The sequence below is a fragment of the Vigna angularis genome, chromosome 1 (genome assembly GCF_016808095.1).
Source record: "Vigna angularis cultivar LongXiaoDou No.4 chromosome 1, ASM1680809v1, whole genome shotgun sequence".
In the NCBI taxonomy this organism is placed as follows: Eukaryota; Viridiplantae; Streptophyta; class Magnoliopsida; order Fabales; family Fabaceae; genus Vigna; species Vigna angularis.
In genome coordinates this window covers 55,555,939-55,700,117 of record NC_068970.1, presented here as the reverse complement: position 1 = coordinate 55,700,117, position 144,179 = coordinate 55,555,939, and the positions used below count along the sequence as shown (strand labels likewise).

General features: G+C 34.9%; 13 protein-coding genes, 2 long non-coding RNA genes, 1 other non-coding gene and 1 pseudogene across 17 annotated transcripts; 7 read left to right on the top strand and 10 right to left on the bottom strand.

Annotated features, from left to right (window-relative positions):
- Positions 1-10,828: 10,828 nt before the first annotated feature.
- Positions 10,829-13,119, top strand: LOC108327592 (heat stress transcription factor A-4c). Its single transcript, XM_017561307.2, has 2 exons — positions 10,829-11,860; positions 11,987-13,119. The coding sequence occupies exons 1-2, from the start codon at positions 11,645-11,647 to the stop codon at positions 12,977-12,979; spliced, it is 1,209 nt and encodes a 402-aa protein (XP_017416796.1). The 5' UTR covers positions 10,829-11,644; the 3' UTR covers positions 12,980-13,119.
- Positions 13,120-22,907: 9,788 nt separating this feature from the next.
- Positions 22,908-24,335, bottom strand: LOC108325898 (transcription repressor OFP5). Its single transcript, XM_017559028.1, has 3 exons — positions 23,490-24,335; positions 23,181-23,321; positions 22,908-22,994 (listed from the first exon to the last, which is right to left on the bottom strand). The coding sequence occupies exons 1-3, from the start codon at positions 24,333-24,335 to the stop codon at positions 22,908-22,910; spliced, it is 1,074 nt and encodes a 357-aa protein (XP_017414517.1).
- An 11,188-nt stretch (positions 24,336-35,523) lies between these two features.
- LOC108324414 (U-box domain-containing protein 17) lies at positions 35,524-38,250 on the bottom strand. Its single transcript, XM_017557363.2, has one exon. It carries the CDS (start codon positions 37,874-37,876, stop codon positions 35,732-35,734), a length of 2,145 nt encoding a protein of 714 aa, XP_017412852.1. The 5' UTR covers positions 37,877-38,250; the 3' UTR covers positions 35,524-35,731.
- Positions 38,251-44,265: 6,015 nt separating this feature from the next.
- LOC108325912 (uncharacterized mitochondrial protein AtMg00810-like) lies at positions 44,266-44,676 on the top strand. Its single transcript, XM_017559051.1, has one exon. It carries the CDS (start codon positions 44,266-44,268, stop codon positions 44,674-44,676), a length of 411 nt encoding a protein of 136 aa, XP_017414540.1.
- A 3,709-nt stretch (positions 44,677-48,385) lies between these two features.
- LOC128195033 (uncharacterized) lies at positions 48,386-49,912 on the bottom strand. The gene is made up of 3 exons (XR_008246587.1): positions 49,343-49,912; positions 49,192-49,236; positions 48,386-49,073 (listed from the first exon to the last, which is right to left on the bottom strand). It is a non-coding gene; the product is annotated as an uncharacterized LOC128195033 (long non-coding RNA).
- A 4,253-nt stretch (positions 49,913-54,165) lies between these two features.
- LOC108325925 (pentatricopeptide repeat-containing protein At2g26790, mitochondrial-like) lies at positions 54,166-55,248 on the top strand. The gene has a single exon (XM_052872650.1). The coding sequence runs from the start codon at positions 54,166-54,168 to the stop codon at positions 55,246-55,248; it is 1,083 nt and encodes a 360-aa protein (XP_052728610.1).
- Positions 55,249-67,018: 11,770 nt separating this feature from the next.
- On the bottom strand, positions 67,019-68,328 carry LOC108337743 (fasciclin-like arabinogalactan protein 11). The gene has a single exon (XM_017574329.2). The coding sequence runs from the start codon at positions 68,210-68,212 to the stop codon at positions 67,280-67,282; it is 933 nt and encodes a 310-aa protein (XP_017429818.1). The 5' UTR covers positions 68,213-68,328; the 3' UTR covers positions 67,019-67,279.
- A 4,015-nt stretch (positions 68,329-72,343) lies between these two features.
- Positions 72,344-73,500, bottom strand: LOC108325199 (fasciclin-like arabinogalactan protein 12). Its single transcript, XM_017558226.2, has one exon. It carries the CDS (start codon positions 73,405-73,407, stop codon positions 72,559-72,561), a length of 849 nt encoding a protein of 282 aa, XP_017413715.2. The 5' UTR covers positions 73,408-73,500; the 3' UTR covers positions 72,344-72,558.
- An 881-nt stretch (positions 73,501-74,381) lies between these two features.
- On the top strand, positions 74,382-76,499 carry LOC128195032 (uncharacterized). The gene is made up of 3 exons (XR_008246586.1): positions 74,382-74,452; positions 74,566-74,629; positions 76,409-76,499. It is a non-coding gene; the product is annotated as an uncharacterized LOC128195032 (long non-coding RNA).
- Positions 76,500-77,399: 900 nt separating this feature from the next.
- On the top strand, positions 77,400-84,053 carry LOC128195031 (uncharacterized). 2 transcript variants are annotated; one of them, XR_008246585.1, is made up of 3 exons: positions 82,004-82,074; positions 82,188-82,251; positions 83,963-84,053. XR_008246585.1 is itself a non-coding variant. In XM_052871942.1 (2 exons), exons 1-2 carry the CDS (start codon positions 77,420-77,422, stop codon positions 84,034-84,036), a joined length of 789 nt encoding a protein of 262 aa, XP_052727902.1. In that variant the 5' UTR covers positions 77,400-77,419; the 3' UTR covers positions 84,037-84,042. The 2 variants fall into 2 exon arrangements, 1 of the variants encoding a protein (XP_052727902.1); XM_052871942.1 differs by lacking the exons at positions 82,004-82,074; positions 82,188-82,251 and adding an exon at positions 77,400-78,134 and having other exon boundaries at positions 83,963-84,042.
- A 2,374-nt stretch (positions 84,054-86,427) lies between these two features.
- On the bottom strand, positions 86,428-87,363 carry LOC128193353 (fasciclin-like arabinogalactan protein 12). The gene has a single exon (XM_052871941.1). It carries the CDS (start codon positions 87,335-87,337, stop codon positions 86,489-86,491), a length of 849 nt encoding a protein of 282 aa, XP_052727901.1. The 5' UTR covers positions 87,338-87,363; the 3' UTR covers positions 86,428-86,488.
- Positions 87,364-89,429: 2,066 nt separating this feature from the next.
- LOC108325933 (putative UDP-arabinose 4-epimerase 2) lies at positions 89,430-90,875 on the bottom strand (annotated as a pseudogene).
- Positions 90,876-93,254: 2,379 nt separating this feature from the next.
- On the bottom strand, positions 93,255-94,308 carry LOC108323917 (fasciclin-like arabinogalactan protein 12). Its single transcript, XM_017556745.2, has one exon. It carries the CDS (start codon positions 94,223-94,225, stop codon positions 93,389-93,391), a length of 837 nt encoding a protein of 278 aa, XP_017412234.1. The 5' UTR covers positions 94,226-94,308; the 3' UTR covers positions 93,255-93,388.
- Positions 94,309-96,614: 2,306 nt separating this feature from the next.
- Positions 96,615-101,139, top strand: LOC108324235 (ER lumen protein-retaining receptor A). Its single transcript, XM_017557116.2, has 6 exons — positions 96,615-97,094; positions 97,313-97,578; positions 100,044-100,159; positions 100,539-100,612; positions 100,692-100,755; positions 100,845-101,139. Exons 1-6 carry the CDS (start codon positions 97,004-97,006, stop codon positions 100,879-100,881), a joined length of 648 nt encoding a protein of 215 aa, XP_017412605.1. The 5' UTR covers positions 96,615-97,003; the 3' UTR covers positions 100,882-101,139.
- A 2,394-nt stretch (positions 101,140-103,533) lies between these two features.
- Positions 103,534-104,959, bottom strand: LOC108333222 (glutathione transferase GST 23). Its single transcript, XM_017568609.2, has 2 exons — positions 104,594-104,959; positions 103,534-104,165 (listed from the first exon to the last, which is right to left on the bottom strand). Exons 1-2 carry the CDS (start codon positions 104,906-104,908, stop codon positions 103,794-103,796), a joined length of 687 nt encoding a protein of 228 aa, XP_017424098.1. The 5' UTR covers positions 104,909-104,959; the 3' UTR covers positions 103,534-103,793.
- A 12,143-nt stretch (positions 104,960-117,102) lies between these two features.
- Positions 117,103-119,336, top strand: LOC108336162 (protein GRAVITROPIC IN THE LIGHT 1). Its single transcript, XM_017572496.2, has one exon. The coding sequence runs from the start codon at positions 117,616-117,618 to the stop codon at positions 118,999-119,001; it is 1,386 nt and encodes a 461-aa protein (XP_017427985.1). The 5' UTR covers positions 117,103-117,615; the 3' UTR covers positions 119,002-119,336.
- Positions 119,337-129,341: 10,005 nt separating this feature from the next.
- Positions 129,342-129,415, bottom strand: TRNAI-AAU (transfer RNA isoleucine (anticodon AAU)). Its single transcript has one exon. It is a non-coding gene; the product is annotated as a tRNA-Ile (tRNA).
- Positions 129,416-144,179: the final 14,764 nt, after the last annotated feature.

The following is a 144,179-nucleotide window of genomic DNA, read 5'->3' as shown; positions in this document are numbered from 1 at the left end:
GTCGAAAGCACCTTTTGTTCTGTTTTTTATCTCGGCCATCTGCAAGATAATGGTCGAAACCTTTTGTTCTGTTTTTTATCTCGGCCATCTGCTAGATAATGGTCGAGCGCACGTTTCAATTTTGTTTTATCTCGGCCATCTGCAAGATAATGGTCGAAAGCACCTTTTGTTCTGTTTTTTATCTCGGCCATCTGCTAGATAATGGTCGAGCGCACGTTTCAATTTTGTTTTATCTCGGCCATCTGCAAGATAATGGTCGAAAGCACCTTTTCAATTTTGTTTTATCTCGACCATCTGCAAGATAATGGTCGAAAGCACCTTTTGTTCTGTTTTTTATCTCGGCCATCTGCTAGATAATGGTCGAGCGCACGTTTCAATTTTGTTTTATCTCGGCCATCTGCAAGATAATGGTCGAAAGCACCTTTTCAATTTTGTTTTATCTCGACCATCTGCAAGATAATGGTCGAAAGCACCTTTTGTTCTGTTTTTTATCTCGGCCATCTGCTAGATAATGGTCGAGCGCACGTTTCAATTTTGTTTTATCTCGGCCATCTGCAAGATAATGGTCGAAAGCACCTTTTCAATTTTGTTTTATCTCGACCATCTGCAAGATAATGGTCGAAAGCACCTTTTGAGTTTTGTTTTATCTCGGCCATCTGCAAGATAATGGTCGAGCGCACTTTTCAGTTTTGTTTTACCTCGGCCATCTGCTAGATAATGGTCGATCGCACTTTGTTCAATTCCATTTTATCTCGGCCATCTGCTAGATAATGGTCGAAAGTACCTTTTGAGTTTTGTTTTATCTCGACCATCTGCTAGATAATGGTCGAAAGCATCTTTTGAGTTTTGTTTTATCTCGGCCATCTGCAAGATAATGGTCGAGCGCACTTTTTCAGTTCCATTTTATCCCGGCCATCTGCAAGATAATGGTCGAAAGCAGTTTTCAGTTTTATTTTGTCTCGACCCTCTGCATGGCAATGGTCAGGTACAGAGTTTAATTTTTTTCAAACGACCCTCTGCATGACAATGGTCGAACCCAATCAAATTCAAATTTCTCATTCATTTAATCTTGTTCATTTTATTTGAAAAAAAAAAAAAAAAACAACAAACAAAAATTTTTTTAATTAATTCAAAAAAATTTTCCTGTTTGTTCCTGTTTCTTTGTCATTGAAAATTCTCTGTTTTTCCTTGTGTATTTTGAAATCCGAACGAAATTAATATTTCTATCTTTACTTATCTTTTACTCTGATAATATGAAAACATTGTTTATCATATGATCTAGTAAAATCTAAGTAAAGAGGGCCAACACTCAATTTCGTCCGGGTTGATTAATAAATTTACTTTTATTAAAAAAAAATATTTCCTCGTTCACTGCATCTGTAGCATTGGTGGACCTTCCACGAGGTTGTCGCACTTCATTTCTCTCAGCTTTGTTTGTTTGTTTTATTCTATGTTTGTTTCTTGTTCATCTTCAAATCCAGACGAAATTGGTATTTCTATCTTTACTTATCTTTTACTCTGATAATATGAAAACTTTGTTTATCATATGATCTAGTAAAATCTAAGTAAAGAGGGGCAGCACACTCAATTTCGTCCGGGTTGATTAATAAATTTACTTTTATTAAAAAAAAAATATTTCCTCGTTCACTGCATCTGTAGCATTGGTGGACCTTCCACGAGGTTGTCGCACTTCATTTCTCTCAGCTTTGTTTGTTTGTTTTATTCTATGTTTGTTTCTTGTTCATCTTCAAATCCAGACGAAATTGGTATTTCTATCTTTACTTATCTTTTACTCTGATAATATGAAAACTTTGTTTATCATATGATCTAGTAAAATCTAAGTAAAGAGGGGCAGCTGTCAACACTCAATTTCGTCCGGGTTGATTAAATAAAATTTATTTTCACCAACAAAGGAAATAAATATCAAAAATACAAAAAAAAGGGTATATAATAACAAAAATTAAAATATAAAATAAAATAGCAAAAAAATAAATAAAAAAAAAGGGGGTATCAAACGTTCGTCCAAATAGTGAGCGTACGTCCTTCCTCACTGTTGCTGAAAGCGTTCGTCCTTCCCCACTGTTGCTGAGGCCGTTCGTCCAAATTGTTCAACCGTTCGTCCAAACTGTTCAACCGTTCGTCCTTCCTCAAACGTTCACTATTCGACCGTTCGGCCATTTGTTCATTTTGGACGTTCGTCCTCGTCCTCAACCGTTCGGCCTCTCATGTTCACCGTTCGGTTATTTTTGTTTATTAAACGTTCGGTCTTTAAATTGAACGCTCGGTCTCTTTGAAATTTGTCTTCAGCGTTCGGTTTTGGACGTTCGGTCATGTTTTCTGAACGTTCGGTTTTGTTGTGTTATGTGAACGTTCGGTTTTCATTTGAACGTTCGCTTTTCATTCGAACGTTCGACCTCCACCATTCGTACTTTTCCCTTATTTGGACGTTCGTTCATTGGTGACTTTTAGGACATTCGGCAAACAGTGTGTTGAGGCGTTCGTCCAGATCGTCCACCTGGCCTTTCTACCACTCGTCCAGGGAGATTTTTGGTTGGTGTGCGTGGTAATTCATTCACGTGGAAGCACATGGTTCAACTTTGGGCTGCTGCCAGCAAGCTTATCTTTCATCTCCGGCCATCTTTCTTCACCCTTATAACACCTCACGGCTAAACACCCCCCCCCCCTCTCCATCCTCAAAACACACCCACGGCTAGTGGGGAAGATCACCTCCATCATCCCCTCCCTCTGCTTCTTCATCTTAACCCATAAACATCACACGGCCATCACCTTCATCTTCATCCCTCTCAATACTCCCGACACACTTCCATTATAATACCTTCTTCGTTTTCATCCCCAACACCCGAACACACATAGCCCATATCATCATCATCAACACAGATATCTTCCAGACGGCCTCCAACCCATCATCCATCATTCATCTCTGAACCAAAAACTCTTCATTCACTGTCACAACCACCCTCAAACACCTCATAACTACACTTATCATCCTCACAGAACGACTCTTCATCCAGCTTCACCCACTGTCACAGCCGCCCACTGACTTCACGGAGTCATCTCATAACACCACTACCAACACTTCATACCGGCGGAACCTCACCGTCATTTCCATCGTCGTCCCTTCACCACATCATCGTTACACCTCTGACCACTCTTCATTCATCTCCCATAACCAACCCCACGGCCATACACCCTTGTTCTTCATCCTCACAGACACCATCATTTCTAACAACAGAGAGACCGCTACAACACTCTATATTTAGAGGGTGGAGAGGATCTGGAGGAACAAGGGACATCACTCCAAAAGCTGGGGAGGGGCACCTTATCAAAAAAGGAAGGCCAGTCATGAGGAAGGAGAAGACATCTGACGCACGGGATTAGCAAAGAGTGAACCAAGCTTCAAGAGGTTAGTAATGCTTCCCACTCCTTGTCCTTCTGAGTTTGGTTACTTGTCTTTGAATATGTTGGTTACGGGCCTCTGAACGTTGTCTCTCTGTCGTGTTGTTGCTAAGTTTGCATGGGTTGAGTTTGCATGTATTGTTGTTAAATAGATGTGTTGTGAATATTTGTGTATGTTTGTTCTTACTGCACCCACGGCTATGAGGGCCAACGTCCACTTTCAACCCTCTTACACAGCCAACTTCATCACTTTCATCCTTACACATAGACCATCACCATTCATCTTTATCCTGACACCTTATCCCACGGCCAAACAGCCTGTCACCTTCATCATCCTTCACACCATCTTCAACATCCTAAACTCACGGCCAACATCCAACATCAATCATTATCCGTTCTCCTCCACAGGACCTCAGGCCGCCATCCTTGCCAACTACCACTACTGATCCTCATAACTACGCGACCATCACTCACCATGCCTATCATCATCAACCTCCCAACACCTTCGCAAGCCACCCATCTCCTCAACCACCGAACACTCTCATGCTTCCTTAAGCACCAAAACTCGCAACCAAACCCATACCGTCCGTGAAACTCCTTATCACCATCTTTCCTCCCAGCCAATATCATCATCTTCACCGTCACCTCTCACTGACAACACAACTTTATTTCCATCTTCAACCCCGCTGCCATCATTTTTCAGCCGCCACTGTCATCCAAGTCACCGCCGCACTATCACCTTGCCTCACTACTCCCAGCCACTGCACTGACTCCACCCTTCTCTCCTCTTATCTGTAACCATCCCAACCATTTTACCCCATTCATTCCTAACCTCTCAACGCTGGACCCATCATTTCTCCTCTCCACCCCTCGACACGTCACTCCGTCGTCCAAACACCCATGAATTCACCCATCTTCAACCATAATATATCTTCCACTACAACTATCATCGTTCAAAAATGCCATTGATGCCTTCATCCACTCTTCAGATATTCCATTCACTCTCACATCACACTCTCCAAAACTAATTCCCTCTATCACGCACATCACAGAAAACCATCTTCTTCCTCTGTTTCTTTGAGTCATCGGCACCCATCACCATTATCCTTTCCGTCCTCAACGTTCACCTCTGACCACTGTGAACCACCGAACCCACAAGAAAAAAATCACAGAACCAGTACTGCACCTGTCACAACCTCCAACTACCGTCATCTTCAAACCACGGGCCACCATTCCAAGCTCTTCTCCATCTTCATTGCATCATCCTCAGCCGTTTTGGTTGCCGAGGACCTCTATTCTTCTCCCCATTTTCACTGGTCATCATCAACCTCCCAAAGCACCTCACGGCCAAATACCCATCCTCCATATTCACACTCACTGTCCATAAATAAACGCACGTTAAGCCTTTTACGAGCGCTCGTCATTTCACTCCTTTCCCAGCGTACGTTCGTCAATTCCCAACGAACGTTTGTCCCCAACGAGCGCTCATCATTCAGCCCGTATCCCAGCGTCCTTCATCGCCCAACGAACGCTCGTCCCAACGAGCGCTCGTCATTTCACTCCTTTCCCAGTATACGTTCGTCAATTCCCAACGAAGGTTCGTCCCCAACGAACGCTCGTCCCCAACGAGCGCTCACCATTCAGCCCGTATCCCAGCGTCCGTTCGTCACCCCAACGCCAAACGAGCGCTCGTCATTCAGCCCGTATCACAGCGTCCTTCATCGCCCAACGAACGGTCGTCCCAACGAGCGCTCGTCATTTCACTCCTTTCCCAGTATACGTTCGTCAATTCCCAACGAAGGTTCGGCCCCAACGAACGCTCGTCCCCAACGAGCGCTCACCATTCAGCCCGTATCCCAGCGTCCGTTCGTCACCCCAACGCCAAACGAGCGCTCGTCATTCAGCCAGTTTCCCAGCGTCCGTTCGTCCCCTTCTTGGACGAACCATTTGGTGATCTTTCCCCAACGAACGTTCGTCCCCAAACGAACGTACGTCCCCAACGAACGCTCGTCCCCAACGAGCGCTCACCATTCAGCCCGTATCCCAGCGTCCGTTCGTCACCCCAACGCCAAACGAGCGCTCGTCATTCAGCCAGTTTCCCAGCGTCCGTTCGTCCCCTTCTTGGACGAACCATTTGGTGATCTTTCCCCAACGAACGTTCGTCCCCAAACGAACGTACGTCCCCAACGAACGCTCGTCCCCAACGAGCGCTCATCATTCAGCCCAATTTCCCAACGAACGCTCGCCCGAACGAGCGTTCGTCATCTACCTCTCACCCAAGTGTCCGTTCCTAATTTCCCAATAAACGCTCGTCTTCCCAATGGACGTTCGTCCTCAGCGGATCTCCAATTTTTTTTTAATGAACGTTCGTCTTCCCTAACGAACGTTCGACTCCTTGTACAATAACCATCACCCCTTTATTTTATTTATGTTTAGTAACTTGTTTATTTTGTTTTTGTATAAAAAATTATAAAATTGTAAATAATAAAAAAAATATATATAAAACGTTAAAAAACATTTAATGTAATAAATCGGTATGAGTACTCGTGCGATCGTACGCATCAGCCTAGTACTTATTGCCCAAATATAAAATAAATAAAAAGCCGTGTGAGTGCTCGTGCGATCGTACGCATCAGCCTAGTACTCATTACGCAAAACAATAAAAGAGAAAGCCGTGTGAGTGCTCGTGCGATCGTACGCATCAGCCTAGTACTCATTACGCAAAACAAATAAAGGAAAAAGTCGTGTGGGTGCTCGTGCGATCGTACGCATCAGCCTAGTACTCATTACGCAAAAAAATATAAATATCACAACAAAAAATACCAAAAAAATATAAAAATCCTCAAAAGCCAAAAACATCAACATTTTCAAACAACAAACAATATCGCCTTGCAGAACTACGTGATCCTTGATTCTCCATCAAAAGTGGAGATACGTAGGAGCAAGGCCAGTCCTTGTCAGGCTCACTCTCCCAAAAAAAATCCAAATCATTTTCCAAACAATTTCTCAAACAAATTTTCAAACAAGTTTCTCAAACAGTTTCTAAAAGAACTACGTAACCCTGATTTCTCGCATGAGAATACGTAGGAGCAAGGTCAATCCTTGTCGGGCCCCAAAAAGCTAAAAAATATTGTTTGTTTCTTTTGAGTTTTATTTTAAGGGAAAGTTAAACATTTTGAAAACCACATCCACATTCGCGCATTTAGTTAAGGGTACTGCCTTAGAGCAGGCGTCGTAGGGTGCTAATACCTTCCCTACACGTAACCGACTCCCGAACCAAGAATCTGGTTCAATTTGACCATGCCTTATCATTTTATGGTTTTTCCGTAGTTTTCCAAAATAAACTATGGTGGCGACTCCAAAATCTCTTTTTCAAAATTAATATTCTATCTTTTTATTGGATCGTCGTCCCGTCGCGATTCCGGTTGCGACAAGTATCACTACATCTATTTAATACTCATATACAAGTTATTACAGAATCCTTACTCCAAACCTTCCAACAAGATCAATTTCAGCCAAGAAACTCATTCATGATAGAATTCATACAAGATAATTATAAACAATTACTCATAATAAGATATTACTATAAATGGTCATAGAAGAATACAATATTTGACAATCATAAGAATAATCTTAATATAAAAATTCATGGGAAACAAGAAGTTGAATCTGGCAGAGCCGGTTAGACAACTTCTAATCCATCCCAAAATACAATATAATTAAATAACAAGAACAATACATGTCTGGGGAAATAAGAAGTTGAATCTGGCAGAGCCGGTTAGACAACTTCTAATCCTTCCAAAAATGCAATAAAATAAATAAGTAAAGCAATAAATAGTTTGGGGAAACAAGAAGTTGAATCTGGCAGAGCCGGTTAGACAACTTCTAATCCTTCCAAAAGTGCAATAAAATAAATAACTGAAGCAATAGAAAGTTTGGGGAAACAAGAAATTGAATCTGGCAGAGCCGGTTAGACAATTTCTAATCCTTCCAAAATACAATAAAATTAAATAAGGAAAACAATAGAATGTTTGGGGAAACAAGAAATTGAATCTGGCAGAGCCGGTTAGACAATTTCTAATCCTTCCAAAATACAAAAAAATAAACAACTAATAACATACAAGTGGCATAACATAATCAACATTACATTTTACAACTATCACACTTGGATATCAACACAAAGCATACTCTCATTTAAAATTTAAGATCATACAGAAACAAAATACTCCATATTCAAGATATAAGATCAGAAAAAGCAAAATATAGCATATCCAAGACTCAAGATAATACAAAAGGAAATACTCAAAGTTAGCTCCCCTTACCTCTATTACAGACTTAATCCCCTCGTCCTCTGAAAACTTCCAGAATATCCCCTTTGCAAAATTTGAAATTCTTCCAACTCTCTTCTCTCAAAAATTTTCTAAGTTCTTTGGTGTAAATTTTCAGCCTCCCCCCCTTGGCTATTTATAGCAAAAAAATTTACTATTCAATTTTACTATTCATTTTAACTATTCATTTTTTTATTCATTTTACTATTACAAAAATAATTTTTTATTTGCAATTTGATAAATTCTGATCTCAAAGCTACGTGGAACACTTATCCTTTTCAAAAATATATTTTTTTTTATCTAGTATTTAACTTACAAATATTTTTCAAGGATCTTACAGTCAATATCACATATTAGTATTAGTATCATATACCATTGTTAGTGTTACATATCAGTATCGACACCAAGTATCACTATCTCATATTTAATTCAATTCCTATATTTACTTTTTGATTTAGTTCAGTCCCAACTTTTTTTACATTGAGCAATCTTATCCGTGTCTAACATGAGACTAAAATTATTATTTTTTATAAATGATATATTGATATTTTTATTAATTTAAAAAAAAAACTAAAAACAGTTTTTTTCTAGATCTTTATACCCACATTTTTCTGAATCACCCATATAAAATTGAAATTAAAGAATATAATTATAAATGATTTAAAATATAAAAGATTGTAGTTAATGTATTATTTATTAATTTCTTGTAATAAATACATTTAAATTGGTTTTAGATATATAAAAATTATCTTAATTAATAAAAATATCCGAAAATATGATTTATAAATATTATTATATTTATTAAATAAATTTAAGTTTCATTTAAAAAATAGTAAGTATTTTGAACTACTATATTATTAATCTATATTTTTATAAAATTAAAAGTAATTTATTTAAATAGAATCTAATAATATCGTTAAAGTTGGTTTGAAAATGATTATGGAAATATTTAATAAAAAAAGTCAATTTTAATAAAATTATTAGTATAACATTAATATAAAAAATAAATTTAATCCCAATTTAGAGATAAACAACATTATTTCATTAAAAAATTGAGTGTGAATTAAATTAAAAATTAATTACAAGGATTAAATTAAACACAAGATAATGATACTTATTGTTAACACTGCCATCTAATACTAACACTAACATATGACATTGATAGTAATACATGACATTAACAATAACACATGATATATATATATATATATATATATATATATATATATATATATATATATATATATATATAATGTCACCTCAAACTAACTGAACTATCTGACGCGAAACAAACTTGACACGATAAAAGAAATTACAAAACTTACATATATTTTTAATATCATATTTACAAATTTAACAAAAATATAAATTGAATCAATTTTTCATAAAATGAAACTTAATTTAAAAATAAATAAAAGAACCTTGAAAAAATAATATAAGACAGAGGACTAATTTAACATTTTTATTATAGGTTAAACCCCTTTAGTTGTCTCTATTTTTTGAGGTTTTTCCAGTTCGATTCCCGTTTTATTAGAATTCGCAATTTAGTCCTAAAAAATGCTAATTTGAGTCAATTGGGCTCCTGCCATTAAATTGGCTTAACAGAGTTAAGTTTTTGATGAGTTGAGACGTCAACGTGGCCAGTTTTTGCCACATCACTCCTACCATATCAGCGTCATTTTCCCCAACAATAGAAACCCTAATTTCCCTCAAGAGTGAAACCCTAGTCGCGCGGAGCAAAACCTAGTGTCGCCGCCGTAAAGTCGCTGCGAAGCTTTTAGTCTCGTCGTCACCACCTTGTTGCGTCGCAACCGCGAAGCCACCGTGAGAATGCCAGTAGCGCCTTCGCTGCATCGCCATCATCAATGCCACTTTCTTCACGCATCCACCATCTCGTCGCGCCTCAATGTTGCCGTTGCGCAACACAGAAACCCATCATCCGCCACCACCTTCAACAACTAGAGAGAACCCAGATTCATGGCCGTGATTCGCGCCATCCCCGGACCGCCACATCGCCTCCATCTCCTTCCACCACTGTTTCTTCTTTGAAACAATTTCACCACCATGAAACCATCTACCACCGCGAATCAGAAAATCAATTAGCCAAGAAATCGAAAATCGCACAATCTCTATCGCCGTCGTTCAAACACCACCAAGCCAACAAACGTTCAAGCAGCCACCGTGAGTGTTCTTGCACCACCACGATCCAAGAACCTGCAAACAATCAATCCTCTTGTGAACCAGATGCCAAGAACCCTAATCGCAATCCCCTCTACGATGTTCAACCTCCACCTCGAGTTCTCCCCTTATCCAGAAATGCACCCCGCAACAAACAACCACCCCTCCACTGCGACGCAGAAGCACTCCAGTGCCGCTTTCACCAAATCGCGCAGCCACCCTAAGACTCGAGTTCCTCTTCCATCGCGAGATTCCTCCACACGCAGTGCTCCAGTGCTGCTATCACCAAATCGCGCAGCCACCCTATATCCCATTTCGAAATCCCTATTAGGGTTTGAGGAAGATGACGCTGACGTGGCAGGAGTGATGTGGCAAAAACTGGTCACGTCAACATCCCAGCTCATAAAAAACTTAACCCGTTTAAGTCAATTTAATGACAGGAACCCAATTGACTCAAATTAACATTTTTTAAGACTAAATTGGAAATTCTAATAAAATGAGGATCGAACCGGAAAAATTCACAAAATAACTAAAGGAGTTTAACCTTTATTATATTGAAGTAAATATATTTTTTTCAAACTTTCTCTATAAATTTCTCAAATTACTTGAACTAATTACACACAATTTTCAAAAATTATCTTAAATCAATGCAATAATAATGAATGATTCGTATTAAATAAAACGACAGTTAAACTTAAATTTGCTTTAATGAAGTATTAAATATAAATATTTATTGAAATAAACGTTTAGCATTAATTAAATAGTAGTATTCAATGTATCTGTAATTTTATTTTTCCATTTTAATAACGTCTCACTTATATATATACTCGTTACTAAGGGAAAAGTTAACATCATTCATTCTAATTCTCATAGTATATTACTACAAATCAAGATAAGATCTTAGTATTTCAATTTGTTTTTCTGAATTCAAGTATAATATTATCAGATATTATTCCTAGTTCTTGCTTTATTACATCTCCACTTGCATTGTTCACTTTTATTTTCGTTGTTAATCCTTTGGTACCCTTCCTTTCTCAAATCAAACACGCGTTGACCCTCGTTCAACCCCAAAAACAAAACTGGAAATTGAAGAAAGGATCCGAGCAATTAGAAATTTGGAATCACCCAGAAACAGAAGGAGCCCTTCTTTTTCTTCTCTGCGATTTCTCTGCTCTCTCTCCCTCCCCGTCTTCAGGTGCAAAGCTCCAATAGCGTAATTGCCATTTTTCTTTTATATAATTTAATTACTGTTGCTTTACGTGCAAGCTTCTTCAATTTTCCCATCCAGGGAAAGAAGAATACTACTTTAACATATTTGGGGAAATTCAACCCACGATTCTTCTGTAAAATTTGTCCGAGAATAATCGTTGTTTGTCTGGGTATTTGGGGTTAGCAGAGGAGAGAAAGTTGAAAACTTTTTCTGCCTCGTGGTTTTGTTGATATAATGGGTCATGGGTTGTTCTCCTTTGGCAAATGGGGTTTTGCAATAATTGGCTATTATTAATTTTGCTGAAAGTGGGAATTTTATGTTATTGGATTTTGTCTGGGTCAGATTTGGGAAGAAAAAAAAGGTTATTTTTTGGTGGGAGGTTCTATGGAATGCCCCATTGGGGATTAAGGGTTGACTTCTTTTGAAAGTTTGGAGTTTGATTTTGTGTTTGGGTTTTGAATCTGGGAGGCTGAGATTTGTGAGTGGGGTTGATTGAAGTTTGGTTTGAGTGATGGATGAGGCACTGGGTAGTTCATGTTCCCTGCCCCCTTTCCTGGCGAAGACTTATGAGATGGTTGATGATCCTTCCACGAATTCAATTGTTTCGTGGAGTGCCTCTAGTAAAAGTTTCGTTGTGTGGAATCCTCCAGAATTTGCTAGGGATTTGCTGCCTAGATTCTTTAAGCACAACAATTTCTCAAGTTTCATCAGGCAGCTCAACACATATGTAAGCAAATTTGATCTTGCCATCTTGGAATTGTTGATGTGAATACTAATTGTCTTTGTGTTGTATGTATTGCTCTGTTCTGCTTTTGGTTGCTTACACTGAATTGTTGCCTCTTTATTTGAGCAGGGATTTAGAAAAATTGACCCGGAACAATGGGAATTTGCCAATGATGATTTTGTAAGAGGGCAACCTCATCTTATGAAGAACATTCATAGACGGAAGCCGGTTCATAGCCATTCTTTGCAGAATCTCCAAGCACAGGGCCCATTAGGGGAATCAGAAAGGCAGAGTTTTACTAATGAAATAGAGAAGCTTAAACATGATAAAGAGCGACTTCTAGCCGAATTGCAGAAATTTCAGCATGAGTGGCAGACATATGAGATACAAGTACATTGCTCAAACGATAGGTTGGAAAAGTTAGAACAAAAGCAACACAAGATGGTTTCTTCGGTTTCTCACGTATTGCAGAAACCTGTGATTGCTGTAAATATCTTGCCTCTGACAGAAACTATGGATAGAAAACGAAGGTTACCGAGAAGTGGCCACTACTATGAAGAAGCTAGTATTGAAGATGCTATTGAAACTTCTCAAATGTTACCAAGAGAAAATGGAGATAATACCACTGTCTTGACATTAAATGTGGATCGATTGGATCAGCTTGAATCATCCGTGGCATTTTGGGAGGCTATTGCACATGATATTGGAGACAACTTCGCCCAAATTCAGTCAAACATGGATGTTGATGAATCTAGAAGTTGTGCTGATAGTCCATCCATATCTTGTGCCCAATTAGATGTTGAAATTCGGCCTAAATCATCTGGAATTGATATGAACTCTGAGCCAACTGTAGCTGCTGTCCCAGAGCCAGTTGCATCAAAAGATCAACCTGCAGGAATCACTGTCGCAGCGACTGGAGTTAATGATGTATTCTGGGAACAGTTCTTGACAGAGGATCCTGGGGCATCAGAAACACAGGAAGTGCAGTCAGAAAGAAAGGATTCTGATGGCAGAAAGAATGAAGGAAAACCCAATGACCTTAGCAAATTTTGGTGGAATATACGGAGTGCAAATACTCATTCAGAACCGATGGGGCATGTTGGTCAGGCAGAGAAAACTTAGTGGCAATAGATTATTCTTCTTGCTTGTACTTCTGTACAATCACATGTAATAAATATAGGTTTGCATGGTTTTTTTATTTTGTCTACAATAAATACGTGTTCCTTATTTTGAATAGGATGCATCCTCCATTGATTCGTTTCTGATCACGGTTTCTTCGAGATCTATTATACCTGTTCTGAACTGTGGTTGGTTCATGCTTTTAAATTGTCGATCATGTCACGCATCTTCAGTACTGCATTGTACTGCTGCTACAACGGCTATCATGACTGCAAGCATAACCTTAATTTAGAACCTTGGTAGTATAGTTATCACTAATCTACCTTTGTTCTTTCTTTCTTTTGATCCCTTACAACGTTACTCGTACCATATGGAAGAAGCTTCCTACTGATACCCTCTGCTGCCATTCAATGGTTGTGAGCTTGCGTACATTTTTGTGAATGGAAACCATCGTGCAATTGCACGGTGGTTCTGATGCAGTTGTGGACATCAGTTATACTGTAGCTGCATCCAGTGATGCAGTCCACAATTTGATTTCAAGAGCACTGATTTTTGTTTCTTTTCTTTTTTTCGATCGGCACCAAGAACACAGTATTTTAGAGAAAGTCTTGCTTCTCTGGAATGGAAAAGACTTTGTTTTCATGAATTTATTCATATCATAGTACTGCATTTAGACAGATTACTGGAAATGGAAACTAGGATTTCTCATTTGAGAACGGGAAATGTGGTGGAGTACTTCGGCCTCAATTTTCTTCACAGAATAATTTTCACAATTGTCAATTTCACTATACTATTATCGTAGACAAATGGTGAGGCTGACATGAGGAGGAAAAGGTTCACAGAAGAAATTCATGATGGAAGGGTAAAGTTACATTACTGTCCAATCATTAAACTGCTGAATTGAAAATTACATTGGATTGAACTGAACCTACGATTCAAAATTGACCTGGGTTTTGAACTGATGCTGGAAGGCTAATAGGTAATGATTGCTGACTTGTAGTTTTCAAAGACTTGGAGCCGAAAGAACTTAGAAACATTTAGGATTTGTTTGGTTTTGCAAAATTTTCTTTGTTTCTATTTCTTGTTTTCAAAAATAATTACAGAAATGTTTCCTTGTCATAAGTTTGTTTGTTGTTTTCAAAGAACTCTATAGAAACGGTGGTGAAAACAACTGTGTTCACCATTTCTTATACAAATCTGATAGTGAAAATAACGTGAAAACAATGTAGTATTGTGGTAATATTTACAAGAACAAGAAATCAAACCAAATATTTAACAAATCAAACAGGATTATAAGTTGTCACTCATTCTGTGACATATATTGTTGAATAGCAAAAGGATTTACAGAAGAACAAAAGAGCTGTTATAAGTTGTGTATACCATTTTGTTGAAGTTCATTTAGAGTTATATTCTATGCGTTAGGCCACATCATGTTTAATATAATGCTGAAGAAAAGAATAGACAGTGGATGCATACTGCATTGCATTTTGGTGCCATGCCAAGAAAGCAAGTTTGATAAATTATCAAAATTTCGGTGCTATGCCAGTTATTTATCCATATTTATTTATGAATAAGAGAACTCTATCCGTAGATAGTAAAAATTTGATCAGGTGATAAAAAACAAAGGTTGTAATTTATCTATATTTATGGTGTCTTGTTTCAATTTCTATTTAATGTTTTTCTAGTGAAATTAATTGACATTATTCATTCCCTTAAAATACTACTAAAGAAAAGTATGAGAAACTTGATTAATAAGATCCGGTAAGAAACTTGTCACTAATTCTAATAGAACTTTAAGTTAATTAATATTGTATATTTAGCGTGGAATGTCAAATTTTATATGTTGAATGACAAATTTTAGTTTTTTAAATAATTAAAAACTGAAAACATCAACTAAAGTTATCGTGTGGAAAAAAGCGAGTCAATCCGTTTTCAAAATTATCTTTATCATTAACTTTTTCTATCAAATTTACCGTATGTCATTTTTACATGTCATTTATTCAAAATTACCAAACTAATGATATTAACATTATAAAAATATGATGTTATTATAGATTAAAATAATATGTTTGCAAGGATTACAATTAAAAAAACATAATTATTACAACTAAAACAAAAATATGTATACTTGTACAAAGTTAAAATATGAATGGCTTGATGTGCGGTGAGTATGATCACTATTTGAAACTAAAATAATATTTTAATATAAATGAGATTTTAATATTTAATTTTAATATAATGTTTATTAGATAGCGTGGATAAATTTCTCTTACTCCATTATTTATCTTATATATAAATAAACGATATGAAAAACTACAATTTTCTTAACAATAAAAAATATTTATCTTCGACTCTGTTTTTGAAAAAATAATGAAAATAGTAAATTTAACGATTGGGTTAGGAGGGTTAAGACCACCTCTACCCATTAAAATCTCTGTTCTATTTGCTATTAAGGTGACCATAGTTAAACATGAAAAATGTTTCGAAGATAAAAAATAAAACAAACTTAAATGTATAAAAACTTTGTTAGATTTAAAATTTATTTTTTTAATAAAATATAATAATTTATTACATTTGTACATCATTTCTGAGTTAAATGAGGGAAATTAGTCCAAATAAATTCTTCCAAATGTCTCTTGATCTCTTAATTGTAGCTCATGTTATTTAAACCAAGTATGGTTTCAGATTAATTTTGATGCATTAAATTTTTATAATTTTTTGTGTGATTATTTGAATTAAAAGTAAAATGGAGGATGAAGAATACTAATACCAGAAATGGATAATAAGATAAAGAATATATATATATATATATACGAAATAATGATTTCAATTTATAAAAATTAAATAGATTTTTTTATCAAGAATTTTTTTCACCTACTTTGTATTTAGATGTGCAATTATTACTCTTATAATGCATTAAATAATGTTTAGAATTATGTAAGATTGTTTTTGTTTAATTTACCTTGGATAATTTTTAAGTGTATCTTATCTCCTATACAATGTAGACTATATTAATGAAAATTATAAAGTCTTGGAAATTTTTTAATTAAATAAGATTTTTTTTAAAACAGAAAAATCAACCCAGAAATCCTTTATTACAAGAAAAACAATATAGTATTTGATTTTCTGTTATGAAAGAAACTACGACAACAATGTCATTTTGTTTTAAAAAGCATAAAACAAATATATTAAAGGTTACATTAGTCATCTACCTTCAATTAGTAGTAATAGTGAAAATGATAATGTATTAATATATTTTCTACACATAATGGACTTCTGAATCTGAGTTGATTTCAAAGATATTTTCCTTTTAATTTTTAAATAAATTAAATTGATCATTCTTTTATTTTTTTTTTAAATTATTGTCAGCTAGCGTAACTTGATTGTTAGGGTTTGGGAAGCGAAGAAAGGAAAAAATATATGATAATATTTTTATATTTTTTAAAAATATATTTTCTCGATCGTTTTTGTTATCAAAACTAAATATTATTCTTTAAAAAAATCTGTAAAACTCAACAAAATAGATTATCACTTACTTCTGTTTCATGCCAAATTTGGTAAACAATTGTTTTGCAGTGAATCTCATGAATAATTTCTTTCTTGGTATCTCCCTTTTCTTATATATTGATTTTCTTGTACAGGATTTGAATTAAAGTAAAATGAAGTTGAGAATTGTGTTGTCACGTCATGAATTAAATGCATACATTAAATGTTATGACAATACATTTTGCGCCTTTGTGTAGTTCAATCTATAATTTATATTGCTGTTTAATAATAGGATGTAACTCTTGGTTTGATTGGACTACTTCAAGATCAATATATTTAACCACCATCACCCACATCAAAATCCAATCATATTCTTCTTCTCCACAAATTCAATCATAATATTAGAAGTTTATATGTGACATGCAATTTTAGAAACTGATAACAATTTCCCAATGTTTTATTTAGAGTGAATGAATTCACAACAATGTTTTAGGTGCCAAAAACATTTGACAAGAAAGGGCTTGTACTTAATCATATCATCATACATACATGATCGATTATGCTTAATAACAAGGATTACAAGTCTCTTCAACAGTCAAATATCTCACTTTCCTTTTTTATTGAGTGGATCCATTCCTAATAATGCAAATTTTGTGAACAAGTGTAATAATAATAAAAAGAAATTCGGATCTTTTATTAAAATAGTTATTCATATATGTTTTTTTTCTTAAATTATGTTTCATCCTCAAACTAAATATATATCCTCAATTACCGTAATTATTTACAAACTTCAAATAAAGTTAATTAACAAAATTAAAATTTTTGTAATGATTCTTTTTCTTATTATAGTGAAAACGATATATCAATATTTTTTTTTACATTCATGGGACTATTTACTCAATATGGCTTAATAAATCATTTAACTTGGAAGGTATTAGAATTTGAAGAAGGTAATGATTAATTGTACCTAATTCCATGCATTGATTTCTTATTAAAGTGTATACAAGACATAGTCGGTTATGTGCCTCTTTAATAACAAATTAATACATGTAATTATATACCATGTTTTATGTGAAATAAATGAAGTGAATAAATAAAAACTTATAAATTTATTTTTAAAAATAAATTATTAAATTTTGTAATACTAATTAGCATTTTACTTTATTTTAATTGAAACAAAGTTAAGTTTAATTAAAAGTTAATTTGATATTAATGATTTTTTATTGTAAAGTAAATGAAAAAAAATAAATTAAAGTTGTATAAAATTATAAAGTTATATTAAAAATTGAATGATTCTTTAAATCCATGCAACTTTATGGAACGCTATTAAAACAAATTTAAATATTAGTTTTAATATTACAAAATAATTCATTTATATTTACTTATTTTAAATTTTAATTCATTCCTATTTTTATTAAAAGTAAATAATGGTATGTTTGTAATTTATATATTATTTAAATATTTTAATTGTTATAACATCAATTAAATTTATATATATTTATTACTTATTTGATTTTTTTTAATTCAAACTACTTTACTTTTCACTAAATTTTTAATTATTATTTTTTCTTTCCACCCAACCCACAATTCAAAAAGGATTTTTATTTAGTAGAATAATAAAAGTAATGACTTAAGTTTAAATTATAATTTTTAGAAGGAGTAAAATGACAAAATAAGTTTTGTAGCTCATTTGTTTGGAGTACTTGGGTAATATATGGAAGATATTAAAGTCAACTCTTATTATTAATGTTTTTTTTTTAGACAATTTCTAAAATTTAAATTGAATGATTAATGAATTTGGATTTTTTTTGGCATGGTGAAGTTTTAGGGCTAAGTGAGATTTGAGAGTTGATAGGATAAGTTGTTTGTTATTGTTCATTTTCTTGTTTGTGTTTGTGTTGGTATCATAAGAACAACTAAATTTTCTTGTTTCTTTTATTATTTATGCTTGTGTTGATGTTGTAAAGAGAGTTAATATTGTTTATTTTTGTATGTATGTAGTCATAATTAGCTATAGTTGTATGTTTAACCATGTATGTGATGGTTTGTTTTATATGATAAATGTAATTTTTAGTGCATGATTTAATTTAGGAGATTATATCAAGTTTTGAATAACGAAGTATGATGGAATATGCTTAAAACTATAAGATATGCATTTTTTAGTGTCTCTAGTATATGTATTTTTGTTGGACGTAATTTTGGACTGTTGAGTGCACCGTGACAATGGAGACACTGTCACAAAATCGCTAGGCACTATAGAATGAGTGTCGAGTGCGAGTATTGCATATGAAAGGCATTGGGTGCCACTTTATTTTTTGTTCCAAATTCTCGGTAAAATTGTGATTCTCACTTTGTTAATCGTTGAATTGTACTGAAATTTTGACAAATGGTTTGAAATGTTACTCTTCACTTTGATTGTTAGGATCGACAATTAAATGCTTGTCAATTTAGAAAATAGGCATGTCTAACTGTTATATTTTAGATTTCTCTTTCTTGGTTCTTCAAATTTAAGATCAGAGGTATTAGCAAATTATGAGACACTTATTTGTGCTTTTGGTTTAACTTTGGAATAAAAGAGTGTTTAATGGGTTGTAATTCAAATGGTTGTGGTTGTTATAATTCAAATGGTTGTGATTTGTGGAAATTGAATGTAAGCGTTATGATGATTTTAGAGATTTTTATGGAAAATTTAAGATTTGAGTCAAAGTATATGAGGTATAAACTTATGATTTTTTAGTGGGATTAATAAGTTGAACATATTTCATTTTAACATGAAGATATTTTGAATGATATTGGACTATTTTGATGATGGATTGTTGAGTTCTCATTGTAAGACATGATATGATTAAACTATGTCAATTTTATTCAGTCTATAGATACATATTGCTTAAGAAATTTGATTATTATTTTGAGTAGGAATCAATTAATATTATGTTGTTTGAATATATGGTGATATATGAAATCATGATAGTTGGTGTAGGATTGGATTGCCTCGATAACTGTAATGAAAGTATGATTAAGTTTGAAGGGTGATTGATTAGTTTTTTCTTATGTGGTGAAATTGATTCTTTGAGGTTAAATGAAAGAGAGTTAAGCTTATGTTAAGTTAAGTAGAGTTGAATCAATTGCGAAACTCGATGAGTGGTTGTGTAGTAAGAATTGAATGGAATAAATTTAGAGTTTAATCCTATGATATTGGAAATTTGGAATTGTTAAAGGATATAAGGTAATGATAAATATTGAAAGGAAGAACACTGAGAGAAAGTAAGTGGAGAGGGTAAAGGGTTATGTTATGGAGTATTTTCACGTTGTTGTATTAATACAACTAAGCTTAGTTTAGGTGTGTTGGATGTCACTTGAACAATGTTTTATGTTATGTATTCTTTTATAAGTTGAAATTGTGGAGTAGATGTTATTTAGTATGATTGTGATGACATGTAAATGTATGTATGTGTGATGGTGACTTAGCGAAAGATGGATACTCTGTCAATCTCAAGTGGTGAGTGTGAGTGTTCACTCTACATGTAAGACTCATGGAGAGCAGTGGAGAGTAGTCTTTGCTCGTAAGACTCTTGGGAAATAATGGGAAAGGTAATTTTGCGTAAATTGTACCAAAGATGATGAACTTTGTTACAGAAGCTCTCAAGGAAACTGTTGGGAAGTGACACCTGCGAGCTTCGCCCATAAGAATTATAGGGAGTAAAGGAAGTGAAGTGGTTATTGGTAAGTTGCATGCAAGAATTGCAACTTGGTTCCTAATGTGAAGATCATTGGTAGTTGTGTTATTTGTTGTGATGATATGTTTGAATATGTGATGATATGTTTTGAACTACTGCTTAAGACAACAAGCTTTAGACAACATAATTATGAAAGTATACTTTGAACAATTAAGTGAGACAACATGCAACATGCTTTGTGAACAATTGACAATTTTTGAAATTGAATGGTGTTGTGAAACACAGAGTTATGAAAGGTTTGAATGAGTCATTATATTATTATTGATGTATATTATTAGTTATGATGTTTGATGTTCTTGTTAATTCACTTTACATTGTATGTGTTTGACTAAGATGAAGAGCCGTGAATTTACTTTAAAGAAAAAACTTGTTTTAGACAAAAATTATCCTGAAGTATTGTACATAATTATGAATTTTTAAATCTTACTTTTGGGTTATTTGAACAAATAAATAAAAATTTCAGTTTTCGTGTGTAGTATAAAAGAAATCAAAATAATGTTTCTTAAACTTTATGAATTTTACTAAGTAACATCCTAGCTAGGTGTTACAATCCTAAAATATAAAACAATCCAAAACTGTTTTAAATTAAAATAAATTGTGTTTTAACCTATAGATTTTGAGAACAAATAAATACTCCTTTTCTTACTTTAAAAATAAATTTATTGATGATGGTGAAAGTTTTACACGATATCGCTTTGTCCAATAATATCGGGATGACTACCATTCAACCATTTTTGTAAAAAAAAAATCTATCTTTTTTATTTTTAAATGAATTGATAAAGATGTAATAGTGTATCAATTTAAGGTTGGGCTGCTAAAATCTAAGAATAAACAACTTCATTTACCTCAAAAGACAATGGACATAAAATAGATTTACCATTATAGTATTTGATTATTTCATTAACAAAGTTAATTATTTCAGTATTATCTGAGTTGGAGGGAAAGAAAAGGTTATGTATTTAATATTCTTTTCAACAATCCAAATAATTGAACTCAGTATATTTCGATTCCATTCTTTTTTCTGAATAAGTTTTTTTGCCTTTATCCCTACAAAATTTCTCTGTTTTGTGATTTCCGAGTATCCATATTCACGAAGCCAAACTTTAGAAGAGAAACCTTTACTGCTATAATAAATTTATTATCACATTAAAATCCATTGAATTCTGCATCTAGCAACTTCTGCTTACGTTGAGTTATGAATATGAACATGCATCTATATAGAATGATCGATGCCAAAATCATAAATGAAAACATTAATTTGATCATGCAAAGCCTACCTGCAGCATGATTAAAGTAGAATCACCAATTTATGAGAGCCTAGCAAGTAGGTTAACTTTATTATTTATAGGTATCCCAAGTAACCACCCAGTTGACTTTAAGAGTTGCTGAGTTCCAAGTGTAATTGGGACTTACTGTTATGTTATGACCTAATTAGGCATTGTGTAGATGTGGCTTAAATGCCTGACTTCAAACACATTAGGTGATGGATACAGGTTTTAGGTACGGTACTCAAATTATGTATTTGGGGTCTCTATAATTTCCCCATATTCTAGATGTAGATTGTAATAATAATAATAATAATACACATGCATAGTATTTGCAGTGTAGCTAAGTTGTATCATTTATTCATTCCCTTATGGTAGATCATCAGAAATGGTACCTTTGAGATAAAGATCACTCCATTTGATGGCCTCACCTAATGCTCCCAACAGGCTAGCTGCCACTTAAGAAAGCTTTATTGCCAAAACTAACATTGTGAAGATAATTTCATCACTGCTCAAACATTTTCAAGTGTGTCTGGTGTCTTCAAAGGGAGACAAGCTAATTCATTTAAGTAGGTTGGTTTAGACTACATATCACAGTGTGAAATAGGGAGAGGAAGAAGATATTCTTACAGGGTCCTAATCAACCATGTGATGGTAGATCAAACCATCTAGATATGCTGTCTGTAGGACATACAATGAGTGAAACATGGTCATGATTATGCTTATTTGCAAATTGCAAAAACTGATGATATCTAGATATGTGAAGTGATAGTTTTTTCTTAAAGAAGTCCTACTTCACCTTGAGGATATTCAGCTCATTAACTTGTAAGCATAACAATTTAATGTACTGTATTAGAGTTTATTGTTTAACTAAGCTATAAACTTATAAACCCTACTAATACTTATGCAATATATAGTCAAGGATGTAAACAAATCACTGAGCATAATAGAACATTAGCATTTATGACATTCCTGTGATAGTTTATTTGCATATTGCCGCGGTTTTTCAAAACTAAATAATTAAAAGGTGCAGGTAAAGCTAAAGGTATGTGATGGTGTCTAATACTGATCACGAGGAGTGAAGAACAGTCTCCTTTCTCTTTCTTTCATTTCCCATAAACATTTAACCACAGTTCTTCTACCGGCATGGGCAATGTCTTATGGGTATTATACTGGTGAGAGGTAGGATCATGCTGATGTGCATAGCAGCAATGTCTTTTGTGTTTATATGTGCATTCTCTATTTTTGGAAATCTCTACCATTTGGATATTTGGATTCCTTATTTCCTCTAAAAGTTTCGCCTCTCATCTGTGCTTCAGACTGCTTGCTAACCTACCTTAAAAACAGTGCTGCATGATGAACATGTTGCTTCAAGCTTACAAGCATCCTAACTTCAACAATATAATCATGATTTGACTGTAAAAATCTTGGGATTATTTAGATTTACATGCACAAAGAACTCCTACTGATAGTATTTAATATAACATTATTATTAATATAAGGTATGCTGAGATCTTGATGCAACTTCTCCTGAATTTTATACAGAAGATGAGAATATAGAAATTCAAGTAAACTTAGAGCATAACTAGGACAAGGGTAACTATTCACAATTCTGCCAATCTTTCCTACAGGCTAAACATTTTGTTGTTAATCACAACAACAGCATTGCTTGTGTGATTGAATACCCGAACTGGCTCGGCTCATGCACAACCATACTTGTTTGAACACTTGGATGATGAGATCATGGTACTCATTAGAATTCAAAGTCAGATAACATGCTAGCAGATCTTGCATTTCTTCTGGCTGATTGATCTGTTTCTCTGTGATCATCTCAATCATTGAATCTCTGAAATCCTTCTGTGGATCCAAAGAACATTTCACCACCGCAAAGCTATCTAACCCTTCTGTTTCCTCCACAATTTCCTCTTCTTTTTTCATCTTCAGTTTTGCTTTCTTCTTCTCTTCTATTGCCTTTATTTTTCGGACTTCAACTTTGGAACCCATTCTTGGAGAATGTACTCTAACCTTGGAGTTGTGCTTTGGTTTCCTCCTCGGGTTTTCTCTGCTCACATGAAGCGATTGCATTTGTTGGTTACTCTTTGCTTTCAATTTCAACTCCTCAGTTTGTTTCAAATTATGCAACTCAGAATCCAATTGGGGACTACTTACTCGGGCTTCTCTTAGATACCCAAGGCCAGAACTCTTTGAATCGACAAACAAATGCTTCCTTGGTGTGCAAATTGTTCTGGGTGACTCATATTGCTGCACATCATTTTCTAAGAACGGACTTGATGCAAACTGAGATTCCTCTTCTGCCTTTTCCAATTTCAAGAGCTGCTCTTGCAAAACTCTTTGTGCTTTCCTCTCATATCGCCTCCTCAAGGATTCGAGTTCTTTTACACTCCTTGCAGCTTCATTCAGCAATGTTGTTTCTTCTCTCAGTTCAGTGTCCTTCTGCTTCAACTTCTGAGTGACTTCTCTTCTACCTTGTCTTTTAGCATTATTCAATCCACCGGGGAAACTCGAGGATGGAATGACATGTTCAGCATCCAATTTGTACTTTACCGGCTTCAGAATATCATCACTTTTTCTATGCTCATTACCCTCTTCACCAAATGAGAGTCTCCAGAAAGCCTCATCATCCCCTCCATAAAACCTGCCTCTATTATTCCCACAAGCATAATGGGGCGAGGTATCTGATGGAGTAGAATTCTGCTTTGCATTTTGCTTCAGTGCGGCAGGTTTTGGGTCTGAGTTTATTCTCATATGCTTGAACTTGGAAAGCCATGAAAAAGGAGACACATGAGATGCAAAAGAAGGCCTAGAAGAGGAAGAAGGAGAAGGAGAAGGTTTTTTTCCACCCCACTTCATAATTTGGTCTATTGTTGCGTTTGGAAGTCTAGATTTGGTGAAGATTTAGTAAGTAGTGTTGAGTTGAGAGAAGATAAAGAGCAGAAGTGAAGTGCATAATGGGTTGGAGTGTGTGAGAGACTTCTAGCAGTTAGTGGGACGGTTAGGCTGTTAAATAGGAACGTGGGTTTCTTACTGGTTTTTTCTGCTATGTTTTCAAAAGAGATACCCGCCCCAATTCCTGTGACCACTTTTCCCACTTTTCCTGCTTTTTGGTTTGTACTCAAAAAAAGATTTGTGCCAAGGGGGGACCTCTTTCTTAGGCCCACAAGCTATTAGTAACAAATAGCCAAATTCTTAATGAGAAATTAGGTTGCGAATATCAGAAAATGGTTATGAAAATCGTACATCGTAATATTGAGGTAGTACTTTGTGTAACTTTGCAGTAACAATAAGATTTAGAATTTGAATGTTGCAGTGTATTTGAATGAACATTAACTTTGTTTTCGATATGTAGAAGGCTTTGTAAAAGGTATAAGACTAAAGAATAAAACAGTTTCTTTTTGGATTGTGATGGAGTGAGAGTGTTTGCTCTTTCTAATGGTATGGCAAAATCCTTGTCTCATCTTTTGCTTTGGTGGCTTTATTTATTTGCAGTTTTCTCAACTTTTTGTTATAGGTCAAAGAGTCTGAGAGCAGCAGCACAGTGGCACAGTGGCACTAATGTTAGGAGCATACACAACTTATTACTAGGATTAAGCTCAATGTTTGGCGGTTGGGGTGCTCCAAATTTAGTCCTGTCTGTCTAGGCGTGTAAATTCATCTTTCACCCGCCACCAAATAGTACAAATATTATTTATGTACTCTGTACAAATTCATCTTTGCTACCTGTATTTCTTTTTATATTTTTCTATCTGTACTTTATACATTTCTTAGTTTACTATTAAACAGTACATATATCAAAAGTACATAAATACCTTGTTAATCCAAAGGATGTGGACCTCTTAAAAGACCAAGGAGAATAGTGATCCTTCTGAATGTTTCAACGTCAAGAAGATTAAGTTATGAGAAATATTTTAAAATTTAGGAAAAAATATGGTCTGATTATGGAAGAGAAACTTGACACAATACCTACCATTTTAGCAAATGGCCCTTTCTCATGGTAGGTATTATATCATGAGATTCTGCTTGTCTCCTCCAAATTATGCAGTAAATGTTAAGTTCCAACCCAAAAAATGACATTTTAAAGATCAACAGGGGACCTTCATTTCCAAGCAAGGTATAAGACCAAAAAAAGCTATTGGGTTATTTATGAAATTCTAAATTGGTTGTGTTGTAGTTTTGTCAACAAAAAGAGGTCATCAAATTGCTTCTTTAGTTTCCCATTTTGATAGATCATAATCTTTTGCAACTTATTTCATTTTCACACTCTTCCCAAATAAATCCTTCAACTCATACCACCCCATTCTTCTTATCCACTCTCACCTCATCTAGCCATTTCTTATTTACAGGAAATGAAACAGAATCTTTACATTATTTCCATATTAATGTATGAAATGACATGTTTGCATTTAATATAGCAATATATATATAATACCGTTTTTTCTGTATCATGTTACCGCAGCACCTCCAACTACATCTTTGTCCTCTATGACGTCTGCACTCTGAGAGAAAGAAGAAGATAGAGAGAATAAAACAGTGGGAATCTGCTTTTTTATTTTTATTTTTTCAATGCTTATCATATATTCTAGAAAGCTTGTGTCTGAAATTTTATTCTGGAAAATTCTTATTAAAATATATTTCATATGTTATGAAAAGTTTGTTTTGTAGTCCTGTTATGAAAATTTTGTTCCAAAATCATATTCTAAAAATTCCAGTAAACTTATTCTAGAAATTTTCCAAATTAGATAATCATGAAGTCACCTTTATAAAGTAATTTTACAAATTTTAGGTGCAGTTTGAAATTATAGAGGTGCAAGAAGAAAAATCCTTGCTCATTTTTTCTTTTTGCTGATGGGCTTCACTTACCTGTGGCGCCACGCCCTTATTATGGCTTTTCTTCTTGCACTCCATCTTTTTCTTCCAACACTATCTGTGATTAAGGAAGAAATTGGGATAGAATCTGGAACGTTTCCCCATAGAAATCTTCATCATTCATTAATGTTTGATGTTACTTTAATTTAAATATTGTTTGTTCAACATTGAAGGGTAGTAATGGTGCTGGACTTTGAACTCAAGTTTCAACATCGTTTGGTTAAATATAGGAATGAAATTACATTTTCGGTGGCCAATTAAGAAAATTCTTAAAAACTATTCCAAAATCATCTAGACACTTGGAAAGATAATAACAACAGAAGTTGGTCAAATAATAGTTAGTATTGCATTCAATTCCTGAAATTCAACACCATTCACTTCAAAATAATACTATTTTACTATTGAAAATTTCCATAAATTGAAAGATCATTCAAATCGAGTCATGACAAATACATTTTTGGCTTAATACCTGTTTTTGTCCCTCTTTCTAAGGGAAATGTTCACTTTCGTCCTACCTTTTTCAAAAAGTTCAATGTGGTCCCACGTTGTAAAAAAAGTGTTCAAGTTAATCCTTTTTGGTCACGGCGTTAAATATTTAACGGTCCTGCTGCCAGCTAGGACTGATGTGTGCAACGTGGCTTTTTACCTGCATAACGTGGCACTTGACGTGGCACTGACTTGGAGAGAAATTGGTAATTTGGGATTTATCATCGTGGAGGAAGTGTCTTGAAATCTGAAGTCCCCCTTCGAAGTCCAGCCCTGGGACTCCGGATCCCTCCGCTTCAAGTTTGTCCTCGGCGGCGCGCCGCCCAGTCCCTCGGAGGACTTTCAGTCGAACCGCAAAACTCTCGGCGTCGTCGGCATCGTCCACTGTCCTTCCTCCTCCGATCTCGACGCTGCCGTCGACCTTTTCACCAATGTCTGCAAGTCCTTCCCCTCTTCCCTTGTTGATCGCTGTTTCGCCTTCTGCCCTAACGATTCGCAGGTCGTGCTTCGCTTTCTTGTTCAATTTCTTATTTTCGTGTCGATTGGTGAAGAAATGGGTAAAATACGAAATAATAACGTAATATTTGTTTGGTTTAACGAGCTTTAGGCTGCAGTAATGAAGTTAACTTTTGTTGCAAAGATCAGTTATGCTTTGTGCAATCATCAATTTTATAAACAGAATAATTGATGAATTGTTGCCACTTTCCTAAATATAATTTTTCTCTTACATGAATCGTTGATGTCATATTGATTTTTTAACATCATATAAGTTATCTTTGTCCAAATTGAAATCCTTAACACACTAAAGTTCTGAGTTCATTTGTTAAATATTTTTCTGTGTCTTGCAGCTTTTTGGCACTATCCACCGGGATTATATATAGTTATTATGCAGTAATATTAAAGGTTGACGAGGAAGAGTTTGGTGGTCATGGAGCCCTCCTTCAAGAGGGGCTATTTGCTTATGTAGAGAGATTTATTTGATTACATTTGCCCAAATTGCAGTTATCTGCTTTACTTCTATGTAAAATGTTCTAATTTTGCAATGCATGCATGAACACTAGCTTCTGCATCCCATGGTAATTGCTGTTTTAGTCAAGCATTTCTAGTGTGACACATTGTATTACAACAAATTTTGTGGATTGAACCCTGAAATAAAGTTGTTTGCAGACAAATCGTGAAGGACCATTTATCCTTGATGTTTATGACATAAACATATAATTCTCAAATAGTCTCCCTCATTTTGTTGGGGTGTTAGTGTTGCTGGTAGGGGATATATATTTTATTATGGGGGAATTTGGTTGCAGCTGCTAGCAACTGATTGTTTAAGGATCCAGTCTTGAGTATTTATGCCTGATTATGGTAACGAAATTTTTATGATCTGGATTTTGGATTTTAGTTGTTTGTGAGATAATAACCTTATTATAACTAGCAGAATACATACGAGTATTGTCATGTATATTTATATTTATAGTTTTATTGCATTAACAAATATAATTTTATTATTCTAATGAATAACTACTTAAAAATAGAAAATTAATATAATTTAAATATATATAATTTTGTAAAAATAGTATTATAAAAATTATACACTTTTGTAAGAGGAAAGCATGAAATCCTTGATATCACCTGTAAGAGGAAAGCATTAACGTTGAATTTTGAAAAGGAGACATTGTAAGCAAACGGTACGTTCAATAATTCTTCAAATGCCATAATCGACTTTCACGATGGCATTTCAATAGATTTAAAGTTGAAACATTGAAGTTGTTTATAAAAACGAAAATAAAATTCCAAATATAAATTTCATTCCCTTAGTCCTCATGAGTAACATACATACAACAGCAATAATAAAGTGGGCATGTAATTTAATATTTGATCACAAGTGTTTGTACAAAGAGTAATATATATATAAATGCTGAGCTCATTTTGTAACGAAGATAACAGTGATTCTACTTTACCAGAGACATCAAAAGTCCTGAGAGTTCAATACCAAAAAATCTTGCATAACACTCACTTATACGAAGTAATCACATAAAAGAAATTATTTGTCCATCAATTAAGAAGTCAAATTCTTCCTTTAAGTATTTTGAACCGGTTTCAGGCAAAACTGTTTCAGGCAAAATTGAATCCCATGGCACAAGTAGAAGAGAGAGATGAAATCAGAAAACTACGCGAAACTGAGGCGCATTGGACTGAATTGCCGGGAGGATCTCCCAGCGGCAGGGCTCGAGGTCCTCAGAGAAATTAAACCAAAGAAATATTACGTTATTATTTCGTATTTTACCCATTTCTTCACCAAATCGACACGAAAATAAGAAATTGAACAAGAAAGCGAAGCACGACCTGCGAATCGTTAGGGCAGAAGGCGAAACAGCGATCAACAAGGGAAGAGGGGAAGGACTTGCAGACATTGGTGAAAAGGTCGACGGCAGCGTCGAGATCGGAGGAGGAAGGACAGTGGACGATGCCGACGACGCCGAGAGTTTTGCGGTTCGACTGAAAGTCCTCCCAGGGACTGGGCGGCGCGCCGCCGAGGACAAACTTGAAGCGGAGGGATCCGGAGTCCCAGGGCTGGACTTCGAAGGGGGACTTCAGATTTCAAGACACTTCCTCCACGATGATAAATCCCAAATTACCAATTTCTCTCCAAGTCACTGCCACGTCAACTGCCACGTTAAGCAGGTAAAAAGCCACGTTGCACACATCAGTCCTAGCTGGCAGCAGGATCGTTAAATATTTAACGCCGTGACCAAAAAGGATTAACTTGAACACTTTTTTCACAACGTGGGACCATATTGAACTTTTTGAAAAAGGTAGGACGAAAGTGAACATTTCCCTTAGAAAGAGGGACAAAAACAGGTATTAAGCCTACATTTTTTAGTGCAACTAACGAATTCATTATTGCCAGTTCCATGATATGTTACTTTATTGTCGCCGTGGGTATTTTGTTATTGTTGTTAAGGATAATGTTTGAAAAGTTTTAAACTGTAAAAATTTAAGGATGCTTTAATTTCCATGTTGGTATATGTAAACAACGTCTGTATGTAAACTAAACTCGATTAAATTTGACTTTGTTTATTTGTAATTTCTCTCTTTCAAGTTTATTACCGACCTATAATGCTGAGTGGTGCAGATTATACAACGTTTTAGATTCAAACTCCATAATTATTTTCATACTTTGGTCATGTTTGATAAACTAATTGGAAAGTTAGCTCAAAGATCAAAAGTTAGCTGAAAATTTTAAAATAAACTGACATTTGAAAGTTGGAAGGTGTTAAGTTAAACTATTAAGTAATAAAACATAAAATTATTTCTTAAAATAGCTCAATCTGTAAAATGCTAAATATAGCGTTTTTTTTTTACATTTTAAATTCCATTTTTTGTAGTTTGAAATGCACCTTAGGATGTTTAACTTTTATTTTTAAAGTTCTTTTTAACTCTTACAAATTATTTGTAGATGCATTTTGAAATTATTATTTTTTGTTTTAATTATTATATTTTTTTCACATTATATATTATATTATCAATCTTATATTATATAGTGTATATTTAAGTAGGAGTAATGTTTTGTAATATTAATTTGTGTATTGGTTAAAAGTAAATAGTTAGACATAAAAACTATTAAAGAAGAGAAAAACAAAAACAAATCCCTCTTTAGAACTTTTGAAGCAGAATATTGATTAATAAAATAAATATTATAAGAATATGATAGGTGAAATAAATAGTATGATATTAAAAATAATAAAATTAATTTTTAAAATTTAAATAATAGTTTGTGTTTTCAATAATAAATTTATGTTAGTTCTAACATTTAAAAATAAATTTAAATTTATTTTATATTTTTAGAAAAATATCAAATTCTTATAATGTATTTTTCCTCAACATTTATATTATTATTATACATACATAAATAAATTATTAAATATAAAAATTAAACAACACCAAAATATTTATAATTAAGTAATTTCTAAAAAAATAAAAAGGTGATATTGACAATCATTAACGTTTAGACAAATTTACGATTGATTGTCACACAACAAATGATAAATATTGTTCTTCCTCTAGAAACTTGCATAATATTTAACAAATTTTGCAATTCACAACTTATAACAATCCAACATTTCTAAATATAATTTTTTTTTTGTAATGATTTTACTTTTATAATATGTTCTATATTAAAAATTTCGAATGAATATATATATATATATATATATATATATATATATATATATATATATATATATATATATAAGTTCTATATTAAAAATTTTCAATTCACGTTGTTAGCAAACAGATTTTTTCATGCTCTCTGGTGTTCTCGTAGGTGCCATTTTCAATGGATAAACACGACCGTAGCTTATTAGCTTATTCGTAGAGTCACTAATGATTTTAAGTCGTAGCAAACTCTTCTGTGACAGTCTATTAATTAACAGCCTAACGCGTATTAAGTCTTAATGCTTAATATGTTAAATCATAAAAAAAAATCTAATACATGCTATTTTTTTTCCTCCGTCAAACCTTTAAAATAGATTATATTTAAAAGATCTTAAATATATTTTAAAATATCAAAATCATATTTGAAGCACAACAGAAGGAAAGTAACAAAAATCTAATAAAAAAAAATTCAAATTACAAATGAAAAACAATGAGAGCTGATGAGACTAAGTTATGGTAGTTGAGTACTTAAAAAAATGATAGGTGGATGAATTTGAATGAAGCAATTGAGAATCATAGTGTTGTTGTCATCATTAGCAATTTTGTCACCAATTATTTAATTGTTTTATTTTTTTAATGAGTGTACTCTATGTGTCCCCACTATGAAGAATATTGATGTAGTGGACTTGGCCTAAGCACCTGCAGTTTTCCTTTTTCAAGAGAGAAGAAGAGGTTCATGGAAACCATTGACAAACTTAAAGGCTTTTAATACTGAGGTCAATAGTGGCTCTGCTCACTGCATCAAAAATGGTGCAACATCTTCTCATAACAACCATTCTTTTCCAGCCTTTATGTGCTTTTCGGACCACTTTCAAACATAATTCCAGAATTGGAATCCTTCCAACTAATTGTGAGAAGAAAGGAACATCTAATTAATTGGAAAACACTAATAGTCTTTCATCTAATAACTATTTTAGAAATTAAAACTTATTTTAAAATAATTATACTTTTAAACATAAAAAGACACTTTTTAAATTTTGAGTAAACACTCTCGTTATTTATGTGCAATTCAAAATTTGTAAGCAAAATTTTACAAACATAATTTTCTATTTTTTTTAAAGATAATATGTAACATATTTGATGGACTATCTTTCCTAAGATTATTACATAGTTGAATATATATTTTATAAAGAATATGAAAGGATTCTAACTCTTCAAACCTTTAATCTTAAAAATATTTGTCCTTTCCAGAAAATATTCTAATATCCAACAAATACTTCAATTAGTAGTAAATGTGATAATTAATAAACTGTAAATCACATATTTAGTAAAATATGTTATGTATACAATGGTTAATGGATCTTTATATGAAGGAATTTGAGCACGTGGTCCAATAACCTATTAATATTAAATTATTATAGTTAATTGTGATAGGTGGTTGATATGAAGTCGTCTTGATCATATAGATATTAACTTGGTACACGTCGATTTAGCATGCCGACATGTATTCAACCAAGAATAAGTCTTATATTGTTATGATCGAGGGGACCTTAGACATATACAATACACTAGTTCCTAGGTTTAAAGGAAGCGTCTAAGTGTATACTTAAAAAAACACTGAAGCTTAAAATTTTATATCTAAACATGTTGAATAGATAAGCGTTTCAAGAAAAGAATCATCTAGGAAAAGCTCGTTAAATGATGTAACTTTCAAACAGTTTTTATAAAATAAGTGTTTAACGTTTTATATAGTCTAGAAATCATGTATTAAATGCTTTGCTTCCTATGTTTCTATCAATAAGCTGATGTGTGCCAAAATGTTTTAAATTTGCAACATGTCTAAACAATTACCAATGTTTAAAACATTTAATACATATACGAAAAAGTACTTATTTACTTACATACTTTGTTCTCTTTATTCGTGCAAATCAAGAAAGTACAAGAGTTTACTCAAATGTTTACTTATTCATGTCGGCATTCGGTAGGTTCTTAGACTTCCTTGGTGGCGATATAAGATCCACTTGTAACACTTCCCCCAACAAACGAGACTTGGGAACATTTAAAGGCTTATAACGTGAGAATTGGGTAGGCTTGGGTTCCCTTTGGCAGGAGCTATTCCTCTGCGTTGAATCTTAGTTAACCCATTTCTTTTTTGCCAACATGGTCTCGACCCGAATGTTGTTTCTATACTTTCTCATTTCTTCTAGTTGCAAGTACTTAGTGGCACGCTGCCTTAACTCATCCATGCTTGCAGGTGGCATCATACACAGGTTGTCTATGAAGGGTCCTGACCTTAGTGCCATGATCATGTAGTGTAGAAATACCTCGGGATTCATATTCCTGATCTTCAAAGCCACCTTCCTAAACCTATCAATGAAGGTTCACAAGGACTCTCCCTTATCCCGACTGACTTTTAGGAGTGTTAGGGAGGTAAAATGATAGTGTTGCCTAGTGGCAAACTGCATTGTGAAGGACGACATTAAAGCAATGGATTGAGAGGGAGGTAGACGAGTGAACCACTCAAGAGGGGCCCCTTTCAAAGTTATCGAGAAGGCCTTGCACTTGATAACATCGTCAATCAAGTAGATACTGACTTGGGTGATGCATACGATAACATGCTCATTAGGGTCAATGTTGTTGTCATAACAGTCTAGGGTGATGGCCTCCACTGCTTAGGGAGAGAGATCTTTGTGATGCCATCAATGAAGGGGTGTCGACAAGCTCCTCCTACCACTAAGGAGGTGTTAGTTCCTCCTCCAGTCTTATGACCACTTTCTCCCTCATTCTCCTTGATTGTGCGTTGATGCGACATAATCTTATGTACCGAGACAATGTTCTCATAAGTCTCCTTCTCCTTTCTTCAACCTAGCATTCTCTTGCTTTAAGGCGTCCATCTCTTCAGTGTTCTTTTTCCTGAACTCAACAAACTTCTGCTACATTTCCGTTCCAGCCATCATGCATCTCATATACATGATAAATGTTCCTCTTCATATAATATAAGCCAGTCCCACAGGTAAGCGCAAATTGTTTTTACAAAACCGAACATATATCCTGCAAAGACTCCGAAATCACTCGAACATTTCAAACCTTCAACCTTAGGGTATTTGTCCTTTTTTAAACTGGATAGGGATTGTTTCTGTAGAAAACACTTTGACGCTCAAATCAGCCAAATACATCAGTTAGCAATAAATGCATTAATTAACGAATATAAATCAAATACCTCTTAATGTATTATTTTTATTATTGTTTATAGACTCTTACTTGATTGTTAATCCTAAATTATTGTAGTTAATTATAAATTGTTATGAATAGTAAGTGGTTGTTGTGATGTTATCGAATATATATCGGTCAGGTATATGTCGATTTAGCAAGTTTGACAATATTCTACAAGGTAACTACCATGACGGGACCTAGAACGTACACATAATTAGTGCATTGAGCGTGAGAAGCTACTTGGTTTTACTTATGTGTCTTTTGCTAAATTTTGACAAGGATTTGCCTATAGATGTGCATATATGAAGGGACTTTACACATGAACTTGTTCAATTATTTTTCCCTTGAAAGGATGAGTGCTTTAGTCCTAAATAAAGTGATTATTACTTAATTTGTCATGACACCTCTAACTATTTCTTTTAACATATTTGGCCCAGTTTATTTAAAATATATTTTAAAAAGAGTAAGAAAAAAATTGAAATTAGTTTTTTTTTTTATAAAATAAACGTAAAGTTATACCATTTAACCTTTTTAATAGATTTTTTTTTTTAAATTTAAGCATAAAGTAAAGTTACGTCCATCCTCCACCGCTGAATGCCCCCAACCAGTTTCAATATGTGAATAGCACTCTTCTTAATTGCCTCAACTTTTTTCTCAGTATCTTCGTATGATATGCTGCGCAATATTTTAAGATACCTCCGCATTATGATTCATGACGACACATATTCATTCATAGCTGTTTTTTTCCAAGCACATAGGAATGGAACAAAGCAAGGAAAGTCAAAATCAAAGAGCATCATTCTTCTCTTACGCGATCCACATTCATAGACCTCAAATAATGTAACACATTCCTTCCTGTGCTCTCTTCATGCTTCGTGGGACAGAATTAGCGGACTACGTTACTACGGAATCATGATGCATGCATGCTACACGCTTCAACCCAACACGGTATCTCAACTCAAAACTACAAATTTCATGACTCAAACTTAACAACAAAGAGAATTTATTCCACCACGCTTTACCAAAGATACATCTGACAAATCCCTGTAACAGAGCAAAAGTAGAGAACCAAATACAAATAGAAAGAATAGAAAAATGCTGTTTAACACAAGGAACAAATTGTGCACATTAGTACACGTGTTGACTCCATGTAAATGTAACAAAACAAGTTTACTTCGTACGTATAAATGCAGATGTGAGCTTCAATCATACATACAAAAGTAGTAGCATTACACTTAAAATTCATGTAAATTGGCATTCTTGATGTTTATCTGTAGTGATGGCCAACAAGAGGGATGCACAAAAAGAAATAGGACGCCTGAAATGGTCTAATAATTCCATTTTCGAGCATTTTGTATTCGTTCTTGCAAAAACAGATTACACATGGGTTGAAGCTAACTGCTCAACAACACATCCTTCTCTGAATACATCTGGTATTTCTATACTTGTTGACATTAAATGTCAACGAAAGAATGAATAGAGTTACAAAAAAACATGAACGCAAGAAACATGGGAAATGAGTATTACCACTATCATAAAACAGGAACAGAAATGGACATTGGAAGTGAAACATCACTCACAAAGCTTGTAGTATTCCTGGTTGAAGCTGAATCGCTAGCAAATGCATAACCCACACCCAATCCACCATAATGCAGAGATGCATTTTCACATCTCTGAAACACTCTAGCAAGTGAAGCTGCCTTTCTTCTTGCCCTCTTTGTCCCTGTGAAAAGTAAGGTTTGAAGCAAGCCGGCCAAGGCAGGCGCCCTAACCACCCTCTCAGTTGCCGCTGCACCACCACTCCTGCACAGCTCCAGCAAAGCTGCAACTGCATTCTCTTTACCTCTTGGCGTTCCACAACGCATAATTCCTATCAATCCACCTACTGCTGCTTCCTCCCTCACAACTGCCATGGCGCCAATAGGCTGCCGAACAATCAAGGCCAAGGCACCAGCTGCTTCCTCGGAAACTCCTTCATTCCCCAAAGCCAAGACCATAGCTTTCACTGCCCCTGCCTCTATCATTCTCAAACAATTCTCAGTATGGGTGGAGAGATTAAATAATGCTGTGACAGCATCCTTCTTCCCCCTTTGAGTTCCCTCTTGCAACAACCATGCCAATGCTTCAACAGCTCCCACATTATCCGCAATTTGTTTCTTATACTCGTGGACAGCAGATAGGCTGAACAATGTTGCAGCAGCATTCTCCCTTGCCTCAGTCGTGTGCCCGAATTGCAACACCTCAACAATTGACCCCAAACACCCTTCCTCCACGATCATACTCTTATTTCTTTCAAAAATGGACAGATTGAGCAGTGCAGTCACAGAATTCTCCTGTGCAACAGCATTAGGAGAGGAAAGCAACTTCCTAAGATGAGGAATTGCCCCAGCTTGCGCAATGAAGGCACGGTTTTCCTTTCCATTTTTGGCCAGCAATCTTATCTCCCTGGCAGCCACAGTCTTTGCAACTTGCGACCCATCAGCAAGCTGCTGAATGAGAAGCATGGCCGTCTCTCGGTTAGCTACAAGGGAAGCTTTGGAGGGACAAGCTGATGCAAACATCTCAACTGATGGATCAACCCCCTCAGGTGGATCATAGGGTACTCCATGTGCGCTGCACCATTGCATAATCAAATTCCTAAGAGCACGATTAGGAACAAGCCTGTTATGAGAAAGCAGTACCCCAGTTTTGGGACAAGTGCAATGCCCCTCCTCCATCCACCTCCATATAGACCTCCTATCATAAGTTTGACCAGTAGAAATTATTACAGGATCACACATCAAGTCCAAGGTTATCGGACAGCAAAAGTCCTTAGGAACCGTAAAAAACGTTTCCGCAATTTCCTGGGTAATCAACCTCTTCCTCGCTCTCTTCTGACTTTCAACTTCCAATTCTTCCTCAAACCCAAATAACAAAAACCTACAATACCTTGTGATAGCCACCATCCCATTAAGCACAGGAACTGTTGGCTCAACATCACCCTCGTGGTTCACAATCTGCTCCTCCAAGGCCTCAACCTCCACCCTACAACTCTTAGCATCGAGCATCTGCAACTTATCAACAAAGAAACACCTCAAGTCCTTAGAATCAGGAACCCTCCCACTTTCAAATTCATTCAGAAACCAAAAGAACCTTATCCTAAGGGCGTCATCTTTCTTATCTACGAACAACTTAGCCCTTTTGGACTGTCTCTGCAACAACTCAACCTGTTCCCTAACGTCATCACTGAGTCCAATCTCTCCAACGGGAAAAACATCCAAAAGGGTCGAAAATTCTTGACACAAGTCATGGAAGTGACCAGACACACAATGGTTCTGAAGCAAGAGCCACAGCTTGCTCGATCGGGCACAGTAATCAAGAAGAATCTTAGAGCGATACAGTAGCAAATAAAGCTCCTTTAAGCACAGCACCGCCGTGGGGGTTAGAACGCCACCGTCAGCAGAGTCTCTCAAGCACTCTAACATTGACCGGAAAATCTCTACTTTTCCTACGAGGGCACGCGAGTTCCGGCGCTGGAAGGGGAACCGATTGTCGGAGAAGCAGGATACGACGTCTCCGGAGACGGAGATAAGTGTCTCCAGCAGCGCCACCTCAGAGAGGTCAACTGGCACAAGAAACGCCTCCAGCGATGGCGACCGGCGCCGTCGAAGCGACGAAAATATAGCCGCTGAAGCCATCGGAGGTGCTTCTTTATCTGAACTCGCAGCGACCCTGATGCTGGTTTCAGGAAAGGAATGGGTTCCGCAAGGAAAGGGGAGAAATTTGGAAGGGTGAAATTTTTACCGGGAAAGTATTTTCTGGGTTTGGAAACGGTGGTGGCATGCTATGAAACAGTTTCGCGGTGGTTGAGTGAAGAAATTTGAACGTTTAAAGAAGTAGGAATGAAAACAAGTTAAGAAAGAGATGAATTTAGGAGTCGATTATGCTAATAATTTCGGCCGAATCCGCGTACGCAAGCGGAAAAAGATGGGAACAAAGGGACTGAATTTCCAAAGACTTTTGTTTTGGGTAATAAATAAATTATTTATTTTTTATTTCCCCACACTTTCTCTCTCTCCAGGAAAATTCAATGAAGCCGTCCAGAAAATGATTTCCTTAGTTTGACGGACGATTGATTATGTACTCTTTTATTTATTTTTAATTTTTTCAAATTGTTTTAACTGTAACTGTTTGAGAAAGGAAGATGATGATCACAGCAGAAAGATACAGGATGAAGAGTTAGTTTGGTCTGGTTTTCTAGTTTTTTTACCATTGTATGAAAATTATCAAAGAAAGGAATTTCGGTTAGAATTTGCAAAAATAGATTATGAAGTTTTGGAGTTTTTGACAAGACTGAAGTGTTTTGAAACGGAGACTAGTGGGAATAATATGAATTTTGTATCCCATATGCAGGGCTTGTTTTGACTTTCTTTTGCAGAGTAACGGAGGGTGTGAAGTCCTTTTACAAAACAATTAATGATTAAGATTTGGTAAAATAAAATAGTTAATTAGACTAATATAGCTATATTTTCGTTTGTTTCGTTACCAAAATTTGGATGTTACATTTACTTTTATAGATTTTAAAAAAAAAAAATTTTACTGTTTTTAAAATTAATCTAAGTTAATATTTAACACCATGAAAGATTGAAGCTTGCATAAACAATTTCCTCTTACGTAATTTAGTAGTATACTTTGTTAAACAACCTCGTAGACGATTATCACTAATTTAATATTAATATTTAAAATATTCTTTTTATTCAATTCTCTCATTTCAATTATTTATTTTTTTCTTAAACGACAATGTATAATTTATTTTATTGATTACTTAACTTGAATGATTCAAGCAACATTATTAGAGATCACGTTACAAAATCGAAAAAATAAAATAAAATAAAGACACAGCTGATAAAAGTTCTTTGTATTAATTGCTCCAAATCTATTGGTTGGAATGTCTCTAATGGAGTGATGTTCTTGCAAAGTCTGGGATGTTCTTCAACAACCAATTTAAAATGTTATTTTTTGTAATTTTTTATTTTGATTAACATTTTCTACGTTGAATTAAATAATTACAAAAGTTATTTACTTTGCAGAATTAGATAGCCGAATTTGTAATTAAAATTTTATGAAAATTGAAATTACATATTCATGAAAGATGAATGAAGCAAAGCAGAATAAAACACCCACTTCAACTTTGGTTTATTTTCATCCTAATTTTTTATAACTTTAACGATGCTCATAAGAACTTTAAATCGTGTGGAATAACTTAATTTCGGGTGATAAAAAAATAAAAAGTGGCTACCCTTTTCAACAAAGTCACTAATTTACGAGCAACTTGTGTGAGAAATAATTATAAGAACCGACCACGGAATTTAAAATCATAAACAAAACAAAAAATTTTAGGTGGTAATTTAGTACGGCCCGTCAACAATATAACATTTATTGTTCCTCAAAATTAATCTATGAACACCCTTTCAGAAACGCAAGGTACTGAATTTTCGTAGGGGCTTCCAAAACCTTAGACTTTTAGACATATTTAATTCCTTATATCAAATGCTTTTAAAATAAAATAAAAAAATAACTCTCAATTTATGAATAAATAAAATGAATATTGTTGGAATTCCTTTTTAATGTCAAATATATATTGGTGATCCCTGATCGAAATCATTTTTTAAAAATTAGATTACTAATTAATTGATTTAAAAATATAAGGACAAAAATAAAATTTCAGGAGGACGGAAACATGTTTTTCTTAAAAATATATATATATATATATATATATATATATATATATATATATATATATATATATATATATATATATATATATATATATATATATATATATATATATATATATATATATTTCTATTAAAAAAAAGTTTAATATCTCGATATATTCCTATTTTCATTTAAAATATCAAATAAGTTTTTTTTTTCGGCATCTCAATTGATTTTTTTTTTGTAAAATTGAACGATTAAAAGTCTGTCGTCAAATTGAATAAACGATTGTTTAAGTTTGGGTTATGTGGCATGGTCACTCAGTTTATTAATCTCACGTCACATTAAAAACGAATTTTGTATTAAAAATTTGGATTGCATAAAGAAATCAGATTTAGGAACGAGGAGAGTGGACAAAATCTAAAAATTGAAGTGCAGCTCTTGCGATAATTCATAAATGCAAATGACATTGGGGAAAAATGAGATTTTTAGATTCATTTGCATCGGGGATGGGACAGAAAACACTGTTACCATCTGTAACGCTCTCACTCACTGTACTTTCCGATGGCGGATGCGGTGACGGAACTGGAATCAGCGGCAACTGGTTGTCGATGTTAGCTGACTCGTGAATCTTGTCGTGGAAATTGACGCTTTTGCTCGGCAGTGGTAGTCGCCCCATGTTTCGATGTCATGGAGGAGACGGAGGAAGGATGTGGCTCTTGCGCTTTTACCACCGCTTCGACGACGAAGGAGGTGGCAGGGGTGGTAGCGATAACACTAAGTGGATTTTCTTGCTCTTGCCTAGTCCTTTTCGGAATGGACTATGGAACATTGATGTTGGTGGCGGAGGAGGTGGCAGCGTTGGTGGTGGCACTGTCGTTTTATTTTTGTTAATGCCATTGAAGTTGTTTTGGTTCCTAATGGCCTCATGGTTGATAATGGTTTCTCCCTATGTTGAATATAAACAAAACATTACAAAAATTAGTTTATTCATTCGTGTATAAATACTGTAAAAACCATACTCATTTAATTATACGATATATAGAAGAAATTCAGTACCTCTTGTGTTTTTCTCTCTGACTCTTATAATCTTTTGTTGCCTCTGGAGTGTGTTTTTGTCTGACGGTGTTCGGTGGTGACGGTGAACCGTTGCAGAGCTTCCTCTCGCTGCTCCTCTCTCTAGAAACTTCGTGTTTCATCTTTCTCTTCCAAGGCCACGTGCATATGTTTAAAAACATCAGAAACTTTATTTGCCCCTATTCTAATATGGTATCAAGAGCTTAGGCCGAATCCTGGTGTGTGAAGTGGGTGCGTGCACGGAGATTGGAGGTGTGTGAGCTTTATCTGGTGGTGTGTGTATCCAGAGAAGAAGAAGAAGGTGACTTTGGCTAAAAGAAAAATCAAAGAACCTGCAAGAACGTTTGTAAGACTGTGATGGCAAGCTTTGGAGGCATACAGGGACCATTACCCATGTTTGATGGCAAGCAATTTGACGATTGAAGGATCAAGATGCGGGCTGTATTTGGGCTTCAAGATGTTCTGGAGGTTATTGAAGAGGGATTACCTGAATTGAGTGAAAAGGTATCCCAAGAAGAGAAGAAAGAACACAAGATAATGGTGAAACTGGACAGTAAGGCCAGATTTTTGATATATCAGTGTGTCAGCCAGAAGATTTTCAACAAGATCTCAAATGCTGGTACTGTAAAGGAGATCTGGGGCATTTTGGTGAAAACTTATGGCGATGGAGACAGAAATGCAAAGGTTAAATTGCAGGCACTGAGAAGGCAGTTCGAAACCTTGATCATGGAGGAAAGTGAAAGTGTGGCTGAGTATTTTGATAAGGTGCAAGAACTGGTAAACAAAATGAGGGCTTGCGGTGATAAGATAATTGAGGAGTATGTTGTAGATAAAATTCTGAGGACCCTAACCCCCAGATTTGACTATGTGGTGACTGCCATTGAAGAAACTCGAAGGAAGGAGAATATTGACATTGAGAAGCTGTTGCATTCATTAGAGGCTCATGAGTTACGCCTCAATGAATGCAGACACTGGCAGGAGCAGGCCCTACAGGCCAAATCTCAGTAGAAAGGCAAGAAGGGGTTCAAGAAAGGAGGAAAAGGTGGCAAGAAGGGCAAAGATTCACAGGACCAACAAGGAGAAGAGTCCAGTGAATCAGGCAAGGTGAAGAATCAGAAGAATGGTGAATGGAAGTTCGACAAAAAGAAGGTTAAGTGCTATAACTATCAGAAACTTGGCCATTATGCCAAGGATTGCTGGAGTGGTGAAGGTGCTAAGAACAAGCCAAAGAAGAGGGCTAATTTGGCCCAAGAGGAGGAATCTGATTTAGAACCAGTGATGTTGATGGCTAAAACTGAAGAACATTCATTAGAAAATGATGTGTGGTACCTAGATTTTGGGTTCTCTACCCACATGACAGGGAGAAAAGACTGTTTTGTGGGAATTCAAGGTGCTACACAGGGAAAGATTCGATTTGCCAATGATAGTAGTCTGGTTGCATAAGGTATAAGCAGAGTTGTTCTAAGGGATGCAAGAGGAAAAGAAGTAACAATTGAAGAGGTACTGTATGTACTAGGTTTGAAATCAAATCTATTAAGCTTGAGGCAGCTACTGCAGAAGGGATATGTGATGAAAATGGAGAATAACAGCCTCAGTATTTTCAATCAATAGAAAAGAATGGTTGTGCAGGCTCAGCTGTCACAGAATCGAACTTTCAGAGTAGTGATGAGTGTAGTAAAACACCAGTGTTTCACTGCATCAAAGAGTAAGGAGGAATGGTTGTGACACTTACGGTTTGGGCACTTAAACTTCAATGATTTGTCTCTGTTAGGATAGGAAAAGATGGTGAATGGGTTGCCTAATATTGAAATTCCAGACACAGTTTGCAAGGAGTGTGTGCAGTGCAAGCAAACAAGGGGCAGTTTTCAGAAAAACCTACCCCAGAGATCTGTAGAAAAACTAGGAGTTGTCTATTCTAATGTTTGTGGGCCTATGCAGGTTGAGACACCGATGGGTAGCAGATATTTTCTGATGTTTATTGATGATTAAACTAGAAAATGTTGGGTGTACTTAATCAAAAGGAAAGGAGAAGCGTTGCAGGTATTTCAGAAATTTAAAAGGCTGGTTGAGAAATAGTGTGGGCAGAAGGTCAAGGTTTTGAGGACAGATGAAGGAGGAGAGTATACCTCCACTGAATTCAATTTTTTTTTGAAAATGAGGGGATTGTTCATGAGGTTACCCCTCCATATACACCACAACATAATGGTGCAACAGAGAGGAAGAATAGGACTCTATTGAATATGGTGAGGTGTATACTAAAGAGCAAGGGGTTGCCTAATTTTCTATGGGGAGAGGCTGTGGTGACAACCACTTACATTCTGAATTTGTCTCCAACAAAGAGACTTGCTGGCTTGACACCTGAAGAGGCATGGAGGGGGTGAAACCAGATGTCAAACATCTGAAGATTTTTGGATCCATATACTACAAGCATATACCATATCAACTGAGGAGGAAGCTGGATGACAAGGGTGTACCACTGATTCTTGTAGGCTATAATTCTACTGAAGGATACAAGCTGTATGACCCTGCATCAGGGACAACATGTATCAGTAGGGATGTAGTTGTTGATGAGAGTTGGATTTGGCAGTGGAAAGCAACTAAGCAGGAATCATCAACCATTTCTCTGGAAGATGCAACTGCTGCAGTTGAAACAGAAGAGAATAGGGTGAATGACAGAAATAGGAGATCATCCAGAACCTCACAACTGTCAGCACATTTGAGGGACTATGAGTTGTCCTATGAAGCTACTCTAACAGCAGATGGACAATGTGTTCATTATGCTCTAATTGCAGAGGCTGAACCAATTGAATTTGAAGAAGTTGTTAAAGATGAGAGATGGTATAAAGCCATGCAGGACGAGATTGATTCCATAGAGAAGAATTAGACCTGCGAGCTAATTGAATTACCTTCTGGAAAGAAACCCATAGCATTAAAGTGGGTCTACAAGTCAAAGATAAACCCACAAGGCGTTGTTGTGAGGTACAAGGCACGACTGGTTGCTAAGGGATTCCTACAGAAGGCTGGAGTTGATTATGGAGAGGTATTTGCTCCTGTGGCAAGGGTTGAAACTATCAGATTAGAGGTGTCTCTAGCCACTAAATTTTGCTGGTCTTTACACTAGCTTGATGTGAAGTCAGCCTTCCTAAATGGAAGACTGGAGGAGGAGGTATATGTTGTGCAGTCACAGGGTTTTGAAGTTAAAGGGCAGTTGGACAGGGTGTATAGGCTGAGGAAAGCTCTCTATGGGCTTAAACAGGCACCAAGGGCCTGGAACTAGAGAATTGATGGGTTCATGGGAAGTATAGGTTTTGAAAAATGTGTTTTAGAACATGGGCTATATGTAAAATGCTGCCAACACAATGGCAGAATAGAAAGGTTGATTGTGTGCCTATATGTGGATGACTTGCTAGTCACAGGGTGCAGTGAAGAAATGATTTCAGAATTCAAGACACAAATGTTGATGGAGTTTGAGATGAGTGATTTTGGAAGACTCAACTACTTTCTTGGGATAGAGTTTACTGAGACTGAGTGTGGAATAATGATGCATCAGTCCAGATATGTGTTAAATTTGCTAAAGAAGTTTTTTGAGATGGCAGATTGCAATGCAGCGAATACTCCAACAGAAGTAGGGCTGAGGCTTGAGAAAGAACTAGAGGAGGAAGCTGTTGATCCAACAACTTACAGAAGAATGTGGGGAGTTTGAGATATCTCTGCAATACCAGACCTGACCTTAGTTATAATGTTGGGGTGATCAGCAGATATATGGAGTGCCCTAAGACATCACATCTGAATGCAGTGAAACGGATACTGAGATACCTGCGTGGTACTCACTCCTATGGTATTCTACTGGAGAAGGAAAATAGTGGAGAAGAAGTGCAAATCACTTCTTACTCAGATGTTGACTGGTGTGGAGATAAAACTGACAGGAAAAGCACAATTGGATATATATTCTTTTTTGGTGGATCTCCTATCTCCTGGAGTTCGAGAAAGGAGTCTGTAGTAGCTTTGTCATCGTGTGAGGCAGAGTACATAGCTGCCTGTGAAGCTACGTGTCAAGCAGTATGGCTGGGATTCTTATTAAAAGGGCTGAAGGTAGACTTGGCTGGAGGAATGAGGCTACTTGTCGACAACAAGTCTGCCATAGATTTGACTAAGCATCCTACATCCCACGACAGGAGTAAGTACATTGAGACCAGGTTCCACTATATCAGGGAACAGGTCAGTAATGGAAGATTGGAGGTGGTACACTGTAGATCCGAGGACCAACTTGTAGATATACTCACCAAGGCTCTTAAAGGTGAACGCTTTCTGACTCTTAGAAAGCAGATCGGGATGGTGCGAGCTGAGATTGTTGAAGATCGCACCAGAGGAAGGTCGAAAAACCTAAGGTTTCATCGGAGTGGAGGATATCAGCCCTAGAAGGAGGTTTTCACCGATTAGATCGGTGGAAAAAGAGAGTTTTGCAGAAATCATTCAGTGTTTCGATGTTTTGTTTAGGAGGAGTGTGGAATATAAACAAAACATTACAAAAATTAGTTTGTTCATTCGTGTATAAATACTGTAAAAACCATACTCATTTAATTATACGATATATAGAAGAAATTCAGTACCTCTTGTGTTTTTTCTCTGACTCTTATAATCTTTTGTTGCCTCTAGAGTGTGTTTTTGTCTGACGGTGTTCGGTGGTGACGGTGAACCCTTGCAGAGCTTCCTCTCGCTGCTCCTCTCTCTAGAAACTTCGTGTTTCATCTTTCTCTCCCAAGGTCACGTGCATATGTTTAAAAACATCAGAAACTTTATGTTAAGGGTAATGTTACGTTTTTTCCCCAATTCTAATACCTTATATCCAACATGACAAAAACAAAGACGATTTTCATTATGAAAGCAAGCTCTAAGGTTGTACCTTAGAAAATGTTGTTCTTAATAACTGCACATCGATATAGAATCCAACCCATTTCCAAAGGTGAAGATCCAAAGACAATGAATACTAAAAATTTTACCATTTGACATAAACAATTTCGAGGATACATAAAAAATGTATTTTTTTCACATTTAAGATCGATTCTTGAATAAAATTCGTGTTTCAGACTAATAAATACACTCTTTCCACCACATTCGCAATATAATCTTTAGAATATAGAAGATGATCTCCTCGTAAAATCTCGGCAATTACCAATTCAACAACAAAATAAAAACTAGGCTAATACACAAAACATATTTGCTATCAGTGTAGAAGAAATGAACAGAATAACATTTTAATATTCAAGATATAAGGATTAAATTATGATCTAGACATCAAGAACAACACCATAATTCATATCGTTGTAGTCACTATTCCTAAAACACCACTTCTTAACAGACCCAAATTGCTCAATAGCTTATCTAAACTGAATAAAGAAACCTAAACCTAGCCCCCAAATCCATAGAGAGTTCTTCCCTGTCTCTTAAGAGCATATTCATTGCCGTAATTGTCTTTCTTATGGTGTGCTTGGTGTACGTAACTGCGTCACGAATCACGTTCTCAAGAAAGATCTTCAGAACACCGCGAGTCTCTTCATAGATAAGACCACTTATACGCTTGACACCACCCCTACGAGCCAAACACCGAATGGCAGGCTTCGTTATTCCCTGAATGTTGTCACGCAACACCTTACGGTGTCGTTTCGCTCCTCCCTTTCCCAATCGTAGTTAAACAAGAATGTGACTTCTACATTTCATTATCCATCACTTCCAACCCGATGTTCTTCACCCACGAACCCTTACGCTTCGAATTGAATCAAAGAAAGAAAGAACACTTTCTTTTCTCTCACACGAACCCTAGTAATACGGAACTTAATTTTTTTTTCCCATTCTAAATTGCAAGGGCTGCACTGCAATTTTTAGATTTTGCCCACTTTGCCCTTTCTTAAATCTGATTTCATCTTTGTGTAATCCAAATTTTTAATACAAAATTCATTTTTAATGTCATGTAAGATTAATAAATTGACTGACCATGCCACATAACACAAACTTAAACGATCATTTGACAAATTTTTGATTGTTTCAATTTTATAAAAAAATAATTTGATTGAAACATAGAAAAAGTTGGAAACCTGTTTGAGATTCTTGACGAAAATAAATAACTAGACATTAAACCTAAAGAAAACATCTAACCAGTAACTTGTACTCACCATTAAATGTGCTTTTATTATTTGGCGTTAAGAAGGAGGGAGTTGTTTAAAGCTTGCACTTGCACATGCATGGCCTCTTCGGTGCCTCGAATATGAAGATGGCTTTTGAACCACACCAATTTTTTACTCTAAAATAATGGGTATATGAAAAGTGTTCAAATTTAAAACAAAATTATTTTCTCTCTCCTAATCTAACCACAAAATGAATATTTATTTATTTATTTATCAAAGTTATTAGATTGAGAGGAAATAGAAAATTAAGATAAAGAGATTGATTTTCTTAAATTTGGCTTAGAATTAATTTATATATTATTTTATTTACTAAATAGTTGCCCAAAGATACAAAACTTAAATTTATGTACTATTGTTATAAGTGTATTGTTTACTCCCCTTCCCTCCAAACCCAAAAAAAAGGAAGGTGCTTATTTTATGTGGATATATATATAAAAAAAAATTAATCATGTATAATATAAATATTCAAATACCATAAAGTTGAGTGACACCGTTTGGTGGACAAAATAATATTTAGGTATAGAATTTAGGTTTAAATTGTAATTTAATCTTTATTTTATTTGATTTTATGATTTTTTCTAACATATTTTAAATGAACATTGAACTGTATATGTCTTAGTTTGTGAGTTTTTTTTATCTTTTTTTTATATATAAATTTTACTTTTTTAATTTAAAAAATTGTTCTGTGTCAATTCACGTTTCAATGTAGTGATAAATGTCAATGTTTTATATTCATTTTGATATATCTATTAATATTATTCAATTTAGTGACTATTTTTGCTTATTTGCAATAGTTTCACAACCGAGATATATACAAACCGAGATATATACAAACCGAGATATATACAAACCGAGATATATACAAACCGAGCAGACAAGATAAAAAATCTACCATTTTTTACCTTGATTATGAATTAAGACAAAAAGATGTATACTTTTGTTTCGATTTAAATGTAACCGAGACAGTAGAAGATGTTTCGAGGGTGTTCCTTTTCTATTCTCTTTTTTTTTACAAAAGAATACAGTCTTGTCTTGTGTAGCGGGATATTAGTCTGTATTAATAAATGCATTTAGTGGTTCCATTACACATATAAAGCTGTCACTAGGTATCAATCCATGCTTCTTCAATGACAACTTCCATTTCAGAATTTTTTCTAATACTTTAGAAATTCCCCATCTCTGAAAGTTAATAATAATGGAACATGTGATTCGTAAAACGATAGAAATCAATTTTTGCAGATAACTCCCCAACTGTTGAAATTTGGAAATAACCAGTATTCAGTCCTTTGCATGAATTGTGCAAGGATGCATGACTCTTGCAAAAGTGATTTGTGGAGTAAACCATTGCAAGGGAAAAATTGAAAAGTACTAAACTAGCCAGTGATGTAGGACAAAACTAAAATCAGTTCTTCTGCAGGTTGAGTAGAATATTTTGCAACCAAAACAGTTTCTTACCATTTGCATTTGCACATTCAGCTGCAAGATCAAGAGCAGATTTATGTGAGCTTATTACTGTGACTCTTTTTCCTTTGATCAATTTAGCAGTAGTGTCGTTGTCCAGATTGGAGTAGTCCATAGAGTGCATAGTTTTGCCATCAAAAATCATCCAAAATAACGTATAAAGTAAATAAAAGAAGTGGAAATACCAGCAACGTCTTCTTTGGCCTGTTTTGCCTCAATGGTACTCCTTGACCAAACCTTGCTCAAGTGCTTTTCCAGCTAGGCATCCAAACTCTTGAGATCAATCTTATCAGCTCTAAATATCATATCCTTACTGCTTATGTTTTCAGAACCCTTCATCTTTGAATTCAGAGCCCCTACTGCTTCCAATTCCTTCTTTGGTATCTTTACAGCCTCGCTTTCTGAATCCATCTTCACCACTCACCACTTCAAATTCCAATACCAATATGTACAACCCCTACGATGTTAAAATAATTTATAAGAAAAACACTACCATAAAATTTTAACAAAGCAAAAAAAGTTTCGAAATTTACGTCTGTGTAATAAAAATTAAGGAGCAAAGTAGAGGTATCTACCAAAGCGCAAACCTTGTCAGAAGCCACCAAGAAACGAGCGACCAGCTGAAGCATCAAACGAAACAGAAAAATCAGATTAAGAATTAAGCTAAATGTGACCAAAAAATTGACCTTTTTTTTATGGCCCCAAAAATAACACAGAAAAAAGTACCTTTGTTAAAGGAATAATCTTGAAGGGTAAACCCACAGGAACCCAATCCCAACAGGAATCCAATCCCAACAATCCATTGCTCAAACTTTGTTAAAGGAGCGATTTTGAAGGGTATAGCCACAAGAACAAAACAAACCGACAAATAAACAACCCCAAAAATCAATTCAGAAGGTCTTGAAAGCATGGATGAGGGCGCGGTTGGGGGTTGGAACCGCAATTTTGCCTGCAATCGAGGGAGGAGGAGAAGAACACGCCGCCGTAGCCGTTGGGCTTGGCGATGACAGTAGACAGGCCGTCATCCGTGAGAAGAGAGTTAAAGGGACCGCCGACACAGTTGGGGTCGTTGTCTCTCGACTCGTTGGCGAAGCTATGCCCCTCGGAGGTCTCGTCAATGGAGTGGAACTCGAGGACGAGGTCGCACTCGGAGTAGACGATGTCGCCGGTGGAGTGGCCAGGGACGGGGCTGCACTCAGAGCAAACGGCGCGAGAAGAAGGCACATAAGAGATGGGAGATAAAGACGCTCTTGCGCGAGAAGAATAATAATAGTGCACTAAGCTAAAGTGAAAATATCAAGGGATCTAAGACTCGGTTATTTATTTAATCGATGTCTAAAATTTTTGAAAAAATTTCAAACAGGTAGACTTTTATGTCTTGATTACGAAGCAACCGAGGTAATAGATGTTTTTCTGTCTCATTTTATTTTAAATCGAGACTTATAAATTTATTGAAATTATAAAAATGTCATTAATTTTTTTATGTTTCGGTTTCTGAAAATTTAAGTGTATTACCCACGTTAAAATCTTCGTTTTGCACCAGTGTCAGTTTCATCTTATTAAAATGGAACAAATTAAAGATTAAATTTAATTTTTATAAAAATGTTATAGTGATATTTTTATTAAAATTTAATTTTTTTATTAAATATTTTAATTAAAATTAATATATTTTATAATAATAAAATATTAAAATAAATTATTGTAATTATTGTTGTAATAAAAAAAATAAAGAAAATAAAATTTAAAAATAGTTATTTTTACATAAAGAAAAAGATATATATATTTAAATCTGACAATTTTATTTTATATTTAATATAATGTTGTATGACATTTATATTGAATAGATTATGTGATTTTTTTTATTTTATATGATTTTTAACTTTTTAAAATTTTAAACTAATGGTGTTAGTCTCACTTTTAAAATTTTTATTATAATTTTATATCAACTCTAACTTTAAATTAGAAATGTTTAATAAAAAAATTAAATTTTAATAAAAAATATCTGCATAATACTTATATAAAAATTAATTTAGTTTAAATCTATTTCATTTAAAAAAAACATATAGATGAAATTCAATATAAGACATTAACACGTCCTATTAATTCACATATGACATATAACGTGACATTGTTATTTATACAAAAATCTAGTTTCAATAATAATACAATGTAATGCAAATTTGAAAAGAAGTACAATAAGAGTTTGAATTGAACATAAAATAAGGGTTTAAAGTGGGACAAGTATGACATTAGGACCAAAATCCATAGTGATAAATAGTTACTAAAGTTAGGTAACAGTGAATTCAAAAGAAAATAGTTTTTTTCAGAAACAGAAACTTAGTAAATCTTAGTTATAAATGCTTAGGTTGATGAACTCACCAGAATCCTAGTCGCAGCTAAACCCTGGCCGACCATCGTCGTTGAACTGAGAACGATGATAAACTCTCGAAAGAGCTTAGTACGTGCAACTATGACCACAACTACCAATGATGAAAAACGATGAACCTAGAATACAATATTTAGGGATGAATGCTTGGTTTGGGAATGACGCAAAAAGCTTAAAGATGAATGCAAAATACTATGGGACAAAGTAAAAAACGTGAATAGGAATCGCAATATAAAAAGGGTGACACAAAATCAAAAATCCTTAATTTGGAAATATGAAAGAAAAGTGGAAAATTTTGAGTATTAAGAGAAGGAAGTTTGAAAATTTTTTGAATAAAAGAGAAAAGTTAGAATAAGAAAAAATTAATAATAATTTGTATTGGTCTTAAATTTCTTTAAAAAAATATTAAAACTTCCATTATTATTAACTTTCAAAATCTTATTATAATCATTTCAAATCATGTTAAGTTTTGGAAAATTTTTATAACCTTCTTAAAATAATCCTACTAAATAGTTGTTTATTTTAGTGTTAGTTGATGCTTATCGACAAAAATATTAAAAATATGATATTTTGAAAGAAATGTTTGATATGTTGATTATATTCAACATAATACAATAATTGAATGAATAAAAGATTTTTTCCATCTTAATTTGTTCTTAGAGTACGTATTTGAAGAACATTTTTAATTAAATTGAAAAGCATTTAATTATTGAGTTGGTTTTTTGCCTCAGATTCTCTAATATGTATCTTTCATGTGTGCCTATGTCACCCTATGCTAAAGATTTTGTTTTGCAAGAGTTGGAAGATTCAAAGGAAACATATAGGAGATGGCTTGTGTGCTATCTATGATACTTATAAGAAGTACTTAAATGTGCCAAGCACATGGTATGCAACGGTAACTTTGTTCTTAAGCATTATAAAACTCTTATTTTATCTTTTGACCTGTCCTACTTATGATGGAAATAAAATAATGAAAATTATTTTATCAATTTTTTTAAAGATAGTTTTTTAAATTTATTAATTTTTTTAATTTATGATATTTTAAACTTAACTATTTTTTCAATTATAAAATTAGGTTAAAATATAATTCAAAATTATAAAAATATTTATATTAAATAATAATTATTTTATTTTATTTATTGTAAAAAAATAACACACGAATCTATTTTTACTATATTTATAACTAAAAACACTTTTAGAAATTTTATTATATTAATGGATTATAATTTAATACTTATATTAGTTTCAAAATTTATACTTATTTAAATAAAAGTTTATGTACTATTACTATTTCTGCTGGAATGGGACGAGGAAAACGCTTGCTGCTTCTATTCGGGAATGCTCCGCCTTCGTCGATCGGTCCTCCTTACTCCGGTCTTACTTCCTGGATCTTCCTCTCTCCATGCCAAAATGGGGGTGATCTGCAGGAAACACTCCGACGCTCAAGTCGGAATTTATTTCCGCAAGTCTAGTCAAAATAAAAAATCAGAGAGTTTACCTTCTTAATCAATTGTTATTTAATATCATCAATTAATTTGCCTCTTAATGACAATCAATGCTAACCTTAACTGCTCCACAATGACCGTTACATCATTAATTATGCATTCATTAACATTCAAAGTTGTTTTCAACAAACGACTGGAGGGTTCACGAGTATTATTCTAGTGTCCTTGGCTTCCATCGCCCCTGCGTGTCTGTTCTGTTTAACCTCAGTAGTAACTCAAGCATGTCCGGTCGGTCTAACCTACTCGATAGTAACAATTATTATTATTACTATTTGTTATGTGAGATGTGATTTTTAATTTAACTGAAGAGAATGTTGGAAAAATAGTAGGAATAGTAGATTTTCAAGAAATATATATATCATGGAATAGGAATTTCTGTGATTTGAATCATTGAACATCTTATGGCATTGCACTGTCAATTCGATTAAGAATGAAATGAAGAAAATACTGTGATCTATCTACCATGGCTAAAATGGTTATCATGGAGAGAGTGAAAATGGTAGAAGGATTGCACAAGCTGTATAATAATTACCCTTATTTTCTCATAAAAAACATAACACTAAAATTTGAGTTTAATTACTCACATAGTTGAAAACATATTTTACTTTTTAATTTTGAAACACATTTTACTTTTTAACATAATTTTTAATGTATCATTTACAATCTATTATAGTTGATATGATCTAAATCTATAAGATAAAATTATATGTAAAAAATTTAAATGAAATTTTATAAAATTATACATTCTAAATGAATAATTATAATATAGTAGAAAAAAAGGCTCCATTTTTTCCACTATTAATTTTGATACAAGACTAAAATAGACTAAAATGTCCTAAATAAAATTAACAATTCAATAAATTACCCACAAATTACTAGTGTTTATAGAGTAGCCATTTTTAATTGATGTGAGTAAATAAAGCAAATCAATTTGAAAAATATATTTTTTGAAAGAAAATACTAAGTACACTTAATATCGAATTATTTAATATAAACATTGGAGAATTGTTTAATGAATGATTGTAATTCCAATTGTTGACCTAAATTTGCATGTAAAGAAAAAAAATTACTTCTTCATTGATTTTACTCTTACCGAACTCAGAATAATACTATTGAATTATCATTTAATCTAATTATATTAAGATTAATGCATAAAAATTAAATAGATGGGAAATAAATACAGTTTGATTTGAAAAGAAAAATGCTAAAGTTTTGAAACAGCAAATATAAAAGAACCTTGTTGAAACGAAAATCGAACGTTGTTGGTAGGGTAAAGTCGCAGCCGTCGTTACCACCACCGCATGTTGTTTATTAGGAATTAATCAAATAAAATCCCGTTTCACATTTTTCAGTTTTCATTTCTGATGTATTGGCTATTTAATAGCTTGATCTTTGCATTCCATACACAACAGTATTTTCTTTCAAATTAACTCTCTCACATAAACACTCTCCGTTAAGATTCATCTCCTTTCCATGTCCATGGGGCTTCGTGTTTTCAACCTTGTCTTCAAAACCATTCACAAACCCAACCTAAGACCCTTTTCACAGCCATTTGCATCCACTGCACTCCCTCTCTCTACCCCACCCTCTTTCTCCGACACCACGCCTTTCACGCCCCTTTCACGCCTAACCCCCCTCCAAGTCCTTCAAACCCTCCAATGTCTCCACCACTACCCTCTATCGCCCTCTCCTTCCTCAACCACCTCCACCGCACCGGCTTCCCGCACACCCTCTCAACCTACGCCGCCATCACCAAAATGTTCGCTTTCTGGAACCTTCCCAGAAAACTAGACTCCCCCTTTCTCCACCTCATTACCCTCTCAAAACACCACCTTCTTCCCTTACACCTCTTTCAACTCTTCGAAATACTCTTCCAAGACTTCGACCACCATAACCATTACTTGCTCAGAGCTTTTGGTGGCTTTGTCAAAACCTGTGTCAGTCTCGACATGTTTGTTGAGGCCATTGATTTCTTGTTCCAAATTGGGCGCCGCGGAATTGTCCCGGATGTTCTCACTTGCAACTTCCTCTTCAACAGGTTGGTGGAACAGGGCGAGGTCGATAAAGCACTGGCCGTTTTTGAGCAACTCAAGAGGTTTGGTTTCAGACCCAATTGTTATTCCTATGCAATTGTCATCAAGGCGTTGTGTGAAAAGGGTGACTCGAGTCAAGCTGGTTGTGTTTTTGAGGAAATGGAGACTTACATTGAAGGATTTTGTAATAAACATAAGTTTGCTATTGGGTATAAGTTGCTGAAGGAATGGACAAAGAGTAATGCCCCTTTGGAGGTTTATGCATACACTGCGGTTGTTCGCGGGTTTTGTAATGAGATGAAGTTGGATGAGGCTCAGGGTGTGCTTGATGACATGGAGAGGCAAGGGTTGGTTCCTGATGTGTCTGTTTATTCTGCATTGATTGAAGGGTATTGTAAGGGTCATAATCTGAGCGAGGCTCAGGGTGTGCTTGATGACATCGAGAGGCAAGGGTTGGTTCCTGATGTGTCTGTTTATTCTGCATTGATTAAAGGGTATTGTGAGGCTCATAATCTGAGCGAGGCTTTGGCTTTGCATGATAAGATGATTTCGAAGGGTGTGAAGACAAATCGTGTTATTTTCGGTTACATTCTGTTTTGTTTGTGCGAGATGGACCTTACTTTTTTCAAGGTGATGGATCAGATAGAGGAACCGAAGAAGTCCGAGATGTTGCTTGAGGAGAGCCGTTGGGATATACTTAAATTTTAGAATTTTATTAATAATTTTATTTAAATTTTATTTTATTAATTTTAAGTATAATAATATTTAGTTTTATTCGATAAAGATAAAATATAAATATATAAATTTTATTTTTAAAGACAGTTAAATATTTTACTTTTAAATTTTATTTTTTGTTTCATAATATTATGTATCATATATTTTTTTTTTCCATAATGTTGTGTATCATATATTTTATTTTTCTTTCTATAATATTGTGTATAATATTGTATATCATATATTTTATTTTTCTTTCCGTAATATTGTGTATCACATATTTTATTTTTCTTTTTCGTAATATTGTGTATCACGTCTTTTTAAAAACCTTTCATTATCAAAGAATAACAAAGTCAATTTTAGAAAAATATATGAGAATGTATCGTGAGATTTTTCCATCAATGTCTAGAGCATTGTTTTTTATGCTTTGTTTAAGTTAGGGAAGGTGGAGGATGCGATAGAGATGTCGGAAGACATGAAGAGAAGGGGTGTGGCTTTAGATCTTAAGCACTACACAACCTTTATCAAGGGATGCTGCCTTCAGGGTGATCTCGTTAGTAGGTTTAGGGTGTTTAAGGAAATGAGTGATGAAGTTCCAAACCTGATATTATAACATATAATGTACTGGCGACTGGGTTGGTTAGAAATGGTCATGTTTGTGAGGCATTAAAGTTTTTGCAGAGTGAAGGCGTGAAGCCAAACTCTACTACACATAAGTTAATCATTGAAAATTTGTGTTCAGTGGGAAAGGTTTTGGAAGCCGAGGCGTATTTTAACAGTCTGGAAGATAAGAGTATTGAAATCTATTCTGCCATGGTTAATGGCTATTGTGAAGCGGACCTTGTAAAAAAAGCCTATGAAATTTTCCTTGAGCTGTTAAACCAAGGAGATATGGCTAACAATGCCTCCTGTTCTAAGCTAATTACTAAATTCTGTATGACAGGTGACACTGAGAAAGCTAATATGTATCAATTATAATAATTAATTTTAAATTGTAATAATTACTCTTTATTAGCTAATTTTTGTATATTTACTTTTCCTGTTATTTAGTTTAATTGTTAGTGTTAAATATCAATTATTATAATTGATATTATAATAATTGATATTAAATTGGTGGAGTTTATTATCTTTAATTCTTTCCAATTATGTTATCAATTTGTATATTTATACCACTGAAATCCAATGATAGAATTAATTCATTCAAAATACTTCATATAAAAATGAGGATAACCTTTTTAATTTGGTTATAGTTTTCAATAATTTTATTCGATTTTGTGATTTTTCCTAATATCTTTTAAATGAACATTGAACGCTGTAGATTGTGTCTGAGTTTGTGAGTTTTTTTTGTTTTTTTATATATATTTTTTACTTTTTAAATTTAAAAAATTGTTCATGTGTGTCAATTCAAGTTTCAATGTATTGATAAATGTCAGTATTTTATATTCTTTGGTATATTTGTTAATATTATTCAATTCATTTTCATTTTATTAAAACGAACAAATTAAAGATTAAATTGAATTTTTTATATATAATTTTATAATAATATTTTTATTAAAATCTAATATTTTTATTAAATATTTTAATTAAAATTAATATATTTTATAATAATAAAATATTAAAAGAAATTATTGTAATTATTGTTGTAATAAAAAAAATAAAGAAAATAAAATTTAAAAATAGTTATTTTCACATAAAGAAAAAGATATATATATATATATATCAACATAATACTTATATAAAAATTTAATTTAGTCTAAATCTGTTTCATTTAAAAAGAAATATGAAAAATTCAATATAAGACACTAACACGTACTACTACATCATGACATTGTTATTATCATGTGACATGGTTATTTACACAAATATTTAGTTCCAATAATAATACGATGTAATGCCAATTTGAAAAGAAGTGCAATAAGAGTTTGAATTGGCATAAAATAAAGGTTTAAAGTGGGACAAGTATGACATTAGGACCAAAATCCATAATGATAAATAGTTACTTAAGTTAGGTAACAGTGAATTCAAAAGAAAATAATTTTTTCCAGAAACAAAAACTTAGTAAATCTTAGTTCTAAACGCTTAGGTTGATGAACTCACTAGAACCTAGCCGCAGCTGAACCATGGCCAACCATCGCCGTTGAACTGAGAACGATGATAAACTCTAGAAAGAACTTAGTACGTGTAACTATGACCACAACTACCAATGATGGAAAACGATGAACCTATAATACAATAGTTAGGGATGAATGCTTGATTTGGAAATGACGCAAAAAGCTTAAAAATGAATGCAAAACACTATGGGACAAAATCAGAAACGTAAATATGAATCACAATATGAAAAGTGTGACTCAAAACAGAAATCCTTAATTTGGAAATATGAAAGAAAAGTGAAAAGTTTTGAGTACTAAGAGAAAAGGTTAGAAGAAAATTTGAATAAAAGAGAAAAGTTAGAATAAGAAAAAATTAATAATAATTTGTATTGGTCTTAAATTTCTTTAAAAAATATTAAAACTTTCATTATTATAACTTTAAAAAACTTATTGTAATAATTTCAAATCATGTTAAGTTGTGGAAAATTTTTATAACCTTCTTAAAATAATCCTACTAAATAGTTGTTTTTTTAGTGTTAGTTGATGCTTATCGACAAAAATATTAAAAATATGATATTTTGAAAGAAATGTTTGATGTTGATTATATTCAACATAATACAATAATTGAATGAATAAAAGATTTTTGCCATTTTAATTTGTTCTTACAGTACGTATTTGAAGAACATTATTAGTTAAATTGAAAAGCATTTAATTTGCTGGCTCAAACGAACCGTAAAAATGCTGTCTAAGTATCGAATCGAAATCCTAAAAAAAAAGTATCATACCCTGTATCATGTGAACTTGGTGTTATTATATAATCTATGGGCTATGACTGTTGCTTTTGTAGCTTCCTGTTTACACCCCATTTTGTTTGCTTTCATTAGTGCCTAATCTTCACTCTGGTCTTCTACATGTATCTTTTCACCCGAAACAACATTGTACTTTTTTTTTAATTCCCATTATTTATACAAAAATGATAAAAGGGAAAATTAAATTAATTTTCTATCTCGTCTTAAGTTTAATATGTAGGGAAAGGAAGGAAAAAGAGTTAAAAAGTAGAGGTCCCACTTACAAAGAAATTTTTATCTTCCTATAAAAGAGAGAATTTATTTTTGTAAAATGAAAAATTTACACATTTATTCATAGACAGAGAATAGGGTAAGAAACTTAAAACATATCTGTCGCAATGAAAAAACATTTTACTCAATATTTCCCGGTGCTTAATAAGAATATACGTATAAAACAAGCCAATGTACTTTGTTTATCATTACGACCTCTTCTAGAAAAATCATCATCTAAAGCAAAAATATGCAGAGAACCTTTCCTTATATGAAAAATATTTTTTAACACTTGTAAATTTTTTACATTCATTTGACATTACTCTTTTTTATCTTTTACTCTTTTCTTTCTTGAAAAAATAAAAAAGTTTACACTTTTATGATTATTTTATTCTTATACTCTATGTCAAATGAATGTAAAAGTGTGTCATGATATCATTACTCTTCTTTTATTTATATATATATATATATATATATATATATATATATATATATATATATATATATATATATATATATATATATATATATATATATGAATAACGTTACTTTAACACGAATATTGGATTTGACATTTATATGACACATCGTAGATTCTATTGTTGGTTTTATTTCTTAGGGGTAAAATTGGAAAGAAAAAGAGAAAGTGGAATGAAATATTCTGAGTTGGTTTCTTGCCTCAGAATTTTTGATCTGTATCTTTCACATGTGCTCTCATGTGTGCCTCTGTCATGCGTGAAATGGAAATGTGAAAGCAGCGAGTCTCTGTTGTCATCCTTTATTGAGGCACGAAAGCCATCAAAGTCAAGTTACAAGCTTAACATTGTGAGTTGTTTTGAATCCTTTTTCTTCTCTCACAATATATTATTTATTTTCGTTTAGGGTTTTTGTAGATTGTGGTTCTTGGTTGGATTGTGGGTGTTGTGTTGGGTTGCACATGTTAGGTTTTGGTTTTTTGATTGAGTGTGCTAATAATTTTATCTCTAAGGTACTTCTTCACTTTCAAGTAGATTGTGTGGAAGAGTCATGTCAAACCTATGGTAAGAAGAACATCATTGACAAAACGGCCCTATATCACATGGGTCTTCAACATGGACTAGATGGATGGACATTTAAAGACGAAAATCTGAATGATGAAGAAGCATAGGCTGGATTGTCATCTGCCTCTTTCAAGCCTAAATCAAAGTTTGAAAAATACAGGATCAGGCAGATGAACTCTCTCTCAATCCTCAGTAAATCTCAGTTTGAAAAGATCAACAAGGACATTGCTGCTATCAAAGGGAAGCTAAATATTCAGAGCTTAGATGATGGTAGTGATGAGAATGAAGAGGTTGATACTGAAGGAGATGAGGAAGAAAGTGTCAGTCGTTAAGGCAGTTTTTGACACACACTTACTTCTATGCTTTACTATTCTAATCTTTTTGTCCACACATTCCTCTAGGATTCTTATTTGGGAAAGGAACACCATTCAAGGCAAAAAAGATCAAACAAGAGTTCCCTTATAATGCTAAACAACAAAGTTACTGATACATACCATGTGCCTGACACATTTAAGTACTTCTTCAGGAGTATCATACATAGCATACATGAAGTTAGAAGCCATCCTCAGCTATTTCCTTTGGATCTTCCAACCCTTGCTACAGAGCATGGAGAACAAAATCTTTAACATAGGGTCAAAACAAACAACAGTTCCAAATCAAAGCATACTTACCGGTTTAACATCAGTTACACAAAATCCAAGTTGCTCAGGTCTACACCCGAACCTACACGCAACCTCCCACAGACCTGCCTTACTGAAAGTGCTATGATTAACTGAGAAAACAAAGGGTGAGTTAAAAACGATTGAGTGAGTCAGTGAGCTGTCAGCCGTTAACGCAGTTGCTGACACACTCTTACTTCTATGCTTTACTTAATTTAATATTTTTATCCACAGATTCCTCCGTGATTCACTTTCATGAAGGGAACCATTGAAGACCAAAAATATCAAACAAGAGCTCCCTTATAATCCTTAAGAACAAAATTACCGATACATACCATGCACCTGAAACATTTAACTACTTTTTTAGGAGAATCATACATAGCACACGTGAAGTTAGAAGCCATCTCCTCAGGTGTTTCCTTTGGATTTTCCAAGTCTTGCTACAGGCCATGGAGAAGAAAATATTTAGCATAGGGTCAAAACAAACAATAGTTCCAAATCAAAGCATACTTACCGGTTTAACATCAGTTAGACAAAATCCAAGTTGCTCAGCACTACACCTAAACCTACTCGCAACCTCCCATAGACTTGCCTTACTGAAAGTGCTATGATTAACTTTGAAAACAAATGCTGAGTTAAAAATGAGTGAGTGAGTCAGTGAGGTGTCAGCTGTTAACGCAGTTACTGACACACTCTTACTTCTATGCTTTACTCAATGTAATCTTTTTCTCCATAGATTCCTCCATTTCACTTCTTGAAAGGGAACACCAATCCATACCAAAAATCTCAAACAAGAGTCCCCTTATAATGCTTAAGAACAAAGTTACCGATACATACCATGTGCCTGTCACATTTAAGTACTTCTTTAGGAGTATCATACATAACATACGTGACGTTAGAAGCCATCTCCTCAGGTGTTTCCTTTGGAACTTCCAACTCTTGCTACAGGTCATAGAGAACAAAATCTTTAACATAGGGTCAAAATAAACAGCAGTTCCAAATCAAAGCATACTTAAGGGTTTAACATCAGTTAGACAAAATCCAAATTTCTCAAAACTACACCTGAACCTGCTCGCAACCTCCCATAGACCTGCCTTACTGAAAGTGCTACGATTAACTGAGAAAACAAACAGTGAGCTAAAAACAAGTGAGTGAGTCAATGATGTGTCAACCGTTAACGCAATTGTTGACACACTTTTACTTCTATGCTTTGCTCAATCTAATCTTTTTGTCCATAGATTCCTCTGTGATTCACTTCTGGGAAGGGAACATCGTTCATGACTAATAAGATCAAACAAGAGTTCCCTTATAATGCTTAAGAACAAAGTTACCGATTCATACCACGTGCTTGGCACATTTAAGTACTTCTTCAGGAGCATCATACATAACACACGTGAAGTTAGAAGCCATCTCCTCAAGTGTTTCCTTTGGATCTTCCAAGTCTTGCTACAAGACATGGAGAACAAAATCTTTAGCATAAGGCAAAACAAACAGTAGTTTCAAATAAAAGTATACTTACCGGCTTAACATCAGTTAGACAAAATTCAAGTTGCTCAGGTCTACACCCGAACCTGCATGCAACCTCCCATAAACATGTCTTACGGAAAGTGTTATGATTAAATTAGAAAACAAACGGTGAGTTAAAAACGAGTGAGTGAGTCAATCAGGTGTCGATCGTTAACGCAGTTACTAACACACTTTTAGTTTTATGCTTTATTCAATTTAATCCTTTTGTCCATAGATTGCTCCATGATTCACTTCTTGGAAGGGAACACCATTCAATACCAAAAAGCTTAAACAAGAGCTCCCTTATAATGCTTAAGAACGAAGTTATCGATTCCTACCATGTTCTTGGCACATATAAGTACTTCTTCAGGAGTATCATACATAACACACGTGAAGTTAGAAGTTATGTCCTCAAGTGTTTCCTTTGGATCTTCCAACTCTTGCTACAGGACATGGAGAAAAAAATCTTTAGCATAGGGTGAAAACAAACAACAGTTCCAAATCAGAGCATACTTACCAGTTTAACATCAGTTAGACAAAATCCAAGTTGCTCAGGACAACACCTGAACATGCTCATAACCTCTCATAAACCTTCCTTTCTAAAAGAGGTATAATTAATTGAGAAACCAAATGGTGATTTAATAATGAGTGAGTGAGTTAGTGAGGTGTCAGCTGTCAACACAATTGCTAACACACTCTTACTTCTATGATTTACTCAATCTAATATTTTTGTCCATAGATTCCTACCAAAAAAGAGGGCATTACAGACGGCCCGAGTCCATCGAAAACAACATAAAATCGTCGACAATGCCTATTATCGATGGATTACCGACAGTCTATAGGCCATCGGTAAATCGTTTGTTGCTAACCATTACCGATGGCCTTTGCCCTTCGGTACCGATAGGTAATAACCAAAGGACAAAGGCCTTCGGTACCGATAGGTAATAACCAAAGGACAAAGGCCTTCGGTACCGATAGGTAATAACCAAAGGACAAAGCCCTTCGGTACCGATAGGTAATAACCAAAGGACAAAGGCCTTCGGTACCGAAGGCCTTCGGTAATTACCGAACCGAATAGCAGTTTCATTCCATTAGTTTAGATTATGGAATTTTTCATGACATCAAGTCAAACTAACCACTGATATTTCGATATTTCTACTGGAAAAGGACAGTTGAAAAGGAGATATAAAATGATATTGCATAATATGTTTGTAGTCTTTTACATAAGATACTTATTGCCATAACACTACAACACTACAAGTTCTTACACCTCAGTATAGAGGAAAAACATTTAAATTCTACACGAGAACAAATAATAAAGACTATCCAAATTCAAGCGGCATCATGAAGTAGACTTTGATCAAAGTGCCACACACCTGCAAGCCATAAAGTATAAATGTAAGTAGAAGTCATAGGTATTGGGAGAAAATTACCATACTACTGGAAATGTACATCAAAGGTATATTTTTTCAACCAATTTTGAGAAGTAATAATAGCAAAACATACTGTGACCCTTTCCAACCCTCCTAAGTTGAGTCACATACAATGATATATTCTTAATTGCTTCAACCTATACAGAAGAAAGAGACATGTTTTATTTAACATATAAAACACATTGGTAATATACTCAATGAAACTCTAGACCAGATGTAATAAGAAATTAAAAACTTCAATTAAAGATTGACAGAGTAGATTTCACATGCATTGGAGACAAAACCAGAACATTCAACAAGACAAGCAAGAAACAAGCTATTTAGAACAGCTGGCACGCAAACATAAACTAATACGTCAATTTGACATTTAGTAAGTCAATTTGACATTATTTGGCTCATGTGAGTGACAGAAATCACAAAGTAAACTGAATTTACAAATTTTAAAGCTTACACAACAATTTATACATTAATTTGACTTAACTAAACCACCAACTCTGCAATTTCAGAATTAAAATGAAAAGAAATAAAATAACTTTAAGATAATATATAACTTAGTCCCTTGCTATAACTAAATTAGATATTTGAAGCAAACTTGGTCACGGTTCAGACCTATACTTCAAGTGTATAGGCATAAAGATACAACTAATAAGGTCTGACCAAAGAATAGGTATACGGGAGTGTCCAACTTTCTATAATAAAATATAGAAAAGGCTAAACATATTTCTAAGATTCTTTTCGTGATTATCTTACAAGTGGATTACTATTACATCTAAGTGCAATTCAAAATAGTTAATGAAGCATGTATTCGGTGGGACATCAAAGATAAGGTAAGTTGGTATAAAATAAAACATTGAGTGGAACAAGATACTTTCGGTGGTTTATGTGGAAATAAAGCTGCAACATTTTCTTTAAAAAAATTGATATAAAGTGAAAGAAAATTAAAAAAGGAAATGAAATCTACAATTATTTATGTAAAACATGTTCACAATTCCAAACATGTACTAAAACGTTTATGGCAATAAGTCATATCATAAAAATATAAAAAATGAGAACCATGAATGATGGCATGATCTAAAACAAGGTATCAAAATTACAAGACGGTATAGGCAATCCTGTCATAATATTAGTGGATCCTAAAACAAAAGGTTATCTCCCCTTTATTTCATTTATTCTCTGTTTAGGCATTCAGTATCCAGACTCAAAGAAATATTATGCATCAACCACTTCCTCACTCCATCAAGGTCATGCAATTTAAATTAATCATGGCAGCCAAGCACAAGTTTATTCCATATATCACGAGTCAACAACAAGTTCATCATACGACAAACAAGCTTTCACAATATTGGCATAACAGAGTATACAAGATACAACAAGGTGGAAACCAGAAATGATGCATCCCATACAACAACAACTACATGAAGATACTCATACAATCTAAAATGAGGTTAGTTCCCCTACCTCAAGTCCAGTAAGATAAGATCTCTTAATTCTGATTGCTCTAAGTTCCACTGCTGCTTCTTTGCACGTTAAACTTAGAAGTTCCGACTACCTCACGTTCTCTCCATCTAGAATTAGTTCTATTAGACACAACAAAAACATTATCAATTGGATGTAAGTTGTCAACAAAACAAATGTAAAATGAATAATGAGATATGATTTATACTAATGATTATTGTAGTGCAGTGGGAACCATAATCCATAATAAGCAACTCGCCATCGAAAGATATGAACCAGTTCAAAATTCAGAAGAATTTTCCAAATCAAAGAGATTAAAACATTTTTTTCTTACAAACTTTAGCACAAAAATCATGTTTGAAAGAAGAAAATAAAGCCAACAATTTTCTTTTTAGTTCATACAGGAAATTCATCGGCCAAAACACAAGAAAAATAAAGAAACCAAGATGAGAAACTGCACTAAAATAATTCTTTTCACATGAGCACAACAGACAGTTCGTACAGGGTATTGACAATAATAAGAAGAAGAAAAAATTGTATTTTTCAATCCATGTGCTAAAGTTTCAATACAAGACCAAAACATATCATGACAATTAATCGAAGACAACATGGAAAGGCAAAGAAAATACTTAGCTCCATGCAGACGTGCCTAACCTAGGCTTTGAATACCACTTGATAGCTCCAGGTCGAGGCGGATAGACGAGGAACCATGAAAACTAGCACAGATCGAGCTAATCGAAGAACAAGACCAGCGGATGACGGACAACGGAGGAAAACCCTAGATTGAGTGGTTTGATCGGTGTAGATTCTAAGGTTGGGGATTTAAGACATTTTGATCGGTGGAGAGAAAGGATTCCACGATTGAATCGATGGAATGGAACGAAAAGAAGTTTTAATCGGGCAAAAGTGAAGATAGAACGATGAGGATAGGTTTAATCGATGAAAATGGTGGATTAGGTTGAGGTAAGGGAGAAATGTACGGTAGAATGAAGATCTAGATACTAATCGTGGCTGGCGGATGAAGATTTTAGGTGGAGGAGCTCAAAATATGGATCGGAGACGAGCGGAGGTCTGAGAGAAAAAGATATGTGTGCGGGTGGATCTCTTGAGAGAATGGTTGGATGAAGATGTGGTTCGCATATGATCAAGCATCGCATCGCAGGCATTACCGAAGGACAAAAGCCCTCGATATTTAATTTCACCAATATATTGCCGAAGGCCTAAAGACCGTCGATAATAAGTCTTCGACAATACGCGCTTCTTTTGTAGTGTTCGTGATTCACTTTTGGGAAGGGAACACCATTCAAGACCAAAAAGATCTTAAGAACAAAGTTACCGATACATATCATGTGCCTGACACATTTAAGTACTTCTTCAGGAATATCATACGTAGCACACGTGAAGTTAGAAGGCATCTCCTCATGTGTTTCCTTTGGATCTTCCAAGTCTTGCTACAGGGCATGGAGAACATATTCTTTAGCATAGGGTCAAAAGAAATAGCAGTTCCAAATCAAAGTATACTTACCAGTTTAACACCAGTTAGACAAAATCCAAGTTGTTGAGCACTACACCCGAACCTGCTTGAACCCTCCCATAGACCTGCCTTACTGAAAGCGCTATGATTAACTGAGAAAACAAACGGTGAGTTAAACACGAGTGAGTGATTCAGTAAGGTGCCAGCCGTTAACGCAATTGTTGACACTCTTACTTCTATGCTTTACTCAATCTAATCTTTTTGTCCATAAATTTCTCCGTGATTCACTTCTCATAAGGAAACACCATTCAAAAATAAAAAATAAATATACATATATTTTTTGTTTTTTGAGTTAGTCATTTTAATTTTTGAAGTTAATCCTTTTCCTCTCATATATTTTTTATATTTATTTATTTATATCTACATCTAAATTCTTGTCTCCTTATTTTTCAATTTTATTCTTTAAATATCTTTTAATTAAAATAATTTTTTTATCAATTTTTTAAAGATAGTTTTTTAAATTTATTAATTTTTTTAAATTTATGATATTTTAAACTTAAGTATTTTTTCAATTATACAAATTAGGTTAAAAATAAATACAAATTATAAAATTTTTTATGTTAAATAATAATAATAATTTCATTTTATTATTGTAAAAAAATTACATACGAATGTATTTTTACTATATTTATAACTGAAAACACTTTTAGAGATTTTATTATATTAATGGATTAAAATTTAATACTTATATTAGTTTCAAAATTTATACTTATTTAAATAAAAGTAGATGTATTATTACTATTTGTTATGTGATATGTGAATAGTAGGAATACATTCGTAGATTTTCAAGAAATATATATATATCATGGAATAGGAATTTATATGACATTATATAGCATGAAATAGGAATCTCTGTGATTTGAATCATTGAACATCTTATGGCATTGCACTGTCAATTCGATTAAGAATAAAATGAAGAAAATACTGTGATAATGTCTTCCGACATCTCTATCGCATCCTCCATCTCCCCCAACTTAAACAAAGCATAACTAATAATAACACAATTTGTCTTCACATCCCTCGAAATCATCTCATTATGCAAAGCCAGAAATGGATCAATTACCAGAAGTAAGAAACAACTTACAAAAACAAAAGAAGTAAGAAAAACCCATCATGGCATGCATGCATGCATACATTTTCACCCTACACTATACCCATAAACCAGAACCCCAAGCACCAAAGCATACATATCACTCACAAATGCACAACAAAAAGTTCCAATCCCTCATTTCATTCCATCCACACTTACCTCAGATCATAACTCCACTCACCAAACCCACCACTCCAACAACAACAACCTTATTCACCCATTTCATCGAACAACCAGCGGAAACACCCGCGGGCAAAGCCTTCCCGTCGCTGCCATCATCGCTGGCGGTGCTACTATCATCCGCCGCTGTGGAATTTCCTTTATCAGCCTTCGGCAACCCTTTTTTCGCCAACGACGGCGCTGGAGCTGGCGCCTTGCTGGGTAGCACGAGATCGAGAGGGAGAAGCACCTTGTCCACCTGGTATATCGCCAACTTGTTGTCGGAGTAAACGGTTCCGGTGACGGAGGCGTTGACGGCGCCGGTGGCCATGCTGACCTGGCTACCTCCAAAAGTGGTGACGTTGAGTTGCAGCCTCTGGGGGTCGTCACCGGCTTGAGTTTGAACCGGGTTGGTAAGAGTATCGAAGTTTGAGATGGCAATGAAGGAAGAGAGAGTGTGGAACTGCAAAAGCTCCACCTTCTGTCTGTCGGTAAGAGAGTTGAGGAAGCCTGCTTTGAGTTTGGAGAAGGCACTGTCTTCCGGTGCAAAGAGGGTTAACCCTCCCGAGCTTGAAGTTACGAGCTGTGAGTTGAGTTGGTTGATGAGTTGGGTGGTTTTCAAGAGGCGAGTGAGAACGGAGAACCTTTTGGCTTTTCTTAGGATTTGGACTATGTCAATGGTGGGGCCTTTGGGGATGATCGTGGGTGTAGGGGCCCCACTTGGGGTCACCGGGACAAGAGGGACAGTGTTGAATCCCGGTGCCGGTGCTGTTGCCGGAGAGGGCGGCGAGGGCGGCGAGGGCTGGGGTAACGGCGGTGATGGTGTTGAAGGGGGTTGAATTGGTGAGAGTTGGGCTGAAGTGGTGTAAAATAGTGCTAGAAGTAGAATTGTGGTTGGTATAATGAAAGATTGAGATTCTTGCATGATCCTCATTTGTAGGTTGTGTGTTGTTTTTGGGTGAATGATAGAGTTTTGTTTTTTAGAGTAGTATATAAAGCTTTGGAGTTATTGGGGTGAGAGAGAATGGGAGAAGAGGTTGGGTTTTTATTTTGGAGGAAAGGTGGTGCATCAGAGTGTGATAATGGTGGAATGATGAATGATTGTTTGGTTGAATGTTTAGCTGGAAAGATATACAGAAGAAATCTGGTTGGTTGTGAGGGAAAGGTGGTGCATCAGAGTGTGATGATCACATCATTGGATGCATGGGGACAATGTGTAGATATTGGTTAAGAAGTTCCATCAAGTAGGAGGAACAAAAACCTAATATGGTAGCAATCTAAAGTGGCGTTGTCTCAGGGAGATTCAGGTGAGGGTGGAGTCATCAAGACTTAACCATGCACCTCCTATTCTATCACACAGCTCATAAAACATGGTGTACTGTCTACCCTCCTCCATGTCTTACATCCACCACTTTTTAAGTTTTTTTTTTGTCCTTTTTATAACAAAGTTAAGTGTTTATTCATTAAGGATAGAGTAATCATGTATTAACATTTTTTTTTACATACTATATGTGTTAGTTTTTCATTGAATTTAAAATATGTTATTACAATAATAAATAAATAATAAATTAGTAAAAAAATTGACACATGTATTAAAATATTATTAAAAATTATGTTAAAATATTTTCTTAAGAAAATAAAATTATATCATATTATTTGTCTAACTATAAATAAAAGTAGGATAATAATATGTTAATACAAACTTTTTTACAATATTTTTGTTATTATTTTATCAGCATAATAATAAATAAATAATTAATCAATGAGAAAATAAAAATATTATCAAAAAAAATTGTGTCAAAATATTTTTTTATATTAAAATATGCAATAAAAAAACAATGTATCCTTTAGACATTTTCATTAATTTGACTCTTTTTTTTTATAATTGAAAGCATATAATAATATGTTAAATGAGTGTAAAATATGAGTTTTTTTTTTTAAAAAAGTTAACATATTTTTTTTTTAAAAAGTTAACATATTTTGACCGGTAGAAAATGAAATTTATACTATTTTGTGATCGCTAAAAAGGAAATTTAATGTATCTTGTTAATAGTGAGGAATGAACTTCATAAATTTTTATAGAGATTAAATATTAAAATTATGTTTAGTTTAAATTACTTTAATATAAATTTATTTATTAATATTTGTCATTAAATACATATATCAAATACATATGTCTCTCCATTTTATTATATCCCAAAACTTAACACAAATTAAAAGTCAACAAAAGCGACTTATTTTAGAAAATAACAGGTAGTTTCCGAGATATAAAATTTCTATATGTTTCTCATCAATTATCTCCTGTGCCATATTTTTTTACTATGAAATTATATAAATATAATTAATATCTCAAATTTTTAATCTAAACACTTGTAGTGAAATGAATTTGTTGAGGATGTGTATAAGGGCACCTTCAATTAATTACTAAAACCTATTTAATTCGACATTGTCCGTATTTATTGATTATTAATATATAAAGTTGTTTTTTTTTTCTTAAACACTGGATACTAGGCCTCGAACCTTATAGAAATCTGAATAGGCACAATTTTAATTCTGATAAGCTGTAATTATTATTTATATACTTCTAATATTATTATGTGACGTAAAGTAGCTCAGTGTAAGTGAAAACCTTACCTTTTTCACACCTTTTACATTCCTAAAAATGACAATTCAACTAATAGATAAGTAAAGAAGAAAGAAAAAAAAGTAACAAATTTTAAATATAAAAGACAAGTTATGCTTAAAAAATATTCTAATTCTTAATTGTTCCAATACTATTAATTGATAAAAACATTTTGAAATGCTTGGTATTCTTTGGTGCCCACGACAATAATTTTATGAAACTACTTTTAACTTCAGTTTTTACAGGTCCACAAATCTTTCATAGATAATTAAAAAAATACTCTTTTTTCACTACAATGACCATAATTTGTGATCTCAAATCAACTAAGACAACTTAAATTAAATTCAATCAGAGATATTTTCTCCTCACAAAATACTGGGAAGACGACGTTTCAAAATATGACATTTGAAGTATTTATATATTACTTTTCTCATATTTATGACTAGAAATCTAGTATAACTGAAGTACAATGTAAAAAGGTCATTGTATAACACTTTTTCTGTTTGTCAAAATTTATAAAACATAGAATTTTGAAAAATAACACTGTGATATATATAAAATTTTATATTTATTTAACACTATCTTTTTTTTATTTTTTATTTTTTCTTAAAAAATATAAAAATTTATTTCTTTATAATTATTTTATATTTATAATATATATCAAATATGAATGTAAAAATGTTTCCTCCTATCATTATTCTAAGGTTTAATAGATTTGGAGGTCTCTATTTGTGCACATTTACGTCAATTAGGTCCCGTATTTTAAAAGTGCTCAATTGAGTCTCGTATTTTGAAAGTGCATTGAGTCTGTAAAATTGAGTTAATAATGCTCTTGCCGTTAATTGACGGCCTTAAATTTTGTGTGTTGTGGCATGCTGAGGTAGTTGTGGCATGCTGAGGTAGCATTTAATAACGATGTGGTACAGTAACAACTCATTACGTGAATTTATTTGATTTTAAATTTTTAAAAACTTTAAAATATGAAAAATTTGATAAAAACAAAACGTTATATTTATTTCTGGAAATGAAATTAAAACGTATTAGGATTAAGTTTGGTATTTTGGGGTCAAATTTTGAGAGTGCGAAAAAAATTGGGAAAAATAGGGTTTTTCGTGGATTCGTTCTGGTTCGAAATTGGGAGAAAATAGGGTTATGGTGAAAAATTAGTCGTGGATGAAGTTTGGTTTTACGATTTTGGCGTCATCTATCGATGATTTTTCGGTGGAATCGCCAAATTGTTAGCGGTGAAGCACTATGGGCAACACCTGAAGCAGAGTCTTCTGAGTTGACTCAAAACCAGCATAGAAACATTGCACTGTGTTGGCGGCAGAGGAGGTCGAGGAGTTGGGATGGGGAGAGGGTGGTGAGTGGCGGAAGTGGAAGATGAGAGAGTGAAGGAGAATCTGAAGGTGGAAGAGATAGAGATAGAGAAAGAGAATGAGAAAGGTGTTGTGTGGCATTGGGTTATTACAGTGTAAGGAATAGGGTGGTAGTAGAGAGAGGATAGTACCATTGAGACAAATTTACAAACATGTGGCGTGCGTGAAGAATTGGTGACCACAGCAACGATGTCCAAAAGCCAAAACCACCAAAGGAATTGAATAATCCAGTGCAAAGAACCAATTCACCAGTGAGAGATAAATTATCACAGAAGAAAAATTAGCTCCTTTTTTCCACTTCTTTCTCATCAATAAAAACACATTAAAAGTTCATAAACCCAGAAGCCAAAGCCATAAGCAGAAAAACATTGTAAGACTGTAAGGCATGGGAGGTGCACTAGGCGGTTGGATTGGGGTAGGCATGGATGCAGATGTTGAAGAGGTATGTGGGAGGGTGAGAAGAAGGTTTCCCAGAGAGGGGAGAGGGTGAGGAAGAGGAAGGCGATTCTAGAGGTGGAGGAGAGGTGGGAGGTGGTGTGTGGGGCAGCGACGCGACGAAAAAGGGCGAGGGCGTCGACATAAGAGGGCTATTCAACCATTTTTAGGTTTTCTTCTTCTCTATATACAAAGAATTTGTTTATGGTTGGATTTAGAATGGTTAAGACATTTATGAGCTTTGAAATCTCTTCATCTTACGAGGACTATATTTATTAAATATAATTTATTTTAAACTTAAAATAAAATAATTCCACATAATGAGTTGTTACTGTGCCACATGATTAGTAAATACTACCTCATGTCACAACGCAAAAAATTTAACGCCGTCTACATCAATTAACGACAAGAACATTATTGACTCAATTTTACATAAATAGAAACTAAATTGAACACTTTTACAAATACGAGGATCTAATCGATGGAAATCTCCAGGATCTAAGAATGAATTAAACCTTATTCTAATGTACTTACAAATTATATATTTTTATAATAATAAAAAATTTGTTGTGCTACTCATTGACGACAGAGAGGAAGAAGATTTCCCAGCGGTGCAGATAACCGAATATAAAACAAACAGATATTCCTTTCTTCTTTGATAATAAAACGAATTACATATATTTTTCGCTTGATCACAAAACAAAAACAGAACAAGAGTTCCCATAACTCACAAACAACGCTTCTCCTAAGCAATAAACAAGTCAATACAACATAAACACAAGTCCACAGAAGTTGCCTGTTTGTCCTGAAAACACATTAGAAACTTGGAGAAATTGATGTTCTTCAACACGACATTGTAGCTGCTGCTGCAAGCAGACCAATCCCAAAGGACACCAAGGTTGTTCCACGAGTGCTTACAAAACTGGTGGCTCCAGAGCTGTCCTTGGTTGCTTGAGCTTGGTCATCATCTTCTGCTGAAGAGTTTTCCTTATGAGCTTTAGGTGCCTTGGCCACAGCTGGAGCTGGAGCTATAGACTTAGGCTTAGAGAAGTCCAGCGGAATGAGAACCTTGTCCACATGATAGATTGCAAGAGTCTTATCTGCGTACACAATGCCTGTGAGAGTGGCATTCACCTCCCCAGTTGAAATGTTCACACTGTTACCATATGCTGTCACGTTCAGCTGATACCCTGTGGGACTGTCACTGGCCAGTGTCAGCACAGGGTTGCTCAGAGCGTCAAAGTTTGAGCTTGACACATAAACGGGGAGGACATGATACTGTATCAATGCTTTCTGTTGTCTGTCTCCCAGGGAGTTGAAGTACCCTGCTTTGAGTTCTGAGAAGGCACCATCATCTGGTGCAAGGATGGTTAAGCCTCCATTCTTTGAGGTGACAAGCTGTGCGTTCACTTGGTTGATGATTTGGGTGGTTTTCAGCAATCGGATCAGAGTGTTGAATGACTTGGCCTTCCTCAGGATCTTCACGATGTCTTGGCTGCCAGAAGTATCACCTGAAGAGGGTGACTGGGGTAATGCCGGAACTAATGGCTTTGCTGGTGCCGGAGCCGGTGCAGCTGGAGCAGGTTTTGCGGGAGCCTTAGGGGCTGGCGCTGGTGACTGAGCTAATGTGGTGATTGAGAAAATTGGGGCAATTAGAAGAATTGAGAATAAGAGAGTTTGTTTTATCTTCATGTTGGGAATTGAGGGCTGTGATTTCTTTGGTGCTAAATTGCAAATGAATTGGATGGTGCTATTGCAAAGAATGGTTTGATTTGTGGAAGGTAGAACGGGGGAGGGTGATTATATAGATGGAAAGTGAATGAAAATTAGGTACAATGTTGAGTTGTAAAATAACTTATGGTTGTTTTTGTGGGGATATCTGTTCACCATCTGCTATGAATAATAAGGTGGAATATCAAGGCAGATAAAGTTGATTGAGAATGGATTTAGCTGCTTATGACATTGGCTTTTGCTTGAAATGCAGGGAAAATTGAATGAGAAGTGAGATCTCACTTGGTTGTGGATGATATAGAAGATGCAAACTAGTGCAGAAAAAGGAAGCATCCTCTATTATCATTCGGGTAAGCAGATGTGAAATTAAATCAATCACGATTAAGCAAGCTAGCAGTAGTAACTGTTAAAGCCTCTTTTTTCTATATTTGTTTCAATTAATCATCAAAAAGCCAGGTTGGAATATCTGACAAATGCCTCGTGTGAGGACTCAAAAAAAAAAAAAAAAAAAAAAAAAAAAAAAAAAAAAAACGTGCGTCCACGTGGCGGCAGGAGAGCGCGCCACGTCAGCAGTCTGCATGGCCGACAACAGTGCCCGACAGCCACTGACGGACGCCAGCCGCCACACATCCGGGTGAGTCAGCAGCGTCAGTGGAGCGCCAACTGAACGAGCGTCGGCAATGGTGGAAGACACATGGCCACAGTGCAGTGGTCGACCGTCCAGAGTGGGTTGGTGTAGTGCGTCCGGCCGAGCGCGCACTGGCATAGTGGAGACGTGCGTTCGGTTGAGTGGAGCACTCACCTCCTAAATTAATTCTGATAGATCTCTCTCTTCACCCTCTTTCCTTCAGTTTCTCAGACTCAATTCTCTCCTCCTTCTCTGTTCACTCTCTGCACCCTTCTCTCTCTAAGAAACCACCACTGCACCTCCTCCGTCCACACTCCGGCAAGATTGAAGGACGCTCGGCGTAGGAGTTCCAGAGAGAACGTTCGACTGGTGAAGCTGGTAGGTTCTCCCTTCCTCTCTGACGTTCGTCCTTAGCTGTGTTTGAGTTGTACGTTCGTATTTCTTAGAGTAGAGCGGTTCTGATTTTTCATTATTGGGGTTCGTCTGAACAGTGGATTAACGAGCGCTTGTTATTGGAATTTGAGTAGAGAATCTGTGAACGTTCGTCATTTCCGGGTAAGGGAAGCTTACTTAATTTAACTGTTTTGTTGTATGTGTGGGTGTGAACGTTCGTTATTTCACTGTAAGATGTTGCCATGACTGATTTGCATGAACGTTCGTTATTTTGAAAGTATGAGAATATTATATGTTGATTTGGATGCATGAACGTTCGTTACTTGGATGAAATGAAATATATGAAAGTACATGATATGAATCGTTTGAAAAATGAGATTTTCTTTATGTGAACGAGTGGAACTATGAGAAAGGAACTGGAAATGAAAAATGAATTGTAAGAGGACTTTATGAACATGTACGTTCGTACTGAACAGTCATTTACCGTTCGGTTTTCCCCTAATAAAAGGTTTGAAATGTTGATCCTGTCATTTTAATAAATCCCTGTTTGAGGACGAACGTCCTCGTCCTAAATTGCCATGCTTGAGCGTTCGGCCAAGCACTGTTTTGATCTTCTCTTTGTAATTCCCATGATATTTTACGTTCGTTACTGGGACGGTCTCTGACCGTTCGGTGTTTGTTGGTCAACATGATAAATTCCCTGGTTGAGGACGAGCGTCCTCACCCTAGAATGCTCTGTTTGAGCGTTCGGTTTGGCACTGTAGAAATGTTGTACGTCTGATAAACTTCCCTCTTTTTTGTACTTGTATATATATACGTAGCAGTGCATATTTCCGTTCGTATTACTTCTCCAAACTTCTCTTAGTTTATTTTTCAAGATTTTCAATCTGAGTTATTGAACGTTCGGTCTTACACCAGACGTTCGCCCAGAATAGCGTTCGTTCAAATAGTGCTCGGCCTCGAGCGTTCGTCCTAATAGTGCTCGGTCTCCAACTGAGCGTTCGTCCTAATAGTGCTCGGTCTCCAACTGAGCGTTCGTCCTAATAGTGCTCGGTCTCCAACTGAGCGTTCGTCCTAATAGTGCTCGGTTTCCAACTGAGCGTTCGTCCTAATAGTGCTCGGTTTTGAATTGAGCGTTCGTCCGAATAGTGCTCGGTATCATTTTGAGCGCTCGTTCTCTTTTCCCACTAAATAGCGTTCGTCCAGTGAACAGTATTAGACTTGGACATTTCTGAACTTAAACCGTTCGTTCTTTGATTCGAACGAGCGTCCTTTTGGTCTCACTTACAGCGTTCGTCCTCGGTCTTTGGGGACAGAACGTTCGGCTTTTGGTCATTTTGTTATGAATGATGAAAATGATTATGAATTGATGAATGATGAACAGTATTTGAAATGATATGGAGTATTTAAGATGATATGAAAGTTATGAATATTGAACGAGCGTTCCAGGCAGGAACGACTCATGGTTGAATGTTGAAAGTTGTAAAGTATGACTGTGGATAGTTAATGCTGGCTGTTCATCCTGATGTTCCGTGAGTGCTCGTTCTCAAGTAGAGGACGCACGTCATGCGTGGGAACGGCAGGAGGTCCTTAGTCCATAAGTTAACATGAGCGACGTAAGAACGGACTAACCTCGGGTGGCAGCTGATGAGGATGCCAGTTACCACACTACCCGGGTGCGTGAACGCCTGTAACTACGCAGATTTCATACAGTTCGGACAGTCAGTCGTGTTGAGTTTTATTTTGTACATGCGTTAAATTATGTGATGTATGATGAATGCGTACGTTGATATGTATGTGTGAAATGAACTGTTTGCTAGAAATTATATGTTGATGCATGAGTTAAATTACGTAAGCTTACCCTTTCGTTTCCTTGTGTTGTCCATTGTACTTGTACGTCCGTCTTGTCATTGCAATGATCATCCGTGTGGGTGTGAGCAGAGGGAGATGAGCGTTTGGAAGAAGCATTGAATGAAGAGAGCCTGGTTGATGTTGAAGTGAAGATCGAGCAGTGAGATCGCTCGGCCAGTATTGTATTTTAGTTGAATTGAGTGGTCGTTCGACCATCTCTTGTTTTCTTTTGAGTTAATTCGACCGTTCAGTAATTATCCTGTGTAAACCGTTCGGTCAGGTTTCTTGTACGTTTATCTTAAATTTGTAAAACTCTTATGTGTGACGCGACTTTTGCACATTCGTCCGTTATGTTGGATTTGTATTCAAGGACGTTCGTCCTTGAGCGTTCGTTCGGGTTTTATTTTGTTTTTAGTTGGAAAACTGTATTGAAATATTATTAAATGTGATTTTCTGATTTTATGGTGTTATGCTGTATTTTTGGGATGTCACATTAGTGGTATCAGAGCAGTTTTGTCCTCTTAAGGACACTGTAGGTTATGAGTACACTGTGTTTTTGCTGTGTGCTTAAATTGCGTTCAATGAGTTATTTTCGACTCTTTCAACAGGGCTAACGTTCGTTTCTTTTCTCTGTTTCTCAGAGAACCAATGGCACCTAGACTTCCCCCTCCTCCTCCACCGCAGACCAATGAACATGATGTGCCCAATAACACGAGGCTGTTGGAATCTGTGATCGAGAAGCTACAAGAGCAGAATGCTGTTCTGATGCAGCAGAACGCGACTAATTCACAAAATTTGGAAGCTGCTCGCGCCAATTCTGAAATGACTCAGAGGCAGCTAATGGAGATTCTTGCAGCTACCAGGGGTACACCCGGAGCATCTACTTCAAACACCACCCATCAGGCTGAGTGGAGTTTGGAAAATTTCCTACAGCATCGTCCTGCAAAATTTGATGGGAAATGCCTTCCCGACGGAGCTGATCAGTGGATAAGGGACATGGAACAGATTTACGATGCCAAGGAATGTCCTAATGATCGAAGACTGGCATTCACCGAGTATTTGTTGACTGGAGAGGCCAGTCATTGGTGGTCGACTGCGAAGATGATACTAGCAGAATCTCACAGCCCTATTTCCTGGAAAGTCTTCAAGGAAAAGTTTTATGAGGAGTATTTCCCGGATAGTGTTCGATTCGGCAAAGAGGTGGAATTTCTCCAGTTGGTACAAGGTAATATGTCTGTTTCAGAGTACACCAACAGGTTCAAACATCTGGTTCGCTTTAATACCCTTGCCACCAGTGAGGTGTGGCAGTGCAGGAAGTTTGAAAATGGACTGAGAAGTGATCTTAAGGTATTGATATCCAGCCTCTGCATTAAGTCCTTTCCTGTTATGATTGAGCGAGCAAAAGTGTTGGAGAAAAATATGGCTGAAGCAGAACGTCAGAAGAAGCAGCAACAACCAACTAGAGGGCCGATCATGTCCAGGCCGAATATGAATCGGGACAGGTTGCCGTATGCTCGTCCAGCACAACCATCTAATTCTCAGGCTATGGTTGTTGCCGGACAATCTGGACAGCACGGATCAGTCAAGTGTTTCCAATGTGGAGGACCACATTACCGGTCTTCATGCCCTCAGTTATTGGGAGCAAAGTCCTGCACTCGTTGTGGAAGGAATGGTCACACAGAGCGCGACTGTAATATGGGCGGACGAGCGCCAATGAGGCCGCCAAATGCTGGAAGAATGCAACAGGGAAGGGGTGGACGAGCACAGGCTGTTGGTAGAGTTTATGCGATCACGGCCACGGAAGCTGCCAGTTCAGGTACGCTCGTCACTGGTACTTGCTCATTACATGGAATGCCTGTTTGTGTGTTGTATGATTCGGGGGCAACACACTCCTTCATTTCGAAGGCGTGTGTTGAGAAATTGGGATTAGCCGAACGCGAGATGCAGTTCGACTTGGTAGTATCAACCCCAGCAGCGGGTGAGGTTAGGACGTCTACTGTATGTGTTAAATGTCCTATAGAGGTTGAAGGACGTAACTATAAGGTAAACCTCATCTGCCTACCCCTAAAGGATTTGGAAGTGATACTAGGAATGGATTGGTTGGCTGCCAATCGCATTCTCATTGACTGTGGTGCTAAGGAATTGGTGTTTCCAGACGAGTACGAAGTAGAACTATCAGTGACGCTCGGTCAGCTAAAGGAAGACATCGTGGATGGTGCTAGTTGTTTTCTGATCATGACGCACTCGGACGAACGACTTGAAGGTTTGAATCATGAGCGATCGCCCAATAAGTCGAGTGGAGAACGATCAGTTGTGGATGAATTCCCTGATGTATTTCCTGATGAAGTGCCTGGATTACCTCCTCCGCGCGAGGTGGAATTTACTATCGACTTAGTGTCGAATGCGGGTCCTATCTCTATTGCACCATATCGGATGTCGCCAGCAGAGTTAGCTGAACTCAAGGAACAGATAGAAGAGTTAATGGACAAGCAGTTTATCAGACCAAGCGCATCACCTTGGGGAGCGCCAGTACTCTTAGTGAAGAAGAAGGATGACAGTTCTCGTCTCTGCATTGATTACAGGCAGTTAAACAAGCTGACCATCAAGAACAAGTATCCTTTGCCTCGGATAGACGACCTACTGGATCAATTACATGGCGCGACCATATTCTCGAAGATTGATTTACGGTCGGGATACCATCAGATTCGGGTAAAGGAAGAAGACATCCAGAAGACGGCCTTCCGATCTCGTTATGGACACTACGAGTATGTAGTGATGCCATTCGGTGTGACAAACGCCCCAGCAATATTCATGGACTACATGAATCGTATCTTCAGGCCGTATCTTGATAAGTTTGTGGTTGTATTCATTGATGATATTCTTGTCTACTCCAAGAGCTATGAAGAGCATGAGGATCACTTGAGGATCGTTCTAGGCGTGCTAAGGGAAAAGGAGTTATATGCCAAATTCTCTAAATGTGAATTTTGGATGAAGGAAGTGCCATTTTTGGGACACGTGGTTTCAGCTGGAGGAATCTCAGTGGATCCGGCTAAAGTACGAGCAGTGTTGGAATGGGAGAGTCCACGTTCGGTAACTGAAGTTCGCAGCTTTGTGGGACTCGCAGGCTACTATAGACGGTTCATTGAAGGGTTTTCCAAAATAGTGGCTCCGCTTACTCAGCTGACCCGAAAGGATCAACCGTTCGCTTGGACCGATCGGTGTGAAGAAAGTTTCAAGGAATTGAAGAATAAGTTAACAAGCGCCCCAGTATTGGTAATTCCTGACGCGACTAAACCATTCGTGGTGTATTGTGACGCGTCTCATCAAGGTTTGGGTTGTGTACTCATGCAAGAAAAGAGGGTGGTCGCGTACGCTTCTCGGCAATTGAAGATTCACGAGAAGAATTATCCAACTCACGACCTGGAATTAGCAGCAGTCGTCTTTGCTTTGAAAATCTGGAGACACTACTTGTATGGGTCGACATTTCAAGTATTCAGTGATCACAAGAGTCTCAAATACCTGTTTGATCAGAAGGAGCTGAATATGAGACAGAGACGTTGGTTGGAGTTCTTAAAGGATTACGACTTTGAACTACTCTACCATCCGGGAAAAGCAAATGTTGTAGCAGACGCTTTAAGCAGAAAGGTAGTTCACGTCTCCTCTATGATGGTCCGAGAGTTGAGTTTGGTAGAAAGTTTTAGAGATCTGAGGTTACAGTTTGACTTACAACCGAATTTTATCAAGTGTTGTACTCTTAGAATCTCCAGTGACGTATTCGACCGGATCAGAGTGAAGCAACGAGAGGATGAAGAGTTGGTGAAGATCTTGAGCGCACTCGGTACAGATCAAGCAAAACATTTTAACACTGGAACTGATGGTATGCTACGCTACATGAATAGAACGTGCATTCCGAATGATGGCGAGTTGAAAAGGATTATTCTTGAGGAAGGACATCACAGTCGTCTTAGCATACATCCTGGTATGACTAAGATGTATCAAGACCTCAGGAAATCTTTCTGGTGGCCGGGAATGAAGAGTGATGTCGCACGTTTTGTGGCATCTTGTTTAACATGTCAGCGAGCCAAGGCTGAGTATCAAAGGCCTGGTGGATTACTTCAGCAGTTAGAAATCCCAGAATGGAAGTGGGACAGCATTGCGATGGATTTTGTGACTCACTTACCTCGCACAGTCAGGAATCATGATTCCGTATGGGTAATTGTAGATCGACTGACGAAGAGTGCTCATTTCCTAGCAGTCAACCTGAAGATGTCTATGACGAACCTGGCTAAGCTTTACATCAAGGAAATTGTTCGTCTACATGGAGTTCCGTCCAGCATTGTTTCAGACCGAGACACGAGGTTTACTTCTCGGTTCTGGCGATCATTACAAAGTGAGCTCGGTAGCAAACTTCACATGAGTTCGGCCTATCATCCTCAGACGGATGGTCAGTCCGAGAGAACCATTCAGACGCTTGAAGACTTATTGAGGACGTGTGTTCTAGATCACATGGGCGTCTGGGATGAAGTCTTGCCTTTAGTGGAGTTCACCTACAACAACAGTTTTCAAGCCAGTATAGGGATGGCTCCTTTTGAAGCTCTGTACGGGAGAAGATGCCGAACGCCCTTGTGTTGGTTTCAGGAAGGGGAAAAAGTGTTAACAGGACCAGAGCTCATTCAGCAGACGACTGAGAAGGTGAAGTTAATTCAAGAGAGACTGAAGACGTCCAGGAGTCGACAGAGATCTTATGCTGACAAGAGGAGAAGACCCTTGGAGTTCGATGCAGGAGATCATGTCTTTCTTAGACTACATCCGACCACTGGTGTAGGGAGAGCCATCCGACCAAAGAAGTTATCTCCCAAGTTCATCGGACCTTATCAAATCTTGAGGAAAATTGGGCCAGTTGCGTACGAGTTGTCTTTACCGCCTCAGTTATCAAACTTGCACCCAGTCTTTCACGTTTCTCAACTCCGAAAATACGTATCCGACCCTTCTCACGTATTGGAGCTAGAAGATATTCGTCTTCGTCAAGACCGTACACTAGAAATGCAGCCGGTACGCATTGAAGATAGCAACACCAAGTACTACAAGAGGAAGGCAGTCAGATTGGTGAAAGTCATCTGGGACGAGAAGACGGGCGACTCTACTTGGGAAGTGGAAGATGCTATGAAAGATTTGTATCCCCATCTGTTCGAGACTCCGTCCTAATTTTCGAGGACGAAAATTTTTGTAGTTGGGGAGAATGTGAGGACTCAAAAAAAAAAAAAAAAAAAAAAAAAAAAAACGTGCGTCCACGTGGCGGCAGGAGAGCGCGCCACGTCAGCAGTCTGCATGGCCGACAACAGTGCCCGACAGCCACTGACGGACGCCAGCCGCCACACATCCGGGTGAGTCAGCAGCGTCAGTGGAGCGCCAACTGAACGAGCGTCGGCAATGGTGGAAGACACGTGGCCACAGTGCAGTGGTCGACCGTCCAGAGTGGGTTGGTGTAGTGCGTCCGGCCGAGCGCGCACTGGCATAGTGGAGACGTGCGTTCGGTTGAGTGGAGCACTCACCTCCTAAATTAATTCTGATAGATCTCTCTCTTCACCCTCTTTCCTTCAGTTTCTCAGACTCAATTCTCTCCTCCTTCTCTGTTCACTCTCTGCACCCTTCTCTCTCTAAGAAACCACCACTGCACCTCCTCCGTCCACACTCCGGCAAGATTGAAGGACGCTCGGCGTAGGAGTTCCAGAGAGAACGTTCGACTGGTGAAGCTGGTAGGTTCTCCCTTCCTCTCTGACGTTCGTCCTTAGCTGTGTTTGAGTTGTACGTTCGTATTTCTTAGAGTAGAGCGGTTCTGATTTTTCATTATTGGGGTTCGTCTGAACAGTGGATTAACGAGCGCTTGTTATTGGAATTTGAGTAGAGAATCTGTGAACGTTCGTCATTTCCGGGTAAGGGAAGCTTACTTAATTTAACTGTTTTGTTGTATGTGTGGGTGTGAACGTTCGTTATTTCACTGTATGATGTTGCCATGACTGATTTGCATGAACGTTCGTTATTTTGAAAGTATGAGAATATTATATGTTGATTTGGATGCATGAACGTTCGTTACTTGGATGAAATGAAATATATGAAAGTACATGATATGAATCGTTTGAAAAATGAGATTTTCTTTATGTGAACGAGTGGAACTATGAGAAAGGAACTGGAAATGAAAAATGAATTGTAAGAGGACTTTATGAACATGTACGTTCGTACTGAACAGTCATTTACCGTTCGGTTTTCCCCTAATAAAAGGTTTGAAATGTTGATCCTGTCATTTTAATAAATCCCTGTTTGAGGACGAACGTCCTCGTCCTAAATTGCCATGCTTGAGCGTTCGGCCAAGCACTGTTTTGATCTTCTCTTTGTAATTCCCATGATATTTTACGTTCGTTACTGGGACGGTCTCTGACCGTTCGGTGTTTGTTGGTCAACATGATAAATTCCCTGGTTGAGGACGAGCGTCCTCACCCTAGAATGCTCTGTTTGAGCGTTCGGTTTGGCACTGTAGAAATGTTGTACGTCTGATAAACTTCCCTCTTTTTTGTACTTGTATATATATACGTAGCAGTGCATATTTCCGTTCGTATTACTTCTCCAAACTTCTCTTAGTTTATTTTTCAAGATTTTCAATCTGAGTTATTGAACGTTCGGTCTTACACCAGACGTTCGCCCAGAATAGCGTTCGTTCAAATAGTGCTCGGCCTCGAGCGTTCGTCCTAATAGTGCTCGGTCTCCAACTGAGCGTTCGTCCTAATGGTGCTCGGTTTCCAACTGAGCGTTCGTCCTAATAGTGCTCGGTTTTGAATTGAGCGTTCGTCCGAATAGTGTTCGGTATCATTTTGAGCGCTCGTTCTCTTTTCCCACTAAATAGCGTTCGTCCAGTGAACAGTATTAGACTTGGACATTTCTGAACTTAAACCGTTCGTTCTTTGATTCGAACGAGCGTCATTTTGGTCTCACTTACAGCGTTCGTCCTCGGTCTTTGGGGACAGAACGTTCGGCTTTTGGTCATTTTGTTATGAATGATGAAAATGATTATGAATTGATGAATGATGAACAGTATTTGAAATGATATGGAGTATTTGAGATGATATGAAAGTTATGAATATTGAACGAGCGTTCCAGGCAGGAACGACTCATGGTTGAATGTTGAAAGTTGTAAAGTATGATTGTGGATAGTTAATGCTGGCTGTTCATCCTGATGTTCCGTGAGTGCTCGTTCTCAAGTAGAGGACGCACGTCATGCGTGGGAACGGCAGGAGGTCCTTAGTCCATAAGTTAACATGGGCGACGTAAGAACGGACTAACCTCGGGTGGCAGCTGATGAGGATGCCAGTTACCACACTACCCGGGTGCGTGAACGCCTGTAACTACGCAGATTTCATACAGTCCGGACAGTCAGTCGTGTTGAGTTTTATTTTGTACATGCGTTAAATTATGTGATGTATGATGAATGCGTACGTTGATATGTATGTGTGAAATGAACTGTTTGCTAGAAATTATATGTTGATGCATGAGTTAAATTACGTAAGCTTACCCTTTCGTTTCCTTGTGTTGTCCATTGTACTTGTACGTCCGTCTTGTCATTGCAATGATCATCCGTGTGGGTGTGAGCAGAGGGAGATGAGCGTTTGGAAGAAGCATTGAATGAAGAGAGCCTGGTTGATGTTGAAGTGAAGATCGAGCAGTGAGATCGCTCGGCCAGTATTGTATTTTAGTTGAATTGAGTGGTCGTTCGACCATCTCTTGTTTTCTTTTGAGTTAATTCGACCGTTCAGTAATTATCCTGTGTAAACCGTTCGGTCAGGTTTCTTGTACGTTTATCTTAAATTTGTAAAACTCTTATGTGTGACGCGACTTTTGCACATTCGTCCGTTATGTTGGATTTGTATTCAAGGACGTTCGTCCTTGAGCGTTCGTTCGGGTTTTATTTTGTTTTTAGTTGGAAAACTGTATTGAAATATTATTAAATGTGATTTTCTGATTTTATGGTGTTATGCTGTATTTTTGGGATGTCACACCTCGCTTCTCCCTGTCGGAACAATTAAACATAACTCAAGTCAATTTATCTTTGCAGTCAGCGAGACAAAAACCAGATCGAAGCCAGGTTCGTTAACATGAACTTTGCATTAGGTTTGTATACGTTCTTCCTTCTTAAAAATTCATCAACAGAACACTGGTTTCTGAGCTTTAAGTACACATGAGTTGATAAAAAACAGATTATTTTGCTTTAAACTAAATATAACAAGGAAAAATGGTTGGTATTCACATGGTAGATTAATTTAGACTTTAATTTATAAATTAATTATATTTTTTATTAATAATTAAAAATGTATTGTATGTGTACCTGTACAGATAAATCAAGTCACACTAAACTTTGTACTGGCACGTATAGATAGATCAAGTCACATTAAACGGATTGTCCAGTAGTATGAAATCAATCAGTGACCATCATATTGCAGAAACTTATAAATAGAAAGCGAATATATAGTTATTAGACCTTTTATGACACATTTTATTATAACATTGCTTAACCATTCGAATATTATACTAACTTAAGCTTTAGATTATTTTTAATAAATACACTCCATCGATTGTAGAGCATAATCAACAAGAAAAAGAGTTGAAAAAATGAAAAAATATGTTAAAAGTGAACACTCCATTTCATATACTAAAAACAAAAACTACTTTATATATAAATAATTTTAATTTATAATTTAATTATTATAAAATCTAATATTTTTTATCCCCAAAAATACGGTTGAGATTACCTCTATGTTCAATATTATCTAATTATTATGTAGACAACTTTGTATTTATAGCAAAGTAATTTTTTTCTTTATTGTGATATATAATGGTTATTTGATAGAGTTATTGACTATAATTTAAAAGTTGTTATCCTAACACAAATTATGATAATGAGAAACAAATCTCTTATAATGGTAATATAAATACTTACGGGTCGTAAAATTATTATGAATATGATATTAATAATCTGAATGGTGATAGTATTCCTTGAGTAAATATTAAAAGATTAAATTCATTAATTTACATATATAAATTAATACACTATACATTATTGAATTGATTTTAAGGAGGTTTCGAAATGGTTAACATTATCTTGGTATGTCAATATAAAATTCTTAAGAAAAAAATAAATACTTTTATTAACTTGAGATTATCATGTTAGTTTATAAATTATTTATTATATTTGGATTTATTTCTTCTTCTTCTGTTTTGTATTTTAGAAATGATTTACTTAATCTTGTGGATATAAAAAAATTGTAAAGATCCATTAATGAATAGCCACGTAAATAAAGGTGTGGGAATTGTATTCCTGCTTGTGCCATTTGGTTCTCCATCTCTAACAACAAATAAATATAGTTATAATCGTTAACTATTTTGGCTTATTAAGTAATATTTTAAAATGACAATTGAGTTTAGATGTGTTAAATGATAGAAACAATTTAAATTATATTTTAAAACAGATATAATTCTACATATTAGAATTAAAAAATAAAATTTTAAAAAAATTAAAATATATAAAAGAAACTAAAACCGTAAAGTGAATTTATTAATAAAATAATTATGCAAAATCAATCAAAGACAAATTTGAACTTGTTTAAACAAATTTATCTTTCCATATTTAAAAAGAAAAGGAAGTAAATAAAATAAAATAGTCTTTCATAACTAAAATCAATTATTGTATAAGTTCAAAATAATATTTGCGATAAATTATTTCAAATAATTAAAAAATTAGTTTTTATAAACTTATTTTACATTTATTTATTTATTTTTTCCTTTTAAATATTTATAAAAAAGCATTTGAAAACACTCATAATTATGTAAAATAAAATTATTTACACTTAATATATATATATATATATATATATATATATATATATATATATATATATATATATATATATATAACAAGGTGATTCACATTTATAAAGATAATATAATCATAAGATAGATATAAAAATAAATAAATTCATGAATATTTACAAAATGAAAAATAAATAAAAAATAGCTTCAAATGAATATAAAAGATTTGTATACGTAAAATATCATTTTTTATATATATATTTTTATGCCAGATTTTCCTTTTATCCTTACAAAACAATGAAAGAAATATTGACATTAAAACGAGATTGTAGCAGTTGCTGCGAGCAGAGCAACCCCAAGGGACACCATGGTTGTACCATGAATGATGGCTCCAGAGCTGTCCTTGGTTGCTTGAGCTTGGTCATCATCTTCTGCTGAAGAGTTTTCCTTATGAGCTTTAGGTGCCTTGGCCACAGCTGGAGCTGGAGCTATAGACTTAGGCTTAGAGAAGTCCAGCGGAATGAGCACCTTGTCCACATGATAGATTGCAAGAGTCTTATCTGCGTACACAATGCCTGTGAGAGTGGCATTCACCTCCCCAGTTGAAATGTTCACACTGTTACCATATGCTGTCACGTTCAGCTGATACCCTGTGGGACTGTCACTGGCCAGTGTCAGCACAGGGTTGCTCAGAGCGTCAAAGTTTGAGCTTGACACATAAACGGGGAGGACATGATACTGTATCAATGCTTTCTGTTGTCTGTCTCCCAGGGAGTTGAAGTACCCTGCTTTGAGTTCTGAGAAGGCACCATCATCTGGTGCAAGGATGGTTAAGCCTCCATTCTTTGAGGTGACAAGCTGTGCGTTCACTTGGTTGATGATTTGGGTGGTTTTCAGCAACCGGATTAGTGTGTTGAATGACTTGGCCTTCCTCAGGATCTTCACGATGTCTTGGCTGCCAGAAGAGTCAGCACCTGAAGAGGGTGACTGGGGTAATGCCGGGACTAACGGCTTTGCAGGGGCGGGAGCTGGTGTAGCAGGCGCAGGTTTTGAAGTTGCAGGTTTCGCTGGGGCTTTAGGGGCTGCAGCTGGTGACTGAGCTAAATTGGTGATAGAGAAAAAGGGGGAAAGTAGTAGGAGTGAGAAGAAGAGTGTTTGCTTCATCTTTTGTTGGTAATTGTAGGGTGTAGATTGATTTGCTGCTAAATTGCAGATGAATTGGGAATTTTTATTGCAAAGAATGTTTTGATGTGCGAAGGGTGAAATGGAGGAGGGTGTTTATATAGATGCCAAGTGAAAGACAATTTGTGGGTGTAAATTATTTTATGGTTGATATCTTTTCTCCATCTGTTAGGAAATTAAGGTGGTATATCAAGGCAGATAAAGTTGATTGAGAAGTGATTTGGCTACTGTATTGCTTGGCCTTTCCCTTGGAAATGGAGGGAAAACTGAATTTAAAGTGAGATCTCAGTTGGTTGTGAGCTGATGAAAGATGAAGACTTGCGCAGGAAAATTAAGTACCCTCTGTTATCATTCAGGTAAACAGATGTTATATCAAATCAGTCACAATTAAGCCAGCTGCAGTAACTTTGAAAGCCTTTAACTATCGTTTGTTTCAATCAATCATCCAAATCCAGGTTGAAAAAGTAAGAAATCAGATCAAAGCCAGGCTCATTAGCCACAACATTCTATTATGGATTACATACTTTCTTCCATCTTCACTTTTCCTTGACACAAATGGTTTCTGAGCTTCAAGGGAACATAAAAGACAGGATTATTAGACTTTCAGTTAAATAGTACAGGGTAGAAAACGATGTTATTGTTTTGAGGAAGATCTGGGGATTGGGGCTTGAACGAGGCATTGTTTTCTATTTGTTATCTTAAATTTCTTTACTAATCTTTATTATTTAGGAATCTTTGTACAAACAAGCTGAGTTATCCTTAGAGTAAGACTCACAAGAAATAATTAGTTGCAGTGTTTGATTTGGTTGATCAACACATCAGCAGAGCCCGATAACAAGACTATTTTGCAACCTTTATGGTGAACTCCAAAAGGGATTCCTACCCTATCCAAGTTAAGTCCAGCATATAGATCATTTAAAATGATGAGGATCCTCTTCTCTTTCTTTATCCTATCACACAGAAGTTTAGCTCTTCCAACCACAGTCTCCTCACCAAATTGCAAACCTAACATCTTACCAAGCTCTCCTTGAATCCTCTTCAGGTCTGGCTTTTTTGTGACACTTGCGATCACAGTTACATCAAACAAGTTATCTCTCTTCACTCTTCTGGACATTTTCTCAATCAAGTTGTTTGTACGCAAAGTGCTTGATCCATACACCCCAACCATGTCAATGTTTGGATTTGCTAGGGCCTCCATTGCCTCTTCCAGAGCCATGTTTACCAATCCGGAGACCTCTGTACAATTGCAAATTATTGCCTTTTGATGTAAGAAAGAATCAAAATGTACAATCGACATATTGCTCTCGCTGAGTTCCTTTTTTTGGGATTCCAATCTGTGCTTGTCACCGAAATGACATGCTTGTCTCCCAAATATTTTAGCAGTTGCAAGAGCAGCCCCCATTGAAAAATATGACTTGATTTGGTGTGGTGTGAAGGACCAACTCTCGTAAAAGTTGAGTTTGTGAAGGGTTTGAATATATAAAGGAAAAAAGGAATAGCAGAAGTGATATACTCCAATGACCGAAAAAAGGATATGCGAGAGTTGTATATATGGTGCAAAGATCCATTTATTGTAACAAGCTTCATTTGCGATGTATGTTATAACCGCGTGATAAGACTTCCCAAGATGCACCAAATATTACGTTAAAACCGCGTTATAATCCTCAGTGTTTTTGTTTTAAATTCAACAATACCGATCTAGAAGGCAATTTCTTCTACTCGTTTCCTTTCTCTTTTCTATATTCCTTTTCATGCTCACTACTTTCCTTTCTATTTCTATGGTATTTCAATACGCTAAAATTTTCTTAATCATAGCAGGAGTCGTGCGTATATTTCATTTGAGTATTCATTTGGTTGACTTTCGACTCACTAACAAAAGGTTTACCGTCTTTCTTATAGTTTTATAAATTTTAAACTTAATTCAATTTTATAAAATTACTTCTAGATATATTTAAAATAGTAAAAACAATTTCAACTGATTTACATTTCCAATTTAAAATAGTGTTTTTAATTTTCTAACACTAACTTATTTTTAAATAAACCACTATTATTAAATAAATACTCATTTGCCAATTTTAGTTAAAAAAGAGGGTTAAATATGTTTTTAGTCCCTATACTATCAAGCGGTTTTGGTTTTAGTCTCTCTTTCAAAGTAAAGTACATTTTAGTCACTTTTCTTAAAGAAACTTTGATTTTAGTCCTCCAAAATTAACACCGTTAAAAATCAGCTGATGTGCTTAACGGTAGACTCACACGATTTTTTATTTCCTGACTCAGTGTTTCTCAGCTTTTCTCCCTCTCTCTCCCTCGTCTTTTCCTTCCATCTTCCACCCAACCTTTGGTCGCACGTGCATCATCTCGATTCTCCTCACCCACTCCCCTCCTCCCCTAGCCGTCAACACATCCAGCAACTCCAAAATCATCGAGTAATACTCCAAACTGCTCACGACGCCGCGTCGGAACGATGAGGCTGCTGTTGTAGCCATATCCGCCCACCCCTCGCTATCCACCAAAACCACCACGCTTGGAGAGACCATCCGCCAGTCCGCCAAGAACGCGACAACATCTCCTGCATGGTTTACTTCCTCGATACTTAAAACAAAGCTGGCCTCCTTGACAAGATGCACCAAATGTAAAGAAATTTTGTTTCATCCAAAAGTAAAAGTGATAGTCTTGACATACCTTTAAGCCAGTTGTAATACCACGAGCTGCATCAAATCAGGCACCAGAAATTCGACCGTGTTCTCGAAATTCAGGTCTTGGAGCCTCACCTAATCTGCCCTCCGGATCTGATCCAATCACATTGAAATATCTACAAGTTTCACAGGGAAAAGTAAACAGAAATCACAACCATACCAAATTCTAAAAAGTTATATTTAAATCAAGTGGATTTGCTATAAAGGGCATACATTCAACAACAATAAGCAATTTAAAATAAGGGGAAGTCAGATATGCAAACGTAAAATACATACCTCAGAATCATTACTGTCATTTTAGAAGTTTTAGAAAAATCAAGGATGATATCTTTTGACATCTTCTTGGCTTTTCCATATGGATTAATTGGTTTCTGGAATTGAAGAGCATAATGGTAAGACTACATTCCCATGTGTTAAAGTCATTGCAAGATGTGCAACGGAAATAAAAATTTCTTAACCAAACTCATCATTCAACCACACTTCAGATTTCCCACCTGTTTTGTTTCTTCTGTAATGGGCATCTTTTCAGGTTCCCCATATGTTGCACATGTACTAGAATATATTAATTTCTTCACTCCGTATTTAGCCATAGACTCCAATACCAACAAGGTATTTGATGTAATGTTGTGATAATACCTGACAAAGAAAAAGTGTTAAAAAAGGTAGAACTAGAGTTCCCAGTTCTTCTACCACTAGAGTTAATGTCCCTGAGTAAAAGATATAAGAACTTACTTAAGAGGGTCAAGTGTGCTCTCTCCCACATACGCAACAGCAGCAAAATGCATCACAGCATCGAATTTATTCTCTGAAAATATTTTATTCACCTAATAACCAGTCAAGTAGACAACTTTTCTTGGGAAATCTTTAACATTGTGCTTCAACAAAGAAAAACTGGTTAGCAGACAGAACGGTAAATGCATTCAAATTTATCAGAGCAGCTTTTGGCATTATGAAGAGGCACACCACTATGGTAACACGATAGAAATCCCTCAGAAGTCGTAGGGTAGCATGCGAGCCAATATAGCCTGCACCTCCTGTGACTAAAACATGAGTGACACCTAGTTCATGGATGGAAAACTGAAAAAGGCCCCAAAAACAGAATAGTCATCAAATTGAGCAAAATGGTAAAATAGCAATCCATTTACATATACAAAACATAACAAAGAAGGTAGAAAACTATAACTCAAAACAACATATCTTCAAAAAAAAATTCCCTTATCATTTCTTATTTATTCAAAAATTCTTTTTTTCTTATATCCATCTCACACCATTCGAAAACAACAAAACAAACATTCACAAGCTTCATTGTTCTTTAATTTGATACAGTAAAAATAACTCATCATATCTATCAATTCATCACCACTTCAAGGAATCTTTCGGTAGTAAAATAATCAAACAGTCAAAGAAACTATAAATAAGTTTTCTATATGTTAAATATAATTACAATACAACAAATAACTCTCAGAACAAAAGGCACTATAATGGAGTAAACCTATAAGTGGCATAATCATTCTAAGAAATCAAATAAATTTTGAGAGATCATTTCTCTCACCACCAACCAGTCAAGAAGAACAATTCAATATTGAAACTAAACTCACAGGTCTAAGAGAATGTATAGCATCGTCCTTCACGTTTCATTCAGTCATTTGAGTATTTATGAACAAATGTATTAAATAAAATACGTACACCGATAATAGAAAGTATAACATATAGAGATTCAAACATACATATATACATAATTGACTATGATAATCATGAGTATTTCATGGGGTAAGACAATGTAGGATTACCGGACTAGGGGATTCAAAGATGGAGATCTTTTGATCATGATTATGCATAATGTCGTTAATGTTGCAGCAAGAAAAATCTTCCCAACATGGTCAATGATCAGAGTGGATACGTCTATGATCGGACCTTTTATTCAAGTGAGAGTTTCTTCATTTTCTTCATTTAGAAGTTGTAAATTTAGATTAGTAGTTTAAAGATTGTGAATTTTGTAACAGGAAGCTCTGGATGGACTTGAGTTTGCAAAGGGTTATGCAAAGTCAAAATGGGGATCTCTAAGGGCTTCCATGGGACATCCCGACCCATTCGATCTCAGAATTGTTTCCATTGGAAACAAAGAGTGGGCCATGTCTAAGTATCAAGGAAATAAACCATGCAGGAGATGCTGCCGCGTTCTTAGCGGACTTGCGGATGGTCTCTCCAAGCGTGGTGGTTTTGGTGGATAGCAAGGGGTGGGCAGATATGGCTACAACAGCAGCCTCGTCGTTCCGACACGGCGTCGTGAGCAATTTGGAGTACTACTCGATGATGTTGGAGTCGCTGTATGTGTCAACGGCTGGGGGAGGAGGGGAGTGGGTGAGGAGAATCGAGATGATGCAACTGCGACCGAAGGTTGGGTGGAAGATGGAAGGAAGAGACGAGAAAGAGACGAGAAAGAGACGAGGGAGAGAGAGGGAGAGAGAGGGAGAAAAGCTAAGAAACACTGACTCAGTGTAAGAAAAAAAAAAATCGTATTAGTCTACCGTTAGCCAGATCAACTAGTTTTTAACAGTGTTAGTTTTGAAGGACTAAAATCAAAGTTTCCTTAAGAAGAAAGAGGACTAAAATCAAAGTTTCCTTAACAAAGAGGACTAAAATGTACTTACTTTGAAAGAAAGACTAAAACCAAAACCATTTAATAATATAGGGACTAAAAACATATTTAACCCTTAAAATAACAATGATAATTATATTTTTTTTCTTCACCTTTTTTTTGAAAATTAGAAAATAAAAAAGAATAACAAAATCCAGTTGAGAATTTTCGGTAACGAAATTCAAGCTTTTTCAGCCCCCCTCAATCACTGCTCCACATTGTTACCGGACAACAATTTTCGGTGGGAAAACATCCCAAAAAATGCAAAATGGAGGTTGAAATTCGATCACTAAAGAGCCAAATTTCAACCAACAACAATTCTCCTCTATGAGCTCACCAGCAACAAAGGAACACAAAACCTTGCCTCGTTCCCGGAGAGTGGGTCCCGGGGAGCAGCGAAAAATACCTCCGGCGCAAAGAAAGGCATGTGAAGGTTTGTTTCCGAGAGCCAAGTTCTTGTCATAAAGACTAAGGTGGTATACTTTGAAAATTAATTTTGCAATGGGCCTCTTAATTGGGAAAGGGGTTTATTTGGAGAAAAAAATTGCGAAATTGTGACTTTCGATTTATAGCTTTAATAAATTTCAATTTATACCAATGGATTGTTTAAAGTGAATGTTGGTGGCAATTCTCTTTTGAAATATACTCTTTTGTGTTAGACAAAAAACATAGAAGAAACATGGAAATGGGTGTTCTTCATCACGACATTGTAGCAGCTGCTGCAAGTAGAGCAACTCCAAAGGACACCAAGGTTGTCCCATGAATGATCGCATCAGAGCTGTCCTTGGCTGCTTGAGCCTGGTCATCATCTTCCGCTGAAGAGTTGTCCTTATCAGCTTTAGGTGCCTTGGCCACAGCTGGTGATGGAGCTATAGTCTTAGGCTTAGAGAAGTCCAAAGGAATGAGCACCTTGTCCACATGATAGATTGCAAGAGTCTTATCTGTGTACACAATGCCTGTGAGAGTGGCATTCACCTCCCCAGTTGAAATGTTCACACTGTTACCATATGCTGTCACGTTCAGCTGATACCCTGTGGGACTGTCACTGGCCAGTGTCAGCACGGGGTTGCTCAGAGCGTCAAAGTTTGAGCTTGACACATAAACGGGGAGGACATGATACTGTATCAATGCTTTCTGTTGTCTGTCTCCCAGGGAATTGAAGTACCCTGCTTTGAGTTCTGAGAAGGCACCATCATCTGGTGCAAGGATGGTTAAGCCTCCGTTCTTTGAGGTGACAAGCTGTGCGTTCACTTGGTTGATGATTTGGGTGGTTTTCAGCAACCGGATTAGTGTGTTGAATGACTTGGCCTTTCTCAGGATCTTCACGATGTCTTGGCTGCCAGAAGAGTCCGCACCTGAAGAGGGCGACTGGGGCAATGCTGGGACTAATGGCTTTGCGGGTGCCGGAGCCTGTGCAGCTGGAACAGGTTTTGCTGGAGATTTAGGGGCTGCAGCTGGTGACTGAGCTAAAGCGGTTATTGAGAAAATGGGGGCAATTAGAAGGATTGAGAATAAGAGAGTTTGCTTTATCTTCATGTTGGAAATTGAAGGATGTGATTGCTTTGCTGCTGAAGTTGTAATGGCAGGCAAAGAATGTTTTGATGTGTGGAAGGAAGAAAGCGGGAGAGTGCTTATATAGAGGCCAAGTGAATGACAGTTAGATAGAAGGTGTAGTTGTAAAATAATTTATGGTTGTATTGTTTGAGGGATATCTTTTGTTCATCTGTTAGGAAGATTAAGGGGGTATATCAAGAGAGATAAAGGTGACTGAGAAGTGGATTTGGGTGGTGAATGAGCTTTTGCTTGGAGGTGCAGGGAAAATTGAATGAGAAGTGAGATCTGAATTGGGTGTGTGCTGATAACGTATGCACACTATAGTGCAGAAAAAGGAAACACTCCCTCTTATCATATTGGTAAGCTGATATGACATCAAATCAATCACAATTAAGCAAGCAGTAGGAACTGATATAACCATTTTTACCATTTCCTACCAGTAATAATCCAAAAGCCAATTTGGGAAATAAAATAAATGCCTCACTTCCCATCTCGAACAAATAAACGCAACATAAGTGGTTGCTTCCAGTGCCGTGTTTACCAAGAATGCTAGAAGTAAAGCGGAGGTTATAGTGAAGCAAATTAAAGTCCGAAACTAATATATAGCAGAAGCCGATGTACCCAAATGGCCACACCCAGCTTATGAAGTGAGTATTGAGCATACTTGTTTTTATATTTAACATTTTAAGATATAATATATACGTATCATCACCATCATACTTTATTGCTTGAGAAAACAATTAAGATTCAGACAGGAGAGTGCTCACGATAATTAAGATGCAAAAATCAGATTGTATAAGCTCCCCTCTGAAGTTGGGAGTTTAACTCTTGGTCTGTTTTCACTGTATTGTTGAAGTGGAAGTCAACGAGTGAATTTTCACGAAATGTTTTGGTTTCCATATGATAATTTAAAAAGAAAGGTCTCCAAAGGATTCTTCTCACTTCAAAACTTAAAACATGAGAAAGAAAGTGAATGAAAATTACTTCAAAAATAATTTCAATAAAAAAATAACAAGATTTTTTAGTTGAAAGGCCTGATAAAAACTTTCTCAAATATTTGATAGACTATATAAACAAGAGTGTTGCTCCCTGAGCCGTCTCATCCTGCACCTCACATGTCTCATCTTGCATCTCCTTTTTTACAATTTTATCCTTCATTTATTAAATTTTAATTAAGTTTAATGACGATTTAACGATGTTCCAATGTCTAATAATTTCAAATCCCCTTATTTTTATAAATCCTACATGCACCCCTTTTTCTATTCCATCAATTTCTTTATTGTTGTGGCATTTTCTTCACTTTTTTTTGTTTCACTTATTTGAGCTTACCTTCTGAAAGTGATGATACATTGGTGGTGATTTTGATCAACTTTGGTGGTAGTTGTTTTGTGTGTGGTGTGATTCTTGGAGAAGAAAGACAGTGAAAGAGATTCGTGCATTTGAAAGACATCGAGATTAGTATATAACATGCCTATACATCCTTACCCGACATTGTAACTGCGGTTAAAGATGCATCGACGTTCAGACGCTGGTTATGTCGCACTTCGAAGTTCGACAACCCTCAACCGAACTTCGAAGTGCGGTTGAGGGTGAGCGTGCCACACTTCCAACTTTGCTTAATACTTTTATCATGTTTTTATGTTATTGTATTATGTTTGTTTAATATGTTATATGTTTATGTTGGTGATATATTATGTTGTTTTTTTATACTATGTTTGATATATTATGTTTGGTTAATACTTGGAATACAAGCTCCAGAGATCGAGGCATGGCTCAGGTATCACCTCTTTGGAGAAACCAATTACATTAGAATGAAACCACGAAGTGGATAGTGCATAACTGAGAGAAAAAGTCACGTTTGAAAGACAGATTATTGAGAACGGTGATTCAAATATTCTTGAAAAATTCCCAGCAACATTAATATTTGCACCTATCACATTCTTGAAAGTAAAGTAATGCTACCAACAACTAATAATTGGAAGTGCACTTGTGTCAATGGAGATCGGAGTATCTGTCATGCTTATTCCCAGGTGAATATTTTCAAATTCTGCATAAGAAATGAAGATACTTTTTATACTAAAAGTAATTAATATGCTTGGAACTATGTCATTTATTTAAAGAGATTCGACGATTGTACGAGAAGTAATATTCTAAATTCGAAATGCACTAGTTGAAAAAAAAAAGTGTGACAGTATTACAATTGCCATAAGGTAAATATGAAAATTAAATAAAAATTAGACGTCCAGGACGAAATAGATAAGATGGTGGGAGAATCTATAAATAATGTAACCTTTATTTTATAATAATAACTTAAACAGTTATGAAATTGAATGGAAGAAAGTTTATTATTTATTTTTATTTTACTGAGGGATTGCACTTCATTAATATTTTAGTCAAAATTAGCATTAATTTTCAAAATAGTAAACTAATATATTGTTTTATAAACGAATTTACACGAGCTAGACCGAAAAAGAATTAGTAATTAATAATACCACAAATAGAAGGAAGAGGTGACGGGGAAGATCAGTGTGGGTGACTCAGCTCCATAGTTTATACATGCGTATGCCACACCTTTGTCAAAACATCGAAAATAATTAAATAAATAAGAAAGAAAAAATAAAATGCAAAAGACAACACAGTCACGCAATTTTCTTTTGGATTTCTTTTCGTTGCGTTTCGTTTCTCGAAATCCTTCCTTTGTTTCTGGTTTTCTCTGGTTTTGGAACATTTTCTCTGGGCCTCTTTCGTTAGGGCAAAACCATGAACATCTTCAGGCTCGCCGGTGACATGACCCATCTTCTCAGCATTCTCGTCCTCCTCCTCAAAATCTACGCCACTAAATCATGCTCAGGTCACTCTTCATTCTTATCCTTATTCTCTTCCTCTCTTTTTCTTCTGCTTCCCCAAAAATTCGGACTAATTTGCATTCTATTTTCAAATTTCGATTGGCGACTTCACTCCCTTAGTCACATTCCTTCGCCAACCAAAAATTCAGGATCAATTCTATAACTAAATCATTTCCGTTATTTCGCCTATTTAACGGAACTGTTATTCTTTTTGGGGTTTCAGGGATTTCCCGCAAGACACAAGAACTGTACGCTATTGTGTTCATGGCTCGTTATTTGGATCTGTTCACGGACTTCATCTCCGTTTACAACATCTTGATGAAGTTGATTTTCATTGCCAGCTCCTTAGCCATTGTTTGGTGCATGCGTTTCCACCCCGTGGTCCGGAGAAGTTACGATAGGGAACTCGACACTTTTCGGTATTTTTTTCTTGTTGGGGCCAGCTTTGCCTTGGCACTCGTCTGGCACGACAAGTTCACCCTTCAAGAGGTCCGTTACTACTTTTTAATTCGCTCCCCCGTTCTGTACCTCTATTCTCTTTTACCCTGTTTGGTAGAGGCTACTTTCTAATTCCTTTTGAATATTATCTTCTTTTTTTAGAGTTTTTGCATTGTGACTGTGTACTGTATGTAGTGTCTACTGGCATGGATTGGCTTTTTGTTGGTTACGCTTACCCAGGCATCTTGTTCTGTATTTGAGTTGTGGGGTTTTACTGTTTTCCATTTGTGATGTATTTCTGGTTTTAATCGTTGTGCATTTCTTCAAATGTTTACTTCTTTAAAAGAAGGCCATTGAAAGATGTGTTGTATATGTGCATTGGTGTATATCTGATTGACTAGATAGATGATTGATTTGCCCGGTTCCAGTGACCAGGCTTAGATAAGCAGATGGTTGAGTTCGTGAACGAAGGTGCACCCTTGTTTTTTACTGCTCGGAAATGTTATGACTATGAACTTTTGTTAATAGAAATGACTCGTTACCCATGGAACCTCATTTTCGATGGGTTTTTTTTTAATATATTTTCAGCAGATACGTTTTCACTAATAATTACAAAAAATGCCTCTCTGTTCCTAGTTCATTTCCTACTTTGAGATGGAAATGCAAATGGGGAAAACAAATTGAAGTTGCGTTTTTGTAAATATTAATGAGATCATATTAACTAAAATGGAAACCGAAAATAAACCAAATATTATTAAGTTATATTGCAAATTTCCTTTGCTTTTGAAATTTGAAATGGTTGTTTTTCAGTTGAAATTGTGAAATGTGATCTGAGCGTTGCAAATTAACCATGCCTTCGATTTGAATGTAACTATGCACTATAAAAATGGCTTACAGAGAGTGGTGGTTCATAGGATCCTATATTCTTTGAGTGAGGAATTATTACCATTATGGCTCAACTTGAGTTCGGCAAGTGGAAGAATACATACCCATGTTCTAGGGCTTACTGCTTACCATTAATTTTGAATGGTACTTGGATGGATCTTTTGAAACCATTCCTATGTATGTCATATCTAGAATCTTCCAAATTCCTTCAAACATTTAGATTCGGTTTAGGTTTTGATTTTTTTCCTCTCCTTCAATTTACATAATAATCTTTGAATACCTGATCATTAGTTTCTTGTGAATACAACTCTAGGTTTGAATACTTCATTTGAGAGTGTTGAATTTTACTGTCATGGATGGAATCTGATGATATTTCTAACTTTTCTGAACCGTAGAGTATCAGTTCATGTTTTCTGGCTGGAAGATCATCTTTCGGTCTTTGAATGCTGCTCTTACAAGATTAGAAACTATAGGAAAAGAATGTTTTAAGATCGAAGTTCTCAAATGCTTCTTCATGTAGAAAAGTTCTCATTCTTCATGAACACGGTATTTACATCCTCTGCTCTCCTTCTCACCACGACTGCTCTTATCCAGCTACTGCCTCTGTCTGGCAACCCAATCTGTTCAGCTACTCACACTTTGGCAACCCAACTTTAGTGAGTGCATGTGTGATTTTCATTTTTCTAAATCTTTTATCTTAGTTTCCTTTCTTTTTCTTTTTTTCTTGGATTTTTGTTCTGTGGTTGTTCGAAACCACTGTTATTTTTTTATTACCTAGTGCCCACTGTTATTTTTTTATTACCTAGTGCCCACTGTTATTTTCGTTCCCTAGTTGCTTTTTGTATTTTTAATTCTTTTTTGCGATCAGTATTTTTTTTTTTAATTTGGGCTTTACATTGTTTTTTCTTGACTTTATACTCTATTTGTTCAAGGACCATGAGTTTTTTCTATAAATAATGGTTGGTGTATGAATTTTGAATGTTTAAATATTAGAATAACAGTCATTCTGCTATCCGACTTTTGAGGTCATCGTACTATCTTCTATCCACTATCCTGCTATCCCATTTCTGGAGTCAGCCTCACAGCTAATGACAACTGTGGCCCAAATAGGTTTGGAGTGCTCTTAAGATGTTGGGTGGGAATCTAAAAATTATGTTAGGGACCCATGTGGTGGTATCATGCTTGAAGAGATGACCAAGTTTCACATGATATTTAAGCTAGCACTTGGGAGAAAAATGCAAGTTGTTGGTAGTTTAAAAATTTCAACCTATGCATACCTTATGTCTTATGACCCTGATACATGATTAATTGGGAAAGGCTAAAAAAGCCTCTAAATGGTAAGGTAGGCCTCTGCTTAGTGTGTTATAGAACTTCTGCAGATATCTATTTCCTTTTGGAGTCTGTGGCATGTATAACTAGCTGTTCCTTTATATTTTCTGCTTAATCTTGCAAGAGTTAAAGCAAATCCATCGCAAGATTTCAAATGTTCTTCGTGTCCAAACATACATTGCTTTCCCTTGTTGATTGCCAATCTGAAAATTGCTTTTGTGCATTACATGTCATCTTTATAATAATTCCGTTACACATTGTAACATCATGAATGATTACACTTTATGTGCATTTGTTAACAGGTTTTCTGGGCATTTTCAATATACTTGGAAGCAGTTGCAATATTGCCCCAGTTGGTTTTGTTGCAAAGAAGTGGAAATGTGGACAATTTGACCGGGCAATATGTATTCTTTCTTGGGTATGCACACTTATGTTGAGATAGTTCTCTTTTTGAGATATGCATTTAGATATTGGTATCTTACACTATGTTCTCTTTTATGCTGTTTACTAGCAGAATGTCCTTTCTAAGTTATTGAGATAACTTATACTGACAATGGTGTATTCATATTTGCCATATTGAAATAGCTTAGAAATTAAACGTGTCCAATGTGATGTATTATAGAATATACCTCACTTTTACATGTTTGTCCTAACTTTTTTTATCGTACCTGATTTGCAAATCCTGTTTATTGGTTTGAGTTGGCACTTTTGCATTTTTACTAGTTCCTTTCTTAGCATGCTTTACAGAATTTTCAGTATAAACGTCTCTAAATGTGGTGATTATTTTCAAACTGCAGTGCGTATCGTGCATTTTACATCCTGAACTGGATATACCGCTATCTGACCGAGCCACGATTTACTAGATGGATTGGTAATTAAGGCTAAAATTAAGAACTTCTTTTGGAATTATATGTTTGCATTAGTAATATTCTGACTTTCTTATTTTACAGCTGGCATATCGGGTGTTGTTCAGACAGCTTTATATGCAGATTTCTTCTATTATTACTTCATCAGGTAATGTTATTGTGAGTTAAGATCGAGCTTATTTCTCATTTTTACTATGCTCGTATGGCAAATAGATAATATAAGGAGTTTTGTTTCAGTTGGAAGAACAATTCGAAACTGAAGTTGCCTGCCTGAATTATGTCAAGTTTGTTTTGGAATTTGGACCCGGTGAGGTGAGACCAGTCAGTGCTAAATTTTAGAGCATGGTTTGGATGATGTTGAGGTTGAGAAACGGTATAGACCAACTCTTTCCCTGTTCTTTAGTGGGGTAAGTGGGTTTTGTTTTTCTGGTACAAGGGTAAACGAACGGGTTTTAACTTGTGATAAATCTAACCATCGAAGCAATTCAAGTATAGGTTAAAATGGAAATGTTATGTGGCCATGTTTTGTATATTCAAGTCTCCATTGCATATTACTGTACATTAGGCTTATTAGTGTTTTGTATAACCAAAATTCAGACGGATCGATGAGAAATTTTTAGTTAGGCTTATTAATCACATACCATGTAACATTAAATTACAATTACGAGCGATTTGAACATTCCACGTAATACTACCCATCTTAACTCCATGTCTGCTATAGTTATTATTTCAACTAAAAAGTCACAACGCTATCCTCTACGCTTTTCAATTATCCTTTTTGAAATAGCAGTAGGCAAATCCCTAGTAGAATTTTAAATGTAGACCAAATTTAAAATTAATTTGAATGATAAATTTTCCAGGTTCTAAAGAACGTATTAGTTAGAATGGAAAAAGCCAGACACTTAAAGAAGTTCAACTGCAATTTTGGTACCGCTTGTGTCTAGTTTTCTTTACGGTAAACTAAAACATCGACGAATTTGATTCATTCGTAATTTTTCGTGTTTCGTGAATAAGATGTCAAGACTAATTTATAATTGATAATATATAATCTAATCAATGAGAAAATAGATTATTTTTGGGCTACATTTTTAAAGTAATGATTTTATACTGGCGGCAGTTCAAAATAATCGTAAGCTTTAGAAATTGCGTACCATGATTCTAGTTAGTTTTCAATTATTTACTTTATTATTCTATATCCTTTTCTTTACTATTCGATTCATGTTTCCTTTTTATATGTATATCTAACTACATTGTAGACGTCAATGTTTAAAATAATTACAGCTCTGCAAAATTTGAAGTGAGATTAGTCGTAGTGAAGACTTCTAAATTTTAGAGTTTTCTAATATATCTTAGTTTCCTTTGTCTTTGCATGTTTTAATTTTGTTTTCTTGAAGATTTTAACTTTTTTTTTATTCTCATTGAATATATTTCTAAATTTTTCCAATAATTGATATTTGCACTTATATCATGGTTGTAAGTATCGCATGATACACTATTTGTATTACACGACATAATATGAATTGCAATCTCCACGATATGAATCATAGTAAAACTCATGTTTGTTCTCGAATCGTTGTTGTATCATTCGTATCACATTATAAATTGTATTAATTGTGATTCTAACAAGAAACGCTTCCTAAAGAGTTTATTAGAGTCTCATTCCAAAACAGGTTCACATGATCTGATTTGAAAAAAACTCTACAATCCTCACGAAAAATGAAGAGTGCACATGAAAGACGACAACCTTAATTTTGTCTCTTTCTTTCTTATTCTCTTTTGACCAAATGTGTTTTCTTTTTACTTTAACAAAGGAGTTGGGTTACGCAACCTATTTCAATCCAATCATTTAAGGTTAACCTAATTTTTTTAGTGTGATTGTAATTAATTGCATTTTTATACTTTTTTAAATATTTATAAATCATATGATACAAAATAATTTAAGATATGAAATATAAGCTATTTAATACACAAACTGTGGTTTAAATTTTTTTAATTTAAATAAAGTTTTTAATCATTTTCATATCTAGTGGATGTTTGACTGCATGTGCTTGATGAAATCATCTATATGATTGTTAAGTAAGATTTTTGTGTGAGATCTAGACAAAAATCTCTAGAACACTCGTGAATATTGAACACGTAAATAACTTAGTATGAACAACATAATAATAAGAGTAAGAATTGTGAGATGTATTATAATTGATAAACTACTAACACACTAAATATTTTTATTCTTATAATTTGTTATATTAGGTATATTATGTGTTAAGTTTATCAATTTATGATTGATTTGTATAATTTGTTATACCATATCTAATGCATTCCATTCTAAGACTTTTTTTTTTTCTTTCATCTTTTTATCTTTTACTTTTTGCAATATGTGAGGATTATGGGAGAATCGAGAATTCCAAAAAGTAGAGTATTTGGGAAAGTAGAGTGAATGTGCCTTTAATGTCTTCACCCATGAATGCATGACCACTTTACCTCTAAATGGGTTGTCGTAAATCATGGAGGACATTCGAACTATTCAACAACTCTACCTTTTTGTGAATCACACGCAAAAGTTTTATCTTCTCCTTCTAAAGGTGCAGATCCGTTGCATAGGTGAGAGAGCTTCGAACCTCCTCTGCAAGATGCGGGTCATACTACGGATTTATATCTATGTATACAGGCTTACGTTGGATTCCTCTGTTGATGACCACATCTTCCCTTCCTATAAATACACCAATTTTCCTCCTACAAAAACACACTACTCTTCTCTCTTTATTATCTTCTTTTTCCTTCCATTAATTTCTCTTAAATCCTGGGTTTTAATAGTTTCTTACTACATTCTTAGTTCCTCAAAAATATTTGAAAAATTCTTATATCCTGAAAGACTTATACAACACACTCTGACTATAAATTCTTAATAGTAGTAACTATTCACGTCTTACGAAACCCATCTAATTCATGTTATCGTCATCTTTTACAACAGAAATGTGTGTGCAAGTCACTGCTCACCACACTAGTTATGTAGTAATTACATATTAGTACCATGAAGTGAGTAACACATCCAAAAGTGGTTTATAATAGCAACAGAAAGAACCCAAAATACAAACATAGCCAGTATCATTCTCTGTTCTTATTCTTATCCCACAAACATCTAACATCTTTGCATGCTCTATGAAACACGAAGAGAGAAGAATATATCTAAACCTTGAACCAACCCTGAAAAGATGAAGAAAGTGCCTTTCTGCGGCTGTGGAAGTAAACAAGCATGTTGTCTCTTGGGGGCAAGTTGTCCTTGATCACAGGGTGGCTCAGAAAATTGGTGATCCATGCAGTGGTGGCTGGAAATTTCAGTGGGTCCATTATCTGCATGGATCCAACTTCCTCAAAAACAGGAAGCCAGTAAGAGATCCATCCAAGGGCAAGGTCAAGGTACCCGATGTTGTCTCCTCCAAAAAACTTCTTCCCCTTTATCTCTTCTTCAATCTTCTCCATTGCTTCTCTAGCTACTTTCAGAGCCTCTTCCTTGTCATCCCCGCTGCTGCACATTGCAACCCATGATGTATCCAAAAGCTGTTATACACAGACAAACACAACCATTGAAAAATAAGTTTATAGTACATACACACATTACTGACAAAGAAAAAGAACTTACTCAATAGTTTGATCCATGTGCATTCCAAAACTATGGTTGCTCTTACTTTCTCAATATAACTTCCCCTTTTCTCACATCTTCTTTACATTTATAGAATGTAAATTCTAGTTTTTAATAGTTGTTAGCTATCCTAAGTCAGTGAGACCTACTTTTGTTCACAAACTTCACCTTTTTTTGTTTTATGTTCAAAATTTCGATCAAGATGTGGATAATTCGGTTAAAGGGTAGACTAACATAACACAACAGCATGCTCATTATTTTAATTCGAAAAAGTGATAATTAAGAAGTTTAAATCCAGAAAACAAAAGTAGAGAAAATTATATAAGGGAATTGATAAAGAAAGTACCTTTCGCTCACCAAAATCGGCCCAAAAGTGAACAAGTGCTCTTTGATAAGGATGTTGTGGCAGCAGTGGATACTGCTTCCAAATTTCATCAATGTATTGAAGGATGATGAATGATTCAGCGATGGGTTTGTGGGCATGGACCAGAACCGGAACCTTCTTGTAAACCGGGTTCAACTGGAGAAGGAGATTGCTCTTATTGAAGATATCTTCTTCTATGTATTCATATTCTATTCCCTTCAGCTTCAAGGCCCACTCCACCCTCTTCCCAAATGGACTCACCCAAAAGCTCACCACCTTCACTTCTTCACTTCCCATCTTCTTTCTCTCTCAACGTTTCTTCTCTCAACGTCTCATTAAATCTTCTGTCGGTTGGTTTTTTCCGTAATTTCCGCAAACTATGAATCCAATTTTCTTAACTCTAGCCGACAACTTTGAATAATATCGCCTACAAATTTAGTCAAATTTCAGTTTAAGTGGAAGACCTCCACTTGGGGTAACTCTGAAAGTTAAAGAAAGGTATTTGATGAAATGCCCAGAAAGGATGTTACTTCTTGGAATGCAAAGATTTCAGGCTTATGATCTCAGGGTTCAAGCCTTGTGAAGCTCGATGTGGAATCTAACTCTGAGCATCTTGAACAGGGCTCTGACTGTTACTTAATTACAGCGGTATGAATCTCGTGGGCAACCCTTCAATGAAAGAATTTTAGCCTTGTAAATCACACACGAAAATGTCAGGTTTGAGGGACTAAATCACACATGCTCTGAAAAAAATATGATGAATTCTCAAATATTAGGGACTACATTTATTATGTTCTTTGAAAAAGAAACCAAAGTTCATAGACAGAGCTATAGAGATTTTCACCACGTTTGATCAAAATAAAATATATATCTTTTTCTGTCAATAATATGTTGATTACTCACTGAACATGGGTTTTGATTGGAATATCATATCTCAGTACATGTTTCCTAACCTACCAGTATGCAAATTTAACTCATCCCTCTTCACCAATGAAAGGTACATGGGTCAAAGGGATCAAATGATCGTTTGACACCACAAGGAAATAATACATCATCGTTCTCGGTTGCAGAAAATGGATGCAACATGCTATTAAAAGACTCGTCTCTTCAAATGGAATATTAAAATATCATTTCTCACATATAATATATAATATGACTTTATGCTCACTCTCCACGGATAGTTAATGTAACAATACGAAATTGTAATTTTTTTAAATAATGAATTAATGAATCCATGCTTGTTAGAAATTGAGAGGGTAATTTACTTTATGATGTTATAAGGAAGATAGGTTAAATTGTATAAACAAGAGTTTGATTGTGTTTTCAACTCTTTCCTTACAAAGTTTTTGGCATGTAATACTTACGCTTTAACAAAAAGTTGTATAAATATTTGTCTCGAAAACTTTTGTGAACACATTATAAAGATATTGCTTGAAATACAGGGTGCTGCCTGCTGAAGGCATTCTCAATTAAGTAACTTAAAAAAAATAGTTGCAGTTTATTACAAGTAAATTGATCATTGGGTCTATAGTATTACTACAAAACAAGTTTTTTAAATATGTTATTTCAGGCTTTTTTAAGTCTGTTATTTCAAACTTTTTAAATCTGTTATTTTAAACTTTTTAAGTCTATTTTATAATAGACTTAGACTCGATAGACTTAAATTTGAAGTCTATTATTGATCAACATACTTAAATTTAAAGTCTGTCATTGACCTACATACTTAAAATTTAAGTTTGTTGTTGATCAACAGACTTAAAATTAAGTCTGTTGTTGACTAACAGACTTAAAATTAAGTCTGTTGTTGATCAACAGACTTAAAATTTAAGTCTGTTGTTGATCAACAGACTTAAAATTTAAGTCTGTTGTTGACCAACAGACTTAAAATTTAAGTCTGTTGTTGATCAACAGACTTAAAATTTAAGTCTGTTGTTGACCAACAGACTTAAAATTTAAGTCTGTTGTTGACCAACAGACTTAAAATTTAACTTAAAATTAAGTCTGTTGGTAAGAGACTTAAAATTTAAGTCTATTATTGTCCAACACACTTAGATCTTTGTACAATTGTAAAAAAACAAAAATTTTATTTTTAACATTTTATTTGTTTAATCATTAAAACAAAACCTAAAATGACAAAAAATCAAATTATCAAATAAATTCACCCAAAATCACCCCCAATGATTATAAATTGAGCTTAAAATAAAAAATATTAAACATATGAAACTATATATTTTAATAATTCATTTTGATTTATAATATAAATTTATTGAAATAAATACTTTTAAAAGTACCCAAATTTACATGTCTATATTAGAAATCGTTAATTGAATAAAGTTATTTTATGTTGAACATGAGAATCAACCGACTTACTTTATTAATCTTCTCCATCAAAATGAAAGATTTAAGTTGTTAAAATATATATTTTCATTTCAGCACTCAAGGGTAAAGTTTGATGGAGTTCTTTTTCTCTCCTCTTCTATATGATATCTAATCATTAGTATTTTCCTAACTTTACTATTATGCTCACCTCTTTAAACCAACGATACAAATATTGTGTATCTCAAAGTTAGCCTTCAGCTAAAACAAAAATATTGCTAAGAATTTGGTTTAGGTTAAAGTTCATTAATTAACAAAAGTAAATATTAATTTTAGGGTCAAATATGTTTTTGATCCCTTAAGTATCACACGATTTTGGGTTTAGTTCCTACTCGAAATTTTGATTGCTTTTAGTTCTCATAGTTTTGAAACTATTATTATTAGTCCTTAAAATTGAACGGCGTCAACTTTTGTTTGATGTGGCAAACGGCAAAGTCACGTCTTATGTCAGCTTGTCTCTTCACTCTTTGCCACGTTGCTTGTGCTTGAATTTCGTTCATCTTCTCTGGCAGAGCAATCACGGTTTCGCTTCTCGTGCACCATCACCCCAATCGCGCAACAGCCCAAGCCGTAGATCAAGCAAGCATCTTCATTCTTCACCTGCAAAGAATCCAAACAGCAAAGCCCTTCTTTCTTCCTCGCGAGTCATCCATGGCATTCCCAGAATCACCTGAAACTCAGACAAATCCAGAAAACGCGAGCAACCCCAATCGCAAATCGCACCGTGCCGAAACACCGAGTTCGCTCCGACCAATCGAGAACCACGACCAAGCGAAATTCCAAATCGCGCGTGCTGCGAAGAACCCTAAATCGCCTAAGCCTCTCCGTCGCGCCTTCATCTCGCAAGCTCCCCTACACCAACTCAACACGAATGTTTTCCATGTAGAATTGTAGTTTGTGACATGCTAAAACATGGCATGCTTTTTCAACCTCTTCACTGAGGAGAAAAAAACACAACTACTTGTAGAAGTTGTCTTTCATGCTAGTGTACTGTTGTTTACTTGTGGAAGAATGTCTCTCTGTGCTTTTTATTTTTTGGGATACAATTGTATGTGCATTTTTTTGCAACTCTCGTTACTTTCATGATTAATTGGATCCTTATCCTCTATTCTCTAACCTGCAAGTAGTAATTAATTACCCCGTGTTTTAGGGGCCGACTTAAATCTGTTACCAATAAGGAGTATTGGTAAATCTTGAAGAAATTTGTTTTGATGATGCTACAAGAAATTTTAGTTGAAGAAGATATTAGAATTAGTTAAAAGCAATTTGTAGAAATTAAATGTAGTAGGAAATTCTTGTAAACCTTGTAAACTTGCATTTTTAACTGCAATAATCGATTATGGAATGACAATAATCGATTATCACAGAGTCATACAGGAATAATCGATTATCACATCATATAATCGATTATCACATTTTGAAAACCCTGTAACGGACTTGAATAATCGATTATCACTTACAATAATCGATTATTCGTGGCAGTTGAAACTTAACCTTAGATATTCAGAGCAGCTGACTATATAGTGGTTTTTCTGTGAAGATTAAGGTAAGAAAAAGATAGTCGAACGAAAATCTTTTGAGAATACAGTGTGATCTAAGGAAGTTCCAAAAGCTAGTTCATTGCATTGCCTGGTCTTGTGAAAAGGAGAAGCTCGCACTTTGTGGGTCAAAGGTCGGAGCGGTTCTCTTCAAGTTGGCAAAGTTGCTGTTCTTCCGGTTCGTTCGTTCGAAGGAAGGTTTTATCTTTTTTTTGTTTCATTTACTCTATTGTAAACTTGTGAAACTAATTTTAGTGAAAACGTTAATCACTTTTTATAGTGATTAACAACTGGACGTAGATTCTTTTGAATCGAACCAGGATAAAAATTGCTTGTGTGATTTTTTTTTATTCTCTATACTGATTACTGTTTTATGCACATCAACTGTTTGGAAATTTGTCTCTAAGAAAATTAAATTTCTAAAAAGGACCATCTTATTAAGAGTTTGACCGAACACGCCTTCCGCTTTATAAGTTATTCCGCTGCGCAACTCTATATCGGTACTGATTGTTCCAACAAAATCACCATGGTCACAAAGGAGAAGAAAACACGCTATGTCATCTCATCAATGGAAATCCTTGTTTACAGAAGATGGTAAATTCTGTGATGGTGGAAATAAGTTCCTTGATTGTACTTTTTCTTCATGTATATATTTGAAATTTATTCAGATAAAATTATTACAACTACTGATTATACTTTAAACATGCATGTATGACTTAGGCAGCACCAAGGGTGAAAGAGATATTATAAGAACTCAAAATAGGTGGGAATGCAAGTTCTATCTCCAAATGTTTGATTCATTTTATTGCTTGTGCTCAATCCATCATGTACTGTTAGACTTAAAATGTATATTGTTTGGATTTTTTCCTTTCTGGGAGGGGTGTTAACATCATTTTAATTTTATTCCATATCTTTATACATAGAAAGTAGTATGAGAAACTCCGTAGACAATGTCGGAGACTCATCAAGCAAAGTAATGAGCAAAATAAGTTAATTGAAGTCAGTGAAATCAGCTTTGAGGGAAATGGTAAACTTTTGTCTCAAGATTCTGGTTCTGCCAGTTCTGATGATGCAGCCAGTGCTAGGGAATCTCTTTCTAGTGAGGATAGAAGCTCTAATGTTGACCGTTCCGACAATTTGTCCAGTACCTTGTTGGAAGGAGAAGATGTGCATTGATGCCTCTACATTGGATACTGATTTCTCTGATTCGGACTCCTCTAAAGGTCCTAAAGTAATGCAGGCAGTTCCTTCTGATGATGTTAAGGAACATACCAATCCAGACAAAGCTTACCAGGAAGTATCTTCTACCATAAAAGCAAAAATCCCATCAATGTGGAAAATCCTTGCAACACGTGTCAGATGCTTATTGGCCAGATAAAAAGAAAAACAACGTGGTACAACTAAAGAGGCAAGCTGGCATAAGACGTGGCATCGCCGTTTGCCACATCAGACAAAAGTTAACGTTGTTCAATTTTAAGGACTAATAGTAATAGTTTTAAAACTATAAGGACTAAAAGCAATCAAAATTTTGAGTAGAGACTAAACCCAAAATCATGTGATACTTAAGGGACGAAAAACATATTTAACCTTTAATTTTACAATACAATTATTTTTATTTTATTAACAGTATAACTATCCAAATCTTATAGATATTGACTAAATCCATTTAATCTTACTATTATAAAAAAAAATTTATGTATGTTATTTTCGACTTTAACATTTGTCATAAACATCAAAAATATAACGAAAGACGTTGATTAAAAAAAACATTTGACTCAATAAAAACAATACTAATGAAAAGAATCAAATTATATTTTTTTTTCACAAATCGTCATAATCAAATTAACATGAAAAAAATTAGACAGCCAACTTAATATTTTGATAAAAAAAAAAAACAAGAATCAATTAAACCTCAGTGTAACAAATGAAAAAAAAAAGTATTATCACAAATTCATAAAAAATGTCTAATATCTGAAATTAGAAATCGTTAACCGAATAAAGTTATTTTATGTTGAACATGAGAATCAACCGACTTACTTTATTAATCTTCCCCATCACAATGAAAGATTTCAGTTGTTATTTATTTTCATTTCAGCAATCACAAAAGGGTAAAGTTTTATGGAGTTTTTTTCTCTCCTCTTCCATATAATATCTAATTATTAGTATTTTTCTAAGTTTAACTATTATACTCACCTCTTTAAACCAACGATAAAAATGTTGTGTATGTCAAAGTTAGCCTTCAGCCAAAAAAAAAGTATTGCTAAGAATTTGGTTTAGGTTAAATTTCATTGATTAACAAAAGTAAATATTAATTTTACAATACAATTCTTTTTATTTTATTAAGAGTATAACTATCCAAATCTTATAGAACTTGATTAAATCCATTTAATCTTACTATTATAAAAAGGATTTTGACGTATGTTATTTTTTACCTTTAAAATTTGCCAAAACATAAAAAATATAGCGGGAAACGTTGATTGACATTGGAAGAAAACAAAATGTTGACTGTCATAAAAATATTGGATTTTCAGACGTTAATTGATATCGGAAATTGACATTTTCAGACGTTAATTGACATCAGAAATTGACATTTTCAAACATTAATTGACATCATAAAATGGCATTTTTTGAAGTAAAATAATGTCCAAAAAGTCACTTCCAAACGTCCCTCCTTTGTTTTTTTATAATAAATTATTCATTTTTTAAGTTTTACCAAACCTGAAAAGCAGAAAACCAACAAATGTAGCTCAATCTCATTTTCATATTTGTATGAACTAATCAAAGCTATAAATTAAAGTTATCACAAGTAAAAACCTGAAAAATCATGGGAATGTGGCTAACACAGATTTGTATGCACCATCACCCATAAAATGGAGAAAGAGTTGTCATTCTGTCATTTCTTACTATGTAAGTTAATAGTGATGTTACAGTAGTAGTGAATGGTGTTACATTGAGTAGTGTATAAAACCAATGTATGAAACCAATCGGTCAAAACGAAAGAAATTCATACATAAAGTAGTTAATTAATTTGCATTTGTCTAAAATAAAATAAATATTATATGTGTCGTCGCTGAAAATTTTGTTCGAGAAGAGTTTGAGCAAAGAAGAAGGTTTCATGTAAAGATAAAGTGAATAAATTTTCACTTTTCCGTCCAAATTTTTAATGAATTCACTAACATATAACATTTGAAAAGTGATATTCTAACGTCTTATAACTCTTTGACATATGAAACTAAGACATTCAACGTTATGTATGGATACATTTTCACCTTTCCACCAAACATTTTTCATGAAATTTACTGAATAATATGTCGAAAATTGAGAATTATGATATCTAATGAATATATGACGTAAAAAAATATAAATTCCTACATTGAAATTGAATATTTATTTACAAAAATATGATCATTTATTTTTAATATTAACTTTTTCATATTCTAATACCGAATGTGGGACGTTGAAATCTTATTTTGCATTAGTGTATCACAACCATTATAAATACTTGAGATAGGCATTAGAAATGACTTGTTAAATTCAGAAAACTTGCGTATGAACATTGGAATTCAAGTTTTCAAATCTAAACTATTGAACTATTACTCGTTTTCGAAAATCACAACAATTTGCTCATGAAAAATACTGAAAGCTTGTTTGATTTGGGCCTAAAGATCACAAATAATGGGCTTTTGTGATATTCGGTCTACTGGTAAAAACAAATAGGACACTTCTTTATGCATCTCAAGTTTTTCTTCCTACATTCTAAATTTTCCCTCTTTTCATTTTACTCTCTTAATAATAAGAAATCCGATAATATAATTTAGGAGAACTAACACGATCAAATAATATGAGAATTGTGATATGAACCGGAATAATAAATCCAATTAATATTTTGAAAAGTGTAATTATTAAATTTCAGAATCCAATATCTAGGAAAACGTACAAAATTTTCAAAAATATACCCTCACAAAAAAGAAATTTTAAAATTCGTCAAATAAAAGAAATTACACATAATCAAATTTTGAAACCGAATAAAAAAATAAATAATCATATTTAAAATCCAATAAATAAAAAAATTTAGGTTTAATCATTTCGTAAGTCCTTATTTATGTAGAATCGTCTCAATTAAATTCTCGTATTTTCAAAGAGCTCAATTAGATTTCTATTTTTGTAAAATTGGCTCAATTGGAACCTTGCCATTTATTAAAGTGAACGACGTTAAAATTTCTCTATCTTGACTTGCTGAGTGTGCAATTCTTAATGATGTGGTACAATATAATTGGCTTAGGTGAAATTTATGTTATTTTAAGTTTTAAATAAGTTAAATTTAATCAAAACACAATGTTTTATTAAGGATAACTTAGGGATTTTGTGGTTTGATTGTTGAGTGTGTTTAGGGAAAATTGGAGATAGGTCGCAAAGTCCTTAAGGTTAGCGATGGTCTCAATTTGGTGCAACACCTTGAGATCAGAGAAGTTGTACACAAAGATCTTGTGCGCCAAGACCACCACGATGCAGTCGCGCCAGAGTTGGACGCCTTTCATCTCAGAGCGAAAGGATAGCTCGCAGATGTAGCGGGACTGGTGGTCGTCCCAGATCATAACCTTGTTTGGGGGTAGCGTAGGTCGGCGTGACCACTAACGAAGGCGAGTATGTTGCAGTGGAAGAGCATGTGGACAAGGCGAACATCGTCATTGGGGCCGAAATCGCGGAGAAGATCTCTCTGAAAGGGTCGCAGTTGTAGATGCGAAAGTCGCAATCAGTGGCCACGGCGAAGCATCCAGAAAGAAAGGTGGAGGAGCATGGCGGCATGGGAGTCGGGGGTTTGGGCGACAGTGGGGTGGATACGAGGGTTGGCTCCTCGGAATCGAGGGCTTGCGGTGGTGTGTGGGAAATATTGGAAATGTAATTGATTCGAATATGGTAGAAATTAAAGTGTTTAATTCTGAAGGAAGGTTTTGGTTTTGTGTGGAGTTGAAAAATGGAAGAAGATAAGGTAGGTCGAACAAAAAGGAAGTTGTATTGTATTTCGCATACACTCAGGAATCAAAACCACAAAATCGTAAGTTATCCCTAATAAATCGTTAAAACGTTATGATTTGATTAAATTTAACTTATTTAAAACTTAAAAGAACATAAATTCCACCTAAGACAATCACACTATGCCACTTCAATAAAATTTGCACAGTCAGCAAGTCAAGGTACATAAATTTTAAGCTCGTCCACTCTACTTAACGACAAGATTCTATTTGAACAATTATACAAAATTAGGGACCTAATTGAGCTCTATAAAAATACGATGACTTAATTGAAATAATTATAGAGATCTCCGAAATAATTAAACCAAAAATTTAATACAAATTTCAAAATCCAATAAATAAAAATATTAACCAAATTTTTTTAAAAAAAAATTCACACCAAGTATAAATCTAATCCGGTACACACTATACGAATCCGGTGCATGCATGTGTTTACAGCGAGACCAAAATCCACTCTCATCATTACCTTCATCCATTTTTCTCTTCCCCGCTGCACATCCATCCTTCCCATAAATTCTTGGACCACGTCAATGGACCTCCATATTTGGTCGACTTATCGAAGGAATAGTGCACAAGAACCGGAACCTTCTTCTGAACCGGGTTCAGTTTCAGAAGCAGGTTACTCTTGTTGAAGATATCTTCTTCCACGTACTCCCAATCATCTTCACCATTTTTCTTTCTTTACTTTCTTATTTACTTCTCTTATATTCTATTATATTCTACGCTATTATCTCTTAGTTTTGGTCACACTTTCTTTTTTTTCTTCTCATTAACAACTTTTTAAATATTAAATGTATTATTCATATTGAATGAAAATATTTAAACCCTATAACGAGTGCATTTAAACATTCTATTTACTACATTCATGCAATGAAATATAAAAATTTATCAAACCAACGAACATTCACATTATTTATAAACGAATTAATCACTTTTCGCGGCCGGAGAAAAATGGAAAAATTCTACTAAAAGGATCGATAAGAAGTTTATTATAAAAATGTATAATAGCATTCTCATTCAAGTTCTTATGTTCTATTTTTTGTCTTTAGAGTGAAAGGATAATAAAATATTATCATACTGTTTACTATTGTATGAAATTATTTTAGGCGTCAATTTTATACAAACTTAAGATAATATATTTTTAAACAGTATAGGGATGTAATATTTTATTATTTCCAATGTATCAATCACAATTTATAATCCTTTTAGGTTGATCCTCCACTTGGACTGTCAATTTATTTATACTTTTTAGCATAAAATGTCGGCCTATAGCTTTTATATAATTTTATAACTTCTAACACGTTTTTTTTTATTTTGAGAAAACAGTTGGAAGACTTTTATATTATTTTAAAAGATGGAATTTTGTAAGGTGAAGATTGTGATCATTTTTATAATTTAATTTAATATTTAGCTAATGTAAAAATTTTAACATTGGATGTATATTATAAGTATAACTGAATTTTACGTAACTCACTTGTTATATAAGACTAAATATTAATTGATGGTAAACTAATAATAAAGGAAATTGATTAATGAAATAATATGTCAAACAAATAAGAAATTTTATTAAGAAAAATTCTAACTTATAATTTTGATATTAAATTAAGATGTAAACTATAAGTTTAACTCAATCATATCAAACTTAAATGTTTATATTTATTATACACTTTAAATTAACTTTATTTATATTTGAAAAAAACGGTGCACTCTTGTATTCAAACTTAAATGATGTTTTGTTTTGATTTTAAATTATTTTAAAAGTAAGTTCTTCTTTAGTTTAGTTTTTTTTTAGTACTAGCGATTTTAGTATATACTACACAAAGAAATATGGATGGAACTTGCAATTTTATTTAAAAGAACTCTGAAGAACAAAGTCAAATAACTAGTGAAATGGTATGTACTTGTTATTAAGTTTCAGATGAATCTTTAATTCCAAATTAATCTCAATTGAACGACAATTGACCTCCTTGATGTAAATAAATTTTATAAAAAATATCCATAAAAGATAGAAATATGATTCGAACCTAATTGTGAATCATATGTTAGTGATATGTTGATATCACGTTTGTTCGGTTTTCAAGAAGATAAATCTAAATATATTATAATAATCCATTGTTGTCCCAAGTTGACTATGTTGTACCCCATTTCCTGCATGTTTTAATTAAGAGCTGAGGCTATATTTCAGTCACAATCATTCTTTCGGCCCTGTCTCTTTTCTCATGTTTTCCCTCCATTGCCACAACCTTTGGTCCCATCCTTTGCTTCTGTAGGATTAATTTAAGTACAACTAATATACCAACAATAACATACAAATATAATCAAATTCAAATTTTCATATGATCAAGAAAAAGCTAAAGTCCTTTAACGTAAGAGTGGAAGCACATAGTTTTATTTCTCTTCTTCTGCAAACTATTTTACAATTATTGACAAAACCTCAAGAAAAGGTCTGTTTCTTCTTCATTTGCTGCATTCCGAGACAGACAGAGACACCTCTTCTTAAACAAATCAAAACAAAACAACACTCTCTTTTTTTTTTCTGCTACTTTCTATTTTTATTTACTTCAATAAGTTTAGAGTTTAAATTTATAATCGAGATTCGTGTACATTGAATATCTCTGTGTGAAAAGAATCGAACTACTTAGTTCACACATGTCAATATTTGCTGCGTAGTACTTGCTCATCTGGACTTGGCAGTCTCCTTTTATAACTGAAAAAATTAAATTCGGGTAATATTATGGTATAATATTTTCTTGGAATGACTTGTACAAATTTTGAATATATAAATAGAAATAATATTACTTTAAAACATTGTTACATAGAGTTATGTTACTTTATCCATGTAGAATTTCCTTTTGTAAAAGGTAGATGAGATCTGAATGTAATTTAATAACTTTATGCATTAGTTGTTTATTTTTTACTTTTACTGAATACAATGAATAAAAAGAATGCACGCAGAGCATTTTTCATGCTTCTGTCTCTGCTGTGCTGCACTGCTGCTTAGTATTCCTTCACTTCGTCTCTAGAGAGTTTTGATAACCATTGAATTGAAATAGCTTTTTGAAAACCACAATAATGTTTCTGACTGTAGTGTCCCCCACAAAATAAAAGCTATATATGCGTACGTATTTAAATTTTTTAACATAAAGCCTGGATAATGGTAAACTTTATTCAGGTTGGCTACATAACTACAAAATATTTGTAGCCGTTCATGTACCTACAGCTACAATGAACCACTTCCAATAATTAATCGAATCTTTTCTTGAGGTGCCAATATGAAAAAAAAATGATTCAAAATCTTTCTGTTCATCTGCATAAACAATTACTGTGGAGTGCTTAATAACCATCATTTGGTTTTCCAAAGAAGAAGATATTTAGCATGCTGGTAAAGACAACATCTCTAGCTCCTCACATGTTTCATAATGTTCTCCATCAGACAAGCATCACAGATTCGCAATGACATTTTTACTATATATGTGCATAAGTATTAAACTGTGTATTCTTATGTATACCTAATAGTTTGAGGGGAAAGCTGAATTGTATGGTTGGTAGGGTCGACAGGAAGATGATACCCATCAATCACGTAAGGCAACGGGCCCCACACTATCATCTCTCTTGGTAGCTCTACAGGTATTATTCGAAAAACAAGTAGCCAAAGGAAATAGAAAAAGGAAAAAGAGTAAATAATCAGTGGCTTTGGCTTCTATCTCAAACTTCTTCTACTACAAGCCTACTTCCAGTATTTAAGATCTTTCGTCACAAAGCTAAACCATTCCTCCTTTTTCTTTTCCCGCGCTTTAAAAGCACTCTTATTTCCTTAATTTTCTCCATTATATTAATATCACCCCCTGCTAATCTCTATCCTCTGCTAGAACACTGATTTGATAGCATAGTCAAAGATTTGAGCCTGCTTTTCCAACCAAAATCTCCTTTTTCGGCTAACGTTTTCTCTCACACAAGTTCCCTTTCTTGGATTTCATTGATTTTTGCTGTGAACACACACCCAACACACGTTCCCCCCAAACTCTTATGCTTCAAACAACAAAATCTCTGTCTCCAGATGGAAACCGTTAAACCAAAATCAGCACTCAACAATAGGAGTAAGAAACTGGCGAAGACGTTCCAGAAGGTGATCAGCCTCCGAAGTGCAACCAAACTCGCTTCTAACAATGGCATTTGCATGCTCAACTCCCACCTCAAAGTCAAGGAGGATCTCTTCTCCGATCATCAGACCAAAACCCACCAGGGAAATGGCAGAAATAGAGCAGTTATGGAGGCTCTCATTGCAAGACTCTTCGCTGGGGTCACCACCATCAAAGCAGCATATGCAGAACTCCAAATGGCGCAGCACCCGTACAACAACCAGTCCATTCAAGCCGCGGATCAAGCCGTGGTGGATGAACTCAAAGCCATATCAGAGTTGAAGCGCAGGTTCTTGAAAAAAGAGCTTGATCTTTCACCCCAAGTCACCATTATGCTCGCGGAGATTCAGGAACAGCAGAGCCTGATGAAAACCTACGAAATCACCATCAAGAGGCTCGAAGCCGAGGTTGATTTCAAGGACTCCAACGTCTCATCGCTCAAAAAACACCTCGACGACTGCGTCTCCTTCAACAAAACACTTGAAAAGAAGCTCAACTCGAGTGGCTCGTTGTCACTGTTCGATAACCTCAGACTTTCAGCGTTGATTCCAACCCATTTCGTCCATTTTCTTCACCACACTTTGCGATCAGTTAGAAGCTTCTCCAAGTTGATGATGGCGGAGATGGAGTCTGCTCACTGGGATCTCGAAGCCGCCGTCAAGTTCATCCACCCAAATGCAGTTTTCGCCAAACCAACTCACCAGAGCTTCGCATTTGAATCATTTGTGTGCATAACAATGTTCGAAGGCTTCAACAATCCAAACTTCAGCGTGCAAGAAGACCCGCCTCAGAAACACTCACTCCAACACGGACAAAGTCTCTACTTTGACAAATTCAAAAAGCTCAAGTCTCTGAACCCGAAACAGTACTTAGCCCACAACCCAAATTCTTCCTTTTCCAAGTTCCTGAAATCCAAGTACCTTCAAGTGGTGCATGCCAAAATGGAGTGTTCCTTGTTTGGCAACTTGAACCAGAGGAAGGTGGTGAACTCTGGAGGGTACCCAGATTCCGCTTTCTTCATCGCGTTTGCAGAGATGGCAAAGCGCGTCTGGACCCTGCATTGTTTGGCATTATCCTTTCACGACGATGTTACTGTTTTTCAGGTGAAGAAGAACACGAGGTTCTCTGAGGTTTACATGGAAAGCGTGACAGAAGAACCTGTTTCAGTTTCGGGGGAATCCTCTGATTCCAATTCCGGTGAGCTTAGGGTGGGTTTCACGGTGGTTCCTGGTTTCAAAATTGGTAAGACAGTGATACAGAGTCAGGTTTACCTCTCTCTGGTGGGTTCTCCGGCAAGTTCCTGATACGCATCATTGTCAGTATTAATTACTGTATTAGTATCCTTCGCCACGGTAATGCTAATGTTATAAGTATAATACTCATAATGAGTTGTCAAGTATATACGGAGCGTTAATTTACAATAAATGTTTAGAAATTTATTAAATATATAATAAGGAGTATTAAACGAATACTTGACAACTCATTTTCTGTATTATTATTATTTGAGGGAGAGAGCAAAGTATTAATTCCTGTATAATTAGGCATTTTTTAGGTTATTATTGTATATTTGGTCTCAGTGTAGGGATGTTTCAGGTGCTCTGTTAGACACTCTCCAAGGAATTTATAGTACAATACATTTGGTATATACACCTTCTCAGTCTCTGTTTTCTTTTTCTTCTCTTATTGTCAATGTCAAATGTAAATTGTCTTGTATAATGATGCTGTAGTATAATAAATGAAGTATAAGTCTCTCTCGGTTGATTATTGATTCATTTAATACGCCAAGTATAGGAGTAATGATTCAAAGCATAATCATTAGGGTGTGTTTGACTGGAGTGTATGTGAAGTTTTACTTTAATAAGCATAGCCTTCATTACTTAACCAAGTGTTGCCGTAGTGCTCAATTATAAACCGTTGTATAAAGTAAAAGTCCAAAGTCTATGGCTAATTTACGGGAAAGATTTTGATGATAAGGTTCCACCGCCGTTGATGTATTATTCTGTAATAAAACCATAATGTCGTATGTTTTAACTACCGTGTCATGTTTATTGTTTATGTAATTGAAGTGTAAAATGAGTACAAATTATGATGTTCGCAAGAGAATAATAAGAGGGCGTGTTTGTGTTAATTTAATCTCTCAATTTAGGCAAAATTAGAAGAAACATTTGTTTACTTAAACAGGTTTGACATTTTTGAAAGAAGAAACCTAATCAGTAATATTATATGATTAGTGTTAATGATAGAATTTGAATGGAAAATGTTGGATTTGATAGAAGATGGGAGTGTAAGGGAAGAGTGGGGTGTGTGCATGATTGATGGGCCAGGGGTGCAATGAGAGAGAGGAGCCAACATGTGGTGGCAACATCATATTCTTTTGATCAAGAGAGAAGGAGAATGGTGTGGTGGGGTAGGAGGTTATCAAATTTAAGGGCCCACAAAAGACAAACTTTGAGTGTCAGATTTGTTTCTTCTTGCAAATACTTCCATTTTTCTTTTGTCAGAAATAAACTCAGTGGCTGTTGGAACAGTAATGGTTCAAACTTGATATTTGAATTTGATGGCAGAAAAGTAGGGAATATGCTGCTTAAATTTGCTCGTTAACCTAACCCGTTAATCTGTGTGGTTAACCTTTAAATAAAGCCAAATTAAGCTAGTGATTAAATAACCATGTGGAGTTTTTCATTTTGTGGACAAAGAACAGTTGAAGAAAATATGGATTTGATGGGAGACAGAAATAAGATACGATAGAGACTTGGGCATATGATAAATTTTAAATATTGAGGCTCTGTTCGCTTGAAGGTGAAACACTGTTTATGAAGAAAAGAGAGCGATGATTTGCGAGGCACAAACTGTTCGTTTGCGCTGATTTGTGAGCGAAGAAAAGCGATCATTTGCGGGATGAAGCTCTTTTTTTTATCTCGCTATCAAGAGGAGATTTGCGCTGATTTGTTCACAAATGACATATGTGCCCTCTAAACTGTCTGCACATTATTCTCTGTCCACGTCTCTCTTCCTCGTCCTGGTGCTGCCAAATCTGCTGCCGCGATGTTGTTGTTTCTCGCCACAATTTTTGCCAACAAATTGACCTCCTGGAGCTTAGCCGCCATCTCGCCGTTTTCGTGGTGGACCTCCACTTGCGGCAAGGAGGCGGGAGGAGCACCACCGCGTGTTTGAGAAGATGATGAACAGTATCAGTCTCAGCCGTAACCGGTTATAGCCTTTGGTTTATCGGTTACAGTGGTGTGAAGGAATGTGAGCATTTCTGTAATCGGTTACGTCTACGTGGTAACCGATTACAGAACTTCGTTATTTTGGTTACTTGGAGGGGTATTACGTTGAAATTGGAAGCCTGTTTCGACGACGCGTTTTTCCCCATTTTCAACCACAAGATACCAAGTACGCAAGGGAGCAGCATCGCCGGCGGACGCGATTCCGGCGCGGCAGTCCTCCGATTCCCTATCACCGGAGACGATCTTCACCGGAGCGAGCACGATCTGTTACAGGTTCCGCTGTCGGATTCGTCGTCTTCGTCGGAGGCGGATGAATTGGAGGGAGTCCCGGCAGCTACTTACTGCATGTGGACCGGGTTTCGGGCTGGGTGTGTGGGGTTTGTAGGCGGGGAGGGGAGGGAGTTCAGGGTGGTGGGAGCGTACGGCGGTTGAGGAATATTTTTCTGGTGAATGAGTATTACAGAGATGCGGATGCAGTGGTGAGTATTACAGAGATGCGGATGTAATGGTGATGGAAGTTGGGGGGAAGGGGTGGCGGGAGGTTGGGGATGTGTGGGAGGATAAATTTTCTTTCTTAATTATAGGTTTTTAATTCAAATTTTATGGGGATAAATCTTCATTTTTTAAAAATTCAAATAAAAATAATAAAATACTCTTTATATTACAAAGTTACTTTAAGAAATATTTTTTGATTCTATTTATTTGGACGGAAATAAATTATTATAAATATAGAAGCTAAGTTATTTTTATGAAAAAAAAAGAAACATTTTATTATAAAAACAAAACAAAAAATATGTTACAAACAAATACTACATTTAAAAATAAATTTATTTGACTACATTATAATTTTTATAATTTTAAAAATTTAATTTTAAAAATTATTTATAATTTTTTTCTCTTTATAAACATTTTTATAATTAAATATAACATTAATAAATAACATTTTATATTACTTTTATAACTAGGGGCATTTTGGTAATCTATAATTTATACCAATTAAACTAATTTTTTAAATCTATCACATCAATCAAATCCTACACTAATTCTCACAAACTTTACTTCCAAATCCACTCTCAATTAATCACAAATCCACTCAAAAAAACAACAAAAATATTACCCTCAAATCCATTCAAATCATTTCCCCCAAATTCTTTCAAAAAAAACACACCCTGAAAGAATGGTACAAAATAATGCGTTACATGAAATGAATATAAAGAAATATTGAACTTGTTCAAGCAATGTCTGACAGATATATTAGGTAAACAGAGGTAGCATTTAGAAGTGTACGTTGGAAATTTTTTATTTGTTTGGGGAAACTCACGAGATGGCTAGGCAAACATGTGAGGACTACATGTTACTACTGCTACACTATAATTTCTGCCGTTTCCATACTGACTATCCCAACATTCACCCAGTTTTTTAGTGTAAACGTGAAATGAATTATTGTTACCAATTCAAGTGTTACTTGATTCATGTGTTTTATTATAATGAACAATGATATAAATAAAGTGTTAGAGAATGGAGGGTTTATGAGAGAAAAAGGGGGAAACAGAAGATGTAACGGGGAGGCCGTTAAGAGAGTTGGACTTAACTGTGAGACAGTTAAGTCAGTTGGGAATTAACTGCAAGACAGTTAAGGGGTTTTGGGGGGAAAGAGGCTTTTATAAGGACCTCTTTGTTGTATCTGAGGGGGTTGGTTAGACATTTGTTGATCTGTGACCGGTCTTACCACTGGTGAAGGAGGTTAGGCTCCTGGAATGCTTTGTATACTAGTTTCTTTTCTAGTGAATACATATTCTTTTCTCATTCCTTATTCGGTGACTTGGTTTTTCGTGAGAGTAAGACGGTGCGTGTGTTAGAATTCCTACCGAAATCCCTAACAAAGTGGTCCGACCTGCCGGATTGCAATCGGAGAGAGAACGCGATGGAGGGGAAGTTACATGCTCTGGAGAACAGAATGGAAGGAAAAATGAACGTAGTTGAAGGACGTATGGAACACTTGGAGATGACAGTTGACGGGTTGAAGGCGGAGTCGGCGGCAAACAGGCAAGACTCGATAGCGATGCGTAAAGATATCCAAGAACTATTACGGCTGATGGGTGCGCGAAGCAAGCCAAACAGGGAGAGCTCTGACGGGAGCAATGGTTCAGTCAATGATAATGGGGGTGGCCGGCGCGATGGAGCCGAAGGAGAAAGAGAAGGAGAACGATCAGAGAACCCACCGAATTGGAGGCGACGGGTGGAGTTACCAGCGTTTGAAGGAGCCGATCCGTTGAATTGGATCACTCGAGCCGAAAAATTCTTTGAGATACAGAAGGTGGCGGAGGCGGAGAAGATCGAACTGGCTCACATCAGTATGGAGGGAAGCGCCGGTTATTGGTTTAAATTTTGGAAGGAAAAGGCGAGCGACCGAACATGGGAGGGGCTCAAAGAAGCGTTGTTGATCAGATTCGAGAGTCGATACCGGGGCGGCATTTTTGAGAGGATGGCGGCGATCAAGCAAACAGCCACGGTGGAGGAATATGTGAAGGAATTTGAAGCTCTGGCCGGACAGACGAAAGCGTTTTCGGACGACCAGTTGTTGGGATACTTCCTGGCGGGCTTACGGGAGGAATTGCGATGCCAGGTGAGACCCCACGACCCAAGAAACTTGATGACGGCTATGAAACTAGCACGAGACGTCGAAGAGGCTCTACGAGGGCTAGGTCTGATGGGGTGGACGCCATTCAGGAACCCGCCATCATGGGGACGAACGACAGGAGGTGGAACAGGGGTGGTAAGAACCGATCCGCCGAAGAGCCAGACGATGCGAACAACCCCGACCGAGAGTGTCGGGTCCGTTAGACGTGACAGCACTACGGGAGGCGGTCTGGTGAGAGGCGGAATGCACGGAGGAAGTGAGGGCCGTGGAAGAAGCTCAAGAAACCTGCCCTATCCTGAGTTTCTAAAACGCCGAGAAGAAGGAAGGTGCTTCAGATGTGGGGGGCCATTTAGCCCAGGGCACCAGTGCCCGGAGAAGAGTTTAAGGGTGGTGATACTGGCCGAAGATGAAGAAGAGGATGTGGAAGGGGAAGATGTAGAGCCAGAACCTCCCGGCATGGAGTTATCGGCGTTCTCGGCTGGTGGACTGACGCAACCTAAAACATTGAAGTTGCAGGGAAAAGTGGGAGGAAAAGACGTGCTGATATTGATTGACAGTGGTGCCAGCCACAACTTTGTGAGTAGACGGTTGGTGGAGGAATTACAGTTGGCACAGGAGGACACCCCTCCCTACCAGGTGAGTCTGGGAGACGGACGTAAGAAAAGGACCAGGGGATGTTGTCCGAAGGTAGTGGTCGACATGGGGGGAGTTGCGATAGGGGAAAAATTTTACTTGTTCGACCTGGGATGTGTCGACATGATCCTAGGCGTGGAGTGGCTAGCTAAGCTGGGGGAGATTACCCTTAACTGGCGGGAGTCCACCATGGCGTTCGACCATGCAGGAAAAAGGGTGGTTGTTAAGGGCGATCCGAAGTTGGATAAGAGGGTGGTCGAACCTGAGAAGTTAATGAAGTTGAGTGAGGTGGAGGCTTGGGCGTTCGTCTGGAGTTTGGAGGGCGAGAGGACGAGCGCGAAGGAAGTAGGAGAAGAGTGGGCGGAAGAGACGAACGGGGACTTGGAGGACATTTTAACAAGACATGCAGGGGTATTTCAGGAACCCACCGGTTTGCCACCTAATAAAAAAGAGAAGCATCGGATTACGTTAAAAGAAGGAACCGACCCCGTGAACGTACGTCCCTATCGTTACCCGCACGTCATGAAGGAAGAGATCGAGCGCCAAGTGACGGACATGCTGCATGCTGGGATTATACGACCGAGTGTAAGTCCATATTCAAGCCCGGTCATCCTCGTCAAGAAAAAGGACGGGAGTTGGCGGTTTTGTATAGATTACCGAGCGCTCAACCGCGCCACGGTTCCCAACAAGTTTCCAATTCCCGTGATAGAAGAGCTGCTGGACGAGCTCCAGGGCGCACAGTATTTTTCAAAGGTGGACCTCAAGGCTGGGTATCACCAGATTCGGATGAATAAGGAGGACGTGCAGAAAACGGCGTTCCGCACTCACTTGGGACATTACGAGTTCCTTGTGATGCCGTTCGGCCTCACAAATGCCCCCTCCACTTTCCAGAGCGCCATGAACGACCTCCTTGGACCATTCTTGCGGAGATTCGCGCTCGTCTTTTTTGACGACATACTCATCTACAGTGCAACCTGGGGGGAGCATTTACGACACGTGGAGCAAGTGTTGACTTGCTTACAGCAAAATCACTGGGTGGCAAATCAGAAGAAGAGTGAGTTTGGGAAGAAGACGATCAGATATTTGGGGCACGTCATATCAGGGGAAGGGGTCCAGATGGATCAGGAAAAAATAGAGGGGGTAATAGCGTGGGAGGAGCCAAAAACGCTGAAGGCGTTGAGGGGATTCTTGGGTCTCACCGGATATTACCGACGATTTATCCGAGACTATAGGAAGATAGCCAAGCCCTTGACTGAGATGTTGAAAAAGGGGAATTTTGCGTGGACGGAGGCTGCCCGGGAAGCGATGGGAAGATTAAAAATAGCGGTGACCACAGCACCGGTATTGGCGTTGCCGGATTTCTCGCAACCTTTCCAGGTAGAATGCGACGCGTCGGGCACGGGACTTGGGGCGGTGCTCACCCAGAAAAGGAGACCAATCGCTTACTTTAGCAAAGCATTATCGGAAGCTAACTTGGGCAAGTCGATCTACGAGAAGGAGTTGATGGCGGTGGCCCTAGCGGTGCAACATTGGCGTCCATATTTGTTGGGTCACAAATTTGTGGTGTATACGGATCAGAGAAGTCTAAAGTTTTTGTTGGAACAGAGGGTGACGACACAAGCGCAGCAACACTGGATAGCCAAACTGCTCGGCTACGATTTCGACATAGTGTATAAACTAGGAGCCAGTAACCGGGTGGCGGACGCATTATCACGGAAAGGTAGAGAGGAGTTGGAGAACAAGGATGAGACTGAAGGGGATGACGGGGGTGGTGAATTGATGGGAATAATCAGACCGTATTGGAAAGATTTTCCGGATGTGATGCGAGAAGTGGAGGAAGATGATAACTTGAAAAAAATCCGAGAAGGAGTCCTCCAGGATCCCAACAAATACCCGGCATACACCCTTGAGAATGAACGATTGCACTACAAGGGGAGGCTGGTTATTCCGGCACAATCCCAGTGGGTACAGAAATTGTTGGCGGAGTTTCACACCACCTCGACGGGGGGCCATTCGGGGGTCTATAGAACTTACCGGAGATTGGCACAGTCGCTGTACTGGGAAGGGATGAAGAAATCAGTGACGGAGTATGTCAGTCGCTGTTTGGTGTGCCAGCAACACAAATACATGACGGCGTCCCCACAAGGATTATTGCAACCACTGCCGATTCCACAAGCTATATGGGAGGACATCAGCATGGACTTTATTGTGCGACTGCCAAAATCCAAGGGCCAGGACGCTATATTGGTAGTTGTCGACCGATTGAGTAAATACGGGCACTTCATACCACTCAGGCATCCCTATACTGCCCGAACGGTCGCGGAAGCTTTTGTAAAAGAGGTAGTGAAGCTTCATGGGATTCCCAAGACCATAGTGAGTGATCGGGATCCTTTATTTCTCAGTGCCTTTTGGAGCGAGATGTTTAAGATGCAGGGAACCCATCTCCGGATGAGCACAGCATACCACCCGGAGACAGACGGCCAAACAGAGGTGTTGAATAGGGTGCTGGAGGGCTACTTACGATGCTTCTGTTCCGAGCAACCTAAGACATGGGCCGTGGTCCTTCCATGGGCAGAATACTGGTACAACACCAGTTATCAAGGAGCTGCCAAATGTACCCCGTTTGAAGCGGTCTATGGGAGGGCACCTCCGTCGCTGGCAAGGTTTATTCCGGGGGAAACAAGGGTGGAAGCAGTAGATCAAGAATTACAGACAAGAGATGAAGCATTACAGCAGCTGCGATACCATTTATCGAAGGCGCAAGACGCGATGGTAAAGTAAGCAAATCGTAAGAGGAGACCGATAAACATTAAGGTAGATGATTGGGTATTTTTAAAGATAAGGCCCCACCGACAAACGTCTATGACGGTAAAATTGCATTCGAAGTTAAAGGCTAGATACTATGGGCCGTTCAAAGTGATCCAGAAGATAGGGGAGGTGGCATTCAGATTAGAATTACCAGCGACAGCAAGGATTCACCCGGTTTTCCACGTGTCCCAGTTGAAGTTGGCGATTGGGACAAAGCAGGTGGAAGCTGAGCTGCCAGCAGACTTGCAAGTCGGGGGATACACATGCTGGCCAAATAAGGTGTTGAATAGAAGGGTCCAGCAGCATGAGGAGGAACAACGTGAACAGGTTTTAGTTGAATGGCAAGATGGAGGGGCAGACAGTGCAACATGGGAGGATCGGAGTTTGATGCAGGAACAATTTCCCGAGTTTGACCTTGGGGACAAGGTCGGTTTTCAGGAGGGGAGTAATGTTAGAGAATGGAGGGTTTATGAGAGAAAAAGGGGGAAACAGAAGATGTAACGGGGAGGCCGTTAAGAGAGTTGGACTTAACTGTGAGACAGTTAAGTCAGTTGGGAATTAACTGCAAGACAGTTAAGGGGTTTTGGGGGGAAAGAGGCTTTTATAAGGACCTCTTTGTTGTATCTGAGGGGGTTGGTTAGACATTTGTTGATCTGTGACCGGTCTTACCACTGGTGAAGGAGGTTAGGCTCCTGGAATGCTTTGTATACTAGTTTCTTTTCTGGTGAATACATATTCTTTTCTCATTCCTTATTCGGTGACTTGGTTTTTCGTGAGAGTAAGACGGTGCGTGTGTTAGAATTCCTACCGAAATCCCTAACATAAAGGGTATTGGTGATTTGAAGAATTTTACTTGAATGATGATAATATGTTTGAAATTAATTTTGAAGTAAAAGTTGAGGATGAGGAAGCGTATGAAAGAGAGTAAGTGGGAATTGTGATGCAATTGGGTAAAAGAATGTTTCCCGATTTGGATATTTTAGTTTATTCGTAGCTTGATGTGCACTCCGAATACCAAAGTCGAGCTAATAAATACTAAACAGCTCTCATCAATCAATCTCTTTTAACAAAAGTTGATATGTTTGAGAGCGTCAACATATTTCATGAGGAACACAAAATCCCTTTGTTTCTTCAGTTTCTTCATGCCATTTACACTTGCCAAAACATGTGCCCCTTATATTAACACACCACGTGGACTTATTTTCTTAATAAACTAAGGTTTTTCTTTTTATTTCGTCTAGAATACAAATGAGGAGCACGTTTTTGTTATTTTATTTTTGTAATAATTTATTTCCATTTTGCATGATGTATTAAATGAAATGGACACATTCATCTTCTTTATTAATTTCATTTTCAAGAATAAGTTAGATTTTATTTATTATTAACACAAAAATAATTTATTACGTCAATATCATTTCATTCAATTTTAATCTATAAAAGTTAGACGTGAAAAATACACGATGAATATGTCAAAATTTACATTTTACCTATAAGTCTTAGCTTAAATTTGTTTATAAAAGTTCTAGCGCGTTCTCCTTTTTCCTTTACTATGTGAACAAAAACTTTCGACTGCGCGACAGAAACATGAAACATTGTGCGTGAATAGAAGCATTGTGTGGCGACAAAAACATGTTATGCATGAATAGAAGCATTGTTAACTATTTTTTACATTGTTGTATACCTAAATGTGTGTGTATATAATAGATTATTTAGACTTTGAATGGTTTATTAAATGTGAGTCATTAGTTATTTTGTTTTCAATTTAGTTCCTATCTTATTTTAGTCAAAAAATATTTTTTGTTAAATTGGTATTGATACCAGTTTGAAAGGCAATCACATGTTAATGATTTTTAGATTCTCTAACCCATCACTCTATTTGTTTATACTCTCTACATTAGTTTTTACTCTTTCTTGATGTTGTTGTGGAGGTGCGATGAGTGGAAATAGAAATAGTGAATGGTTTGAAAAGTTGAGAACCACTAAGATATATCATCTTTCCAATCGTGTAAAAGATGATCACTAGAATATAATTATGTTTATAAAACTGGAACAATTCCAAAGTTTATGCAAGTTCTAACCAAATTTGTAATTATATTTTAAATATTCTAAGTTTATATCTAAAATTGTTTTCAACTATTTCATTGTTGTTTGGTAATTTTTGTTTGCAGTATTGTATTCATAAACAAAATTGTAGACTTGATGCTACAATTTTTCGTAAGGTAAATGAGCCATCATAGATAATGGATTTTGAAAAAAAAAACCAATGTTATATGTGATCTTAAAACAATTATTTTGAATGAAAGTTAAAAATATAATAAGAATAATAAAAATTTGGCCCATGCAGGTCTCGAACCTGCGACCTTGGCGTTATTAGCACCACGCTCTAACCAACTGAGCTAATAGGCCACATATGTGTAATGAAGTGTAAATATTATTAATAAATAATAACTGCGAACATGTTTACTGATTTTTATTTTACACCGGTATTACTTTTTTGTTATTCTTTTATCTAAATTAAAAAATCACTACTTTCAATTATTTATATATTATATAATATTAGATGATCGGTTTGAACAAAATGTCAAGTGATTATTTTAAATATCACATAATAATGTCGAGATACATTTCACAAAAATTCTTAAGATTTATGAAACAAATCATATTTATTTATCTTGAAATAAATATTAGAAAGTAGAAATAATAATTTGAATTCTCTTTAGAAATAAAACTTTTAAAAAAATACTACATAGACTAAAAGAAAAAGTTTATCCATTTTATTATAAGATCTAAAAATAATTATTTTAAATTTTGTAACAAAATTATAGAAAAAACTTACTAATTTTAGGATTTATAAAAAGTTATAAAAACACCCGTAGACATGTGAATAATTTTGTAGGATAACAAAATTAACATTTTTTTCAGAGTGAAATCAATCTAAAAAATAAAGATAAATTAAACGAAAGAAGAAAAAGGAAGAGGAGAGTTGTGTAGGACCCTTATCCAAATAATAAAATATTTTTGGAAATACACGAGACGAGTGAAGTGAAGAGATAAAATGAAACTAAATTTAAGAAATTAAGTCTACAAGCCTAAAGTACTAAATTAAATTAAAAAATATGTAACATAAACAAAAATATTAAGATGAAAATATAGAATAGTATTAATATATTCTTATTCTGTTTACATACTTTATGCTACCTGATATATCCCGAAAGATCCAATTTTTAGTGTGCCTTTGCAGTTCTTTGGAGAATGTTTCATCTTGTATCTCCAAAAATACCCTTAATTAATTAGGTAGTTATAGGTTAATTTTATGTTTGTTCATAAATTCTATACTAAACATTGACAACAAAGCCATTTCACCCTATCACAAAACATGCATCCCCACATGCACTTCATTAATTTCCTATCTATTAAAAAATCCTACACCTCATTTTCTTCAGTTGTTTAATAGTGTTTCTCTCCCAACATTTTCCTCTCTACTCCATATCAAATATTGTCCTGAGTGAGTGTTGTAGGAGCAAAGACTGGGAAAGAGAGCAAAGAGAAGGAGAAACTAAAATACCAAAATGAGAAGAAGAGTGTTGTGTTTCTGTATCTCTGTTGTGAAAAAGAACAAGTTTGCAGTGACCGTGGTGCCTGTGTTGCGAAAACAATAAAGACTTGTATGTGATGTACTATGTGAGAAAGGAGAGTAAGACAAATGTGAGAAAGGAGAACAAGATGAGGTGAAATTCGATGCAAAATGCACGTAAAAGTAAAAGCAAGCCTCTGAAATTGAAACTAACACTTGCAGGAAATCCTTGACCAAATTTCAAAAAATATAAAACAGTTTTTAATTAGGATTAAAATTGAAATTTTCTTACAGTTTAGAAGTGTAGGATGAAAAGTTTGAAGTTGAAGGCCCGTCTTTTTGGAAACCCAACCTTTCCATGTCTTATAAACAATATTCCTGTAATGATATTTTCTTCATATATTACTATAATTGATTGTAAAATAGTTATATTAAAAAAATAAAGATTATCAAAATAATTGTGATTTTATTTTCACTATTATTAATGTCACCTCTTCAATACATACGTGGATCAAAATTTTCTAACTCAAAATCAAACAACGTGGTCCAATAACTGCAACAAATTAATAACATGACTAAGTATAGGAATCTAGTGGCAGAATGAAATCATCTATCTACTTTTTTTCCTTTTCAATTGAGAAATAATAATTCTTGAAAAAATTGGCAACAGAGAAAGTAGTATTGTTTAGCAAACACAACGTTTTAATAACTTTGGACAACACTTAACTCCTTTTAATGAGTTGGAAACTTGATAACCTGTATTAAACTTTACGTACAGTTCTTTCCCCCCTGAAATTAAAGGAAGAAGACAAGTGTATTGGAAACAATGAATAACTTAAAGACTTAAAGGTTTGAACATGTTATTCAGACCATCCGAAACATTATGTCTTGGTGTACAAATTGATCTGTAATTTAATTGAATTTGAGATTTTTGAGAGAAATATGTGAGAAGGTGTGCAGATGGCAAAACACAGGCGAGTGACGGTGATCCCCCCTTATAAGAAAAAGAGGTGGGTGAATCTTGGTTCGTTGGACGCGTTTTGAGTGTTTTAATGGCAGACCAGTAGTTGCATACATGGACCATCTGCAACCTCATTTTTTCTTCCTACTTTGTACTTTCAAGTTGAAGATCTCACCTACCATGCTTTCTCAATTTGTGTATATATCCAACACACCTTTTCTTATAAACACTTGGAAATCATATTTCAAACTCTTACACCTATAACCATTTTTTCAAACTTTATTTGTATCAGATTGAATTTATTAACATATATGGGATCATTCCACTTTTTCTCCCACAAAATTATTATACATTAAACTTCCTTCTCTTCTACTCTTCTTATCAAATCACCAATAAATGTACTATGTCTATTATTATGTTTTAATTACATGGCTAACAAAATCAACTAAGACTGGTTAGAGGTCTTTAATAAATTATCTTTTTAAATCATTGATAACTATAAAATGACACTAACCAGTATTTATATTAAAACCTATTTTTAATTATCCTTAAAACATTATATTTTTTTAATGCACATTTTAAGTTTTTAAACTAGTTTTGGCTTTTGAACTCTAGTCATTTTTCTTTCGATGCACTTTCATTAATAGTATATTTCATCGAATAATTAAATTACAACAGCGTAACAAAATTTATCTAAACTTTGGCTTACGTGGAATTGAGGTAAAAATCGTTAATAGCACACCTAGTAATGATTAAGTAATGATTAATATTAATCATCAAATAATAATCAGGAACTTTACGTAATACTTCTCCCCTATAAGTATCATTTGGGATTGGATTATGTGAATGTTACATATAAGCACCATTTTATATATGAATTAGTTTCTAATCATTAAAACATAATTGAGAAATAATTTGTAATACCCATTTTAAAGAAATTGTATACAAAGATATGAGATTAACTTAGGCAATCCATTTTAAATTCTTAAAAAGTGTTATAACTGAAAAAGAAATATTGAAATTCTTAAAATTAATCTTGGGTATAGTAAGACTAATTAAATTAATAGATTAGGAATCTTCCACGGTGTTCATTATTAGATATGCTCGTTTCACTTTTATTATAGAATGTTGGTTCTTGTTTTTACTAAAATTGAAAATGAGAATTTTTTAGGATAACGTGAGATTTTTTATCAGCAACTCGCTAAAAGAAAGATCCATCTGTTGGAAGTCCCACATCGACTAGAAATAAGGCCAAATGATAATATATAAGTGAGGTGCAAACCTCACCTTACAAGCCGGTTTTGTGGGGATGAGTTAGGCATAAACTCACTTTCTAATATGGTATCAGAGCCATGGTTAGAGCCTATCCTAGCGAGTTCTAAGTGGGCATTCTATTCTTCTCTTCCACCCGCAATCGGGCCGCTATCGGACCACCCAATTTCTACTATCACGCACGAGATGTCTATACCTCGGCGTGAAGGGGGTGTGTTGGAAGTCCCACATCGACTAGAAATAAGGCCAAATGATAATATATAAGTGAGGTGCAAACCTCACCTTACAAGCCGGTTTTGTGGGGATGAGTTAGGCATAAACTCACTTTCTAATACCATCCGCAACGGTTTCTCTAATACTAGATCATTAAGAGCATAAAAATAAGAATAGTTGTAAGAAAGTATATCAGATTGAGTGAGTATTAGGCAGGTTTTAGAATAATTGAGGTGTTTAGTTATGATTTATTTGATTTGCATAATTTGAATTATGGGGAAGATACAGTTTTATACTGTAAAAAATTCATTATAAAAAAAACAGTAAAAAGTTAACATTGCATGTTATGAGTACTATCTACCTTTACGAACAAAAATGAAGTTAATGATAATCTTAGGTGTAATAAATTTGGATTTTTAAAAATTTGAATTAAGAAGGCAGTGAGAAGACTTTTCTTTAGACGTGGGAGAGAATTAAGATTAATTATTAGTTCTTATAATAAGTAATTAAAAATTATATTAGTCATTTAAAAAAAATTGTGCAGCTTTTATAGGTGATTATATATAATATACAAAACTTCTCTATCTATGTATGTTTATATAATTTAACCTTTTCTTTTGTTGGTAATTCAAATTTATTTGAAAAATTTTCGTAAAAATGTTTTAGATTTAATGTCTCAATAGGTTCCTATTTTCGTCTAGAATTTCAAATAGAACTCTTTTTTTTGGGCGTCTCAATTGGGTCCTTATTTTTACAAAATTGAATCAAACCATTAAAAAGGTGTGTGAAGTGTATTTTTTAATTTTTGAATTAGAAAATAGAGTGCACATTACATTGGGAAAATAAAATTAAGGGTAAAGTTGAGAAATCAAATTAAATTAATAGATGAGTTTTAGGGTTTTGGAAAACTTCATTCCCTTTCTCTTTGTTTCAACGAGAAAGTTGCTAAGGTAGCACCTTTCTTTTCTTGAACCAAAAAATGCATCAATGGGAGTCTAGCGGCGCATGCAGGAAAATTCTTCCTCTTCCTCTTCTCAATTCTTCGTACCATGGTTGCGGCCTTGTGGGGAGAAGATCTGATTGTCGTTTTCGGCAGGGCGCGTTTCGCTTTAGAGCTTGTTCCTCCTTTCGACCTTGTTCGAACTCGCGGAGTAGGAAAAGTAGACGTCTTCCTTCCTTCTCTTCTTCTTGGTTCTGCTACGGGTTTTGTAGGTAGGGGATAAGCTTATTAGTGGCTAGGACGTGAACCCTTCCACGTGGCACGGTGAGGGTGCGACAGCGATGGCGTCCCAGCGGTGCTCTGAGCGTGGGCGTTCTCTGGGCGGTGGGGGTCGCGGAGGCTTTCCTCCTTCGAATCAACCTGTAATGGTGGATGCGGGTTCAGTTCATGTGCGAACGACATCGCGGTGGTGAGAGAAGACGACAACAATGCGTCAGGAGTGATCTCCGACAACAACAGCGAGGGCGAGTGACTTCCTTGTCCGGCGACGACAACGTCAACGACGAGTTGTGATGAGATTAGGGTTTGCTGAAAGTGTGAAATTAGAGATTCTCTGGTGTAATTGAAATTGCAATGTTTGAATTGGGATCTTGATTTCTGTTTTCGTTTCTGAGCTTCAAATTGATTTCTCAGCTGGGTTGCACTTAATTTCTTTTCTTTTGTCTACTTTGTCCTTTAAGTAAATCCGATTTCTTCTATTTACAATCTTTTTTTAATACAAAATACAATTCAAATACGTTTATAATGTCACATCTAATTAAACAATATATTATCTATACCATAATGTAATTCAATATTAAATGACCGTTTTCCCAATTTAATAATAAACCTATAATTAATTCAATTTTACAAAAATAAAAATCCAATTGAAAAACCATAAAATAAACGTCCTGAACGAAAACAGGGACTAGAGACGTTAAACCAATGTTTTATTATAAATACATTTGTTTTGAAAAAATGTTTGCGGAAAGTGACATGTCAACAAAAATAGCACATAGAAATCAGGAGAAAATATTTCTTTTAATCATGTGTCGCTTCTTAATTAAAGTGACTGAAAAGGAAGGTGAAAAGTATATAAAAGTAATTTGGATCTCTAACCATCGAACCATATCATCGCCGAGTCACAAGTACGTACTAAAACACACGCACAGTTAGATTCCTTAAAAAACATTGACTAAGATTTAACTTTTACTTGTGTGTATTAAAAAACTTTATTACAAAAGACAAATCACACTTTAAGAAAAGCTGTGCCTTAATTATAATAATTAAGCAGCGGTTTTCAAACAGAGATGCCATCAAATCTTTACACACCAACTCTTCAGAAAAAAAAAAAGTAAGTGGAAGCTCACCAACAATTGTCTGGAATGGAGTTTTTTTTTTCTTACATTTTTTACAATTTCTTAGTATGACAACAAATGGAGCCATGTTCAAAGTCGGAGTTCCAGTTGAGAAAACTTCGATGCAAAGGTTACTCATTGACGTAGAGTTTAACATTTATTCATTCATGTTTCTCATTGATGTAATCGTAAAGGGAAAGCAAGTAGTCCCAAAACAGAGGAAATCACATACACATATTCATTCCACTAATTTATTTATTTATTTATATCACAACATCACAATCCAGCATGCAAAGAATCTGACTTATAACAAAACTGAACCAATAATAAAAAAAATGTGGTAGGAACGAAAGAAGAAAGAAAGAGAATTGATTAATCATTAGTGGCCAACACCAGGACTAGGGACAGATCTTAGAAGAACACGATCGATTGTTATGAGGTGTCGGGATATGAGCTTCTCATCAACCTCCGTGGCGTGTCCTTTCTTACTTGGAGAAGAAGGTGGCACGGTACCCTTAGGAAGGGCACTCAGAAACAAACTGTCCCTTCTTGAAGATGGATTCACCTTATTCTGCTGGTTTTCTACAACAAGTTTTCTTGCCTCTAAACATGACCAAAGTGAAGCCAAGAGAATCATCAAGAGGAGTACCACAGTGGTGGGTCGTGCCATGTTAATTAATATGAGCAAACGATTGAGAAAGAACGAGAGAGAGAGAGAGAGAGAGAGAGAGGTTGTTGTAATATATATTTATATATATAGATATAGATATATGTATAGAGAGAGAGAGAGAGAGCTTGGAGATGAAGCTAATTTTATGGGATAGAGCAAAGTCAAGAGAAAGTGGCGTGGGGTTTGAAAATCCAATGTGTTTCAGAGAGGAAGTGGAATGGAATTGAATGGAAATATCGGTGAGTCTATATAGTTAATTAATTGGCATATTCATCATAATTGATAATATATTTAAATGTTACAATCCCATACGCAGTCATAAAAATTAAAGCAGTTTTGTTAGTATCTGTCTTAACACCCTTTTCTTAAAGTCGCATATTAATTATTTAAAATTATTAATATTTAATTATTTAGTGTTACAGGTGTAATATTCAAACTGAACATTTTCAGGTGAAGCTTTAACAGTGTACCTGCAAAATTTCCACTCTCAAATAAGTGAGCATACAATCATTCAGTGGATGAAGTACCTCAAATATTAAGGGTGTGTTTGGAGAATTTACATAATTATGTGTTCTCTTTATAATAAAAAATATATATAATATCAATTAATAGTAAAGATTGTTAGTGTGATTTGTAGTATAGTTATTATAAAAGTTAATAAATTATTATATATATAGTTATAATTAGAATGATTCGTATCTTAAATTATGATTTATAGTTTTTGAAAAAATATAAAAGAGATTTGTAGTACGAAGTGTGGACGATCTTAGTTAGGTGAGGGCAGCCGGCAGGTTGTCTCTTGTTCTTTTGTTGACAGTTACCTGTCAGGATAAAAAGAGTTAAAGAAAATGTCTTAAACTGTTTTATTTATTTATTTATTTGGTTATTTGGAAAATAAATATTTCAAGGAATTGAGAAAAGAAATACATAAATAATATTGTTTACTTGTTTGGGTTGTCCATTTTTTACTTGTCAAGGTTAAAAAAGGTATCTTCAACTACGTTACTTCACTTTTTACTACAAAAAGCAATCATAAGTTACTGAAAGCTATAACCAGTTCGAGTGATTTTTAAAATATATATATATAATACCTAAAGTTATAGTGAAAACAATTGAGAATTTTGTAGTTAATTTGATTGATATAATAAAAATTTAAAAATCTATATATAATACCTAAAGTTATAGTTTTGATGGATAAATAAACTAAAATAAATCTATAATGCCTAAGTCATGTTTTAGTTTTGCATGTACGTATATCATCTCATACAAGTATTATAGTTTCTTAATAGCAAAACTATTTGTTATAATACATATTTGTCTCTTTCTCTTAATCAAACTTTTTTTAATCTTTTCCTAAACAATCGCTAACCACACCAAATATCAATAAGACGTACATAATCTTCACTAATAAGTTAATAAGCTCCGTGAACTTTCTTAATCCAGAATTCAGAATCACGTGATGGATTTATAAGAAATAAATATTGAATTAGAGATAATTTTAATATAATTATGTGATCATCATTCGAGAAAAAGATTGAAATGACTTTACCAATTAAAAAAGAAGTAGGCATGATTATAATCGTGGGCGTGGCCCCGTGTGAAGCTGCCTTTTGGGTTTATGGTGGGGTGGTTAGAACTTTCACTCCTCGTGGGCCAATACTACCTATAACTTCTTTATCTTTTTATATTCATAAATTTCATGAACCTCTTATCATATTTATAAAATTATTTCAAAATAAAAAATCTTAGGACATTTATAAATTTAACTTCACATTAAATTTAAACTAGGCAATGTTTTACTAAAAGTTAAAGTTTGTTGTTGGAATTGGCAAAAATATATCAAATCATAGTTTGCCAACCATTTATTCAATGGTGCTAGTGTTTGACCTATATGAGAGTTATTGGCAGGGCCCTTCAAGGACTTTGGAGATCAAAGCAAATTTAAACATGAAATTTTTTTTTATTAATAAAATAATTTATTTTAATTTTATAATAAACTTAATAGAAGTGTATTAATATTAAAAAAATGAGACTTTTTTTAAACGTAATTTTATAATTAATTTAATAGAAATATATTAGTATTAAAAAAATTGAGACTTTTTTTTGTAAGCTTACGAAAATTTGACCTGTTTAGGAGTTTAACCGACGATGTTATAGAGACCTGTTTTGGGTGCAATATGCTCGGTCTCAGTTTGTGGTATTATATTGAATTCATATCCTATATATTCTGATAATTAAATATATAAATCAGTGTAGAAAATAAAACTGACTTCTAATAACTTAACTTGCATGGAAAATTTTCGTTTATAATATTTCCTAATATAAGATACACGGATAGTTTTATTATTCCTAACATATCATAAACTAGGTGATAACCTTCAAACGGTGATTACATAATTACAATGTGATTTATTTTTCTAACATTTAAAAGAAATTAATCAAATAAAATTATAAAATAATTTATTTAGGTTAGGAAGTGAATTTTAAATTAAACACAACTATAAAATTTTTAGTTTGTAAAATGAGATTTATTTCATATTGTAAATTCCTTTTATTTTTATAATAGATGTTTCAAACTCACTTTTATGTTGACGTATAACGTGAGATTAGACATTATTATTAATTTGACAGCGATTTAACATAATATAACGATCTAACAAATAATAAATATGATTATTTTGTATAATTTTAATATTATATATTAAAAAATAAATTTTAAATTTAATTCAATTCTATAAAATAAAGATAATATTTATTTTTATATTATAAAATCTTTAATCGATATGAAAACTTTATCATTTGTCATTGTTATATGTATAGGAAAGTATCATTCAATCAATCTTAGTATATATTACTTTTAATTTTTTAAATATAATAGTGGAAAATATTTGTTAATAAGATAGAAAATCACAAAATTTTACAATTGTTAACGAGTAGAAAAAGAATATTTTACTACTATTTGAAATGATAATATAATAAAATAACGATACTTTTTGACAATATTTTTTTGATAATATTTTAATATTATTTACGTGATTAGTTCATATTAATGTTTATAATTATTATTATTAATTCTAAAGTAATTTTAGACCAAAATGTTGTAAAGTATCGTTATCCAATATAATAATACGGCTGACTTATTCTAATTAACGACATGGAAGGAAATGTTGAAAAGAGAGTAAGAGGAGAAGTCAAAGTTTGTTGTTGGATAGGATTACGTGTATGGCAAATACTTTTTTATCTTTTAAAAGAAAAGTACCATAAAAGAAGAAAAAGGTGTTGGGAACTATGGATACAGTGAGAGGCTTAATCATTGAAACATGTCACAGTTCAGGTGTTTTTCTTGAGACATTATTTACCTAATTACCGAAAGTACTCTATCATGTCTGGTTTTATGTCATCATAAAGTTGAAACACCATGAAAAATGGCAGAGCCACATTATCATGATAACAACATGATATCAGTAAAAGCACTCAGCAAAACTGCGATGTCCTGGAATCATTTCCCATGAGTAGATGCACACTATCATTTCCATCTCCAGGATATTGTAATAAGATAAGATATATTTTTAAATATTAAAGGAAGAAATTAAATTCATAATCTTTTTCACTTTTACTTTTAATTTTTACTATTATCAAATTTTATAGCTCCTTAATACGATAATACAGTGTTCTTGGGAGTTTCTTGATTTGCATGCAGACATTGAGAATGTTTTTGAAAATCTGCTTGCTTTTGCCAATGCTCACCACTAAACCTTATTTCCTTACAAACCCGTGTTATGTTTAATAAATAATCTATTATTTTAGTTATCTTTGTCTTCAGATCATCATACATTAAATTACAAATATACAAGAGATGGAAAATGAATGGTTGGACTCAATTGTAATAACAATTTGATGGCGAATTAACATGAAGATATTCAAATTATAAAATCCGTGAATTTAAAGTCAGTGTTAAAAATAGAAGTATAAAATTATAATAGTAATGGTGTGTTCTGATCATTGTGTTTTAGGTTGATGTGTTATTTGAATATGAGTTTAAGCTTATAAGTGATTATAATGGTATGTTTTGATTATTCTTGTGATGTTTCAATATGTAGATAGAGTATCTTGTAGAGATAGAGATGGCTTAGGCATCTAAATTACATAATTTAGATAATATATGTAGTTTATTATTGATAAATAACTAATTCTATGATTAAATATTGTTGATATTTTGTTTTAATTCGTGAATTTCAATTTGGCTATTTAATATGTGAAATTTGAATACCTTGGACGATTTGGTCTGATATACTTTTAGTTGGTTGTGTCTATTGAATGAAATGAATTATTGCTTTGATATAGTAGCTATTTATGAAAACTATATTTTTGACTATGTTTGAGATGTCCCTATGAAGTCTTTAAACTAGTAATATGACACTATTTGAATTGCAATATGAAATTTGAAAGTAATATGATGTTAGTAAGTGAAAATTTACTCAAAAGTGCTAAATTACATATAGTTCAAAGCTCAAAGGAGCTTTTGGAAATTGAGATAGTGTTGGGCATCACTAATAACCCTTGGCGCCAATGAGACAATGGCTCCTCTGAGTTGGTTATCGTTGAGCAAGGGTCTTTCTCGTTGGACGATACTTGAAAGAGCTCACTAACTTGGTGTCGTTGGGTGCCAATCAGGATTTTTGGGTGCCAGAAAATTAATTAAATCTTAGGAGCTTTAAGGGTCCTCTGGATAGGCGACTACTAGACTTGTTGGGCGTTTAGGCTGGCACTAGGTGCCACTTAGATGACATTGGACGTTACTCTTCTAGGGACTCCTCTATTTGAGTGGTGTTGGGTGGTAGTTGAGTGACTTTAAATATGCTTTCTAAATTTCACAATGGTTTCTTTGATGTATATATGTATGCTATTATAGGATGGTTATAATGGATACTGTATGAGATAATTGTTAATAAGGTAAAGTGTGATTTGTTTTGGAGAAAGGAATTTCAAAGTTTCATTTGTTGTGTAGTGTTTGCATTGACGTGAGAGTCCAAGGTTAAATGTTATCCCGATACTTTATTAATTACTCAACTCATATAGAGAAGAATGGTTGAGGGGTTGAGAATGATAGGAAGTCTTGGTCAAAAGAACGTTTTGAAGTTCCAATGGTTTGAATAAGATTAATGTTGTGGATGGGGGTATCCATCACAAGTGATAAAACCTTATGAGATTCCATATTAATATATGTATTTAGATAATTGAGTTTAGAAGTGTATTTGGTTATATAGTTTATACACGTATGATTAATTGTGATACAACATCATCTTTTATTAATATATGATGTTTCTTTTGTATATTAGTTTACCTTCTCTTCCTTATTAGTATGTTTTGTGTTTGTATTTTTCCTTTTTGAAATAAGCACACCTTAATGTTAATAGATGAAAAAACATATTTAGAGTTTTCCTCTCACATAGGATGAGCCAATTATTTTAGCTATGGAACGATAATGATCCTATTAGATAGATCTATTTAAAATATAATCATAGTTTAGAAGCTTAGTATAAAAGTTTTATCTTATTATAGTCTAATATAAAATATATATATTAAAAAAACTATTTTATAAGTATTTGTAATGTAAGGTTTTATTTAATAATCTTATGCTATTAAAATTCAATCTTACATCTTTTATATATATATATATATATATATATATATATATATATATATATATATATATATAATGGTTGGTGTATACTTAATTCCGACTAGTTTGTAACATCATTCATTAACAAAATCCTGATCTAGTAAAAAAATATAAATAAATAACCAAAAAGAAATAATGAGAATTCTTTGGTTTGGAAACAAACAGAAAAGGAAAAAAAAATAATGCTTGGCTACTATTTGATTGTATTTTACTATTTTTATTAAAAAATATTTATTAATTATATCATTATTATGTTATTTTTGTATTAACTATTTGATTATAAAATAAAAAAATAAGAAAGTTTACTAGTAATAGAAGTGAGATATCCATATCTTAAGATATCCCACATGGATATTGTAAATTTATTTTTATTTTGAGTTAAATATCTTTTTAACTTTTAAATTTGGACGTGAAATTGAATTTCGTTCTTTTTTAAAATTTATATATATTTTGGTTATTTAATTTTAAAGTTAAATAAATATAGTTTTGATAACGTTAATAGTGTCTCGGATTCATATTTGAGTTTAAATGTTTAAATAAAATAAATAATTCAAATGTAAACTTAAAACATTATCTACCATATAAAAAATGGTAATATCATTTTATTAAAATGATTATATCCATTTAAACAACTATTTAAAACATGTAGTTAAATTAAAAAAATTATATTAATTTATTTTTAGAGTTTGGGTATCAATGTGTTAAAATTTGAAATAGAGAAATTTTTTAATTTCATTTAAAGATTAAAAATATATTTAATTCTTTTTATTTTTAATTAATATAGATTTTAACTTACTATTAAATTGTGATTAACTTATTTTTGTTATTAAACAATCACATATAGTGTTAGCATATTTGAGTGAAAAATTTAGAAGGATTCCACTCTTATAAAGTGAATTTAGTATAAAAAAGTAGATACATTATAAAAACAAAAACAACAGTGATGAAAACAAGAAATAATTAAAGAAACAAAAATGGATAAGATAATGATGGATGACAGTTTTTTGTTGAGCCAATACAACACTCCTTTTTGTCTCTTATTTTTACTTTTTCTGACAGCTTTTTGTGTTTTCTAAAGTGTAAAACAACAAAGGAACAACCTAATACAAAATCCTCAAAACTTTCCCTTTAACCCCATTCCTCCAATTGAAAATCCAACCAACCTAAAATGTCAAAACAAATTAAACGCAGATCCCACAAGAAATGAGATACAGTAAAAAACAGTAAAAACTTGAAATATTGATTTTCAGGACGCCATTGATTAGTGTATTGATTTTCTTAATGCATGCCCATAGTTCATTTTTTTCCCTAAATTAACTGGAAATATTTTTATGTAGTTTAGTCTATTTTTACTTGTGTTAGTTCACTTTTGTTTCTTACTCAATGTCTTCTTTGTTTAAAATACTTTTGCCTTTGGTCTACATATTATTTTTATTTAATATAATCTTTCAATAAGATAATTATTAAAACTGCCTTTTACGTTTCTTTAGTTTTGGTTTCCTTGAAGATTCTATAACCAAGTTATCATATGTCACCAACTATCTCACTTTTCAGTAGATTTTCAAGTTTCACTGATTTAATAAAGATGAATTAGGTTGAAACATTTCTCAACAGTCTAATTTTTAAAGCATTCAAACATTTTATAACGATAATGCGCAATATTTTACTTGGAATAATTTGATATTGTACCATTTAATATTTGAACAATTTTGAATTAAAATTAAAATTTGTCCATATTAAATGACTATATTAAGGAAAAAATTGTACTTATGTATCTCTTATTAAACTTACATATTGAATACGATGTGAGAACCCATTTCTTGATCAAACGTGTTTGTAATTGAATTGATAAAACTATAATAAAACGATACCAAACATATCAAACCAACAAAATTTCATATATATATATATATATATATATATATATATATATATATATATATATATATATATATATATATATATATATATATATATATATATATATATATATATATATATATATATATATATATATATATATATATATATATATATCTCGTGACAGTTGTTTTAGATTCATTTTAAAATGCCCAAAATGGGTGGTCGAAAATGTAATGTAACATTACAATAAATAACATCGAAATGCTCATAGAAACAATTTCAAATTAGCAATTAACCATGGTAAATAATTTATGTATTAATGAACGAAAAGGAAATTAAAATAGTACGAAATCAGTTGCTTCACATTGATATTGATATGTAGAGAATTTTATATTTTATATTCGAAAGTATCATTATCGAAAGCTTTTCATGAAGATCATAATACTTGCAAAATTAAATAAAATATATAAAATATAACAAACATTGCAACACTACAATTAGATTAGACTAACTGTTGAATTAAACTTAACACACAAAATACGATTACATTTAAAAGTTATCACAAGAACTTTTCTCTAATAATATTGAGAGACAACC

Excerpts from the sequence above, each read along its gene's own strand:
- LOC108325912 (XM_017559051.1), top strand. The coding sequence starts at position 44,266 with ATGGGAAGTATAGGTTTTGAAAAATGTGTTTTAGAACATGGGCTATAT.
- LOC108324414 (XM_017557363.2), bottom strand. The coding sequence starts at position 37,876 with ATGGCTTCAGCGGCTATATTTTCGTCGCTTCGACGGCGCCGGTCGCCA.
- LOC108325925 (XM_052872650.1), top strand. The coding sequence starts at position 54,166 with ATGTCTCCACCACTACCCTCTATCGCCCTCTCCTTCCTCAACCACCTC.
- LOC108325199 (XM_017558226.2), bottom strand. The coding sequence starts at position 73,407 with ATGAAGATAAAACAAACTCTCTTATTCTCAATTCTTCTAATTGCCCCA.
- LOC128193353 (XM_052871941.1), bottom strand. The coding sequence starts at position 87,337 with ATGAAGCAAACACTCTTCTTCTCACTCCTACTACTTTCCCCCTTTTTC.
- LOC108323917 (XM_017556745.2), bottom strand. The coding sequence starts at position 94,225 with ATGAAGATAAAGCAAACTCTCTTATTCTCAATCCTTCTAATTGCCCCC.
- LOC108336162 (XM_017572496.2), top strand. The coding sequence starts at position 117,616 with ATGGAAACCGTTAAACCAAAATCAGCACTCAACAATAGGAGTAAGAAA.
- LOC108327592 (XM_017561307.2), top strand. The coding sequence starts at position 11,645 with ATGGATGAGGCACTGGGTAGTTCATGTTCCCTGCCCCCTTTCCTGGCG. Across the intron at positions 11,861-11,986 it reads TCAGGCAGCTCAACACATAT|GGATTTAGAAAAATTGACCC; the intron begins GTAAGCAAATTT and ends TTATTTGAGCAG.
- LOC128195031 (XM_052871942.1), top strand. The coding sequence starts at position 77,420 with ATGATACTAGCAGAATCTCACAGCCCTATTTCCTGGAAAGTCTTCAAG. Across the intron at positions 78,135-83,962 it reads CACGGAAGCTGCCAGTTCAG|AGGGAGATGAGCGTTTGGAA; the intron begins GTACGCTCGTCA and ends GGGTGTGAGCAG.
- LOC108333222 (XM_017568609.2), bottom strand. The coding sequence starts at position 104,908 with ATGGGAAGTGAAGAAGTGAAGGTGGTGAGCTTTTGGGTGAGTCCATTT. Across the intron at positions 104,166-104,593 it reads CCGATTTTGGTGAGCGAAAG|CTTTTGGATACATCATGGGT; the intron begins GTACTTTCTTTA and ends TGTGTATAACAG.
- LOC108325898 (XM_017559028.1), bottom strand. The coding sequence starts at position 24,335 with ATGAAGTGGGGTGGAAAAAAACCTTCTCCTTCTCCTTCTTCCTCTTCT. Across the intron at positions 23,322-23,489 it reads AACCAAAGCACAACTCCAAG|AAGGATTTCAGAGATTCAAT; the intron begins GTTAGAGTACAT and ends TTGGATCCACAG. Across the intron at positions 22,995-23,180 it reads TCATCCAAGTGTTCAAACAA|GAGAAGTTGCATCAAGATCT; the intron begins GTATGGTTGTGC and ends TATAAAATTCAG.
- LOC108324235 (XM_017557116.2), top strand. The coding sequence starts at position 97,004 with ATGAACATCTTCAGGCTCGCCGGTGACATGACCCATCTTCTCAGCATT. Across the intron at positions 97,579-100,043 it reads ACAAGTTCACCCTTCAAGAG|GTTTTCTGGGCATTTTCAAT; the intron begins GTCCGTTACTAC and ends ATTTGTTAACAG. Across the intron at positions 100,756-100,844 it reads TTCTATTATTACTTCATCAG|TTGGAAGAACAATTCGAAAC; the intron begins GTAATGTTATTG and ends GTTTTGTTTCAG.
- LOC108337743 (XM_017574329.2), bottom strand. The coding sequence starts at position 68,212 with ATGAGGATCATGCAAGAATCTCAATCTTTCATTATACCAACCACAATT.